This window comes from Lynx canadensis, chromosome E1, assembly GCF_007474595.2.
Source record: "Lynx canadensis isolate LIC74 chromosome E1, mLynCan4.pri.v2, whole genome shotgun sequence".
Classification (NCBI taxonomy): domain Eukaryota; kingdom Metazoa; phylum Chordata; class Mammalia; order Carnivora; family Felidae; genus Lynx; species Lynx canadensis.
The window spans coordinates 3394777-3537613 of NC_044316.2; the positions used below are offsets into that span (position 1 = coordinate 3394777).

At 51.8% G+C, this 142837-nt stretch overlaps 1 protein-coding gene across 7 annotated transcripts; it reads right to left on the reverse strand.

Moving 5' to 3' along the window:
• Positions 1–3441: 3441 nt before the first annotated feature.
• Positions 3442–74043, reverse strand: PIK3R5 (phosphoinositide-3-kinase regulatory subunit 5). 7 transcript variants are annotated; one of them, XM_030297103.1, is made up of 19 exons: positions 73921–74043; positions 27548–27663; positions 25690–25790; positions 23386–23540; positions 22395–22533; positions 14428–14497; positions 11883–12057; positions 11306–11459; positions 10674–10757; positions 9676–10405; positions 9432–9582; positions 9071–9178; positions 8720–8848; positions 8511–8604; positions 8344–8420; positions 6076–6169; positions 5919–6001; positions 5407–5519; positions 3442–5291 (listed from the first exon to the last, which is right to left on the reverse strand). In XM_030297103.1, the coding sequence occupies exons 1-19, from the start codon at positions 74026–74028 to the stop codon at positions 5144–5146; spliced, it is 2829 nt and encodes a 942-aa protein (XP_030152963.1). In that variant the 5' UTR covers positions 74029–74043; the 3' UTR covers positions 3442–5143. The 7 variants fall into 7 exon arrangements, with proteins under 7 accessions (XP_030152963.1, XP_030152965.1, XP_030152964.1 ...); XM_030297105.1 differs by having other exon boundaries at positions 8720–8845; positions 23386–23454; positions 73921–74005; XM_030297104.1 differs by having other exon boundaries at positions 23386–23454; positions 73921–74005.
• Between the last annotated feature and the right edge of the window lie 68794 nt (positions 74044–142837).

The following is a 142837-nucleotide window of genomic DNA, read 5'->3' on the forward strand; positions in this document are numbered from 1 at the left end:
TCTGTCCCCCTCTCTCTCTCAAAAATAAACAAACATTAAAAAAAAAAGTATGTAACGCACATGGGTAGTGCTTGGCGGGGTATATACAGTAAGTGCTATAAAGTGTTGACTGATAGGGGCGCCTGGGTGGCTCGCTCAGTCGGTTAAGCGTCCGACTTCGGCTCAGGTCATGATCTCACGGTCCGTGAGTTCGAGCCCCGCGTGGGGCTCTGTGCTGACAGTTCGGAGCCTGGAGCCTGCTTCAGATTCTGTCTCTCTCTCTCTCTCTCTCTCTCTCTCTCTGCCCCTCCCCCACTTGCTCTCTCTCTCTCTCTCCCCCTTAAAAATAAATATTAAAAAATATTAAAAAAAAAAAGTGTTCGCTGATACCTCCCTTTGTGCTCACTTGACATCCAGTGGCGATTTCCGGGCCAGATTGCAATGACCACGAGGCTGGGCCTTCCTGCCCTAAATTTCTGCGAGTCCCCTGAACGGGAACTGTTTCTTCCCACTCGCCCTGTGCCAGAGGCACACGTGTGGTCACAGTCGCCTTTCCAGGGACCACACGCTCAGGGCTGCTGGGTGTTATGGACTGAATGTTTGTGTCCGCCCAAAATTCGTGTGTTGACCCTCCAACGTGACGGTCATCGGGAGGTGGGGACTTTCGGAGGTAATTGGGGTTGGAGGACGTCGTAAGGAGGGTGGAGCCCCAGCGTCCCAAGAGGAGGAAGAGACACTAGACAGGCAGAGGCACCGTGGGAAGGTGAACGTGTGCAAAGCGGGAAGTGGGCTCTCACCAGACACGGAATCTGCCAGCACCTTGACCTTGGATGTCACAGCCTCCAAAGGAGCTGAAAACATATGTCCACACAAAAACCAGCACATAAATGTTTACATCAGCTTTATTCATAATTGCCAAACATTGCCATCAACCAAGATGTCCTCCAGACTGTGAGTAAAGAACTTGGGTACATCAATAAAATGGAATATTATTGGCAACAAAAGGAAATGAGCTGTGAAGCCATGAAAAGACAAGGAGGAACCTTAAATCCATATTGCTAAGCGAATGAAGCCAATCTGAAAAGGCTGGTGACGGTACGGTTCCAACTATACGATAGTCTGAAATATGTATGAAGTATGGAGGCAACAACAACAAAATATAATTGGTTGCCAGTGTAATTAAGAAAAGAATGGTTTGGGGGGTGCCTCGATGGCTCAGTTGGTTAAGCGCCCAACTCTTGGTTTCAGCTCTGGTCATGATCTGACCAGGTTTCGTGAGTTTGGACCCCACGTCGGGCTCTGTGGTGGCAGCACGTTGCCTGCTTAGGATTCTCTCTCTCCCTCTCTCTATGCCCTTTTCCTACTTGTACTGTCTCTGTCTCTCAAAATAAATAAATAAACTTTAAAAATTAAAAAAAAAAAAGAATGGTTTCAATTTCTTTAACATATATTTGCCTACCTGGGAAATCCATTTCTTTCACAGTGGTATGTCTGAGAAACTTCTCCATCTTATCCAAATCGCCAAATTTATTGGTCAACGTATAGTATCCTTTCATTATATTTTTAGCGTGCATAGGATCTGTAGAGACGTCCTCTTTTTCACACGCGATATTGCTGACTTGTTCGCTAGAGCCTTATCCGCTAGTACATTGCTTTTCTAATTCATAGATTTCTGCTTTTACACTTTTTCCTACTTTAGGATTTATACCTTTCTTTCTGTATCTTCTTGAGATGAAGATACTCCCTTTGGTTTCAATCATTTGAAATTTGATACCCTACTTGTGCTTGAAATAATGTGAGTCTGTTGCTGGGCGGTATTCTATTTCAACAAGATCAAACGTGTTAATTGTGTTGTCCAGATCCTCTGTATCTCTATTCCTTCTTGTCTTTCTTAAGCCACTGAGAGAAGTGTGATAAAATCCTTCATTATGGTTGTGGAGGCATTAATTCTGTCAATTTTTGCTTTACAGTTTACGTTGATGTTATTGCATGCATACAGATTTATGATCATGATAACTTTGTTGGATTGACTTTTTGACCTTTATAAACTGTCCCTCTTCATTATTTTTTAAAATGCTTCTTGCTGTAAAATCTTTGTCTGACATTAGAATAACACCACCCTTTTGATCTTTTGCTTTCAGACTCTGTGTTCGTATACTTAATATGTGTCTCTTGTGAGCAGTGTGTAACTTAAAAAAAAACATTGAACAAGTCTAGATTGAATTTTTTCCAGCATTTTAAAGATGTCATTTCATTGTCTTCTGGCTTCCAATGTTTCTGTTGAGAAGGGAGCTGTTTGTTGATCCTTTGAAGATAAATATACTCCCCCACTGCTGCCTTTGGTTGTCTTTAAGATTCTCACATTACCTTTTTCTCCCCCAGGAGTCTTACAATGAGGTGCCTGTGTGTTTCGTGTGTGTGTGTGTCTGGGTTTTGTTTGCTTTTTGCTTTTTGAAAACTACACTCCAGGGGCACCTGGGTGGTTCAGGTGGTTAAGCACCCAACTTTGGCTCAGGTCACAATCTCACAAGTTTGTGGGTTCAAGCCCTGTGTCGGGCTCTGCCCTGACAGTGAGGAACCTGCTTGGGATCTCCTCTCTCCCTCTCTCTCCACTCACATTTTTCTCTCCCTCTCAAAATAAACTTAAAAAAAAAATTGAAAAACCAGAACTCCAGCCTTTATGGGATTTCACCAGTCCTTTCATTAACCTTTCTCTGTTTCTGGATCCAATCCAGGGCACCACATTGCATTTAGTGTTCAGGTTCCCTTTCTCCTTGCTCTAGGAGTTTCTCGGTCCTACCTTGTTTTCATGACCTCCTGGAAGGGTACTAGTCAGATTAGCCCATAGAGGAAGGTCCCACAGTCTGGGTTTGTCTGGTATTCTCCTCGCAATTAGAATGGGGCTATGGGACTTTGGGAAGAGTATCAGAAGTGAAGTCCCGGCCTCCAGATGGAGTGAGGGCTGCTGAGTTTATTGGGATCCCTGGGTTAATGGGTGTCGTGGATTTGGGCCGATTCAATTTGGGCAGCACAGACACCCCCCAGGCCGTTAGGGGAGCCCCACCTGGATCAAGGGATCCCCGGATGGCCCGTGGATGCATGTTGGGTGTGTTAGGCGTGTTTTATTGTTCGCAGTAGCTAGCTGGGGCAAACCTAGAGCATCTCATGGTTCCTTCTTCCTCCCTCCCCGGGGGTTAGGCTGCGAGCCTGGTGCCTATGTATTCCTCCCAAATAACAGGTGTCTTCCCGCGACCAGCGATGAGCTCACCTCCTTCCTCTCAGCAGGACGATGAGGCTTCGACGGAACGGCGTCAGAGAAAATGACAGCACAAATACATTTTCTCCAGCTCCAAAAAGCTACACGCAACAGCCCCCCAAGAAACCTGATCGTTGCTGCCTGTGAAGCGGTTTATGCGGACGAAGCAAGTTGATCGGCGTGCGGCGAGATAACCACCGGTCATCGCGTACAAGACTAACCACGTTTTATTCGAAAATAATATTAAACTGTTTTCATTCTTGGATATCTGTTTATCCTGTAGTAGAACTTGTTCATGCAACAACAAACTATCAAGGGTATACGGTCGGCTGCTCTCTGGAGCCTGGAACATGGACAGGTGGCGGGGGCGGGGGGGACAGCTCTGTTCACTTCCATCAGGCTGTCTTGGCTGGCGTTTCAGGGGCTCCCGCAAGCCCACCAGCTTTGGAGCGGGTGAAGCAGGAGGAGGCAACGGAGGGGCTCTGGGCGGGATACAGTCACCTTCCTCCACCCCCACGGTCCAAATCCCGGTCCTCAGCCCTGCCCTCCACCCCATGACCCTAGCGCGCACTTGCTTCCTTCCAAACCGCTCCCACCTGGCAGCTTTAACATTTTTGGCTCTCGGGTTCCGCCACCCCCTCCCCCCCGCCGCCCTGCCCCCAGCCAGGCACGAAGCCCCGCAAAGCCAGGCTCTTGATCTACCCGCTCTGGGATCTCGCCCAGGCACCAGAACGGTGCCCGTGAACCTTCTGGGCTGCAAGACTCCGCACATAATGTGCACCAGCCTGAGGAGTGACACGGGAGCGGGGTCACGGGGTCCCATCTGGGAGAGAAGTCGGCAAAGGCTGGGGACTCCCGTGCCACCCTCCTCTTGTCCCCGCCAAGGTCGTTCCTCCTTCGGAGGGTAAAACTGACCCCTCCCCACCTCCTCAGTCTTGGTCCTGCTTCAATGATGAATCGGAAAGGCGTGAACGAGGACTGTCCCAGGGGCCGTGACAGTGTCCCAGCACCACACAAGGGGAGTCGGCGCCTAAGGGTGAGGCTGCTAATCTTTCCTGAGCACTGGCCATGAGCCAGCCACGGGCCAGGCACCTTGCGGACAATTTCTTTTCAACCCCCGAAGGTCGAAGGTCGTAGAGCCGAGGAGGCGGAGGCTGGAAGAGGCTAATTAACTTCCTTCTGGTCATTCAGCTAGAAGGTAATTGAGCTGCTCCTGAATCTGTGCCTGTCCTGTCCCCCCAGCTCTCAGACCCAGAAAGGGGCTCGCAAGAGAATGTCTTCTATGTCCTGACAGCAGGCAGGTAAAGGATTAGTGCTGTTTTTCAGAATACCCGGGGAATTTGCGTGTGTGCGTGTGTGTGTGCGTGTGTGTGCATGTGTGTGTGAGAGAGAGAGAGAGAAGTGGGGGTGGGGTACTGAAGGTCTGGAAAGAAATTCTTATCCTTGTTTCTCCCGCCTGAACTGCAGAGTAGAGGGGACTCTGAACCACAGATATAAAGGCTTCCCCAAGTCTTTGACAAAGTGAGGGGGGGGCCTGGCCAACGTTGGGAGAGGAGGCCTAAGCCACACCCCAGAGCACCAGAGGCTCAGATCTTTCCAGAAAGGATCCCACACCACACTAGTGGCCGGTGCGTTTGGAGGTCAGCCCCTCCATCCCTCTCCTGTCTACGTGAGGGATCTGAGGGGCTGCGTGGCCAGCTGCGCCCTCCCTCATCCCTGTGTCCTTCCTAAACAGAGCCCCGAGGACCCAGAAACCGCCAAGCCCCTGCCAGCCGCAGGGACCCACAGCAGGACCCAACGCAACAGAGGGCCGTTCAGTTCCCCACAGGGAGCGAGACCCTCACGGCCGCCCCCCTTGCGTGGGGAGGGGCTCCGAGGAGGCTTCCCCGCTCGCTGGTGAGGGCCCCACTAAGGCAGAGCTCCGCTGAACGTCATGATTGGCAGGCAGAGGAGGGAGCAGAGGTCGGGCACGGCCTGGGCCGGCTGGTCGGGGGTCCTCTGGGGTTGGGGGCGGAGGCCGCTCTTCTCCGGCTTGTAGCAGGGCGAGACCTCACACCTGTGGGGCAGGCGGGAGGTGAGGGCAGCCCCCACCTCCGCATCCCTGCAGCTCCTTCCGGGGCCCCAGGGGGTGGTGCAGGAGTGCGCCCCTCCCCTGGACGCCCCCTTCCTACCGGACCACACTCTGCACGATCTTCCTCTCGTCCTGGTCCAGACACACCGCAAAGGAGCAGCCGTTGGAGCCGATGATCTGTATCTTGTCCACTTTGATCTGTGACATGCTGATCTGGAAGCAAGGCCCCCGTCAGCCCCGATCGCCGGCCCCCTCGAACTCCAGCCCTTGGCAGCTCTGTCCCTCGGGCCTGTTCCCAAGCCCGGCAGCAGTTCTCAGGGGCTGACGGCCTCCATCAGGCCCTGCCTGCCTCCTCCCCGGCCTCCACCCTCCCCGAGTCTGGAAGAAACAACCCCGCCCCCCGACAAAGCCCACCGCCCCCCTCGCGAGGCCCAGGGTCCCTGACACGGGAGCCTTTGCACGCAGACACGTCCTCCCACAGGGCCCTCCTTCCTCCCCTGATACCCACGGAGTGCACACCCCAAACCGCACCCCATCCACTCGCGCATGCGCACACCCTCAGGCACCTGCACACGCCCGGGGCCGTGGCCGCGAAGACAGGGGTGCCCTTACCTGGTTGAAGCCCCTCTTGGACTTGGGGTTCTGCCTCTTCACCACTTCGGTCAGGTTTAGCGTCAGGGCCTCCATGCTGGAGTCTGAGGGGCAGGGGGCGGCTCAGGCCAGGCTCGGGGCCCCGCCCCCCGCCACCTGCACCCCGCCGCCCTCTCACCTAGCTCCTCCGGCTTCCGGCAGGCCTTGCTGAGGTTCACGGACGTGCACACCTTCTCCATGCTGCTCCAGCGGCTTCGGCCACTGATGGCCCCCTGGGAACACAGCGGGGCCGCACCCTCTCAGCCGGGGTCCCCCGGGGCCCGCTACCTGCTCTCGGAAGAGGTGGCTCCAGACCCACCGGTGGCACGCGTTCACCCGAGTCTGCTAGCTCGTGCACCAAGAGCTGTCTGACCCCGTATAGACCTCGACGACTCCAAGAAGGAGCGTCGGGTGCCCGGCCTGGTACACGGATCGGAGGGCTCCAGAGCTCAGAGCATCTCAAAGGGTCATCTCCGTGACGGCTGAGCCCCAACGGAGGAGGAGACGGGCCCGCGGGCATGAGGTCCCGGCCACAGCCAGGCTGGACCCCCTCTTGGGGTCTGGACGTCTCTTTCACCGGGACCTCCGCACTGCCAGACGCAAGTGCGTTTCTCAGTCCTCGGCTCCCCTGACCTCATAGGAGTGCCTGGCTGTGCTCACTGCTGTCTGCACCCCCCGCCTCGCCCACCTGCCCCTGGCCGGGGCCTGTCTGCCCGCCATCACACGGCCCGGGGCTCGGGGTGCCTCCTCCTGGCCCCCCACTCTCCGCCCCACTAGTCTCTCCAAGCACGAGCCTCCCGTGCTCCTTCCCCGAGGCCACCTACACACCCATCTCCCCCCTGCACCTGAGGCCAGGCCCATCCGTGCAACTGCACTTCTCACTTCCTCCTGTCTCTCAAGGGCACCCAAACTCGACCTGTCCCCAACTCACGGCCTCCCCGCACTGGACCTGGGCCGCTTCTGGTCCCGGAACACTGAGCCAGGAGTTTGGGCCTCCCGTTTTCTGATCCGCCCCCACGCCCTGCTGCTCACAGAACCCACCACCACCCCCATGCAGGCCACCCCCATTTCCCCCCGGACAACCATCTCCGGAGCCTCCTAACTGGCCTTCCCGCATCCCCTGCGGACCCCTCCAAACCGAGGGAGCTTCCAGACCTCAAATCTAATCATGGCACACATCCCCCAGCCCCACCCCCAACTTGAGCCCCTTCAAAGGGTGTCCACGGCTCTTGGGACAAGGACAAAAATCAAGGCCCTTGGTATTGTGGCCCTGCCAGCTCCTTTAGCCTCACCCATGCACCGTCTCTGCTCTGGCCCCTCTGGCCTGCCTCAGTGCCCTGTGATGACATGTTCCCTCTCACCACAGGACCTTTGCACATGCCGTTCTCTCTGCCTGGAGAGCATATCCCTCTCTTCTTAGCCTAATTAACTAACTCCTCGTTTTCTTTCCAGTGCTGACTCCATGTTCCTTCTCAGGGAAGCCTTGTGTAGCCTTCCTGACCAGGTTGAATGATCCTCTTAAAGGTTCTCAGGGGACCATGAACCTCTCCTTCACCTGTCACAGTTGTAATTATGTATCATGTGGGATCATCTAAGCAATATCTACCGCTCCCTCTAGACTGTAAGCACTTGACTCTTGGGAATCCCCCGGTCTGGGACATGGGAGGTATTCCCCAAACACCCAACATGCAGTGCTCTGTTAGTCAGTCCTTCCTGCCTGCTTCCCTGGCCGCCACACGTAAGCGGCCTCAGCATCACTGTCCCATCAACCCTTTTACTGCCTTGTCACCCCTCACCGCTCTTTGATACTCTCCTGGCCATTTCTGTTGTTTCCTGTCTTGCTCCTCCAGGAAAGTCGCAGAGAAGGCCTAGCCTTCTCTACTCACCACTGTCTCCCCTCCCCAGCAGAGTTCAGCATGAGTAGGGGCTAAATGAGTATCTTTCGAATGGCGAAAGGAAAGAAAGAAGGAAGGAAAGAGGGTGGGGGGGGGGGTGTCCCCACTTTGAGGTCAAGGTTCTCGTGGCCTGTACCCCGGGTGTGATGCTCAGAGACCCATGCCACCCCTCCCACCCGCACCCCACAAATCCTATGGTTCCCTTCCGACACGGGTCCCAGCTCCCACACACCCCGCGGGGCACCCCAGCCCTGCAGACCCTGGGCTCTCCCTCTGGACACTGCACCCTTGCCCCTCTCACCCTCAGCTCTGCAGCTGGGAGCTGCTGAGCACATCTGGGGGGTGGGGGCGGGGGGGGTGGGGGGAGAGAACACTGGAGGGGAGAAGGATGTCCACTCCCTCCCCTTCTCCCCGCTGAAAGACTGGGGCCCAGGAACACAGGGGGCTGCCTCTGTGTGAAGCAGGGGCAGGAGCAGGCCCCAGCGGGCCCGGGCCCCCAGCACCGGCCTCACCTTGCTGTAAATAATCTGTAGTGTTAGAGGGATGGCCTCCCGGTCACCATCGATGCCCAGGCGCTTGCTGCCAGGACCTGTGACACACAGACAGACCGTCACTCCCTCTCGTCTCGGGGGGCCCCTCGCCCACCCCGTGTCCCCCCTGGGGCCCAGGCGGCACCCACCGGAAGCCTTGATGGCACGTGTGGCGGCAGAGTGACCCAGCTCCAGGGAGTGGAGGAAGATCTCTGTCATCTTCTCCCCGGTGACGAAGGTCAGCTGCGGAGGGCGGGGGCGGCATCAGAGGGCAGCCCCCCACCCCCTCTGCTCCAGGCCGCGGGCTGCAAGGGCAGGGGGCGGGGCGGGGGCGCCGGCGTCGGGGGGCGGGGCTCACCTCGGTCTGATAGACCTGCAGCAACACGGGCCGGGCGGCAAAACGGCAGTAGTAGAGCAGCATGTCCGCCAGGATGGGCAGCTGGGCAGAGGAGCCGTCCAGGGGCCGGGATTCAGCCTTCAGAGACTGCTGCGGGTGGGGGGCGGAGCCAGAGTGGCAGGTGACCGGCAGGACACCGAATGCTGGGGGGGGGGGGGACACCCACAGCCCAGCCTCCGTCCCACCCTTCCCGCTCAATTCCAAGGACCTCCTGGTCCTCCCTGGAGGCTCCAGGCTGGATCCCGCCCCCCCCCAAACCAGGGGGCCTCCAGCAGGTGCCCCCACTCCCCCCGCCCCGCGGGGGCCACCGACCTGGCACAGGACCTCCGGCGGCAGGTGCATGAGACCCAGCACGTTGCGCTCGTACCAGGGGTCGAGCATGCCGAGGTAGTGGGAGATATCATTGGTGCTCTCCAGCTCCTGGGGGAGGGTCCAGGGTCAGTCCCTGCGCCACGGCCCTGCGCACCCCCCACGCCCTCCGCGGCCCCAAGCGGAGCCTCCCCCCACCGGCCCTGAGAGAAGTCTAACAGCTTTTAGTCTACGTCACGCAGCGAAGGGCCGCGCCCAAGCGCAGGGCAGGGGCCGCTCCTGGGAGCGAGGCTCGCGCAGAACGAGGTGCCCCTCGAGGCACAGGCGATGGATGGCGCCCCGTGGCGCGGGGCTGGGGACGTACTGCAGGGCTGGGTTGCCTGGGGGAGTCCGCGGGGAGTGGGGGCGTCTGGCTCGCAGGGCTGGGGCAGGCGCCGGAGCCCCGCTTGACGGGCACGTAGAAGAACTGGAGTTTGAACAACCGCGTGAGGAGGGGGCGGTTGTTCTCCAGCCGCCTGGCAGAGGAAGAAGGTGGTAAGAAGCGGGGACCCTAAGGGCCCTAAGCCCGCAGCCCGCCCCGGCGCCCGCACCCCCGCCCCCGCTCTCACCGCAGATTGCTGTAGGCCCGAGCCACCTTCCCCGAAATCCGATCGGAGCCGAAGACCACGACGCGGAGCGTGGACGCCTTGGGGTCCTCATCCCCGCTCAGGAAGGGGCGCCGGCGCTGGTGGCGGGAGGCGGGGGCCAGGAGCCAGCTGGGCAGCTGGGCGCTGAGCTTGGGCTGCGGCAGAGAGCGGGAGCGCTGGGGCCGGGACGCCGGCGGCGGCGGGGCCGCGCCGTCCAGGGGGCCGCAGAGGCTCCCCGCCCGCCGCAGGGGCAGGGCTGCGTCCGCGCCGCCGCCCTCCGCGCCCCGGGAGTCCCGCCGCAGCACCAGCTGGCCCGTGCTCTTGAACAGTCTATAGATCCTGTTGAACTTCTGCCCCGGCCGGCGGTGGAGCCGGCGCCCCTGGCCGCCAGGCCTCTTGGGCCACCCCGAGGAGGAGCTGTCCTCGCTGTCCTCCACGTAGCCGCTGTCCACGCCGTCCGAGAGGCCTGACACGAAGGAGGTCAGCAGCTGGCGGGACAGGGTGGGCCCCGAGGCCTGGGGCGAGGCAAGGGACAGGGTGGAGTCGTGGAAGACCGCGGAGCTGGTGGAGAGCAGGGAGTCCCTCTGGGCGCAACGCCCTTCCGTTTCCAAGTCGTCGTCCTCCTCCTCCTCCTCCTCTTCCTCCTCCTCGTCCCCCAGGATCCCTGGCTGGAGCAGCTCCTGTTCTTGGAGCAGGATCTCCTGCAGGACGTCTGCAAGGGGAGGCACCGTCTGGGTGTCTGGGCCCTTGCAAGCCCTCTCGCACACCCTGGGGACGGGCGACAGGCTCAGGCCGACTGGCCCGGAGGAGAAGAGGGCGGAAGGGAGGTCAAAGGCCAGCCCGGGGCTTCAGCGCTTCCCCCGGCTCTGCTCAGCTGGTGGGGCCGGTGGGAGGCGGGTGCGCAGACCCGGGAACAGGAAGCGCCCCGGCCGCTTTGGGGGACGGGAGCGGGCACCGCGAGGGCCCCAACCGGGGCTCACCGAAGCTGTCCTGGTTCCAGTTGTAGGTGTGGCACCTGGCCACCGGGATGGGGATGGTGCAGAGTTTGCCGGGTTTGGCCGTGTCTGTAACGACAGGGGCACAGGCGGTGAGGGCTGGAAGGGTCTCAGACAAGACGCCAGCATGGGCCACACGAGACTCAGTGGGAAGCTGGGACACCTGGCTCGCAGCCCGAGGACCCTCCGTTCAAGCAGCCCAGGTAGGCGCCAGGCCTTTTTACAGGCTGTGCGGATGCGGCCAACTCAGCCTCCGAGCCTCCCCTGACAGGGCCCGAACCTCATCGGGCGTGGGTGACGGAAGACCGCGTCCCTTCTCCTGGAAGGGGCGGAGCTGCAGAAAGGATGTTTTCTAGGCTCCTTGGGGGGGGGGGGGAGGCGTGGCCTCCAAAGGGACCCGTGAGGACTGCATCCTTCTGCGTGATCTCTGGTGGGAAAACGAAGCCGCCCGCCCCCAGGTAGCACTCCCTTTCTCTCTTGCCACGGCCGGCCAGCCCTGACACCAGGGTAACGACAGCCAGGGGTCCCCGAAGGACCGTGTGGAGCAGACCCACCGGCCGGCTTGGATGCTCACTTGGCCGCGGGGAAGACGCGCCCGGCTCTCCCAAGAGCCTCACCTAAGACACCAGGGAAGCCGGCTTTCTCTCCCACCGCCTGCAGCTTGGTCCTGAGCCACTGCCGGGCCTCGGCCGCGTCCCCGATGCTGGACGCCAGCTCCTGTGCCTCCGCGGTCTCCGTGAAGATGTCTTCCAGCTCGGCCAGGCTCTTGGACTGAAACCCCAGGGGCGGACGGGCTTGCTGCCGAACCGCGGCTCGCCGGCCCCACCCCTCCAGGTCCCGGGGTCTCGCCGACGGCAGCACCCACCGGTCTCCTCCCTGCCTCGTCACCCACCTGCACTCACAGCTGGCCAGGGGGCCGGGCCTCCTGCCCGGGGCCCCTCTTCTCGGGACACGGGCGCCAGAGAAGGGCCCAGACCAGGGCCAGAGCACCGCCAACTTGGGGGGGGGGGCGGGGAGTGCTAGTCCCGAGCTCGTCGCTGCGGCCCAGAGAGGGGAAGGGGCCGGGCTGGCCCGGGTGGGGGGAGGCCGGCGTACCCGGGAGACGGCAGCACCGGGACAGAGCCAGAGAGGGACTCTGCTCTGATGGGAGGGGGGAGTGATGCTAAATAAACCCCAGGGGCCCCGGGCACATACCTGCAGCCTGCAGTGCAGGCCTGGGAGGTCGCAGTGGGCCCCGAAGGTGGCCTGGAAGGCGTGAAGGAGCAGCGTGGTGTAGGCGCTGTGGGGCGAGTGGCCGGGTGCGCTCAGCCTATTGGCCACGGCGAGGAACTCGGCCTGAACCTCCACCGGGTTCAACAACAGCACGGTGCTGGGGACACAGAGACGGGGCTGTGGGGAGGGCAGCACAGCCACGCACCTCACGTCTGGCGTCTGGCAGTCCTCGGAGCTCGCCCGGCAGGGCCTGCGGCCAGGAGCCGGGCCGGGGGCTCAAGGGTCCCAGTTCTGAGGGGAAAGCTTACGGTCTGCTTTTGATAGTTTGCAGCCAGTATTTTCAAAGACCCTTTGCAAGTGGAACTTCTTGAACTTGGGAGAGCCACCTCCCAGGGTCTCACGGGGACGGGAGGGGAGCGTGTGCCCAGCCACCTGTGCGTGTCCCGTCGCCTGACCCTGGGCTCCGAGCCGGCATTTACGTTTGCTCGTCATGGAAAATCTCAGCCACGCCCAGGCGAACCCCCAAGGCGTCAGTCACTCAGTTAACGGTTAACTGCAGGTGACCGCTCTCACTTCACCCGCACCAACCGCCCGCCGCTGCATTTTCTCCAAGTGTGTTGGAGCCATCCCGGTTGTCCCAGCTGTAGATGTTTCAGGATGGCCTGCCCGCACGGCTCCCGTCCTCACTGGCCTGCGCGGTGTTTAAACCCGGCGCAGAGAAGCAGGTGCCGTCGGGACCGGGCTCTGTTTGTAAGGAGAAGGGGGCAGGCCTGCGTGAGTGACTGGGCCACCCTCCTTCACTGAGCGCTTGATCACTCCTTCCAGAGACCCGTGCTGAGTCCTCGGACGGGACCAGCCGGGCACGCGCTCTCTCCGCCCGCTTGTTCCCTCCTGCCGACAGCGAGACCACCACTCTGTTCTAAGCTCCTCCTGCTAACCTCTTTGGGCCCCAGATCTGACAAATCCCTTTCTCCAGGGGCCGATGTGACACTTGGACATCATAGTATGCTTTACTTCCCGCAATGCCCGGAGCTCGGTAAGTGCAGAGGGGTTGGTGATCAGCCCCGGGTAAGCGTTGTTTACTCACGACACGGAAGCATTTTTGTACCCTTTCTGCCTCTCCCAAAGCCTGCCTCGGGCTTGTTTTGTTTGTTTTTATTAGAAGGAACTCATAGGTGTTTGCTCTACGGTGTGAATGTGCAGCGAGCCCCTGGCGCTGGGGGTGAGAGGGCCGGGGTCTCTGGGCTCTCGAGCATTCGGGTGAAACGGCAGCCACATGCTTGGCCGGCCGGGACCCATGAGTGGATAATGGAATCATTCTGGGGGATCACAATCACAGCTGCCTTTTAAATAAAATAGAATAGACTGAGACACAGCCCATCCTAGGGGGTAGGGGTGAGTTTCACTCTTTAACATTTATTTATTTTTGAGACAGAGAGAGACAGAGCATGAACGGGGGAGGGGCAGAGAGAGAGGGAGACACAGAATCGGAAACAGGCTCCAGGCTCTGAGCCATCAGCCCAGAGCCCGACGCGGGGCTGGAACTCACGGACCGCGAGATGGTGACCTGAGCTGAAGTCGGATGCTCAACCGACTGAGTCACCCAGGCGCCTTGTGAGTTTCACTTTTTAAAGCTTGTTTCAGTGTGTGTGTGTGTGTGTGTGTGTGTGTGTGTGTGTGTATACAGCAGGCTTTCATATAAAATGCATTTTTTTTAGGGGCGTCCGGCTGGCTCAGTTAGTGGAGGACGGCACTCTTGATCTCAGGGTTGTGAGTTCGAGCCCCACGTTGGGTGTGGAGATGACTTAATAAATAAATAAATAAATAAATAAATAAATAAATAAAATGCATTTTTTTTTTTTATGGTAGGTCCTAGTCAAAATGGTTTGGAAAATGCTATGCTATTTATTAATTTTTTCAAAAGTGTATTTATTTTGAGAGAGAGACAGAGACAGAATTCCAAGCAGGCTCCGTGCTGTCAGTGCAGAGCCCGACGCGGGGCTCGAACTCTTGGAACCTGAGCCGAGATCAAGAGTCAGACACTTTACCGACTGAGCCACCCAGGCGCCCCGGAAAATGCTATTTTAGTAACAGGCGGAAATACATCGTAGAAAGCTCGTGGGCTTTTGAGTAGGACCGAGGTTTAAATCCTGGCTCAGACACTCAGTAGCTGTGTGACCTTCGGGAAGTCACTTGGCCTCTCTGACCTCGTTTCCTCATCTGAAAACGGGGGGTAGAGCGAGGTTATCCTTGCCCTGTACCTGGCATGATCGATGCGGGTGGTTTTTAATGTTTGTTTCGTGTTTAAGTCTCAGAGCCGTTTAGCAATCTGAGGAAAGCCTCTCAGCCCAGAGAAACAAACCTATGTACCAAACGTCACCAGCTATCCCAAGGGGTTCCTGGTCCTCTTGAAGGCTTTGTTGGTGGCTGGGGATTTGGGGGTGCAGTGATGGAGGGAAAGCCAGATGCACGGAGGGGCGGGGTGGCATGGGTGTGGGAATGTGGGACCCCCCTCGAGAGCACTCACACGGTAGAACTGCGGTGACTCCTGATGGACAGGCCCTGCTCGGCCCTCACCAGCCGCTGGTAGGAGATTCCTGTTGCCAAAACAAACAAGAGTCGGCAGGGTTATCGTGCCTCACTGTGACCCCGCCCTGGCCAAGGAGGTCGGGGGCCTGGGGACAAGACTCAGGCCCCGTGCAGATCCGCTCCTCTGAGACGGTGGGCACAGGGCCCGAGGCTGCGAGGCAGCCGGCCTGCTGTCACCTAGGAGCTCTCTGGCCATCTGGAGGCACGGGGGCCCTCCCAAGGGTGTGCGGGCCCCCAGCTGGGTCTCCAGTGGCCCTCCGCGCCCCTGCCTGGCTTCCCACGGGCTCTTAGGACAGCTGGGTCTCCCTGACCCTGTCCCTCCCAGGCTGGGTCCTGTCCCTGCCCCTGGCCACAACACCCCCACCCCCAAGCCTTTCTCTCCAGCCTCATCTGCCTCGTCAGCCCAAAGTCTCTCCTTTTCTCCTGCGACCTGACCCAGGTCCACGGCTGGAAAACAGAGCCTTGACAGTAAGGATTCGGTTGTGTATCCACCACGGTAAGGTTAAACAACACTGGCCCTCCTCACCGACAAGGGCACCAGAAGCAGGGGCTGGGATTCAGGGGGGCAGGCAGCCTCAAGGGGGCCCCTGTCAGGGGGCAAGGCCCCTCTGCGACTGGGTGTGGGCCGGGAGGAGGAAGGCAATCCCCCTGGATAGGTGCAAAGCCAAGACCGGGGTCAGAGACAGCTGTAAACAGAAAGGCCACGATTTTTGTGTCATCAATGGTGGAAAATTACTAGTCATGCTATTCTAATTTAGGACCTAACTGTTTTGATTTGGGGCCTTTTGTTTGATGTTTCTCTTAGGTAACTGTCACATGTTCAGAGGTTGAAGTTATGCTTATTTTGATGGGAAAGTCCCTGAAACTGGCTACCGCCATCGGGACCTGGGACACCATCTGGTGGCCACTTGGGTGACTGACAGAGGCCAGCTCCCCTCCTGGCCCCCTGCAGGCCCCCCAGTGAAATGCTATAGTGGAGACATCACTCACCCCCCAACAGTCCCCCCCGCACCAGACCTCAGAACACACAGCCAAGTGAGGTCTCTTGACCCTTCCGTACACATTCCTTTTGCTATGGAAGAAAGCTCAAAGGCCTTGCCTGCACACAAGGAGTCCCTGAGCAAGCCCCACCTGGTTTCACGGAGTCACCGGGACTCAGGTCCTTGGTTCGTTCTACAGAGAGTCTGGAAGAACCCACGGAGATGCCTGCGGGATGGCCACCAGCTCTGCAGGGCCACCAGGCCTGGGGGGAGTGAGGTGTGACCCTGCTGCCCCAGCCGGTGGTCCCCGCCCCCCGACAGGCCCAGTCGGGCTCCGCCGGGCCACTCTTACTAGTGGGTCACACATGGCGGGGACCTGTTCGCATCTCCCCAACACCCTTCCCTCTTCTTCACCAAAGGGCACAGGTTGATAGATCACATTTTTTGACCTCCCTTGCAGGTGTTGGGTGGGGGCTTCTGGAAGACCCCATTTTGCAACCTCCCTTTCCTCATTTCTGTTAACTGGAATGGGGACATGACGGCCACAGCTCCTGCGGTCATTAGACCAAGAAGTGACACCGAGGGCAATGTTTCCTGCTAAGGATGGTGAAACAGAAAAAAGAAACGATTCTGGAATGTTCAGCCCTGTGCCAACCCTGGGCTGCCTTCCACTGGGATTTTATTTTTTTTTAAATGTAAGAAAAAAAAATAAACCCCTTTGAGTTGCCACAACTATTATTCTGGGGTTTCTGTTTTGGGCAACCAGCTTACTTCTAACTCATCACGCCCTGTGGTTTCTGGAACAGCTGCTCCCTCCTTTCCCAACATCTCTCCCCCGTGACTCTGTGATACAAGAAGTCTATCTTTGGCCATGATGTTGTCTTTCGGTTCCAGGATCCTATCCAGAGTCCCACACTGCCTGTAGCCTAGCCTCCTCTACCCTGTAATGGTTCCTCAGTTTCTCCTGGGACACCTGTGCATTTGGGGTGAGATGTTCTGTGACTAAAACCCCCACCCGCTAGTCAACGATGTTTGACTTTGCTTCAAGGAATCTATGCCTTTTATTCCATCATCAGAGACTTAAAAAAGTATGAAATATAAATGTCTATGATCACTAAGATCCCAAGGGAGACTTACTGCCACTGAAGAATATTCAGAATTCACCTGCTACCAGTTGATGGGCAGAGGTGATCGAGCCCAGGTTTGTACCTGCTTTGATAGAAGGTCAAAGGCAGCAGGAGAAATGGCCCAGGGAGGAAAGTGCTTACAGAACGGTGGCTGGGATGGGGCACCGGGGCGGCTCAGTCGGTTAAGCGTCCGACTTTGGCTCAGGTCATGATCTCGTGGTCACAGGTTCAAGCCCCACATGGGGCTCTGTGCTGACAGCTCGGAGCCTGGAGCCTGCTTCTGATTCTGTGTCTCCCTCTCTCTCTGCCCCTCCCCTGCTCGTGTGCTGTTTCTCTCTCTCTCAAAAGTAAATACACATTAAAAAAAAAATGGCAGCTGGGATAGCCCAGGATTTTCCAGTCACGCACAATGGTCTGCCTGTGCCTCTTGGCATAGAAATAGCTCTATGCAGATGTGAGAATACATTGCTGGCATCGAAGGATTTGGTTTTGGGAATCAAACAGACATAGCTTCAAGGGAGTAGAGCTCTTGTCAGCTACGTGAGCGTAGGCAATGTCTGGAGTTCAGGTTCATCCTCTGGAAGGTGGGAATAATAGTAAATATCCAGGTGGGGGCGGTGGGGGAGGTTCCTGAGGACAGATGAGACCAACCCAACCATCGCCCTCATCATCATCACCATCGACAATGATGGTCCTACTTTTTTTTAGTGTTGATTTATTTTGAGAGAGAGAGAGAATGTTCTTGAGCAGGGGAGGGGCAGAGAGAGAGGGAGAGAGAGAGAGAATTGCAAGCAGGCTCCGAGCTGTCTGTGCAGAGCCCGACACGGGGCTTGATCCCACGACCTGTGAGATCATGACCTGAGCCAAAACCAAGAATCAGACGCTGAACCGACTGAGCCTGAGCCGCCCGGGCGCCCCACGATCCTACTTTTGACCGGGAGGCTCAGACAGCTCCCGTCACCTGTCCGAGGAAACCAGCTAGTAAGTGACAAAGCGTAGGTCATACCACAGCCCGCCCACGTTCCTCCTTCCCTCACACCCGACTTTACAGCAAGAAACATGAAACTTCTGAGTCTCCGTTTTCTCAGGTCTGACGTGGGAATAGTACTACTCTTCCCTGCACCCCCTAGGGCTGTGATCGGGGGAGGGGAGGTGCAGCCACCGAGGTCTGTGGGCTTTGAAAGCCGCACAGTGACTCACACATACGATGCCCCCTGTCGCCCCTCGGGATTACAGATACATTCTTTGCAGGCGAGCGGTGTGGTCTACACAGCTAGCGGGGGCTTGGAGTCAATATTTGACAAACATGTGGGCTGAATCCAAGGGGCTGCGGTGGGCAGGACCCGGTGGCACTGACGTGAGGTTTCCTGCCACCTCCAGAGTGGAGGCAGCCAGGCCACCCTATTGGGGTGGAGTCAGGAAGAAGGGGGAGGCCCGAAGGCTTGATAACCTGCCCACTTCCTCCACCACCCAGCCACATCAAAGCAGGATCGGCTGTTTCACTCATCGCCATGGCAACTGGCTCCATACGGCTCCTCGGGTGAAGGGCCCATGGTCCCCTGTCATCTTCGCTCCGTAACCTGATCAGGACCTGTCTCTCAAGGTACCGCTGCCCTATCCTTACTGCCCCCAGCAGCGTGAGATCCACGGAGGCCAGCATTCACCTTCAAATTGCTCTAAGGGAGGAGGCATTATTATACTCCCATTTTACAGATGAGGTTAAAAAAAAAAAAAAAGAAAAAAGCTCCTGTCAATTAAAGAAATGTCTTGCCAAAGGCCTCACAGCTCCAGGATGTGAGGCCACGGTGGCCTCAGACCAAGTACTGGTGACTCTGCTGAGTGGTTCAGCCTCAGCTTCTCCCGTGGCCTCCACTCCAGCCTCCGCCCCACTGCCTCCCTCGGCTGGGGGCGGTGGGGGGGGTGGACGGCGGGTGGGGGCACTCAGGAATCAGGCCACGATAGTCCCACGGGCCGAAACGGAAATCTCACTAAAGCACTTTCTAAGAAGCCCAGTGAAGGGTCATGCAGAGAAGGGTCATTTAGCTTCATTTACTCTTCGCTACTGATGAATCAGGCAGGGCTCAGGTTCTGGAAACGAGAGGCGAACCCGGGGACGTCAGATGAGGGAACTGGCTTTTGTTCGGTAGAAAAGAGAACCCCGCAGGGTATGGCGTTATCCTCCTCTATCACCTCAACTAATTTCGTATCTAATTTTGCAAACCTATTCTCGCTTCTATGAGGAACTTGTCTTCAAAACTTTACCTATCTGTCTTTCTATCTATCTATTTTATTTATTTATTTATTTATTTATTTATTTATTTATTTATTTATTTATTTATGGGAGGCAGGGAGTCAGAGAGAGAGCAGGGCGGATAGCACGGAGCCTGACGCGGGGCTCGAACTCACAAACTGTGAATCAGGACCTGAGCCAAAATCAAGAGTTGGATGCTCCGCCGACTGAGCCACCCAGGCGCCCCCTGTGAGCAACTCCCTCAATCAAGGGTCTCATACCCTCCTTTAAACCAGTTCTGCCATCTTGCTGCTTCCCTCAGTAACGAGCGCAATGTGTCTTCCACGAAGGCTTACTATACATTTGCGCAAGTTAGGTTTTGTTTTGTTTTGTTTTTTTTTTTTAACTTGAAAACGACTCTCTGCCGTGAGAAAGAGTTCTTGATTTCCTATTTCGGTTCTGCTTTCCCCGGAAGGGGACAAGTTGTGAGCCCAGGCGGCCTGGCATAAACTGCCTCTCCAGGCATCTGCCTTCTCTGCCATCACCAGGACGTCGGAGGCGTCACACGGTCCCCGGGCACTGTTGAGGGCAAGGTGCTCAGCAGTGAGTGACTGGGGTTCCCAGGGTCCTCTTGCTTGGAGTCCAAGAACCCTCATTCCATCTCTTCCTCCAGTTCCTCCTCTGCCTGGCTCTCGTCCCCTAGGCGTAGAACCCCGCCGTCCCCAGCATCCGGCCTTCACCCTTCCCAGCCAGCCCTCCACGCCACCTCTGCTCGCTGGGCTGCCCAGAACACAGTCTCTGCTCAGCGGCGTCCCCAAAACATCTCAAGGCATAGCGTGCATTCAGGGGAGAAGAGTCAGCCGGTTCTACCTGAAACTGGGAAGCGGTCTGGTCTTCCAGCGTGCAAGTGACACAGCCCTCCATCTCCCTTATCCATTTCAAAGTAAGAGTCACTTAGATCTTTGATTAGCGACTGAAGGCCCTGCCAAGGTGTTTGCATTTTAAATCCTTTCTGTCTAAATTAGAGAAGGGAAGAAAAGCTCAACATTCTTGTTGAAGGAATTCTGGCCGTGGGCAAGACGCCCAGAAGCAATACAGATCTGTTGGTCTGGGGGAGCTGTTGGAAAGAAGGGAATGAAAGAGAATGACCCTAAACTGGCTTGTTCACTTAGGGTGCCTTGGAAAGTCAGATTGGCAAGCTGTCTATTCCTCGTGTGCCTGACTACCCTTCCTCCTACAGCACCTTCTCCTCGAGGCCTCCCTGATTTCTTCGTTCCTCCACCCAAGCCTCTGGCATACGGCAAGGTCCCAGGAACAGGTGGGCTTTGGCATTGGCCAAGCCTAACCAGTGCCTGCTCCAAGCCTTGGTAACCACGGACAGCTGACTGGTTGGGCAGGGAGGTCAGGTGATTGGCTGGCAGGAGACAGACAAGCTGATTGGTTGGGAGAAGACCGCCCAGCTGATTGGCTGGGAGGAGAGCGATACACTGATTGGTTAAGAAGACAGATAAGCTGATTGGTTGGGGGAGGACAGCTCTGCTACTTGATTAGGAGGAGACAAATCACATGATTCCAGAAAGAAGTCAGGAGTCCCTCCAAAGGAATTTACACTCAAAGCTGCAGTCCTGAGCTTTCTAGGGTCCACGGATTGCTGGGGAATAAGACGTAGTACTCTTGTCCTGTGTGTGTTTAATGTGTAGTAAAAGAATTAAATGCTGCGAGCATTAAATAGGGCCTGATGCATTTTCTCTTAAAAGAAAAGAAAAAAACAAAAATGGGATTATAACATACAGTTTGCGGGGGGCCAGCATTTTTACTCAACAAGTTACTCAACATCTTTTGCCCTGGGTAACTCTGTATCTACGTCTTTAGTGGCTGAATAGCTGCACAAAAGCTTTGAATTTTATGCTCTCAAATCTGTCAGCCTTTTCTAATTTTTTTCCTTGGGGGCTGGCATGTTTGGTATCTATTCACTCTAGGTGGTTCATGTAACCTAGTTTTCTTCTATGCTATTCATGGTTTTGTTTTCCACACTTCAACCTCTCATCTACCTGCAATTGATTTTATGTTTGAAATAGAATTATTACATTTTTTTGAGATAGAATTATAACTCATTTTTAATAATAATATTTATTAAATGACTGATTTTATTCATCACTGGTTTCAGGATGCCGCTTTGTCATAGAACAAATCTTTCTATATTTAGCCTGTTTCTAGCCATTCTACATTGTTCCGTTAACTTATCTATTCTTATACCAATAGCGCACTATTTTAATAATTTAAGCCTTATAGTTTTAGTTGTAACAGACCTAGTAAAGGAAATACTCCATTCTTATACTGTTAAGAATACATAAATACATGATAAATGCATGAATAAATGCTACCAGAGAGCATTTATTCTCTCAGATAGATTTTACTTTGTTAAATCTTAAAAGATATTGTTGGTATTTCTTTTAATCACTGTTACATTTATTTCCACGACACCTGCTGTTACTACAATGTTGATTCAATCTGGCAACATGTCTCTTAAATTACTTATCCTTCAGTTAAGTTTGTTTCTCTATGTAGGTTACTCACATCTCTCTTCTTTTGTATTTTTAGTTGCTATTATAAATTGCTTTCTTTTTTTCCCCCTCAACTATGTTTTCTTACTGGTTAATGACATTATACGGAAAAGCTCTTAGCTACCTGTTTACTAGTTCGGACAGTTCTTTAGGTGATTCTCTTGGCCTTGACAGATAAGCAATTGTTTGATCTCTGCATAATTAAATTATCTTCCCGAAAGAGGAAGTAGTCTTTATTTTTGCCTTTTTGCATAGGCAAAAATACTTGTAAGCACAAAGATAAAGGTTATCGACTTAAATGGAAATGCCTCTAGTATTTCGCTGCGGGCTGTTACCTTATTAAGAACACTCCCGTGTATTACTAGTTTCCATGTATTAGAGGGGTTTTAAATATTAGGAACGAATGTCAAATTCTATTGAACGTTTTGCATCTATTGAGATGTTTATGTGACGTCAGTGTTTTGAGCGACTGCTGTTGATGAATTACTTTATCAGGCCACCTCACAGTAAATCTTACCAATTAGGTTTTCTCTTGCTCTGTAACCGTTTTCTAGGACCTCGTTTTCATGTCTATTATAGCACTTGCAATTTTGCGAGGATTCCTACTTACTTCTCAGACCCCACAGGTGAAAACTTAGCACGAGGCCCTTGTCCACACCTGTCAGGGCACCCATCAACCTGCCTGTTTCTGTCACCCCCCACTTCCCTGGCCAGAACCCAATCTATGCACACATCATTTCCCTATTTGATCCTGAGGCAAAGAGAACAAGCAAGGGCCTGTCGTCAGTATTGTGGGGGCTTCTCTGTCTGGCCCGGGCAGTCTCAGAGACCCTTTGGCAAAGCAGAGCACAGGCAAAGACCACGTAGTGGGGTCTCCTGGCCTTGAACCCCTAAGGATTCCTCCTTGAGTTACCTCCTGTGTTCACTGCTCTCAGCCATCCGATGCTGTGTGCACCAGGAAGGGGAGATCCCGGCCCTGTGCACCTGCCCCCCTCAACACTCACCTGGGGCCTTGAGTTCAGCATCAATGAAGGTGAGCAGCTCCTGGTAGATACTGCAGTAGGGAACAGGCCAGGTCAGGAAGCGGTGGTAGGTTCTGGCTGCTTTCAGAAGGAGATCTGAATCTGGCGGGAAGTGTGGTGTCTGGGATGGAAAGGGAGAGGCAAGCAGAGACGTCTGGGTAAGAGAGAGCTCACCGATATTCTAGAACATACCCTGCTCCTTTCTGATACGTTCTGCAGAAGGCACACTGCTCCTGGCAGCAGTGTGTCCAAGGACGAGGGCAGAAAGAACCGGAAGTTACCCACAGGGCGTGACTTACAGATGGTAAAGATGGCACCCAGAGGCACCTCTACTGTAAGGGCCATGACTTTACCACACGTAACATCTAATGCACGAGAGCGCCCCTCTGAAAAGCTGTCACCTTGGGGGTCATCCTAAATGGTGCCGTTGCCGCAACTCATCTGGGGTAATGGTCTTCGATGCCTAAACTACCTTTCTTTCAATACTCTCGTTGAGGCAAACGTTTATGCTTTGCATGGATTGGTTCCACGTATGTACGGTCATCTGATGATGCCACTGGTCTGGTGAATACGGGATGATCACACCGGGGGACACGGACTCCTGGGGTACAGAATAAGGTGGACCCAAGATCTCTCAGCAGGATCTGTTTCCTGGCTCGTGAACAGACTGTCGACAGCAGTCCCCTACACGGGAGCCTGGATACACCAGGCGCCATGGCATCCGCACAGACTTATGGAGGCCTTTCAAGATGGCCGCTCTGATGCCATCAGAGGCTTTGTATATTTAGCCTGTTTCTAGCCATTCAGGGAGTTATGGGGGCTGCTCTGATGCCAGAGGGTTGACACCCATTTCAAGGGCGTGGCTTGACAGATACCCTAAGTTGTCTCCGGAGGTGTGAGGGCTCTGTCCCCATGGAGACCGTCCCTCCCTGTCCCCTCTCACTTCCCCAAGCTAGCCCGCCCCGGAACTTACGCAGAGAACAGTGGAGTAGAAAAGCAGAGCCAGGGGGGCGAGAAGGTCATAGGTGCCCTTCTCCTGGACCTGTGGACGGGACAGGAAGGCAGCGTGAGGCTCATCACAGGTGCAGAACAGAGCAGCGCTTTCTTTTTCTGCACTTTCTTTTTTTTCTTACGTGAAAGGCAACGTAACCACAAGGAAACAATGGGGGAAATACAACTTAAAAAAAACCAAACACTCACAATATCCCCCCTCCAAATGAACGCAACCACAGCTAACGTGACAATGCTTATCCTAACACCATTTTTCTCTTTGTACTTGGAAATCATAGCGTGTGTGTTTTTACTCCTAATGTTTTTACCCTATAATGTTATAAATGAATTTGTTCTGCTGCATCATCTCTAAGACCACCTTTCCCCCACCCCTGGTGCTCCTGGTTACACATTTCCTTTTCATTTGTGTGGTAAATCTTCTTTCAAATTTGTTGTGTGTCTTACTTGTATAGATTTTCTTCTGATGTCCTGATATTAGAAATGTTTATTTGTCTTTTATGGATTTTTGCTTTTGTGTGCAAACACCATGTAAAATTCGTATTTCCTTCCTTTTTTGAAGCTTCATTTTCTTAAATGTAAATCTTCAATCCACTTAGAATTCTGTATGCTGTATGGAATGTGCTAGGAATCTCACTCTGTATTTTTCCAAATGTTTGGTAAATGTTCGCTAAATCATCTAATAAACCTTACTGATGCAATTTTTTTGTATATTAAAATCTGTTTATACCTTTGGATAATATCCATCTTTTTATTACCTGTAATAATATTCCTTCTGATAGATCTCCGTAATTTATTATTTTGGACACATGACATTATTTTCTTGCTACCCTAAATACTTTTGCAATGAAAAACTTGGTGCACGTTACTTTTTCTGTAATTTGGATTATTTATCTAGGTTAGGGTTCAGGAAGTGGAGTCGATGGATCAAAGACTATAAACCTCTTTCTGACCTCTGAAACGTGTTGCCAAGTTGCTTTCCGAAAGGGCTGTGCCAGTTATAATACCCTGCGTGTATGAAAGTACGAGTCTCACTATAGCCTTCCCCACACTGCTTATTACAATTTTTTTTTTTAATTTTTTTTTTTCAACGTTTATTTATTTTTGGGACAGAGAGAGACAGAGCATGAACAGGGGAGGGGCAGAGAGAGAGGGAGACACAGAATCGGAAACAGGCTCCAGGCTCCGAGCCATCAGCCCAGAGCCCGACGCGGGGCTCGAACTCACGGACCGCGAGATCGTGACCTGGCTGAAGTCGGACGCTTAACCGACTGCGCCACCCAGGCGCCCCAACTGCTTATTACAATTTTTGACCACACTACAGACCCATGTGGTTTAGAATTCTTTGGTCCAAATGGTAAAGGTCTCGGCCCCTTCCGGAACTCGTGGGGGTTGAAGATGCAGAGAGGACCCCACCACCGTGCTGTGCCTGGTGGCCTCAGCAGGCTCAAACAGAATTCTCCTTCTCTTGGCCCCGAACAGACCAGGTGCCTGATACACCTGCTGCTGGGCCCCTTCTACAAGACCCTCCCCTCTTGTCACGCGGTAGTTGATATTTGGGCTTATAAGTTAAACACTCCAAGTGGCTTAGGCTCTTCTGAGTTGGTGTGCTTGTGGATCAGGGTATAACGGTACCCGGTAAATGATGGTGCCAGAATTGGAACCTTGAGTGTCTTGGTAAGCCAAGACTTCCCAAGGGACAGCTTGAGAAAGTCACGTTTTCCAACACAGTTACATATTTAAAACAAAAATGAAAAAAAAAAAAAAAACTAAGCACAGAATTCTTTATAAAAGAGCCAGAATCCTCTTTAGGGACTCAATTATTCTGGAACCCCAGCCCAGCCGAGCCCTTAAACACACTGCTGTTCTAAGTCATCAAAGCCTATTTCTTACGGACCGGCCGTGAGACAAGGTCTCAGTTTCCCTTTCTAGTCAGTTTTCTCCTCTGTGTCTGTTTTCACGGATCTTTTCGAGGAAAGGAATTCGGGAGAGCTTCCTCTCTCCTTTCTAGTCAACGCTTGGACTTACAAGCCATGTCTGTCTTAAGAAGCAGCTTAATTAAACTCAGATCCGTGGCTCACGAGTCCTCGTCTTCCTGGTGAAAGGACCACAGCCCTTCCTAGAAGCCTTCAACTCACAAACACCACTGGAACAGAAAGCCCAGGGGCTCCCAGCGCCTTTGCCAAGCCCCTCGGTGGGCCAGGAACCCCAGAACTGACACTCCGTGGGGACCTTTCCCTTGACTCTTCAGTCGCAGGCCGGCCCTCACCTCTCGAGTCTTCTGTAAGATCTGCTCCAGGAGGATAAGGAAGTGGCCCGGATCCCTGCTGACCAGCTCCTGCAGGCTCCAGCAGTTGAGACACAGCCCGGCTGGAAAGGCAGAGGGAGAGGCAGGTGTTCAGCTTACGTCTGGAGAGAAGTGGGAATCCCTAGGGGCACCCCTGGGGTATTCCTTTCTAAAGAGTCTGAGAAAGCTCTGAATCAACAGTCAACTCTCTCCTTCCTCATCAAGACACAATGACAAGCTTTTTATTCCTGCAGATAATGGCTCAAGAGACAGAGATGGGCTGGGATCCCCCTTAGGGGCCATGAGTCTGCACCCCTTGCCTCTGGAGAGCTACGGTTCTTCCACCAACCCGGCTCCCCTGGCTTCCTATAGGGGGTGCCGGAGCATGCGAGGTGCAGGGAAGGAGGGCAGAGGCAGAGGGCGCCGGAAGAATAAGGGGAGGAGCCACAGCAAGCTCCGCCCCAGGAAGCAAGACCAAGGCTACCACAGCCCCGGGACTTCCCAGGACCGCCTGGCCGCGGAGCCGAGGAAGGCGGAAGCTACATCCATCTACCTTCTGAAAGCTACAGTGAGCACTTGGTCATTCTGTAACTTCCCCAGACTTTTGCACTCTGTCAGGCTCTGTTTCCCCGCACTCGGCCAGGGTAAACCCCTAGAGATTAAAGGCGCTGTCCTAGAGGCCTGTGTGTGCACGCGCACACGGGCGCATGCGTGCAGTGGAGCGGAGAGGAGTAAGGGTGGAAACGGATCGACCACGAATTTCACGGAGCCCAAGCTCCGGGAGCCTTCATGTGCAGGGGCTCCTTCTAAGGTCGGGGAGGCGCAAATGGTGCTTTCGTGCGGACATCGGTTCTCACAAAATTTGCAAAAGTCAGATCTTTTTTGTGTTCTTTCCCTTAATGATGTCGTCCCCCCACCTCAATTCTATACGCTTAGGCTTCGTCAACACCTAGGTAGGAAGTGAACAGGGAGCAAACTGCCATCTACTGACCACCTAGTGTGGCCAATAGGATGCTAGGTTCTCACGTGATCTCCACTGAGTCTCCTATCCTCCCTTCAGGAAGAGGTTCCCGTGGTTGCTATTTCACGGACAAGGCAGGTGGAGTTGTGAGAGGTTCAGTGACTGGGGTGAGGTTATAGCAGCCAGTGAGAGGCAGTTTTAATACAGATCTGTTGAATTCCAAAGACAGAGGAAAGCCTCTCAAAGGCAGTGGCATTAGAGCTGAGACCTGGGTGAGAAGGAGCCAGCTACGGGCAGTTCTGAGGGAAGAGTTCCAGGCAGCAGGTGCAAAGGTCCTGAGGGAGGGAGGAACCAGGTATGTTCAAGGAGCAGTGGATATCTATCTCATGGCGTAGTTAGCGAGGCAAGTGAGATACGAGACGTGCAAAATCTTAGAAGCATGAGAAATTATTACAGGCAGGCCCCGGTCTTCAGAGATACAATTGCCCCAGCCTGTATCTGGAAAGATCTAGAAACCAAGGGAACCATTCCGGGAAGAGCTATCTACGAAAGCCTAGCTGCTCTGTTGGAGTCAGTAGTTGTATTTCTAAGCAGGTTTGATAGCTTCTTCAAGGTTGTACTTCGGCACATGGGAAGAAAGCAAGATACGGTCCCGGGAGAAGGAATATGTTACAGGAGCACAGACAAACTGCCATATACCGAGGGCCTGCTCTCCATCGGGTGCTGTGCCGAGCACCAGCCCACGGGAGGTCCAGCCCACGGGAGGTCCAGGGGCTCGGAACCACAACCTGCCGGCTTCTGTGAGCTGCCCAGTGCTCGCCATAGCCCCTGAGGCTTTCTCGGGCCCCGCGGACCCCACCCCTGCTCCCCCAGACCTACCTGACCAGGAGGTAGAGCAGCGGCTGAGGCTGAGGCCATGCAGGCAGCGCTCCAGGGCATGCTGGATACGGTCCTCCGTGCACGTCGTGGCCCCTGGCTGCATCCTGAGTCATCGCCTGCATGGGGGGGGGCGGGGTGGGAGGGACAGACACCGGTCAGTCCGGAGAGCCCCAGGCTTAGGGAGCAAATGGCCCAGCAGAGCAGATGGCAGCCCACAGGCACTCCCAGCCCGGCCCGATCAGCCCTGCTGTGGCCCCAATGCCAAGGGCGCAGTGTGGAGGCAGAGAGCCTACAGCTGTTGGAGCCCAACAGCACAGAGATGCAGGCTGCCGGGGCGGGGAGCTGAGACGGGGGCCCGCCTGGCCCACCGGGCAGTGGCGAGCATCCCCACGAGTGCCCGGGAACAGCCAGACCCCAGCGGGCAGGGGGACTCCTTGAGAAAAATCAGAATCTTAAACCCACCGAGGAGGGGCTTTAAGAAAAGGTTGATTTTGGGGCGCCTGGGTGGCGCAGCCGGTTAAGCGTCCGACATCAGCCAGGTCACGATCTCGCGGTCCGTGAGTTCGAGCCCCGCGTCGGGCTCTGGGCTGACGGCTCGGAGCCTGGAGCCTGTTTCCGATTCTGTGTCTCCCTCTCTCTCTGCCCCTCCCCCGTTCATGCTCTGTCTCTCTCTGTCCCAAAAATAAATAAACGTTGAAAAAAAATTAAAAAAAAAAGAAAAGGTTGATTAGCAACAGGTGGGGAGCCGTGAGAAGCGCCAAACGCTGAGAGCCTCAGCGGGGCCAGCGCGGCGTCTTGGCTAACGTGTGGGGGCTCCTGGGGCCCCGGGAAGCCACGGCAGGTGGTTTAGCACGGTGAATAAACCCGGTTTCTGGCAGCAACAGACTCGGACTCAGAGCATGACTCTGCTGTTTAGCAGCGCACTTTAGGCAGACTTTTGTTACCTTTTCCCAACCTCAGTTTACTTCTCTGTAAAATGGGGATAACACGGCACTGACCCTGTAGGGCTGTCGGGAAGAATGCCACGGTGGATGTGCCAAGGAAGCTTTCGAGACACGAAGGCTATCCCGCTCTAGCCCTGGCCACACTCACACTCTCCCGTGTTCACCCCTCTCAGGGCGGACCCCGTGGCTGGCCCGTCAGGCCAGGTCCGGGAGGGAGGCCGAGGAAGCAGAGGTCCGGCTCTGTGGAACTGGGGACGGACCAGGAAACCACAAGCAGAAGCACAGAGCTCAGAGCTGAGCCATGCAAACGAGATGCAAAACTGTGAAGTCCTAACGCGGACCCGGCTGCATGACCGGAACACTAGGTGCGTGGAGGCCCCACGTAGGCAAATAATCCCCCTACTGCCCCAGCCTGGGAGGAACCACACGCCGGCCGAAGGGAACACAGTCCCTTTGTGAGGTGTCCAGCGTCACCTCACCTCAGTGAGGTCCCCGGTGGGCCACGCACCATGGGGCTGTCTCCCTCTGCCCCTCCCCCGTTCACGCTCTGTCTCTCTCTGTCTCAAAAATAAGCAAACGTTAAAAAATAAAAATTAAAAAAAAACCCAAAACAAGGATTGGTAATGGCAGCAGGCCAAAGGGGGAGCCCACTCTGGGTCACTGGGAAGCCTCCCGGAAGGGACACTTAAACCGGATGAGGGAGCTGGGAGAGGAGTGAGGGGAAGAACATTCCGGAAAGAAGAGACAGCATCTGGGTGCAGGAAGGAGCCTGCCAAGGACAGACCCCGGAGCCGAGGGCCAGGTGCCACCACCTCCTGGCTGTTGAGGCAGCCGACCGAGTTCAGAAAAACTGCCACGGGTGATTCAGGACCATGGACACTGGGTGCTTCCGTTAGCAGCATCTGGAAGCCCAAAGTTGTCCCCGGGCCCTCCCAGGGCAACTTTCCCAGTCACCTTTGGGCCCTTTGTCTGCTGACTCCTCTACGGGTAGCCCAGGCAGCGGATCCACTGACACTGGGCCTGACCGGGCCGATTCCAGGCTGTCAGGCCCCTCCCTCGCCTCGATGTGCTGGTCCCCGGTGTGGATGTGCCTCCTGGGGACGAGTACTTGTCATACACCCTCAGCCTTCTACCTTCAGCCCCACTACAACACCCCGTCCAGCTCAGAGCTCTTCGGATTCAGAGCTAACAGAACCTGCCGCAGGAGCTGGAAAATCAGGCACCTTCCGGAGGATGACTTTGGGGGCATGGCTGGCTGGCCCACGTGTCCACAAGGGACGCTTTGCCCGAAGGATAATCTCTCCCCGTTAGCGCCAGGGTGGGTTCTTGGAGGGAGTTCAGAGGTCACCCCCCTCACGCCCTTCATTCCACAAAAGGGGAAGCTGACACCCAGAGAGGGTAAGTAAGGGGCAGCCCGGGGGGCGGGAACCAAAGCTGGAAGAACCAACGTGGACATCAACAGACCACGGCGTCAGGCGGGACTTCTGTATTCCCGAATTGTGGGGACAAAAGGTGATCCGTGACCTACCCGCTCCTGTAATAAGAGTCACGGTGAATGGCGGGGACGGCGCCCAGCCACCACCTTGGGGGCCTTGCCGGGAGGGGTCCGTCCAGAACTAACACAGCTGCCTACCTGCCCCTGCCAACACGGGAAGACTGAGGACACGAGGGGCTTATCCAGCATCCCAGACGGCTCTCCTTTGCCGCCCGGGGCCAAGGGCAGAGGGGCGTTAAGAGAATCCCTTATTCAGACTGGATGCTTGCCAGGTGGGGATGTGCTGTTGTGTTCTCCTGTCACCCTACTCGGCCAGCGCACCTGCTCCCTGCGAGCCCCGCCAGGGCTGAGGGAAGACGTGAGCTCCTTGGGGGTGGGGATAGGGAGGTACCAGCAACAAAAGCTGGACTTCAGCTGTTTTGTTGATCCTTGACCCTGGAGGGCTCCCACCGGGATGAGGGCAACTTAGGGGTAAGAGGCTGATGGTTGGACCACCTTTGGGGGAGACCGGAGGGAGGGGGATGGAGAGATGGCTAATCTGTGGCCAGAGTAGTTAGACAACTTGCCTAAGGTCACACAGTTAGGAGGTGGCAAAGCCAGGATGCGAACCCAGGGAGCCTGGCCTTGACCGATAAAGTGCACCTCCCCCTCGGCAATGTCAGATGCCAGTCGCCGGAAGAAAAATAAACTCAATTCATGTTTCTACACCCAGAAGTGAAGATTCTGTGAACTGTAACACGATCTTGCTTTAAGAAACCTACATTCCCGGGGTCCCTGGGTGGCTTAGTTGGTTAAGCGCCCGACCTCGGCTCAGGTCATGATCTCGCGGTCTGCGGGTTCGAGCCCCGCGTCGGGCTCTGTGCCGACAGCTCGGAGCCTGGAGCCTGCTTCCGATTCTGTGTCTCTCTCTCTGCCCCTCCGCCCCTCCTGCACTCACATTCTCTCTCTCTCTCAAAAGTAAATAAACATTAAAAAAAAAAAAAAGAAACCTACATTTCCAGTTGCTGGGAATCTCGAGCCCACCATGTCTGTCTACACCAGCTGCTCACCCTCTGGAGAGGGGATCAGAACTCACAGAGGCACACTGTCCCTGCCCCTGCTGAACTGGGGCCAGCGATCTCTAGCCTGGAGAAGGGCCGAACCACACCAACCGGGTTTAAAGTCCCCTCCGCCCAGCCCCTGCCGCAAGGGACGGCTGGGTTGTGTCACGAGGCAGGAATGAGTCACCCTGCCCTGTTGTGTCCCACTGTGACGATGCAAACACGAGACGTAAATGAACATTCTCGGCCAACGCTGCTTCTGCTGCACACACACCTACCCTCAGGGGTCGGCACCCCGGGTCCCGGGGCCCTCGCTGCACCCCTCCGACGCCTGCTGGCCCACGCCGCCTCCCTCCTCCAGGCCCTGACACTCCCACCTCCTGGCCTCAGTGTCCCTGGCTGTTCACTGGAGGCCATCAAGGCCTTCTCCACGGGTGAGCCAGACGTCCCCAGAGGCATCTGGCAGATCTCCCGGTGTGCCTGTCTCCCTGGCACCCTGACGCCATCTAGGGCTTGCCCCACGCTGCTCTCAGAGGCAGGACTTGCCCGGGGCACTGGGTGCTGGGGGTCAAGGGAGGTGTGAGCTCGGCCCGGGGATCCTCAGCCGAGTTGCCCTGGGGGTTGACCCAGCACACGGTGGCTGGCCACCTGGACCTTCAGCACACTCATTTCCGTCCGATGAGTCAGCCGTCAGCCGTTTCTTCTGACTTGTCAGCAGAACCCCAGTGGCTTTGGGGTGGAGATTAAGAGGGAGGAAGGTGGTCCCCCCTCCCTCCCCAAGGACGATGCCTCTTTGTTTCAGAGACTTGGCAGGCAAGGCCTGGCTTCCCCCGGCACCTTGCTGAGAGGAGCATCTGTTGTGAAATTCCAGCTGCTGCCAGTAAAGGGAATGTCCGCTCACCCGCCGGGGGGGGGGGGGGGGTGGTGTTGAAACCTTCAACTACCATCTCCAAGTTCCTCTTCTGAGCCGGCAAGGATGAATCTCTACTGGGGATCCCGGAGAGGACAGAGAAGCCTGGAGTTGGGGGGGTGGCCTCAGAGGGCACAGAGGAAGAACTCATCTTCACATGCTGACCTGATCCGATGACGCAAGACACAGGTCATCTTCCCTCATGTGGGGGACCTAGTCAAAGGTGCTGCCTGGGTCCAACGTTCCTGGGGCAGCCCCCACACGGGGCAGGGAGGACGGCTTCTTTTCCCGGGGGATGCCTCAAACGGAGTGGAATAGCATAGGTGGAGGGCCTACGTCTCACTGGGAGACAGGCAGGCATCTCCAGGCACTGGTGGGCACCCCACACTGCTTCCCCGGTTTTCTGGAACATTCTAGGCCCATGCTTTGAAGCCTTAGTTCCACAGGTGGGAATAAGAGAGGCACCAAGGCATGTGGTCCTGCACTGACCCCGCCCACTTCGGTCCTGGGTCTCTCCTCCCTCCTTCCTTTCCTCTCGATCCCTGGGGTTTGACCTCCCTTCTCTAGCCCCACTCTCCTCCACGTGACTGTTGAAGGCAGAATCTCTTCCGTGACCTAATTTTATTTTTTTTAATTTTTTTTAATGTTTATTTATTTTTGAGACAGAGAGAGACAAAGCATGAATGGGGGAGGGTCAGAGAGAGAGGGAGACACAGAATCGGAAGCAGGCTCCAGGCTCTGAGCTGTCAGCACAGAGCCTGACGCGGGGCTCGAACTCACGGACCGTGAGATCATGACCTGAGCTGAAGTCGGACGCTCAACCGACTGAGCCACCCAGGCGCCCCACCCGTGACGTAATTTTAAAACCTCCCGTCTCCAAAGCAGGAAGGATACACCTGAAACTAACAATACTGGGCTAAGAAAGAGTGAAAAGGAGAGGAGAATGAGATGGGGAGGGGGGATGAGGAAGGACAATACTTCTCTGGGGGTACTTTTAGGTACCACTTTGACTCTTAGAACCAGAGCGATAGTCCACATACGCCAAATTAAATAAATAACTCTAGTCAACTAGGATTGCAAGGGGGGGGGGGCAGGTGGGGTGAAAAACACAAACAAAACAAATTAACCAGACTACATTATAAGTGAGTAACGTAACTGCATTGAAAGGGTGGGGGATGAAAGAATTAAACTGAGGAACGTTGGAAAATAGTATTTTGACTGGACGCTGCAAGGCTAAAGACAAAAAGAACTACGCACATAGTTTTCTAAGTATTCAATCTGTTTGTCGTAGGGACGTGTGTTTAAAACCCTGAGACTTCTTTTATGTGTGTGCTGTGACTAAACAAATAAGTAAATCTATCATAGATAATGAGAGCCAGCTTCTCACTATTGGAGAAAGAAGTTACAAATAAGGAAGGAGGGAAATCTAGGGTGAGTCAATCTTACTGGACCGGAGTTGGAGAAATCAGCATGAACTTGTGGTTTTTAATGTATTAACACAGAGATACATACAGAAGTGAAAAAGATGTGTGTATGTTTGCATTATTCGCATTGCAGTGCATACATACTGACATACAGGTGTCTGGGTTAGCATCCGACTCTTGGGTTTCATCTCAGGTCATGATCTCACGGTTCAGGAGATCAAGCCCCACACTGGGCTCTGTGCCGACAGCATGGAGCCTGCTTGGGATTCGCTCTCTCCCTTGCTCCCTGTCCCTCCCCCACTCTCTCTTTCTCTCAAAATAAATAAATAAACATTAAAAAAAGGAAAATGCATACATATATTTTCTAGCTCTGCTGAGAGAGCCAGGAAATGACATCCCAATAACAATGAGCACATCCAGTACCCAGGTCTTGGTTTCTAAATACCATTCTCCACTCAAAGGAACCAGGGCTGCTTAGAGAAATGGCCAATTCTAGGAGCAGGGCAGGAAATACACAAGATCAACCTGGCACATCTTATAGTGCCAGAATATAAGTCATTCCTTGAAAAAGGACGGGAGTGTCAGAAGGATACGGGAGCCAGCTCAAAGGAGCTTCCAACGGCCAAAGCCAGGGCAATTTGAACAACAGAATAAACAATGACAGTGTTGGATTACAATTCGTAGAATGAAATAAATACCCATGAGCGTATACTAATGTTATAAATAAGAGAATATGGAGGGGAAGGAACAGGTCATCTTTACAAAAGAATTCCAGTTAATGTGGATAGAGGGAGAGAAACGCAAAACCACCATTAGGCAAACACCACAGTAATAACTGCCCTCAGTATGGATGCTAAAATCCGTGGATGAAAATCTGAGAGGAGACAGGATATTTGCATAGTCTCAAAGTATCTCCTCCGAGAAATTAATTGATTGCAAGGGAAAAATAATAATTTCACAGTGGAGAAACCCAGCACTGCCTTAACCTCATGATCCAAGTTAACATTATCAATAATAAGACATATGAAGATCATGCATCCCCTGATACGATGCACTGAGAGGGACGTAGGTCACTTCTGTGGGATTCTTACCAAAAATGCATACACACAATCGAATCATGAGAAAAATACCATCCACAACCCAACTGAGAGAAATTCTGTAACATCACCGACTAGTACTCACCAGAATGTCAAGGTCATAAAAGATAAGGAAGCCAGAGGGACCGCCACAGATCGGAGGAAATTGAGGACACAAAAAAACTAGACACACTGTGAGATCCTGGAAGGGACTCTGGAATTAAAAGACGACATTGCGGGGGCGGGGGGGGGGGGATGGCTAAAATCCAAATGAGGTCCACAGTTTAGCGAACAGTATTGTACCAATGATCATTTCCAAGTTTTGGTAACTTCACCTTGTCATGTAAGTTGTTAACATTAGGGGAGGGGTGAAGGGTCTCCACGGTTCTAAGACCCTTTATGTAGTTACATAGCCTGACGAATCCTTCGAATATCCTTCCGGATGGTTATTCAATGCTTCGCTGTCCTTCACGATCTTGTTTGAAGTTGCTACTTCATGTGTAGTCGCACGTCCTAGTCATTGGTTGGTCGGCCAGCCCTCACCCCTGACTCAATGTTCCTAAGCTGGGGTGGAGAATCTCTGGGGCTCTCGGAGGACCGAAAGTCCTCAGAGAGGATGCATTTTGATGGCAATCCAGAAGTCAGTATATTTTGGACCACCTTGACGTCACCTATGAGCGAATGTTGCCTGCCTTAAAAATTTGATGCCCCGTTTGCATTTGTGTCTATCACCAATTTGGTGTCGCCTAAAAGGACAGGGCATGCCAGACGTGTTCTTGGGATCTACTAGAGCTCGAGGGTTGAACCCAATGAGTTGATGGAAAATGTTTGGTAAGAGGAGAAAAGTTTACATGATCTGAAGAGAAACCAGAAGATAAATTAATGGAAAATATTTAGAGAAGTGCCTGGCACATAATAAGTGTTCAGCAACGGCTATCTATTAGCTATCAGCATGCTTCCCTCACACAGACAATTCTATGGCCCAATTCCAGACGGGGTTGAGATTGGGCCAAGAAACGAAACACCCCCTGGATGACTCTGATGCACGGTCGGGCTTGGAAAGGAACGTTTTCTGGTTTTCAAAGTCACACATATTCTAGACTATGTGACTAGGAAAGCATCCTGGAGATGAGGTGGTGCAACCTTCCCATTCTACGAACGGGAAAACAGAGGCTCTGAGCAGTGAGGAGTCTTCCTCGGATCAGAAAGTGGCAAATCTATAGCTAAAATCCGAGCCTAGAACCCAGGAGAGTCATGACAGCCTCTTGCTTCGGTGGGAATCCGCTTCCACTGCTGATCTCTGAGTGACCTCAGCTTGGTTCCTCAAGGTTATTTTTGGAATCCTTTTGTCAATTTCTCTCAGCGTTATTGTGTAGGTATCGAACTCCTTCATGTGTCAACTCTGTGCATTTAGGTTTTCTGACAATACCATTCATCTTAATCAAGATTGGAAATTTTACTAGAAAAGATTTAGGCCTAGAATTTCTATGTGACTTAAAAAATTGTTTCTGAACCTGTGATTTTAGCCCCTTTCTTAATCTAAACGTTGTAAAATCAGGTTTTAAGATACAAACCTGGATTGGATTTATTTTAAATATTTTTATACTGTATCACCATTCTTTCAATAATCCTTTTTGGACATTTATAATAAATGTCATAACTATGAAAATAGCAGTATTTTCGGGGGGGAGGCAGCAGCTTTAAGTGTGATTTACTTCATTGCTGTTTATTTTTTTTATTTCTTTGTTTTCATATCATATCATCTCTAGTTATGAGTTCTTTATTTTGATTCATTTCTTGTTCAGCTGGAGTGCTTTGAGTAACTTCAGGATGAGTGTGTGGGTAAGGTAGTTTTTGAGACTTTAGATGTCACGGTCATTTCATTCATTCATTGAGGCTCACAATGAATTCTACCTTTGCCAATTAAAGAGGTGGCATAATTCATAATCTTTTCGCCTTCAAAGTGTTTATAAACCCCCCCAAATTATTGACTGTAAAAAATGGCTACAACAAAGAGAATTAGGTAAGGTGGTCTGGTACAAGTCAAGATAGAAATTAATATTGTTCAAGAAGACAAATAAAAAAAACAGAAACTGCATTAGGAAAAAGATCCCACCTGTAGTCACAAGAAAAAAAATGAGAGAGAATAGGCTTTACAAATATGCAAGATTTTAATGAAATAAAACTTTGAGGGGACACAAAAGAAGGCAAATAAACGTAAATGCATACCCTGTTATGAGACGGGACGATTCAATGTCAAAGAATTACTTCGAAATGGATCAGAGCCTCAATGTAAACAGCTTAAACTGTAAAAGTCTCAGAAGAAAACAAAGGAGAACGGCCTCATCATGCTGGATATGTCAATAATTTCTTGGATATGACAACAAAACTACAAGGAATGAAATAAAAATAAAGTGGATGTACATCAAAATCTAAAACTCTGTGCATTAAAGTCAACAGAGTGAAGAGGTAAACCTAGAGAATGGGAGAAAATATTTGCAAATCATATACCTGATAAGGAGTTATTATCCAGAATATATAAAGAACTCTACAACTAACTCAGGAACAGCAACAACAACAACCACAAAAACATTTAACAATGGACAACGGACGTGAAAAAACATTACTCCAATGAATACATACAAATAGCCAAGAGCACATGAAAAGATGTTCCACATCATCAATCAACAGGGAAATGCAAATCCAAACCACAATGAGACCCCACCTCACACCCATTAAGATGGCTATTATAAACAAAACGAAACAAAGTTGTTAGTGAGGAGAAATGGGGACACTGAGCCACCGTTGGCAGGGACGGGGCGGGGGGTGGGGTGGGGATGAGAAATGGTGCTGGTGATTTCTCGAAAAATTAAAAATAGAATTACCATATGAGCAGCAATCCCACTTCTTACATGTATCCAAAAGAACTGAAAGCAGAGACTTGAACAGATGTTTGTACGGCCAAGTGCACAGCGGCGAAAAGGTAGGAGTAACCCAAGCGTCCATCGACAGGTGAACGGACCCACAAAATATGGTCTAGGCCAAAATGGGATGTTATTCAGCCTCAAAAAGGAAAGAAATCGTGCCCTGTGCTCCAACGTGGATGAATCTTGAGGGCACTGGGCTAAGTGAAATAAGCCCGTCACAAAAAGAAAACTGTACAATCCCACTCAGATGAGGTGCCCAGAGTAGTGAAATTCACAGAGACAGAAAGTTGAATGGCGGTTGTCAGGGGCTGGGGGAGGGGACACGGGTATGGAGTTTTAGTTCTGCAAGATGAAGCGTGCCGTAGGATATTGCACAACAAGGTGGACGTGCTTAGCATTAGCGAACCACACACTTACGACTGGTCACGATGGTAACCTTTCCTGACATGCATCTCCTACCACAACGTTTAAAAAGGAGGAAAGAGGTAATTAACTGACATCTTCACAGTATTGCATAGGGAGGTCAATTCTCTCTACCTTTTCGCCTAGAGAACAGGAAGGAAGGAAAGAGGGAAAGCGGGCAGGCAGACAGGTTGGCTATTACAGAGCAGCTGTTCTGCGTCAGAGACCATGCTGGGCACTTCCACGTGATTGCCTAGTTTAACGGTCAAGATCACCCCATGACATAATCACAGTTATCCACGGTTTCTGCAGTTCAGGGAGAGTCGACCGTGTCTTTGCCCAAGTTCCTGTGGTCACAGTTCCTACAACCTGAGCCAGAGGTACATCCCAGGTGGCCGGACTCTCAAAGCCCACATTCTTTTCTATGCCACGTTCATAGGACATCATCCCTATCATTTTCTAGACACTCGAAGGGCTGAGCATGTGGTTTTGCCTCTGTGTTATAATTTGAGGCTTTTCAGAGAAGACATCTTGCACACAAATTGCCCGAATTCTTGCGGCCAGTGATTCATTCTCCACGGGTTAGGACTGCCCACTTCGTCTGTCCCTAGCCTACTTTTCAAGACTTAGGATTAGTGGAGGGGCGTGTAGCTAACACACGTGTCTACCACAGCAGCAGCAGGGGCGAGCAGATACTGGAAGGACTCCAGGGCCAGGAAAGGGAAAACCTGTGAAATGGTAGGTGGTGATGGAGGGTGGAGGTGTGTGCAAGGAACGGGGAGGGAACAGGGAGGGAGTAGGGCTGGAGCAGACGTGCAGGAAAAGGGAGAACCATCAAGGAAACATAGATAAGCCTTGGCTGACTTCCCAACTTTGCCCGTGACCTTATTTACCAAGGAAAGGGCACGGAAATGCTTGGGAAGACCAAAGGTGCGGTTAAGACCAAAAGGAAATAAGAGGAGGGAAGAGAAGGAGTCTTAGTGCCTTTGGTAACACGTGTGCAGCACTAACTCTATGACAGACACTGCTCAGGGCTTGAAGCCCACGATCTCATTTATTCTGAACAATCTTGTGAAACTCTGAACTTACAAAGACTTTCCCAAGGTCGCACAACTAGCCAGTAGCATAGGCAGGACTCATCTGAACTCATTTCAACCCAGTTTTATCTGACTCCTTTCTTTTTTTTTTTTAATGTTTATTTATTTTTGAGAGAGAGAGACAGACAGACAGAGTGTGAGCAGGGGAGGGGCAGAGAGAGAGGGAGACCCAGAATCCGAAGCAGGCCCCAGGCTCCGAGCTGTCAGCACAGAGCCCGACACGGGGCTCGAACTCACAGGCTGTGAGATCGTGATCTGAGCTGAAGTCGGATGCTTAACCGACTGAGCCACCCAGGTGCCCTTATCTGACTCCTTTCTACCCAGATAATCATCTGGAAGAATACAGAGAAGAAAACAGGATGCATGATGCTGTCTTTGCATATAATAGTTAGATAATAGCAGCCGACGCTAATTGAGGGCTTACTATGTGCTGGGCACTGTTCTAGGCTCTTTCTACGAATTGACTCATTGAATTCATATGAGGTAGATACGTTCTTGTCCCCATTTTACGGATGAAAGGAGGAAGGCATACGGCGCTCTCTCGGCTGGCGAAGGATGCGTGGTCTTTCTTGGCATCCCCCAAGCGACTCAGCTTCTTGGCACACTGAAGGGGACGCAAGAGATGGGCAACGAGAGAAAGAGTGTCGGAATTCGCCAAGGTATCCGCTCCCAGGCTGACCTCTGGGCCCTTGGCGCCACAGACTGTTTCCATCCCGCCATCTGTCAAACGCAGAGCCTGCCTGGTTTGCCAGCAAATGCTCGCACGGTGACAAAGTGACAGATCAACAGGTAAATGGAAAAACGCAAGAGAAGGCCAATTACACGTGTCTTGGCAGCTTTCTGATTTCTCTGGGTGTGGCAAAACATGGCGGTCGTGACAAACCGCACTCGTTACGGGCTGCTCACTCTTGGCAGGATCCTTCCAGTTTGTAAGACGGAGCGAATGAACGTTTTATCGTCGGGGGCGAAAAGACTGGATGGGGCCCTGTGACTGCCTTTATCATTGGGATAGACTCGGCACACAGTGGTCTCACCTGTTCTCTCTTCCCTTGACCATGTTTTCCTCCCCCCCCCCCCCCCACGGTCCCCAGCCCCATCTTCTCTCCATTAACCCAACAGCAGGTGACTGCTCTTGGCCACTGGCACATCCACCTTCTTTAGTCTTCTTCTTCCCCCTCTTTTTAAACTCTTGCCAATTATATTAGAAGAATCTGTCACCTCCTCCCTTTCCATCCCATTCATGAATATGGCTTATTGGCACAAGAGAAACTTCTCTCACAAGAAAAGAAATCAACAAGGTTTGTGGACGGAACTGAAATCAGAAACTCGTCCCGATACTTGGCCAGGTGTGGTTTTTACAACTTTTTATGAAACAGACACTGATTTCGAGAGTCCCAGTGAGCTGAGTCTAGAACTCTCTAGGACTCTAAGAGGCTATTTACTGACATTAGAGCAGCAGGCACAGATACAGCCTTTAACTAGTCTCTTTTTTTTATGTTTATTTATTTCTGAGACAGAGAGACAGAGCATGAGTGGGGGAGGGGCAGAGAGAGAGGGAGACACAGAATCCGAAGCGGGTTCCGGGCTCCGAGCTGTCAGCACAGAGCCCGAAGTGGGGCTCGAACCCACGAACTGTGAGATCAGGGCCTGAGCCGAAGTCGGTCGCTCAACCGACTGAGCCACCCGAGCGCCCCAAGTCTTTCTCTAGTCTTACTAAATACGCTCACGAAGACACAGGAAAAGGAAGACACATATACGCAGCCCACACTGAAAACCAATATTTAATATGGTTTAATACGGTCTGGGACTGTGTCCAATTCAGATGGAAATGGATTCAGAAAACCCAGGCTTCAGCTCTGGCCAAAATCTCTATGGAAAGTGGGCAGGGCTTGTATCATGGCTAATTAAAGTTTGCCCCCGCCTCCACCAAGTGGATATGACCCCCTTCTGGAGGCTTGAATGCCTTCTGTCTTCTCCATTAATGAAGACTGGTGGGTCATGTTCGCTGACATGGGGAAGTGTGGACAGGAGACAATTTGGGAGGAGAAAACCAGAGTCCCACTTTGCCCATGTAATATCACATTTTGAGCATCCACGGTTAAGAGGTGGGTCCACGAAGGATTAGCAAAAGGACGCTGGGAAGGTGAGACCCGTGGAACCATGAAATAAGAGAATATGATGTCAAGAAACTCAAGAGTGGTTCAAACAGGGAGAGCAGAATACGGCTGCAACATTCATAAAATCAGGACCGAAAAGTGGCCCCTGGACTTGGTGACATGGAGGTCTTGGCGACCTAGAATAAATACTGGGAGGGCAGGAAGACCCAAAGGAATAGGATGAGGAGAGAAAAGGAGGTGAGAGAGAGCCGACTCCTTTGAGAAGCTTTGCTTGGCTGAGTTTTAGGAGATGCGCCAGTATCCTTCCGCGAAGTTCTTTTATTTTTTATTTACCTAGCAAAATTCCTTTCTGCCAAATGTGACCAAAAGGACACTAAGATGCTTCCAATGATGAGTCTTAACGTCCTGTATCTACATCTAAAAAAAAATGAGATAGGGTTACCTGCCAAAGTGTTAACAGAGGTTATCTCTGAGGGGCAAGAGAGGTATCATTGTTTACTTTTTTTGAAAAACATTTTTATGGTAACACATTGTTTTTAGACATTATTTTTTAATCACACAAAGAGTAGGTGTTAAGTATATGAAAAAACAGACAGTGGTTCTGGCAAAAAGGAGTAGATGTTCCTCCTGCTAAGTAAAGCTACAAACTCTGGATATTATATACAAAACTAATATTCGAGACCCTGAAAGCAGAGAGAAGGGAGATGAGCTAAGGACCTTGAGAAAAAGAAGGGACATGGTGGTGGCTGCCCCGGGTCTTCTTGTTGCCTCCTGTATCCCAGCCTTGGACTCGAAGAACCCACAACCCGGAAACACCAATGGGTACAGACAGAAAAAGCCCCACGGAGAGCCCGCTCTTTCCAGCCAAAGGACCAGGAGAGGCGCAGCCTAGAAAGACACAAAACTTGTAGATGATAACCATTCTGCTTCCAGCAACCATGACAGGAAGAAGTGTGGCACCATAGCCACTAGCAAAGGCCAAATGGGGAAGCTGAACTGCCTCTAGCCAGGCTCTAACGAGGTGCCCCACTCCTCCCTCAACCACCAGTGGTGTCTGAGAAAGCCAGCCCTTTAATCTTCTCTGCCACCACAACCCCGCCTACGACCCCACAGTGTCAGTGAGGGCCACCAGGGGTCCTGGACCTCCTGCCCCAGCAGACAGTCAAGAGTGCCCCCTCCACTCCCTTGACTGGGGTGGTGTCGGAGAAAGCCCAGTGGGAGAGCCAGGACTTTCGCGGCTGCCCAGGGGGATGAGGTCACTTCCTCCACCCCATGGCGTCAATGGAGCAATGGGGCTCTCTCGTGCCTCCCAGGCAGGGAGAGGTCAATGGCAGCCAGAATTCGCACTCCACCCAGCAGTAACAAGGGCGCCTCTTTTTGTCAATGGAAGCTGCGAGCAGAAACCTACGTCCTCACCTGGTAATAACGGGGCAGCGCTCCCCGCTTTCAGGGAAGTGCTAGAGGAAGCCAGCGAAAACAGAGGTTTAAATGAGATCCAGAGCCTCATGACTCTCATAATACCCACAGTGCCAGGTTTCAGCGGAAAATAACTTGTCATACCAACAACAGGGAATGAAATGAAACGGATTACATAAACCAAGTGAAAAAAAGGCAATCGGTAGGTGCCAACGCTAAACCCACAGATGTTAAAATTATCTGACAGACTTTAAAAAAAACTTTTTTTTAACATTTATTTATTTTTCAGAGAGACAGAGACAGGGCATGAGCAGGGGAGGGACAGAGAGAGAGGGAGTCACAGAATCCGAAGCAGGCTCCAGGCTCTGAGCTGTCAGCACAGAGCTCGACGCGGGGCTCGAACTCACGAGCCACAAGATCATGACCTGAGCCGAAGTCGGACACTTAACCGACTGAGCCACCCAGGCGTCCCATCTGACAAAGATTTTAAAGCAGCTTTGTTAAAAATACTTCGATGGAAGGCGCATATGCACCCCAATGTTTATAACAGTGCTATCGACAATAGCCAAAGTATGGAAAGAGCCCAAGTGTGCATCGATCGGTGAATGGATAAAGAAGATGTGGCATATATATACAATGGGGTATTATTCGGCAATCAAAAAGAAGGAAATCTTGCCATTTGCAACTACGTGGATGGAACTGGAGGGTCTTATGCTAAGTAAAATTAGTCAGAGGAAGACAAAAATCATATGACTTCACTCATATGAGGACTTCAAGACACAAAACAGATGACCCTAAGGGAAGGGAAACAAAAATAATATAAAAATAGGGAGGGGGACAAAACATAAGAGACTCTTAAATATGGAGAATAAACACAGAGTTACTGGAGGGGTTGTGGGAGGGGGGATGAGCTAAATGAGGGAGGGACATTAAGGAATCTACTCCTGAAATCATTGTTGCACCATACGCTAAGTAACTTGGATGTAAATTAAAAAAAAAGAAATTTAAAAGAAATTAAAAATAATTAAAAATAACAAAAAACACTTCAATGGACAATTATGAACAAACAAAAAGGAAGACCGTCTTGGCAAAGAAATAGAAGATACGAATATACAGTCATGGAAGTTCTAGAACTTTTGAAAGACAGAATAACTGAAATAAAATCCTCAGTGGATGGGCTCCACAACAGGTGGAGGGGACAGAGGAAAAAACCAATGAGCTTGAGTACAGAACAGTAACATCGCCCAACCCGAACAACAGAGAGCAGACCAGCCAGAGAAAAGTGGACAGAGAGCCTCAGGGACCTATGGTCCAACATGCATGTCGTCTGGAGTCCCAGTGGCAGAGGGCAGAGATGGAAAAGTACTCAAATGGCAGAAAACTTGCAAATTTGCCAAAATACATAAAACTACAGATTCGAGGGGCGCCTGGGTGGCTCAGTCGGTCGAGCGGCCGACTTCGGCTCAGGTCACGATCTCGCGGTCCGTGGGTTCGAGCCCCGCGTCGGCTTCTGTGCTGACGGCTCAGGGCCTGGAGCCTGCTTCGGATTCTGGGTCTCCCTCTCTCTCTGCCTCTCCCCTGCTCATGCTCTGTCTCTCTCTGTCTCAAAAATAAATAAAACCATTTTTAAAAAATTAAAAAAAAAAAACAAAACTACAGATTCGAGAAACTATGTGAACCCTAAACAGGATAAGGCCAAGAAATACACACCAAAACACACATCGTAGTCAAGCTTCTGGAAACTAGAGACAAGGAAAAAAGTCTTGAAAGCATCAAGAGAGGAATAGCATTTTCCCTGAGAGGGAAAACATTCAAAGCACAGCAGATTTCTTGTCAGCAGTCACGAGAGCCAAAAGGAACGGAACGGCATTTTTTAAGTGCGCAACAAATGGCCAATCCGGAACCCCACATCCAGAGAAAATATGTTTCAGGAATGAAAAAGAAATGAAGACAACTGGCATATTTACCCTAAAAGAATGGCTGATGGAAATTCTCTAAGCAGAAAGAATATGATTTAAAAGAAAAAAGAGGGGGCTTCTGGGTGGCTCAGTCGCTTAAGCGTCCGACTTCGGCTCAGGTCATGATCTCGTGGTTCGTGGATTCGAGCCCCACGTCGGACTCTGTGCTGACAGCTCGGAGCCTGGAGCTTCGGATTCTGGGTCTCCCTCTCTCTCTGCCCCTCCCTGACTCACACTGTCTTTGTCTCTCTGTCAAAAAAAGTGAATAAACATTAAAAAAAAAGTTTTTTTTAAACATATCAGATGAAGTAGACTTCAGAGCAAAGAGAGTTACCAGGGACCGAAAGTGACATTACAGAACGGCAAGAAGATCAAGCCACCAAGAAGACACAGCAATCCTAAATGTTTTCCCCCAAACAATGACACTGCAAACTGTGAGGTAAAAACTGGTAAAACGGGAAGGAGAACTAGGCAAACCCATGATTATAACTGGAGATGTCAACCTTCTGTATCGTTTCTGAGCAACGATGCAGAATATCAGGAAGAACACAGAAAAACTCAATAACACCATCAACCACTAGGATCTAATAACACTTACACGCCCAACGACAGCAAAACACATACACAGTCTTTTCAAGTACCCACGGGACAGATCATATATCCTGGGGCATAAGACCGACCTCAACACATGTAGGAGAACTGAAATCATACAGAGCGTGTTCTCTGACCACAATGGAATCAAACTAGAAAGCAAGCAGAAAGATAACACGACAATCTCCAAACACTTAGAAACTAAACACACATCAAGGGGTGCTTGGGTGGCTCAGTCGGTTAAGCGCCCGACTCCAGCCGAAGTCATGATCTCACAGCCCGTGAGTTCGAGCCCCGTGTCGGGCTCTGTGCTGACAGCTCAGAGCCCGGAGCCTGCTTCAGATTCTGTGTGTGTGTGTCTCTCTCTCTGCCCCTCCCCTGCTCATGATCTGTCTCTATCTGTCTCAAAAATAAATAAAAAACATTTAAAAAAATAAAAAGAAACTAAACACATATCTGAAGACTCCATTGGCCAGAGAGGAAGTCTCAGGGGAAATCCAAAAATACATTGAACAGAAAGAAAAGAAATAAACAACATATCAAAGGTGGCGGGACACAGCGAAAGCGATTCTGAGGGGGAAATTTATAGAATGAAACACACACTTTATTTATTTTTTAAGTTTACATATTTTGAGAGAGACAGAGATCATGTGAGTGGGGGAGGGGCAGAGAGAGAGAGAGAGAGAGAGAGAGAGAGAGAGAGAGAGAGAATCCAAAGCAGGCTCCGTGCTGTCAGCACAGAGCCTGATGTGGGGCTTGAACTCACAAAATCATGAGATCAAGGCCTGAGCCGAAGCCAAGAGTCAGATGCTTAACTGACTGAGCCACCCAGGAGCCTGTATGAAATACACACTTTAGAGCTGGCACATGGCCCAGAGGTTTATACCCCTGGGCATTTATCCCAGAGAAATGAGAGGTTATGTTCATCCAAAAACCTGTACGTGAATGCTTATATAAGCGGCTTTATCCATAATAGCCCCAACCTCGAAACAAGCCAGGTGTCCTTCGGTGGGTGAAGAGTTTAACAAACTATGGTACACCTACACCATGGAATACTAGTCAGCAATAAAAAGGAAATAAGGGGGCGCCTGGGTGGCGCAGTCGGTTAAGCGTCCGACTTCAGCCAGGTCACGATCTCACGGTCCGTGAGTTCGAGCCCCGCGTCAGGCTCTGGGCTGATGGCTCAGAGTCTGGAGCCTGTGTCCGATTCTGTGTCTCCCTCTCTCTCTGCTCCTCCCCCGTTCATGCTCCGTCTCTCTCTGTCCCAAAAATAAATAAACCTTGAAAAAAAAAATTTAAAAAGGAAATAAGTGTTGATATACAGCACACACTGGATGAAATCTCCAGAAGATTACGCTGAATTGAAAAGCCAATCCCCAAGGATCATCTACAGTACGACTCTATGTACGTAACATTTTTGAAATGACAGAAATACACCTATCTGACATAAACACATGAAAATACGCTCACCATCGCTGCTTATCAGGAAAATGGAGATCTGAAACCACGATGAGATTACACTGCACCAGAACAGCTAAAATTACCGAGATTAATTATAACAAGGGGGCCAGCAAACAGGAACCACCGTGCATTCTTGGTGCTATCATCATAATGGTGCAACCACTTTGAAAACTGGTTCGGCAGCTTTGTAAGGTTAACAGATACCCACCAAGAAGTGACCCAAGAATGCCACTCGTTTACCCAAATAAACGAGAATATACATTGACAGAAAGACTTGTACAAAAATGTTCACGGCAGCTTTGTTTATCATGGCCTCAGACCGGAAACGATCTGGTCCATCCACAGGGGAAGGGGTAAACATAGGTGGTATATACTACTCAGTAATGCAAGAAACCAAAACACAACGTGCTGATACGAGCAACAATATGGACGAAGACCAAAAAACACGGTATGTCTACGAAGCTGGACGCAAAAAGGTGGATGCTCTAATGGCTGCCTTTACAAGAAGTTCTAGAATGAACAGGCAAAACCGATCTACGGTACAGTAAATAAAAATGGCCGTTGCCTCTGGACGGTACGGGGAGAGCCAACGAGGAATGAGCATGAGGAAACTTTCTGGGATGATGGAAAGATTCTCTAGCTTGCAAAAAGCACAGGCTAAATGGGTACACACATTTGTTGGTAACTCATCCCATTGTACAGTAAAATCTGTGTGCCCCACTGTATGAAAACCATACCTCAATAAAGATGTTCTTAAAGACTCATGTAATACAAACCAAATCTTTAGTTTCTCTTAGCCTGCCCATTTATCTGCACCCCATTTTCCTTTTTCAAACACACAGGCATTGGCCACCCGTCTGGCCTGTTACACGTCCGGTCCTTTTCAATGCCTTGATATGCCCACATAATGCACCTAGAGTTGTCTCCCAAAAAAGTGCATCTGATGGTCACTCCCTCCTTGCCCCTCAAAGCTAATGGCCTTTTCGTTGCCTTAGGACAAAGTTCAACCCCCAACCTGGATTGTAAGACCCTGAGGGGTCTGGGCCCTCCCTCCCTGGCCAGTCTTACACCCTCACGTTCCCTCTCTGCAACGAGTGTCTTTCTGCCTGTGCTCCCTCTGCCTGGAACATTTCCACCACCTTCCCCCGCTTCTGCCGTGGCTAATACGCATTCATCTGTCTTCGTTTATAAGGTCACTTCTTCAGGGAAGGCTTCCTGACTCCCAGGCTGGGTTGGGTGTCCCCCACTTCCCCGACACCTATGTTGTAACTGCTTCCCCTACCAGGCTTTTCAATGGCAACAATGGCCCATCCATTATACATATGGTTCTAACCCCGGTATCTGGTGTAGGGCCCAGGCAGATTCTTCCTGGACAGCTATGTGAGCGTGCAAATGCGCTCCGCAAACCAAAAGCCCCACCCGGACATGCGGCCACAATGTTGTGACCATACGAGCAATAGGGGATCTTCCTCAGGCTTTGGGGGAAATCACATCTGTCACCTCCCAGTGAGTCAGTCCTCGGAAGTGTCGAACAGGTCATTTTGGGCCACCCACGGTGTGGCAGGCTATCTCAGAGACCTGCTTCCTCCTGCGTTTCCTCGGCCAGGGTCTGAAGGAAGAGATCGAGGTCAGAACCCAAGCTTTCCAGAAGCTGTTCCTATGGCCACAGAGCACAGGACAACATATGGTGCTATTAGTATGTTTCTTTCTGTACGCTGTTCCCTCCCCTCACTAGTGAGGCAACCACCTCGGGGAAGGTTGGTGGCAGAAAGGAAAAAAAGACCTCTGGGCTCCTGGACAGCTCCTGGCAGGAAGGTTGGTCCTCAGGATTTCAGCTGATGTAAGGAGAGTAAAGCAATGGTTATTTTCTTTTTCTTTTCATAAACTTTGATTTGTAGAGCGGTTGTAGGCTTAGAGAAAAGTTGATCAGAGAGTACAGAGTTGCCACATAGTCCCTCCGACCCCCTTATCTCTCCCGCCCACCGTTTCCCCCCATTATGAACACCTTTCATCACTGTGGTACATTTATTAAAACCGATGAACCCGTATTGGAACAACAGCATTAACCCAAGTCCACTGTTTATATGAGGGTTCCGTCTTGGTGTTATAGAGTTCTACAGTGTGATACAGTCGCTAAAATAAAAAATGTCATGTATCTACCATGCCAGCATCATAAAGAATAGTTTTACTGGCCTCAAGTTCCTCTGTGCTCTATCTATTCATCCCTTCTCCTCTCTCCAACCCCCGGCAACCACTGGTCTTTTTTACTGTCTCTACAGTCCTGCCTTTTCCAGAATGTCACACAGTTGGCATTATACATGAGTAGACGCATGTCTTCAGACTTGCCGCTTTCACTTAGTAATATGCATCGAAAGTCCCTCCCTGTTGTTTCCTGTCTTATTTCTTTTTTTTTTTTTTTAATTTTTTTTTCAACGTTTATTTGTTTTTGGGACAGAGAGAGACAGAGCATGAACGGGGGAGGGGCAGAGAGAGAGGGAGACACAGAATCGGAAACAGGCTCCAGGCTCTGAGCCATCAGCCCAGAGCCCGACGCGGGGCTCGAACTCACGGACCGCGAGATCGTGACCTGGCTGAAGTCGGACGCTCAACCGACTGCGCCACCCAGGCGCCCCTCCTGTCTTATTTCTTTCCGACACTAAATAATAGTCCCTTCTGTGGATGTACTATCGTTCGTTTATCCGCTCACCTGCTGAAGGGTATCTCGGCTGTTTCCAATTGTTGGTGAGTATGAATAACGGTGCTACAAACCATTTCACGGGCAGGTTTTCGTGTGGGAATGAGTTTTCAACTCGTTTTGGTAAATACCCAGAAGGCCAACTGCCAGATCATATGGCAAGACTTCTTAACTTTCCAAGAAACCGCCAGACTAGTCTTCCAAAGTGGCTGCGCCATTTTGCTTTCCTACCAGCAATGAGTCCGAGTTCCTGCTGTTCCACATCCTCACCAGCATTTGGTGTTGTCAGTGTTTTGGATTTTAGCCATTCTAACACAGGGGTGGTGGTATCTCATTTTAACTTCCAATTTCCCGGGGCGCCTGGGTGGCGCAGTCGGTTAAGCGTCCGACTTCAGCCAGGTCACGATCTCGCGGTCCGGGAGTTCGAGCCCCGCGTCGGGCTCTGGGCTGACGGCTCGGAGCCTGGAGCCTGTTTCCGATTCTGTGTCTCCCTCTCTCTCTGCCCCTCCCCCGTTCGTGCTCTGTCTCTCTCTGTCCCAAAGATAAATAAACGTTGAGGGGCGCCTGGGTGGCGCAGTCGGTTAAGCGTCCGACTTCAGCCAGGTCACGATCTCGCGGTCCGGGAGTTCGAGCCCCGCGTCGGGCTCTGGGCTGACGGCTCAGAGCCTGGAGCCTGTTTCCGACTCTGTGTCTCCCTCTCTCTCTGCCCCTCCCCCGTTCATGCTCTGTCTCTCTCTGTCCCAAAAAAATAAATAAACGTTGAAAAAAAATTTTTAACTTTCAATTTCCCTAGTGACGTATGATGGGGGCCATCTTTTTATATGCTTATTTGCCATGTGTGTATCTTCCTTGGTGAGCAGTGCAGAACTCACACCTATTTATTTTTAGAGTGAACTTTTCATTCAAGTATAACATCATGGACATACGTACACAGATCATCGGAGTGCAGTTTGATGGGCTTTCGCAAAGTGATCCCACCCACAAAACCAGCACCTGGATCAAGAACCAGACTACCACCATTGGGGCGGGCGGGTGGCTCGGTCAGTGGAGCGTCCGACTTCAGCTCAGGTCACGATCTCGCGGTCTGTGGGTTCGAGCCCCGTGTCGGGCTCTGTGCCGACAGCTCAGAGCCTGGGGCCTGCTTCGGATTCTGTGTCTCCCTCTCTCTCTGCCCCTCCTCTGCTCGTGCTCTCTCTCTCTAAAATAAATAAACATAACATAAAAAAAAAAAAAAAAGCAGACCACTATCGGTATCCTTAGGGACCCCACCTCCACCCGTGCCTCCTCTGGTCACTACACCATTGCCTATTTTTTAATTGGGTTGTTTATTTTCTTGTTGTTGAGTTTGAACAATTCTTTGCATATTTTTGATACAAGTTCTTTATCAGAGAAACGCTTTGCAAAGACTTTCTTCCAGCCTATGGCTTGTCTTTTCATTCTCTTTACAATGTCTTTACCAGAGCAGAAGTTTTCATTTTGAGTCCGACTCCTCAAATTTTTCTTTCGTCGATCACAGTTTTGATGTCACCTCTAAAGACACAGGGGCACCTGGGTGGCTCAGCAGGTTAAGCCTCCGACTTTGGCTCAGGTCATGATCTCACGGCTCGTGAGTTCCAACCGTGCATCAGGCTCATTGCCAAATCCAAGGTCATCTGGATTTTCTCCTATTATCTTCTAGGAGCTTCACAGTTTTGCATTTTACCTTTAGGTATATGATCTGTTTTGAGTTAATTTTGTGAAAGGTTTAAGCTTAACGTCTCAATTCACTTTCTGCTGTGGATCCTGTGTGCCAGCACCACCTGTTAGAAAGGCTATCCATTTCTCCTTTGTTCTTTGCCAAAGATCAGTTGATAATATCTGTGTGGGCCTGTTTCTGGGCTCTCTATTCCATTCCATTCATCTATTTGTATATTCTTTCACCTATATCACATCGTTTTGGTTACCATACCTGTATAGTAAGTCTTTTTTTTTTTTAATGTTTATTTATTTTTGAGAGAGATGGAGACAGAATGCGAGTGGGGAAGGAGAGAGAGGGAGACACAGAATCCGAAGCAGGCTCCAGGCTCTCTGCCATCAGCACAGAGCCCAATACAGGGCTCAAACTCGTGAATGACAAGATTATGACCTGGGTCAAAGTCGGACGTGTAACCGACTGAGCCACCCAGGCGCCCCTACAGCTTTATAGTAAGTCTTGAAGTCAGTTCCTCAACTTTGTTCTTTTTCTTCAACATTATGTTAGCTATTCTGATCTTTTTCCTTTCCATATAAACTTTAGAATCAATCTGTTGACATAGACAAAGTAATTTGCTGGGATTTTGATTGGAATGGCATAAAATCTACAGACCAAGTTGGGAAGAACTGCCATATTAACAGTATTGAGTCTGCCTATCCATGAACATGGAATATCTTTCAATTTATTTAGATCTTCTTTGACTTCATTCACCAGGATTTTGTAGTTTTCCTAATATAGATCCTGTACATATTTTATTAGATTTATTCCTGAGTATTTTTTTTTTTTTTAGTGCTCATGTCAATGGTGTGTATTTTTTATTTCAAAGTCCAATAGCTTATTGCTGGTATATAAAAAACAACAGATTTCTTTGTATTAATCTTGCATCTTGCAATCTTCCCATAATCACTTATTAGTTTATTTTTTTTCCTGTCATTTCTTTAAGATTTTCTACACAGATAATCTGGAACATATTATAGAGAATTGATATCATTTGTTCTTTAAGTGTTTGGTAAATTCACCAGTGAAACCGTCTGGGCCTGGTGCTTTTAGTTTTGGAAAGGTATTATTTATTGATTAAATTTCTTTAATAGATACAGTTCTATTCCAATGGCCAATCCTTGTGTGACCTTTGGTAGATTGTGTCTTTCAGGAATTGGTGCATTTTGTCTAAGTTATCAAATTTGCGGGTATAGAGTTCTTCATAGCGTTCCTTTATTATCTTTTTAACGTCCACAGGATTGGTAGTGCTTTCAACTTTTTAAAATTCAGATATAATCCACATAACAGAAAATCCACCACTTTAAGGTGTATACGTCAATGGGGTTTTTATTTTATTTCTGAGAGAGAGAGACAGAGTGTGAGTAGGGGAGGGGCAGAGTGAGAGGGAGACACAGAATCCAAAGCAGGCTCCAGGCTCTGAGTTGTCAACACAGAGCCCGATGTGGGGCTTAAACCCACGAACCACGAGATCATGACCTAAGCCGAAGTCGGTTGCTTAACCGACTGAGCCACCCAGGGGCCCCGAGTGGTTTTTAACATATTCACTACGTTGTACATCCATGACCGTGATCTAAATCCAGAACATGTCCATCACTCCAGAAAGAAACCTCATACTTACTAGCAACGACTTCTCCCTCCCCTTATCATCTGGCAACAGCTAATCTACTCTCTGTTTCTATGAATTTCCTTTTTCTGGACATTTCGTATAAATGGAATCACAATACATCATCTTTGGCATCTAGCTTTCTTCACTTAGTGTGTTTTCTAGGTTTATTCATGTTGTAGCACGTGACAGTAGTTATTCCTTTTTGTGGCTGAATGGTATTCCACAGTAGGGACATGTCATGGCCGTTTATTAAATACTTCAGTTTATGGACCAACATTCATATTGGATACCTGAAGGCGACCTGCTCCCAGCCCAGAGCAAGCCCAGTCCAGCTTCAAGAATCCTGCTTGAAGCTTAAATAAACCATTGCCACCACCGTTAGGTCCTTCCCATGATGGAGTCCCCTCTGCCCACCAGGTGCCTGACCAGGCAGGCATGTGCGCATGCCTTCAAGGCAGACCTCCTTTTCCCTCCATTTGCACATAAGGAAACTACGGCTGAGAAATAAAGCCACTTTCTCAAGGTCTGCTGGAAGGATGCCAGCTCAGGTCTGCCCAACGTCAAAGCCCTCCTCGGCTGTCATGTGACATGTCGAACTCTCTACCTGATTGCTCTAGCACTGGGAGTTCCTAACCTTTTCGTGCCCTAGACCCGCTGGCAATCCGGAAAAGTCTACAGACCCCTCTTCAGAATGACGTTTCGAATGCACCAAACAAAACGCACGGGACTGCAAAGGAAACGAATTGCACCGAGTTGCAATGACCAATGTTTTGTGCGTGACAATCAGACTTGCGGAATGGTAATTTATATTTTTCTCAACGCATTAAGTGACAAAATCCAGCCGTGGGTCGGAGGACCATCATCACCTGAAAGTAGCAAAAAGCATACATGACATCTGAGGGACTTCCAACATGAACTGCAAAGTGATACGAACACATCTGGATCCCTCCTGGTGACCCCGTCCCAGGTGCTACCAATATGACTATGGCTTGTTGTCCGCCTTCCTAACGGAAAGAAACGCCGAACTTCAGTTAGAGGGGAGTGAAATCAAAGATGGTACCCGTTTCCCATCCAAGTCCTTGGACCCCTGGGCGAGAGTCTCTGCTCCCCAGAGGCTGTGGGACCCACAGGAAGAGAAATATGGGCCAAGGGAGCAGCGAGGTCCTGTCCCCCTCTGGGACCCGTTGTCGTCTCTGGCTGGTCACCGTATCCAAGGGGGCCTGCCGTGGGGAGGGGTCACCCTCCTTGCTCACTCTCCTTCCCCGGTCTAGAATTCCTCCAGTCCTCTCCTCTTCTGGGAACCTCCCTAGGTAGCGTTTCTGTTTCTCCTGCTGGTTCCCCTCTTATCTTGGTCTCCCCGAGCCTCTCTCTCTCAAGACAGTTGAATGCCTTCTTAAAACAACACCCTAGAGAGGTCTGGGGAATTTCGAATCTCTCATTTCAGACTTCTTGTATGACTTCAGAAGGGCAGCCCCTGAGCACGGGTCCCTTGGGAGAGGGGGAAGCCCCGGCTGAACGTGTGCTACAGAAGCACTGAATGAAAACCCAGGGCCGGCCCGGCAAGGGGAGGGGGGGCCATGGGGGCCCAGCGGTTCCCTGTGCAGAGAGCCACCCGTCCTCCCTCCTCGTGGGTAGTGGAGAACGACGGGAGAAGCCACGTAACCTCCCTGAACCTCAGTTTCTTCACCCGTAAAAGGGGAGACGGGCATCTTCACGGTGGCAGATCACGGGATGGGGGCCGGACAACAGGGATGCTTGAGTGCGCCCCCAAACCAACCGCCAGGCATGTTCAGAGTTGGCCCCTCACAAGACGAGTCCCAGGGAAAACTCACCAAGTGGCGAGCACCAGAGTGGTGCTGCTTTCCGGTGCTTTGCTAAAGGCTCAGGGCACAAAATGGTCACAGCTTCCCACCCCCCCCCCCCACACACACACACAAAACCTCCTGCCTTTCTGAAACTCGGCCAGGGAGGGGATGTTTTGGGGCACGGCCAGAGCCCGGACGCAGACCTCCTCACCCCCTTCCCTTTCCTCCTCTATAATCAAGGTGCCCTTGGTGGGCTCCCTCTTGTCTCAGCCCCGGTGTCTCCACGGAAAAAGGGACTTCCGAGGGCACTGTAGCTCCAGTCTGGGCCAAGAGGGATAAAGCATTTGTCCTCCCAGCCACATCACCGCCCCCCTCTGCGCCAGCCAAGAGCAGCGGCCTCAGCTGCAGTGGTCCGGGGCCCAGAGACCATTCTGCGTGCTGTCTGACCACGGCGATCGAGGTGGGGGGACCACAGGCAGGGGGAGGACAGGTGCAGGGAAGGCCGACTCCACAGGAGCACATGCCCACAGTGACCTACATGTCAGCAAGACAGGGCACCTGTTTCCATGGTTCCCGAGACCTGCCCGCTCCCCACAGCAGGGACTGGGGGTGGGAGGGCAGGGGACAGAAGGCGGGAGGGAGTGACAGAGACAAGAGAGGATGGGCGGCGGAGGAGGAATGGTAAGCAGGGGGCTTGAAGGGCAGGGTTGCCTAGAAATACCCTTCAAGCGGCCTGGGCCTGGGCCTGATGAAAGACAGTCAAAAACAAAAACAGAAAAGCCAAAATGTACACCAGCAGCCCCAGGGTTTCCTGTTTTTCTAACAAATCACCAATGATTTCCAAGAAAAGCAAGCCGCGCTGCGCTCGGGCCCCGGGCACAGCCGCAGAATTTGCACATCTGGCCTGTGCTTCGAGAGCGCCGCGTACCCCCCCTGGCACAGGATGTGGCGGAGCCCGGGAGGTCTGCAGCTCCGGGGTGCACGCGGGCGCGGGCCAGGAGCGCCCCGGGGCCCCCGCGGACCCTCCCCGGGGTCACGTGGGTGGGCTGCCCCAGGCCCGTCGATTTCGCGGCGCAGGGGCTCCAGGGAGACCCCGCGGGGCCAGCTTTCCCGAGAGGAGGGCGGGGCGCCCCGCGAGTCCTCACAAACGGCCCCCTCAACACACACAAGGTCCGGGGCGCTTTCCGAAGCCCCTGGAGGGATGCGCAGGCCCTGCGGCTGGGCTGAGGCTCCGTCTCCCGGCCCATGACGCTCGCCCCTTCTCACCCCCCTCCCCCCCCCCCCCCCCCCGGGGAAGCGCCCCCTGCCCCTGCCGACCCCAGCCCTCTTCCCTCCTCATCAGGAACCAGAGCCTCCTCAGGGACTCCTGCATGGCCCGAGGCCCCAGGACCTGAGCACATGACCCCTTCCCTGCCAGCCCTTCCATCGAGGAGGGGGCGGGGGCAGGGGGGACCAAGGGTTTGCAGGCGCAGAAATGGAGCGACCTCGCTTCACCCATTCAGGCTGAGGGCAAGGCCCGCAGGGCCCCCCTGCTCCCCCTGCCCCCCGCCCCCCGGGGGCGGGCAGAGTCGTGGATGGAAGGGAGGCAGAGCGATCGTCAGGCTAACACCAGGCACACAGGCGTATCTTTTGCTGAACCACCCGCAAGTGCGCTCCTGGTTGCACACACAATGAGTCACCACCAAATACTAGACTGAACTGTATCAAACAGCAGCGAGTATCTACTGAGCAAGAGGTTCAGTCCCGCTACCTCAGCGTGCATCCCTTAACAGCAAGGGCATTCTTGGGGCGCCCGGGGGGCTCAGTGCGCGGAGCGCCCGGCCCTGGCTCAGGGCACGATCTCGCATCGGGGCTCTCTGCCGTCAGCAAGGGGCCCGCTTCGGATCCCCTGTCTGCCTCTCTCTCTGCCCCTCCCCTGCTTGTACTTTCTCGCTCTCAAAATAAACATTAAAAAAACCCAAACACAAACCAGGACATTCTCCGATCTGAAGACGCTATAATCACACTGAGCAAAAGAATAAGGATTGTGCAATGGTGTCTGCGATGCCCCAGGGATGTCCACACTTTGCAGAACACCTGCTCTGTGCCTGACCGCCCACCATCCCCGTGCCTGGGGCTGGGGCGGGGGGCAGCTGGGGGACCACCCCACTCTGGGAGTTTACTCTGGCCAGGCTGCAAAGCAAACGTGTGAAATTCCTCCGCAGCCCGGTGACCAACACAAAATGAGAATTCTCTGATTTACAGTCCAGTCCCCCGGCTGCGCATGTCTTCTCAGCCGAGGCCCCAGACACTGGACCATCCCCATCGGGCCCTGCCCAAAGTCCTGGCCCGCAGACTCCATGAGCAGACCACTACGTGTTGGGGTCGTCTGTCACACGGCCATAGTGTCCGGAACGTACATCATCCGGTAGGGCCCACGCCGTCACAGAGACTGGGAACCGCTGGGCCACGTGGTCCGAAGAGCCCGGATGGAACAGCTAAAAAGCAAGCTGCTCGGAGACGGGTGCCATCCAACCGGGCAACTGAGACCATCGCAGGCAATTCGGAGACGAAAAGGCCCTTGGAGAGGGCGTCCAACCTGAAGTCATCTACTCAAATACAAACTCTTCGTATCAAGTGGATGTGACCACGAGGTATTTCGCTGGGTGCTGTGGAAGAAACAACCGGGACTAACATACCGCCCTTCATCCCAGATGCTGAGCTTTGCTGATGCCAGCACGGAAGGTGCCACATTCTGGGGACTAGAGTGACCACGGCAGCACATCAGGCATGCTCCTGCCTCAGGACCTCTGCACTCGCTGTTCTCTCTGCTAGGCGTGCTCTTCTCCCAGATGTCTGCTAGGTTCGCTCCCTCGCCTCCTCCAGACTCAATGCTATATTCTCAATGAGGACTTCTGGAAAACCCCACCTTTAGCACATCCTGTTTTGTTTTTTCCACCTCTTACCACCAACTGACACACTGTTCGTGTTACTTTTTTTTTTAATGTTTACTTATTATTTTTGAGAGAGAGAGAGAGAGCGCAAGTGGGGTGGGGCAGAGAGAGAGGGAGGCACGGAATCCGAAGCAGGCTCCAGGCTCCGAGCTGTCTGCACAGAGCCCGACGCGGGGCTCAAACTCACGAACCGCGAGATCATGACCTGAGCCGAAGTCGATGCTTAACTGACCGAGCCCCCCCCAGGCGCCCCTGTTCATGTTACTTACTGGTCGCACTCACTGCCCGTCCTTTTCCTCCAGCTCCATTCGAATGTAAGGCCACAAGGCTGAATGAATGGATAGTGAATGAAAGAGGGAACAAGAAAGGGAGTTCAAGGATGATAAAAGGAGACAGGCTTAGGATTGCACACACCTAGCTCGACTGAGACACAGGTGCTGCTTTTCTCCTACGAATCATCAAACTGACCCACAGCGAGCCCTCGGGACGGTCGGCTGCTTGACCTGGACGGCGGCCGGGAGGCATCCCTGGGTTCAAATCAAGCCATCTGCCAAATCGTTGTTCCTCGGATCGACTCGCGTCTTAGAAAGTCAAGGAAGCAATGAGGAAAACTACTGTTTCATCTTGTGTCTTTAATTCTGACCAAAAATTAAACAACAACAACAAAACTGTTTGTAAAACAGGAGCCGGAGAAACACGGGGAGAAAAAAACGACCACGTTGCCCCAAAGTCTGGACTGATGGTGGGAGAAGGCACTAGGCACACCCAGGCACACGTCTCGGATGTTAAGAAAGCGGATGTCTAAGGGATCAGGGATCAGAGAGCGGGGCTTAACATGAAAAGGGTAAACAGTGGAGCCAAGTCAGAGAGTCTCACGAAGGAGGAAAGGGGGAGAACATGAAGGGGCCGGCACGATTCCTGGGATACATGCCAAAGACAGAAGGGAGGTCCCCCCCGCCCCCAAAAAGAATGAACACAAAAGAGCAGAAGTGAGCAAGTCAGGAAAGGAAGGCTTGAGAACAACCCGGAAGCCTTCAAAAAGGGCTTGCGGAGTTATTTTCAGATCCCAAGCTGGAGATGAGGCTAGACACTCAGGGCAGACGGAGTTATCATCACAGATGCTCCAGAGAAGGCAGAACTGTTCCACAGCTATTTCCTCCGACTTTTTTCTCAAAGAGAATGGGCATCGTCCTGGAAAGTATGGATGAAAGAGGATTTCGGGGCGCCTGGGGGGCTGAGTCGGTTGAGTGTCCGACTTCAGCTCAGGTCATAATCTCAGGGTTCGTGGGTTCGAGCCCCGCATCGGGCTCTGTGCTGATGTCTCGGGACCCGGAACCTGCTTCAGATCCTGTGTCTCCCTCTCTCTCTGCCCCTCCTCCTGTTTGCCCTCTCTCTTTCAAAAATAAATAAACTTAAAAAAAAAAATAAATACGGGCTCCTGGGTGGCTCAGTTAGTTAAGCATCCGACTTCTGCTCAGGTCATGATCTCACGGTTTGTGAGTTCAAGCCCCGCGTCGGGCTCTGTGCTGACAGCTGGGAGCCTGGAGGCTGCTTCAGATTCTGTGTCTCCCTCTCTCTCTGCCCCTTCCCCTGCTTTCCCTCTGTCTCTGTCTCTCTCTCTCAAAAATAAACAAACGTCAAAAAAATTTTAAAGAGGATTCATTTAATCAACAGCAAGCACATTTGGGGGAGGGGGGTCCAGAAATCTCCAGGAGCTCAGGGTCAGAGGGGAAGGTGGGCTTCTGAGAGGTCACTATGCACAGCGGCAAAATCATCACTACCAATGACAAACACGAGACAGAGATCACTAGAAAAACATGCAAAAGACCTGAACAAAACCTTCGTGAAGGAGGCTCTCCAAATGGCCAATAAACACGAAAAGGCGCTCAATTAAAAAACAATTTTTTTTAACATTTTATTTATTTTTGAGAGACACAGCCTGAGCAGGGGAGGGGCAGAGAGAGAGAAGGAGACACAGAAACCGAAGCGGGCTCCAGGCTCCGAGCTGTCAGCACAGAGCCCGACGCAGGGCTCGAACCCACGAACCGCGAGATCGTGACCTGAGCCGAAGTCGGATGCTCAACCCACGGAGCCACCCAGGCGCCCCAGAGGTGCTCAGTTTTGTTAGTCAGAAGGGAAATGCAAATTCAAACCACGACCCACCCACCAGGATAGCCCAAATGGAAAACACAGAAAACCCTGTTCGTGAGGACGTGAAGCACCTTGAACCCTCGCGACTGCAGGTGCGCTCGAGCACAACCCAGTACGGTCGTTTTCCAAGTGGAAAACCGTTTAGCAGTACCCACTAAAGTGCAACCCGTGCGTGCCCCGCGACACAGCAATCCCACTCCCGGATGCACACTCGAAGGACGCGCACCACAGAGTCCGGAGCAGCGCCTTTCAAACTAGTGAGGCGTCCCAGGGGAGGTGAATAAGGGCAAGGCGCAATAAAAACCTGGAGGAGGAAGAAGGTCAACCAGCAGCACTTGCCCAAGAAGGTAACTCCACACCAGAATTTTCAGCCTTGGGATTCAGAAGATCCCACCAACAAGGGGACGGGGGGAGACCAGGGGAGAAAGGACCACCACCGAGGGAACAGGGTTCTGGAGTCAAATAGAGAGTCTGCTGCTTAAAACGAGCTGAAGATTGCAGATGCCGATAAATACATCTCAGAGTCATAAGGAAACCTGAGTCCGTCAAAGGGAACCGCGGCTAATCGCCTTTGAAGAACTGGAGAAAATGAAAGACAGACACGGGAAAGATGGAGAGTGAGACAGACAGACCAAGGCGGAGACGGACGCTAGAAAAGGCCGTCCCAGTTTTAGAGACGAGCAAAGTCGTAGACTCTCGGAAGCCACAGTCTCTGAGTCGGGCAGCCCCCATGCCATCAAGGCAGTTTGAGGGTACTCAGGGAAGGATCCAGAGACCGCCAGGGGCTAGAATGGCTTCACGAACAGAAGACATGAAAACGCACAGAAGTGGCGTATCTGGGTTTGAGCGAGTCCTGTGAGAGCCTCATGACAACGTGGAAAAGCACGAACCGCGGGTGACACAGACGGGTGGCTTCAGCCCTGGCTCCATGACTGTCCCCAAAAGGGCCTTGAGGGTCTTTATCTGCAGGGACGGCTCTCTTAAAATGCCAGAGAGCTCTCTGTCTTTGGCCCTTCAAAGCATGTCATTTTTTAAAAATTACTTTTTTAGGGGTGCCTGGGTGGCTCAATGGGTTAAGCATCTGACTTCGGCTCAAGTCGTGACCTCACGGTCCATGGGTTTGAGCCCCACGTCGGGCTCTGGGCCGACAGCCCAAAGCCTGGAGCCTGTTTCGGATTCTATGTCTCCCTCTCTCTCTGCCCCTCCCCCCCACTTGCTCTCCCAAGCAGGCTCTGCACTGTCAGCGCAGAGCCTGATGCAGGGATTGATCTCCCAAACCATGAGATCACGACCTGAGCCGAAATCTAGGACGATCAACCAACTGAGCCACACAGGCGTCCCCAGGGCATGCCATTTTAAAAACTGTGGTGTAATGTGAATAGCATAAAATGTATCATTTTAATCATTTTAAAATACGCAGCTCAGTGGCATTAAGAACATTCATGTTGTCCCATAGCCACTACCGCCTCCTGTCTCCAGATCTTTATCCTCCCAAGCTGAAGCTCCATACCCATGAAACAAACGCTCAGTCCTCATTCCCCTCTTCCTATTCCCCAGCCCCTCTAGTCCCTACCCTTCCTGCCGTCTCTATGAGTCTGATGACTCTAGGAACCTCATATACGTGGGATCATACTGGATGTGTCCCTTGTGACTGGCTCATTTCACTTAACTTGAAGTCTTTAAGGTTCATTCTGTCGTGACAAGTCAGAATTCCACTCCTTTTTCAGGCCAAATAATATTCCACTGCATGCATATGCCGAATTTCGTCTGCCCGTTCATCTGTAGGTAGACATTATTGATTCCACCTTTTGATACAGAATGCCATTTTTTTGTGAACGGTTTCCAACGGAGCTCAGAAGGCATGTGAGCCGCACGACAGAAGGGATAAGGCACCTTTATGTAACAGTGTCGATTCAGAAAGATCTCAAACCGATAGAGTTCAAACACGGATGAGACTCCTGATTGTCCTCCTACAATTCTTTCTTCTATAATAACACGATGTTCAGAAATTTCAGATTACATTTCTCAGATTCTCTTGTTAGCCCAGCGTGGCCATGCGGCTACATTCTGGCCCGCGGAATAGAAGTAAATGTTGAGGAGTACAATTTCCGAGGCATGCCTTCTTTCTCTTTCCTCCTCCTGCTAGCTGGAATGCAGATATGATGGCAATTGCTAGAGCAGCCATTTTGCACCATGAGATGAGAGCCACGTGTGGAGAGAGAAATAAACCCCTCTCATCTACACCACCGCCCTGTTGTGCTTCTCTGATACAACAACAGGCAAACCAATATACTGTTTCCATCAATACTGAGTTGTTGAAGAAGCAACGTTAGATTTTGCGAGTGGGGGGAGGGCCGTTACTACATCATTTAGGTACAGCTGGTAGGATTTTCCCCCAATTTGTGGAGCATGGTTTATGAACTGACCTGAAACGGAGACCGCAAAGCGTACCTCCAAATTCCCTTACAAGGAGACACATCAGAAAAGCTGAAGTCATCCTCCCAGAGAAGAGGTATACATCTTCTATATGGCGTGCCCGCCTCTGGGTACCCCACTTTGGGGGAGCCACAGCAGGGGCTGAATTCTTTAAATTAATTATCCAGACATTCTTCGGAGCAAACGGGGTTGGCCAGCTAGTACGGAAGCAATTCAAGTGGAGTGGACACGGTTTTGATAAACGTTAGTAGAGATAATCTCTCGCTGGTTGCGTAGACGGCAGAGTGCAAATGCAGTACGGGCATTACAAAACCGTCCCTCCCAAACCGTTTCATGAACAGCGATGTCTCCAAGGCAAAGCTATGAAGACAACAAAATGATCGGTGACCGCCAGGGGTGGGGGGCAGGGGAAAGGGAGAGATAAACAAGAGCACAGAGGAATTCTAGAGCGTTCAAAATGCTCTGCGTAATATTATAATGATGGACGCAGGTCATCACACATTTGCCGAAAACTCACAGAATGTGCAACGCCAGCGGCGAACCCTAAGGTAAACTGTGCATCCGGGGCGGTGATGATATGTCAATACAGGTTCATCCTTGGTTAGAAATGTTCCATTCCGGCAGATGGTGTTCAGAACGGGGGAGGCTATGCATGGGGTCGGGGCTATATGGGAAAACTCTGTACCTTCCTCCCAATTTTGTTGCAACCTTAAAATTGCTTTAAAGGAATTAAGTCTCTTTTGAGAGAGAGAGAGAGAGAGAGAGAGAGAGCAGGGAAGAGGGGCAGAGCAAGAGAGAGAATCCCAAGCAGACTCCACACTCAATGTGGAGCCGGACCCGGGGCTCGATCCCGTGACCCTGGGCTCATGCTCTAAGCCGAAACCAAGAGCCGGACGCTCAACCGCCTGAGCCGCCCAGGCGCCCCGTGAAGTCTTTACTAAAAATAATAATAATCGTGTTGCCATCTCCGTCCACTGAGCGGGTGGCAGGAGTGACATCGGGAAGGAATCCCTTATCTTCAAACTCACTGAATGGGGAGGGGGAGGGGCAACACCCGAGGCGGACTGAACCGCGGCCCCCACCCCATCCCTTCCACACTCTCTATACGGCAGCGTTGATGGGGACCCAGCAGCACAGAGCCGTGGCCCAAGGAAGGGCGTTCTCCATGCCTCTCGGGACAGTGGCTGGACCGTCACAGCACGCGGCCTCGGGCAGGGGGCAGGACGACAGGGGAATGGGGCGCTGTTTGCCCCTCCTTCTTCATCCATGGCCTCCAGTACACGGCCATGCGGCCTTGAGGGCTCGCTTCCGACATTTCCCACGGGTCCCCCGGGTGCCGTGTTTTTCCACCTGACTCGGGTACCTTCTAGAAGCCCAAACGGCTCGCATGCCGTGGGCCTGAGCTCCTTAGCCTCACTAGTTCAGAAATGTGTGTCTAGATTCTAGATGCCACCCAAGGCTAGTCCGTCCCAACCCGAGCCCACCTCTGCCTCTCTACACTAGGAGGTTTGATGACTGACTTCTTTAAAGGCGCCTAGATTTCCCCCCCCTCCTTTCACATCTTACGGCACCTTACATGCAGACAAACCGCCGTGAGGGCACTCTGACCCGCGGGCTCGTGCGTGGATGCCACGGGAGTCCTCTGCACCTGTGCCCTGTGGCTGGGCAGCTCGCGTCTTGCGACCTCTCTCTGATGGCTTCAGGGGGCCAGCTCACCACAGAAAACAGCCTCGGGGCAAGAGAAGTCAGGTGGCGACGGTGAGCCCCACGCCTGGGTCACCCGCTTGCTGCGGAGGGGGAGCTACAGGATTCCCGTCCCCGGGGCCACCAGAGCCTGGGGCACTTTACCCGTCCGGACGGTCGTGTTGGGTCACAGAGATAGTAAGGGGCCCTGGACGCAGGCGCGCACTCTCCCGTGGGGGCCGTGGCGGTGGCCCCAGGCTGGCGGGGGGTGGGGGGGGGGACCCCAGGGCTGCCACAACTGTGTGAGGAGGCGGGAGGCCAGTGTCAGCCTCCTTGGCCCATTTTTCAGGTGGGCACAGAGAGGGCTCCACCTTGGATGAATCAGGACAGGAGGGTTCTGGCTCCTGGGGCGTCTTCCCCCCTGCTCTCTCCTCCCCCCAGAAGGTCCCCTTTCCTCTCCAAAGCATTACTCCCGCTCGAAGGGGACAAAAGAAAAAAGGAAGAAAAAAAGACCCTCGTCCTTGCTTACCCTGACCCGTCACCCTGCTTGTGAGTGACAACAAGTGACAGAAGGGAGTCGCCCGTCACTCTGAAGGTTCCCAATAGGCTACCAGAGCCACATTCGTGAATATGCAAGTTAATAACGCTTACTGGCGATACCTTACTTTCTCCCAGTTTAAAAACTTGACTTCTCGGGGCGCCTGGGCGGCTCCGTCGGCTGAGCGTCCGACTTCGGCTCGGGCCACGGTCTCGCGGTTCGTGAGTTCGAGCCCCGCGTCGGGCTTCCTGCCGCCAGCCTGTCAGGGCACAGCCTGTTTCGGATCCACTGTCCCCCTCTCCGTGCCCCTCCCCTGCTTGCCCTCTCCCCAAAATATTAAAAAAAAAACCCCAAACTTGACTTCTACGCTTCCCTCGGCCTCCTCCAGGGTCAGCAGGGCCAGGCACCCTTGGGGATGTTTAAAGAATCCCCGGAAAAACTCCAGGCATCTGTCTGCCTCCCTCCCCGGGAAAGCAGGGCTCCGGATTGCCCCATAGCCCACCGGACAGCCAGGACAGGCATCCCCTCTGCCTAGTAAACGTGTAAACATCATGTTGCAAACACACACTTACTTCCTCAGGCCCCTGTTGGGGGGGGGGGGGGGCGGCGGCTCCCCAGGGCCTCGCCGCTGTCAGACTTACTTCTGACTGACCTGGAGGGTGAGCAGAGGGCTCCCAGGGGGTGGGGTCTGGGCACGCGGAGTTGGCCAGGGGCTCCTGGGGCCTGAAGGGGCCCAAAGGGAGACGCGTGCCTTGTCCCGTAACAAAGACAAGGCCACAGGGTTGGTTTTTTTTTTTCCTTTTTAATGTGTTATTTATTTATTTATTTTTTTAAGACTGAGAGAGAGCATGAGTGGGGGAGAGGCAGAGAGAGAGGAAGAGCAGAAGGCAGGCCGTGGCCCGGAGGCCCGCGGGCGGGCGTAAAAGGTGACGACAGCTGAGTGGCCCGGCACAGAGAACGCTGGGGAAGTGAGAGGGGCCAGCCGCACCATGGCACTGGCTGGAGAGCGGAGAACAGGGGGGGGGGGGGGGCCCAGGGGAGGTGACTCCAAGGTTTCAAGTCTAGGAGTGTATTGTCACCAGAACCACGAATGGGGAAGTCTGTAGAGGAAGCCTGCTTTGTGGGCGAGGCGCTGGGCTCTGAACAGGGGCTGAGGTGGGAACAGAGCCAACGGCCCGCATGGGCTTCGACACAAAGGTGAGGGAGGTAAACGCACCCGAGGGGTGGCCAGAAGGGGAGGCACAGGCGGCGGAGAAAGAGATCCAGGTGAGCCTCTGTGGGGTTTGCGGGGGGGACCGCCCAGCTTTGGGATTTGTCTCCTCGAGGCCACTGAACTTCTTAAGTTCAAATTACGTGCTCAGAACAACCAATCTGTCTCCGACCCGTCAGACACGGCCACTGTGATTTGGAGAACTGCAGACCTGGGACCGGAGCATCCTCGGTCTCCATTCTCACGGCAGTCGCGTCTACGTATGACACGTACTTCTCTTGAATGCTTCCCTGGACGGGGAACTCATGACCACAAGGTCACCCGCTCCATGGTTGATGTGTTCTGAATTTGGCTTTGTTGCATCACATGCTACAGAGCCTCCAAAGAGAGACGCTGGGTAGGAGGGGAACACTGGGTTTATCACTGCAAAGCCGCCAGCGACCTTGGAGGAAGCCAGCCTACGGAGGAGACCGGGTGGAGGGCGACAACACAGTGCCATTGTAGTCCAAAGGATTTGCAGCCGCTTGGAGTCCTGCCGTGAAATGGGCACCGTGACGAAGGAAGAACTCCCACAAGTCCCGTGTCGGAGGGCGGACTGGGGAAAACGCACAGGCTGTCGGAATCTCACAGCCCGTTTGATCCAGAAGGGAACAGGCTCAGACCCGTGGACAGAGGCCGGAACGGGGAGGGGTCATCTCCTCCCCCCACCCTGGGGTATGAACATCACGCCATAGTCCCCCGCCCCCGCGCCTCCCTCCCCCTGTGTTCTCCTAAGCACAATCACAGACCAAGGAAAACTCTTGACTTTTCGTCTTCTCAGAATGAAACTCCCAAGATGTCAGCACAGAAGTGAATGCAAAACTCACGGGCCTATGAAACACAGGCCCCGAAAAACCCCCCACACAAGGGGCCATCACTCCCCAGGCCAACCCGGAGACGGGGCGGGCTGGCCCCAAGAGCGGATCTGGGTCAGCCGCGCAGGAAGGTGATCCTCGCGGTGGGACCCGGTGTATGTATGACACCGGGTGTCAGAAGAAGTCCAAGAACACGAGATGCCACCAAAAGCTCAGGCTCCAGCTCGGGATGTGGCCGAGGATCCCGGGCTCCCGCGGTGGCTCCGGGGTCTCCTACCGTGGCAGGCTACACTCTCCTGACCACAGAAGCGCCCCTGCTCCGGGGGAAGAGCTGGGAGGCAGGGCTGTAGGGTTTGCGGAGGAACTGTCCAGCTTTGGGATTTGTCTACTCGAGGCCACTGAACTTCTTAAATTCAAATTATGTTCTCAGAACAACCAATCTGTCTACAACCCGTCGGACGCGGCCACTGTGATTTGGAGAACTGCAGACTTGGGAACGGAGCATCCTCGGTCTCCATTCTCACGGCAATCGCGTCTACGTATGACATGTATTTCCCTTGAATGCTTCCCCTGATGGGGAACTCATTATCACAAGACCGCCTGTTCCATGGTTGATATGTTCTGAATTTGTCCAAGATCTTCCTTGTCACAAGCTGAGGTCTCCTGAGGTCCCTCTTTCTCCTTCCTGGAGTATGACACCCCCCCCCCCCCGCCCCGAGCAGGTAGTCTCCACCTTCTCCAAAAAACACCACCCTCCAAACATCTGAAGATAGACATTACTTCTCCCTTGTGTCTTCTTCTTGGAGGAAAACCTCCGGGCTTCTTTTCTCATTTTGTATTATGTCATCACCACCTCTGGTGACCTTTCTCTGTGTGTGAATTCGTTATATCAGCATCCTCGCCGGACCAGAGCAGCTCCGTGTGGAAACAGGCCATCCCGTAGCCAAAGGGCACGGAAAGCAAGGACTCATGGGAGTTAGTGGCGGCCTGGCGGAGGCCAAGAATCAAAGATGGCTCCCAGGCTCCAGCTGGGGACACTGAGGCAGCAGGTCTATGCCTGGAAGGCCGGGGAAGGGACAAGAGGGGAGGAAGGCCTGGGGGCCGGGAAGCCAGGAATGAGCAGCAGAGGAACTAAAAACCAGAGCCTTTCTCCCGACTTTCCGGGAGCAGATCACTTCCTTGCTCCGGCCACTCTCCCTGGGGGTCCCAGGGTGCAGGAGAAGACGAAACGCCTCCAGGGTATCACCAGCGCGTTAAAACCCCGACAACAGCAGGACAGCAAAGGAAAGTGCAGGCCAGCCTTACTTGCGAGTATGGATGCAAAAAATCCAAAAGAGAATCCTAGCAGGTCAGACCTAGCACTGTATTAAAATAAAAAACCACCTTGGCCAACTGGAGTTCGTTCCAGAAGTGCAGGGAGGGCTCAAGTTAAGGATATGATGCGTCATACAAATCTAAGGCCAGGCAAAAGGATACAAGGATCTCCTGGTAGATGCTTAAAGAAGTATTTCGCAGGGGCGCGTGGGTGGCTCAGTCATTAAGCATCCGACTTCGGCTCAGGTCATGACCTCACGGTTCGTGGGTTCAAGCCCCGCGTCAGGCTCTGTGCTGATGGCTCAGAGCCTGGAGCCTGTTTCAGATTCTGTGTCTCCCTCTCTCTCTGCCCCTCCCTCACTTGGACTCTCTCTCTCTCTCTCAAAGATGAATAAACTTTAAAAAAAATTAAAAAGAGAAGTATTTGGCAGACGTAACTTCCATTCATGCTTTTAAAAATCCTCAGCAAAATGAGGAACCGGAGAAAACCCCCTTCCCACGTGGCACTTGATGGGGACCACGTATCACAGAGACCAAGCCCCCGGCTCATTCCAGCCCTTGGAAGCTCGAGACGCTGGGAGCATCTGTGGTAACGAAACAGCCGTGGAGGGAACAGCAGAGCTTCTTATAAGGACACCATGAGCAAAAGTAATACTTTTGCTCGCAGATGGTCTTGAATTTCATCGTCTCGAAGATGGCTTGAATTCAAGACTTGATGAGACATTCAGAAAGTGATAAGCATGGCTGGGGCTCAGTGAACGGTCAGGGAGCTCACCCTCCCACCCCCCACCCTGCACGGGCCACCTTGACACCTCACCAGTGAGTCACCGGTGACCTCCCGTGCAGTTTGCAAGTTTCAATCATCGGTCACCACCCCCCCGCTGGCCTCTAGCCACGGCTGACTCCCCGTGTGCAGCGATGCTGGGGGGTTACCCCAAGAAATCGGCGGAAAGAAAGTCCTGTTTTTGAGAACAGGGGTGAATACCCTGGCTTTGCTGGTGAACTGCAGAGCTCTGAGAACACCCTGACCTTTTACGCAGAACTCTGGAAGAGAGGGGGAGAGAAACCGTGCGTGTGTGTGTGTGTGTGTGTGTGTGTGTGTGTGTGTGTGACAATTCTCCTGCCAAGGGTCAAAACGACCAAGCCCAGACCCCAAACGCCTGTGCAGGCTTCGTGGTTCCAGGAAGACGAGTTTGGATGGGGAAGAAGGGTGCGGAGAGTGAACGGACGGCAGACAATCGGGGGTTCCTAACCCTGTAAGTGAGCAGGTTTGGAGAGGGGCGGAGCGGAGGCCCGGCGGACAGCGTGCTTGTTTTCCAAGCGTGGAGGCTTCCTCTGCCGCCGATGCAGAGGACTCTTGCAGGAGCCCCCGGGGACATCCGCAAACCATGCTCCCCGCTGATGACCGGTGCCCAAGGAAAAGGGAAGCGCCAGTAATAGAACTGATGGCCTTCACGTCCTTGAGCCGGACTCGGAGTCTGGGGCGGGGGCAAGGGAGGAAGAGATAGGGCTGAGGGCTTGAGGCCCCGGTCTACGCCAGACCTTGGGTGGGGTGACTGACAGCAGGTGCCTCACCGATGCCCCCAGGAGAGGAGCCCCCGCAGCCCTCAGGACGGTTAAAAGGAACGCCTGCAGGGCTCAGTCGGTTAAGCGTCCAACTTCGGCTCAGGTCATGATCTCGCGGTCTGTGAGTTCGAGCCCCGCGTCGGGCTCTGTGCTGATGTCTCGGACCCTGGAGCCTGCTTCGGATTCTGTGCCTCCCTCTCTCTCTGCCTCTCCCCCACTTGCGCTCTGTCTCTCTCTCAAAAATAAATAAAATGTAAAAAAAAAAAAAAAAAAAGGAACACCCAAGAGGATGCACCCGGGAGCACTTAGCATGCATCCGCTAACATTAGGTACTACTGTTCTCAGCATCCCTCTTTCCATCTTGTATCTCTCAAGTGTCAACGAGAAAATGACATCGTTAGGGAAACCTTGCCTTCACCCCCCAAATGTGTGGATCAACCTTTATGTAATCTCACAGCCCCCCCCCACCGCCGCCCCCATTCTCACCATCGCGATTACACGATGTGTGTGTCTAGCGTCTTGCCCGCCAGACTAATTTCCCAAGCGCAAGAACATTGTGTTGTTCAGGGGTCCCCAGAGCCCGGCGCTTTGCCAAGCCGTGTCTCATTTATCCAGAAGGCACTGGACTGAAAAGCCCCATCATCCAGAGCCCCACCGCCGGTCTGGAGGCCCTGTGGTTGGCCACAGTTCATGCCCCAAAAGTCACGCCCTAGAGGGCACGAACTTCACACCCGCAAGCACATCCAAGCTGCCACTGGGGCCTGGTCATCTCAGAGAGTCAGCCCAGCCCTGGCACTTTCTAGCAGCGTGGCCTTGGTCCTCCGTGTCCGCATCCGTAACGTTCGGATCCTGGTTTTTGCTACCTCGGAGTGCGGCCGTGAAGGACCAAAGAACGTGAAATACTCAGTCCAGCGCCCAACACCGCGAACGTACAGCGGAAGGAGACGGGAGCCGAGAGCAAGATGAGCGAGAAGGGGCAGACACGTTGTCCCGAGCGGAGCCAAGGTGCGAAAGGGAGTGGCAGGTAGAACCAGCTGACGATTCCCAGGAAATCATCTGACACTGGGAGGACACGCACGGACCGACCCAAGGTCACATGCCTAGCAGTGGAGGAGGAGGCGGGCAGACACAAGGCCAGGCGACTCCATGGGGGGCAGGTCAGGAGCCACCCTCGGCCCTCACACCCCCGCCCTGCCCCCAACAAGGAAACCACACAGAGTCATTTGCCTAGGTCAATAACAGCGCTGACGAGACTCGGGAGGACACGAAAATGAAAAGCACACCCCACCCTCCTGCCCCCCTACACCCTCTGGCGAGCGGGCAACTCCCACTGTCGGGTGTGCGTGGATTTCTTGCCTGTGACACCCTGGGGAGTGAGTTCCACGGTGACAGCTGAACAGCCACGCCGAGCACGGGGGGGCTCAGGCGAGCCAGCCCATGAGCTACTGGTCAGACCCCGTGGGCCAGAGTGGTCAGTGCTCCGTCAGGAGGGCGCCCGAGGTGCGGGAGGGGGGGACTGGAGGTGGGGCCGGCGCCGCGGGGCGAGGCGGGGGTTGGGAAAGTCTTCGAAGATGACAAGGTCTGAACGCGGAGGGGAAGGAGTCATAGTCCACCGGGCAGTAGAGGAAGCAAAGAAGGGTAACGTGGTGAGAAGGACTAGCACGTGCAAAGGTACAGAGGCCTGCGTGAGCTTCAGGACATAAAGCGGCAGGGTGGGCCAGAGCTGGCTGGTGCGAGGCCTGGCTACCATGCCAAGCGGTATGAGCCTTCTCCGAGGGGTGTGGGGGAGGGGGCAACGGCCGCCCTGAAGGGTTCGCAGTTAAAAATCTTGCTCAGGTTCGTCGCCTTACGTGACCATGGCCGCAGGAGAAAGTCTGGGCCGGGAGCCGGGGAAGGCTGGAGGCTGGGGTCTCCCACTGAGGCCAAACTCTAGAGCCCAAAGCCTAGAACCCCAACTGGTAGACCCACCAGACCCAAGAAGGGCCCAGCGTCTGCTCGGTGCCACCACCAGTCACCCCCTGCTTCCGATTCCTCAGCCCCCACCCTCCTCCTGGGTGCACTTGTCACAGCTGTGTCTCGCTTATCCAGAAGGCACTGGACTGAAAAGCCCCATCATCCAGAGCCCCACCGCCGGTCTGGAGGCCCTGTGGTTGGCCACAGTTCATGCCCCAAAAGTCACGCCCTAGAGGGCACGAACTTCACACCCGCAAGCACATCCAAGCTGCCACTGGGGCCTGGTCATCTCAGAGAGTCAGCCCAGCCCGGCACGTTCTAGCAGCGTGGCCTTGGTCCTCCGTGTCCCCATCCGTAACGTTCGGATCGTAGTTTTTGCTACCTCGGAGTGCGGCCGTGAAGGACCAAAGAACGTGAAATACTCAGTCCAGTGCCCAACACCGCGAACGTACAGCGGAAGGAGACGGGAGCCGAGAGCAAGATGAGCGAGAAGGGGCAGACACGTTGTCCCGAGCGGAGCCAAGGTACAAAAGGGAGTGGAGGTAGAACGAGCTGATGATTCCTAAGACGTTATTACATGGCGTTCGATGTACTATATGTATGAAAGCGAGCCACACAAGTGACAAGGATTTCCTCTACAGGTGGGTACAGTGAAAAGTTTTGGTGTCCATGAGGTCAAGCTACTGGAAAAATCCACGCAGATTCACTCAGGGGAATGACATAATTCTGTGCGTGCCTGGGTATTTCTACAGCATTCCCACAACCCAAATCTGTAAAACGTACATTGCATTTAACAGGATCTAAGATGACTTCAATGTTTTTTTTAAATAATGATAATAATAATAATTATTATTATTATTATTATTATTATTTAGAGAGAGCACGAGCAGGAGAGAGGGGCAGAGGGAGAGAGACAGAATCCCAAGCAGACTCCACACTCAGTGCGGAGCCCGACACGGGGCTCGATCCCACCACCCCGGGATCATGACCTGAGCCGAAATCAAGAGTTGGACGCTCAACCGACCGAGCCACCCGGGCGCCCCTAAGATGCCCTCAATCGTAAGGTGAGCTGTTATTTTGCGTGCCACTAAGAAAGACATATTGCTGTCGGCTATGATGGTACGATGCCATAGAAGGTAAGACGGATGTTGATTGCCAAGCTGTTAAAACGTGAACATATATAGTTACGTCTTCAAATCAACGGGATATCCTCATAGGTCATATATGTTTGCTGTGGGGATGTCTCATCTGCAGAAATCAAGCGCAACCTCTCCTTTGTTCCCTTGCACACATCTATACCAGAGGCTCAAAAAGCAAACTGACCACCTCTCTCCCCCTCCACCCCGAGTGACGGCTCATCACCATCTTGCCCCTCCAGAAGCTTCCTCTCTTAAGGAGCTCATCCAGAGGCTTTCAGCCCACCCAGAGCTGAGCCAAACAAGACTTCTGGTTCACAGGGATCCCGCTGGGGTGAGCCTCTTGGAACGAGGGCAGAGTCAGAAAGGCTCAAATACTCAGCTGAACCCAAGCTGGGGCCCCCAGGCTGTCCGGGCCACGCTGGCTCTCCTCCTCCGACACTCCTCAGCCAGGAGGCCCACGATCCATGTGTGGTCTTAGCATCGTTACCCCTCCAGGAACCCCAAACATGCTTTTCATGCAGTCCCCCCACTCGGCTTCCCCTGATTATTCTTGAAAGAGACAACCAGAGCTGCAGCTGGAGGTCAGGGGGGAGGGGGTGTCTTAAGACCCCACAGTCCTGGCAGCTTATGCTCCAAAAAGCAAGGAACGGTATCCTGAAGCAGGAAGAGAGAGCCTGACTATCTGAGACCCTCTTTTGTCTTCCTGGACCCACCCGGCGGCGGGGCAGGCTGGGGAAGGAGGTAAGCCTCTGATCCCCTCGCTCGTTGCTGCAGATAAATACCCAGGAAGCAGCTTCCGTGCGCGGCTACTCTCCTCACGCTTTTCTCATCTATTTCCCCCCAGCCCCGTGAGGTCGCTATTAGAGCCCATTTTAGAGACAGGACAACCAGTCTGGGAGAGGGGTGGTAAGATACTCCGGGTCGCACAGCAGGGCCTGGCCGGCAACTCAGGTCTCCCCTCCACATCACACGGGGCTCTCAAGCAATGGCTCCAGCGGCATCCTTCAAGGAGCTTGCTCAAATTTTAGAAAAAGACAGATTCCAGACCTGCCCCCAGCGGACCCCCCCCCCCCGTCCCCCAAAGCTGGGGCTGGGGCCTGGGGCAGGTGTGCTTTAGCAAGTTCTGGGAACCCGGACCCTTACCAGGTGGTCTAGGCCAGGAGCAAGGGGGCGGATCAGAAGTTGCAGCGACGAGCGGAGGGAGGAAGCGAAGGGCAGCCCAGAAGGGGCCTTCCGGGCCCGGCCGACCTGGCCTACTTTTAGCCCTCATTTCGCCAAACCTCCTCTCGGCGCAGAGGCTTGTTAAACTCTTCATACCACATCCTGCTGCTTTCAACTCGCCTTCCTTCTTCCCTCCGAACCATCTCCTTCCTCCTCCTGACCCGAACCTCTCGCCGATGTACCCGGAGCCCTGGGATGGGCCAGCGCGCGCGCGCACGCGCACACACACCTGCACGCACGCACCCGCGGAGCCACGCAGGGACACCCGGGTGTAAACACGGCTCGAGCCACCGCGCCGACGGGCGGTGCTCTAGAAGAGCGGCCGGCGCCCGGGCACCTCCGCGACCCCCCCGGGTCCTGACGGCGGTGCCCGCATTCACCGCGACAGTCCCCAGGCGGAGAGGCGCGCGGGCCCGCGACGGAGGCAGGAGGCCGCGGCCACACGCGCCGCCCCGGCCTTCCGCAGTGGCTACCCGGCGGACGCACCCCACCCCGGGACGCCCCTTCTGTCTCCGGGATTACCGGGGCGGCAGGTGCGCGGACCCCGTGCCCACGGAGAGACACCCCGACTGCCCAGCCCGCCCGCCGCCGCCGCCGCCGCCGCGGCCCGAGCGCACGGCTCCCCGACGGTGCGCGGGCCGCCCCCTCTCGCGCCCTCGCCGCCCGGCCGGCCACGCACCTGCAGTCCCCGCCGGGCGCCGAGCCCCTCTCCAGCGGCGACTCCCCGCGGCTCGCGTGCTGTCGGGACCACGGCGCCGGGCAGCAGCCGCGCGGCGAGTCCCAGCATCAGCCCAGGCAGCGCTCCGACGGCGGGGCGGGACGGGGGCGGGGCCACTCCGGGGGGGGCGGGGCGGGGCGCCCAGCCGGCCTCTAGCGCCCCCTGGCGGCAGGGCGGGCGAGGGGCCGGCGGGCCCCCTCAGCCTGAGTCCCCTCCTGACCCCGCGCAGCGCGCAGGAGCCGCGGTGCCAGCGACGCGCGCGTCTGCCCTGGAAGGCACAGGCCCCGCGGGCGGGCGGCCACGGCCGGAGGGGCACCCCCGAGGGCCCGCGATCCCCCGGGAGGCAGGTGCGGCCGGTCCCGGGGAGCGGAAGCGGGCCTCGGCCCTGCAGGAGGGGTGGGCGGAGCAGGAGGGGAGGGCTTGGGGTGGGGGCTTCGGGGAAGGAGGAGAAAAGGGAAGCTCCGAAGAGCTGCTTCCTTCTCTCGCTGCGACCCAGCGCCCCACTTCCTCCTGCTACTTCTATTTTCTCTGGGTGCTCTTAACCTTTAAAATGCCTGCACCCCTGGTGCGCAGACGGGCGCCCGGACCCTCCCCCCCCCCCGGGCCTCCCCCTCTTCTGCGAGAAGGCAGCCTTTCTGCCCCGCACCTCCAGTCTCCGGGCTGACCTCCCACCCCCTTTCCTTCGCCAGTGGCTGTCACTTCGGCCATTTCTCAGCCCATGAAGTGGGGAGGGGTCGTCTCCAGAGTCAAGGCCCTCTTTTTGCCTCCTCCCTTTTCCCCCTAGACGACGCTGGCAGGAAAAACGCATCGCGGAATCCCGGGAGTCACTGCACTTCCCCGTGCCTCAGTTTCCCCACTTACAAAATGAGGGTAAGAACGTTGGCTACGGTGCAAGCCGTCCTGGCGAGGAAAGAATGAGCCCTTCGTTTCGGAATTAACAAAGGGCAAGGCTGAAATTCCCACTTCCACTATTGAATGGGACTCTGTGTCACAATAGCTGTTAAAGGCGTTTGAAATTGGCCACAAGCTCGTAAGTTGCTGTTGGTCCAAAGCCACAACCCTACCTGAGGCTTTGAGAGACGCGAACACACCAATGACTTTTCTTTTCCTGACTCCCTAAATACCAAGAAAAAGCAACTTCCCCAAAGACATAGAAACAGAAAGTACCCTTGGGCGAACACGGAGGTCAGGTTCCAGAAAGACGCTCAGAACCTGTCTGGTAGTTCTATGTCTCATCCTCCACCCCAACCCCCTCATACCACCTAGTCTCTCTCTCTCTCTCTCTCTCTCTCTCTCTCTCTCTCTCTCTCTCTCTCACACACACACACACACACACACACACACACACAGGAACCAGAACCAGGAAAGAGAGGACATGCTTGGAGTCATATGACTTGATAAGGGTGGGCGTCTTGATAAGGGTGGGCGAGGGCTCTGGTTTCCCCAATCCCTACTTTTTCCCCACCACCAAACAGGAGAAGGGGGAATATGGAGACAACCCAGAGGTGGCCAAGTGGGGGGGAAGGATGGCTTGGAACTGCTCTGGAATCAGGAACCGAGTAGTAAGAATGACACGATGTATGCCAGATTGACATGGTGAACTGTGAGATCACTTTGAAAGTTAGGGCATCCCTGACTTGGCCCATGTCCTTGGTATTCCTAAAACTGAAGGTGGAAAGCTGAAGCAGGGTAGCCTGTGAGAGTTCACTGCCAGGGAGCTGAGCATCTGGTGAGGGCCACTTAGTCCCTTCCTGCCTCCCCCCCCCCCCCCACCGGGCTCTCCTGTTATCCCACCCCTCCCGAGCTCCACCTGTCTCCCTGTGCCCAAAGGGCAAACCACTGACCAGGAGATCTGATCAACACCTGACACCTATTGGCCAGAACTTAGAACTACACCTTCCCACCCTCTTGCGCTGTTGGTGGGAATGCAAACTGGTGCAGCCCTCTGGAAAACAGTGTGGAGGCTCCTCAAAACATTAAAAATAGATCTGCCCTCTGACCCAGCAATAGCACTGCTAGGAATTTACCCAAGGGATACAGGAGTGCTGATGCACAGGGGCACTTGTACCCCAATGTTTAGAGCAGCATTTCAACAATAGCCAAATTATGGAAAGAGCCCAAATGTCCATCAACTGGTGAATGGATAAAGAAGATGTGGTTTATATCTACAACGGAATACTATTTGGCAACGAGAAAGAATGAAACCTTTCCATTTGCAACAACGTGGATGGAACTGGAGGGTATTGTGCTAAGTGAAATAAGTCAGTCAGAGAGACACAGATGTATGTTTTCACGCGTATGTGGAATTTGAGAAACTTAACGGAGGACCATGGGGGAAGGGAACGGGAAAAAAGTAATTTCAGACAGAGAGAGAGGCAAACCAAAAGAGACTCTTAAATACAGAGAAAAAACTGAGGGTTGATGGGGGGGGGGGCGGGAGATGGGGAAAATGGGTGATGGGCATGGAGGAGGTCACTTGTTGGGATGAGCACTGGGTGTTGTTGGGATGAGCACTGGGTGTTGTATGTAAGCGATGAATCATGGGAATCTATTCCCCAAACCAAAAGCGCACTGTATATAAGCTGCACATTAGCTGACTTGACAATAAATTATATTTAGAAAAGAAAAAGAAAAAAAGAACTATACTTCCCCAAAGCAGCTGGTAAGACTCAAGGTGTCCCTGTCACTCACGAGGCACCTGGTTAGGTACGACTTTGTACTGCTCTTTGTTGTAGCCCCATTAAAAAAATATATGTCTATCTGTAATCTCTCCCCTTCTTTTTGCTGCCTTCCGTTTTCAAAGAGTCTACCCCTGTCTCTTTTTACATTTATCCCTAGTGCTCTCAAAAAAAAAAAAAAATCACCAAGGAAACATTAAAAGAGAGTAAGTAAATAAACTAATGGCGAAGAAACAATGCTTCCTTAACAGGGAGAATCCCAATGACTAAATGTAGCAGGAATGATGGAATTAGAAAATCACCACGTGGCAGACATCACCGTAATAATTTTTGCGGGCAAGAATCATCGATGCACTCTCAGCACGGTGGGCAGAGGTGTGATGATGAGTGGGTTATTTGCTTCGGCTTAAAATAGCTCCCCACGAGACACCTGTTAGCTACAAAGGAAAGAACAGTAACTTGAAGCAGAGACAGCAGGGAGCCTCTACCTTAGCCAAGTGAGAAATCCTGACAGTATCATTGCAAGGCATAGCAACATCATTTACTTCTTGATTTGATGCGCTGAGAAAAAACACATCATTTCCGCGGCATTCTGGTCAAAGATGTCTTACCTCAATCTAACCGTGAGAAAACAGACTAACCCAAATTGAGGGACATTCTACAAAATCTTCAACAGCGTAAAGGTCAGGAAACAGAAGATTGAGGGACTCACAGATCATCACACAACAATGAAATGAAATGAGGAGGGCGCGTGGGTGGTTCAGTCGGGGTAAGCATCCGACTCTTGGTTTGGGCTCAGGTCATGATCTCACGCATTGGTGAGTTGGAGCCCCCGCACACGTGGGGCTCCGCACTGACCGTGCAGAGTCTGCTTGGGATTCTCTCTCTCTGTCTCTCTGTGTCTCTCCCCTGCTCTCTCTCTCTCTCTCTCAAAATAAATAAACTTTAAAAAAATACAGTGAGGGATTCTGGATGGAATCCTGGACCAGAAAAAAGGACAGTAGTGGGACAATTGGCAACATTTGAATAAAGTCTGTAGATTCATTAATAGTACCGTATCAATATTAATTTCCTGATTTTAATAATCATACTGTATTATGTTCTTGACTAATATTTGGGGAAACTGGGTGAAAGTTTTATGGGAACTCGATGGTTGCAACTTTTTCTTGTCATTCAAAAATCCTATCAATATATAAACTTAAAACAGCAAAAAAAGAAACGTTGCAAATCTTACACACTTTGAAAAGACTTCCCCTTTCATTTTCCCTGTTCTTAAAGCTTAAAAGGGAAACTCTAGACCACTCTTCTCCATGATACAGATGTAAGAATCCGAAAGAAACAGCAAACTGTAGTCAGCCTTTAATGAAAACAGCAATATGCCACAACAGAGTAGGGTTCGTTCGGGAAATGCCAACATCCTTGAGGAACCCAAGGGATTCAGACATATTTGATGCCTCAGGTGGACTGGTTTGCCAACAAGCATCTCTGGTCTGCCAAGAGGGGTTTGTGGGTGGCCCCGGGAAGAGTGGACTCCAGGGAAAGTTCCAGAAGGTCAACATAGGAGAAGCTGAGTGTCTGTTGGATTGGCCGCCATTTTAAAATTGAGATCAGACATTTTGGGAGCAGCTGGTGGAGGTGGAGGCAACCTTCACCCCCGACTCCTTCCAAGACTGTCCTTTGGTGTTGCCACCGACGGGAGTGTGGCCGCTGTACCTGGTCAGCCTCGTGGGGACGTAGCATCTGAACCTTACGGGGAAAGAGTCTCAGGCAGAAGCAAAGGGTCTGTTTCCATTAGGGTCTTCCAACCTAATGGGGGAGCTAGATGGGAGGGACTGGGGAGAAGCATTCTAGAAAGGCAGCTTGGAAGGGAGCTAGAAGACTAGCACAGGGGACTGAAACTCGAGTGTCTTCGAGAGCCAAGAGCTCAAACTTATGGACAGAACCGGTGAGGGGTTCATTTACTATCCAAGGGCGTTTCCTAACAGCCTTGTTTATACTCCATGCCTCCTGAAACAAACCCAGTGGGCAGTTCATTCATTTCGCCCAGTTTGGTAATTCCTCTCCACCCCACCACACAAAGTATCCTTCTTACGGTTTCTTTCCCCGGGGGCATCTCACGCTGTATTCTCCCAACAGGCACACTTTGCGTGCTAAACCTATAGGAATATTCTTTGCTTCCCTTTTTCCCACATTTGCTAGAGACGTGATTGCAAGAAACGTTTCACTCTCGCCTAATTCCGTTATAAGAAGAAGAATTGCATAAATACAAAACCTGGCAACTGACCTTTGACCTTGATGTCTGGGTAACAATAGGGTGTGGAGAAAACAGGGTGTGGAAAGCATGAGAATAAGACCACTAGGGGCGCCTGGGTGGCTCAGTCGGTTAGGTGTCCCACTCTTGGTCTCTGCTCAGGTCGTGATCTTGAAGTTCGTGGGTTTGAGCCCCGTATTGGGCTCCATGCTGGCAGCGCGGAACCTGCCTGGGATTCTCTCTCTCTCCCTCTCTCTCTGCCCCCTTCTCCCCCTCCCTCACTCTCTCAAAATAAATAAACTTAAAAAAAAAAAAGAATGCTAAAGGACCTCCCCTCCCCCACCCCAGGGGGGTGGGGGCAGTCACAGCCCACTGTGGCCATGTGGGAATACAGGACCAGTGTGGTTAGATTTTATAATTAAAAAAAATTTTTTTAAATGTTTTTATTTACTTTAAGACAGAGAGAGACAGAGCACGAGCAGGGGAGGAGCAGAGAGAGAGGGAGACACAGAATCCGAAACGGGCTCCAGACTCTGAGCTGTCAGCACAGAGCCCGACGCGGGGCTCGAACTCACAGACTGTGAGATCATGACCTGAGCCGAAGTCGGACGCTTCACTGACTGAGCCACCCATGTTCCCCCCCAACAGTATTTTTAAAACCCCTTGCAGGCCAAACCAGACAGGTCACTACTGACTTCCAGTTCGTGACATCTGTTTTATATTATGCAGGTGGGAGATACACCTGCATAATAAGACCGGAGTTGTTTCTGTTAATGTGAGCTAATTTGTTCCCACTGGCTCGGGAGACACTTCATTTATGGAAGGAAGGTCACCGTTAACATTTTATTGATGTTGTTCATCACACGAATAGGACACAGGAGTAAAACCATGTAATTATCCTAATAAGATGCACCCTGTTGAAAATGAGTAGTGACTGGGAATGACAAGGCTTTGTCGAGATGATAAATGTGTCTATCTCTGTCCAAAGACAGATGAGGATCTGGAATAGGGAGCAAATATAGTCCTACATAACAAAAGCATTCCTGCGAGAATGAGGGCCAAAAAGCAAGGATGTCACCCTGTGGATGATGTCAACAATATTCTGAAATTCAAGGGAAATCAGTGGGTAGAAAAATGAGTAAGATAAATAAACTCGCGAAGGAAACATCAAGCTCATCGCTATTTGTAAAAGATACGATTGTCTACCTGATGAACTGAGCAATGTTTAGAGCCTATGAGAGAGTTCGCTAAGTAGCTGGACACAAAAATGAATCCATGACATTCGGTAGTTTTGGCCACTCAGCAATGACCAAAGAGAAAATAGATCTCATTCACCCTAACAAGAAGAACACCTGGGATTTGGAAATCCAAGGGACCCAGAATAGTCAAAACCATCTTGAAAAGAAAAAGTTGGAGGACCCAAACTCCCTGATTTCAAAACTGGCCACAAAGCTATCGAGGTAGACATAGAGATCAGTGGAATAAAATTGAGAGTTCAGAAATAAACCCACGCATTTACAATCAATAGATTAAAAAAATTTTTTTAATGTTTATTTTTGAGAGAGAGAGACAGACAGACAGAGTGTGAGCAGGGGAGGGGCAGAGAGAGAGGGAGACACAGAATCGGAAGCAGGCTCCGGGCTCTGAGATGTCAGCACCAGAGCCTGATGTGAGGCTCGAACTCACAAACCGCGAGATCATGACCTGAGCCGAAGTCGGATGCTTAACCGACTAAGCTACCCTGCCGCCGGTACAATCAATTGATTTTTGACGAAGGTGCAAGACAATTCAAAGGAGGAGAGAATTGTTTCTTCAAAAACGATGCTGGGACAATTGGCTGTCCCTATGGAAAGACTGGGTCTTTACCTCACACCGCACACAGAAATTAACTCAAGATAGAGCAAAGACCTACTTGTCAGAGTTGAAACTGCAAAACCCTTGGCAGAAAGCAGGGGTGAATCTTGGTGACCCCTGGAGTACATGATGGATTTTTAGATCTGACACCAAAAGCAAAAAAAGGCAACAGAAGACAAAATTAGATACGGTGGGCATCACCAAAATTAACAGTTTTGTGCTTCAGGGACACCATCAAGAGACAAAAGACAACCCACGAAACGGGAGAAAATGTTTGCAGATCATATGTATATAAGGGGCTTGAATCCAGAATATGTAAAGAACTCCTATAACTCAACAATAAAAAGACAAGTAACCCAATGGAAAAATGGTCAAAAGATATGACTACCTATTTCTCCAGCGAAAATAAACAAATGACCAAGACGCATGTGAAGAAATGAATGCTTAACACCGTCGGCCATCAGGGAGTCACAAATCAAAGTCACGGTGAAATACCACTTCATACCTGCTGTAATCAAAAAGACAGTTAATAACGAGTATTGACAAGAATGTGGACGAATTGGAACACTGCTGATGGGAATATAAAATGGCACAGCTGCTTTGAAAGACAGGCCCTCAAAGGGTTAAACATAGAGTTTCCCTATGATCCCCTCATTCCACTCTGGGGATATACCCAAGACAAGTAAAAACATGTGCACGCAAAAGCTTGTACGTGAATGTTCGTAGCAGGTTTATTCACAATAGCCCAAAAGCAGAAACAACACAGATGCCTGTCAACTGATGAGCGGTAAATAGAATGGGGTATATTCGTTCAATGGACCATTATTTGGCCATAAAGAGAAATGAGGTACTGATTCATGCCACAAGGTGGATAAACCTTGAAAACATTTTGTTAAGTGAAAGAAACCAGTTACAAAGGACCACATACTATGGAATTATCCGTTTATCTGAAATGTTCAGAATAGACAAATCGATAGAGACAAAAAGTAGATTGGCAGTTGCCTAGGGCTGAGATGGTTGGAATAAAAGGAGGAGGGATATATTAACGGGCATGGGGTTTCTTTCTGGGGTGATGAAAACGCTCAAAATGACAACTGTACAACTCTGGATATGATTGAACCATTTAATAGTACATTTCAAGTGGGTGAATTGTATGGTAGGTGAATTATAGCTCAATAAAGCTGTTATTTAAGAAACTATAAACTTTATTATAGGATACAAAAGAAGCCTTGCATAAATGGAAAAACCCCTCATGTTCTTGAATTGGAAAACAACGTTATAAAAGATATTTATTCTTTCCCAGTTGAATATGTACATGTAACACAGCTTCAATCAAAAGCCAAATAAGGCTTTGGGTGAGGGGGCAAGGAGATTGACAAGATGATCTTACATTGAATAGCCAAGAAACTTTTTCAAAGGTTTAGTGATGAGAGGAGTTGCCATATGAGATAGGAAGATGTTCTATAAAAAAATCAGAGTTCCATAAAATCCCTATAGTACTGCATGTAGAAAGTATAAGACCGGTGGGGACAAACTGATCTTTCGGACACAAACACAAGTATCTGAATGAATGTAATATGTGATAAAGAAGATAGGATCAATTATCCAATAAACGGATCAGGACAACTAACCGTGGAAAGAAAAAAATTAACGTGGCTCCGACCCCAAATCTTATACACAAAAAAACTAATTAAAGATCCACATGTAAAAATGAAAATAAAACAAGAGAAGTCAGAAGGGAAAAGGAAGTGTGTATATAATGCTGGAATTTTAGCTGGCTTTTCAAAGCATGATGACAAAATCAGAACTCATGAAAAAAAAAAGATTGAATATTAAAAAAAATTTTCTTAATGTTTATTTATGATTGAGAGACAAAGTGTGAACAGGGGAGGGGCAGAGAGAGAGGGAGACACGGAATCGGAAGCAGGCTCCAGGCTCTGAGCTGTCAGCCCAGAGCCCGACGCGGGGCTCGAACTCACAAACCAGAAGATCACGACCTGAGCCGAAGTCGGACGCTTAACCGACTGAACCACCCAGTCGCCCCGATTTGAATATTTTAAAGCAAAATAACTTCTGTACATGAAACATGACCATGAACGTTAAATCAAAGGGTAGATGGTACACGAGGGCGAGATGTTTGCAATAACAGAGGATTCCATCCTTAATATAAAATATATTTTACATTAAAAAAATTCTATACCCAAAAGAAAAGTGATCTGAGCAGAGAAGTTGACAATTCACCAAACATATACAAGTAGCCATAAGTGTATGAAAAAATGTTCAACTATCAGGGGAAAGGTAAATTAAAACAATGAGATGTAAACTTCCATCTGAAAACTAGGCAAAGATATGAGAAATTATATTACCCACAGTTTCCAAACATGTGGAGACCTACTTCTCATAAACTGTACGATTAAGTATAAATTTGGTTTTGTGTATGGAAATATCAAAATACATGTACTATTTAATCCAATAATGCTACTTCTAAACACTTCTCTGAAGGAAAAATAAATCAATTTTGTATGCACAAGAATATTCATCACCAGTTTGCTTATAATTTAAAGCAGTGAAAAATTTATAAGTAACGTGAATATGTAAACACAGAGAATTAGTTTTAAAATATGCTTAGTCTGTGCAATAGTAAAATGTTATGAACAACTAAATACTAATATTACAGAAGAACATTTAATAAAATGGAAAGGTATCCATGACCTAGGAGGTTTAAAATATAGTTTCAAATCAGTATATAACTTTTTGACCTACAGATTCCATTTCTGGGAATCAATCTTACAACAGTCATGTACGTGAGTGTGTGTGTATATGCGTGTGTGTGTGTGTGTGTGTGTACATACGTAATGTAAGTTCTAGTCATACACACACACACACGCACACACACACACACACACACACACACAAACAGCAAGAAAGGAGGGAAAAAGAAACAGAAAAAGTGAGAAATACAGAAACCAAGCTAAAATGGTAGAAACAAGCCAAACTGTATCAATTATCATAATGAATGGAAGTGAAACAAAATGACCTCTTAACTGTCAGAGATTGCTGGATTGGATCAAATCCAAGTAGTTGCAGTTTAGAAGAGGTAAATCTGAGGTATGAAGACCCAAAAGGGTTGAAAGTAAAAGGCTGAAAAAATAAACACCAAGCAAATACTAACTAAAATAAAGGCAGTTGGTTGTGTTAGTTTCATATTAAAATAGACAAAAGTACTATTAGAGGTAGAGATAGTCATTATGTAGTGATACAGGTTTAATTCACCAGCAGATAGAACGTATCTACACTTGCACAAAACTAATTTTTCAAAATCTGAAAAATACAGCCACGCCTGGGTGGCTTGGTCCGTTGAACATCAGACTCTTGATTTTGGCTCAGGTCATGATCCCAGGATCGTGGGATTGAGCCCTGCATCGGACTCTGTGCTGAATGTGGAACATGCCTGAGATTCTCTCTCCCTCTGCCCCTCTCCTCTGCTAATGCTGTCTCTCTCTCTCTCTCTCAAATATAAAATAAATAAATAAATAAATATATATATATATTTTTTTTAATCTAAAAAATATATAAAGCAATATTAATGGAACTACATGAAGAAATGGAGAAACCTACCATCATTGTAGTAGCTTTGAACAAGCCTCTCTGGTTAAGACTGCAAAAAACAGAGCATAGTAAACCTATAGAAATTTTGATTGAAACCAATTAAATTGCCCTTGATGAATGTATATAGAACCCTACACCCAATAATTGGAAAATATCATGTTCGTATGAGCACTCATGCAACAATCATGGAAATTGGTCATGTGCAAGGTCACAAACCAAGTCTTAATAAGTATCAAAGAACTGATGTCATACAGACTACATTCCTGCCCGTGGCGCCATTACATTAGATATCAATAACAAAAAAACTTAAAAATTACCATAAAATTTGACACTTCTGAATAGCCCCTGGCTCAAAGAAAAAAACCACAATGGAAAAAAAAATTTTAATATTTAGAGCTGAACGGTGATGAAAATATTACATATTAAAACTCGTGTGATACAATAAAAATAGTGGAAGGAAATTTATAGCCTCTTAAATTTTAGTCTAAGAAAGGAACAAAGGCTGAAATTAATTAGCTAAGTGCCTACTTTTAGAAGTTAGAAAAAGAAAACAGGATAAGTCTCTACCCTAACCCCCCCCCCCGCAAAAAAGGGGAGATTATAAAAACAACTGCCCAAATCAATGAAATAGAAAACAAATATTCAACAGAGAGAACCAAATAAAGCCAATAAATGGTTCTTAAGAAAGACAAATACATATCTGACAAGGATACGTATTCATTAGGGATGAAAAAAGGAGACGTAATCACAGATATAGTGAAGATTATGAAAATAATATAACACAACAAACAACTTTATGATAACACATTTTAAAGCTTAGATGAAAGGGGATTTTTTTTTCCTAGAAAAAATAATAAAGCAAACTCGAGAAGAAATGGAATGCCTACAGTCCCACTGCAGTAAAACATCAAAGTGACAACTTAAAATCTTTTCACAAAGACAATCCCAGCTAACTTCCAAAGAACAGATCATTCTAATCTTATATGAACCCCTTTAGACAACCGAAGGGAGGAGTTGTCCACAACTCATTCTATGAGACCACCATAAGCTACATATTCACCTTTGAGAAAGATAGGAGGAGAAAAGAAAAATTATAGGCCAATTTATTTGTGACTCTAGATGCAGGGATGTTAAGAGGCCAAAATAGATTATACATTATGGCCACTTGGGTTTATCCCAGGAATCCATTAGAAAATTCTATGATGTCACTCATCGTATGAACAGTGAAAAAGGAGAAACATCATGTAATTATCTGGTTGGATGCTGAGAAGGCATTTGGTAAAGTCCTCAATTTATGAAAAAAAGCCAAAAACCTTTAGAAAACTAGAAATAGAACTTCCTTAATCAAAGGGGCGCCTGCGTGGCTCAGTGGGTTAAGCATCTGACTTTGGCTCAGTTCATGATCTCACGGCTTGTGGGTTTGAGCCCCGCATCAGGCTCTGTGCTCAGAGCCTGGAGCCTGCTTCGGATTCTGTGTCTCCCTCTCTCTCTCTGCCCCTCCCCTGCTCACGCTCTGTCTCTCTCTGTCTCTCAAAACTAAACAAACAATAATAAAAAAAAAAAAAACTTCCTTAATCTGAGATAGAACCTCTACCAAATACCTATCATAAACAATTTTAGTGAGGAAATATTAGAAGTATCCTCCTTAAAATCAAGCACAAACTACAGCATAGATGAACCCTGAAAATTTTATTCTAAGTATGTCTTGCTCTCTGAGGCAAAGGGGGTGCTTCAGCCCCATCCCCATGTTCTAGAATGCTCTCAGTGATGTCTTATTCTTGAATAGATGTTGGTTGCTCTTCTTGTGAGGGGTCGTAAAGTCAGGAACAACCGTGTTGACACCTGGGTGACTATACCGTGAGAGAAGCAAGTCACAAAGGACCACACACCGTGTGGTTCCATTTATTACGAAATATCCCGAATGGGCGACAAATCCATGGAGACAGAAAGTAAATTGGTTTTAGTAACCAATGTGGTAACCAAGCAACCCAGTAAGTGGTTGCATGGGGGTGGGGCGGTTGGGGGAAATGGCGGAGGAGGGGGGCTGCTGAAGGGTGTGGGTTTCTCTTTGGGGTGATGAAAATGTTGATTACAGTAATGCTGCAGGTCGCTGAATATGCCAAAAACCATTTGACTGCGTGCTTCAAATGGGTGAGTTGTCCAGCCCATGCATTTTACCTCCAAAAAACTCTTTTTGAAAGAGCAGAGAATGAACTGAGGGATGTTGACACGAGCAGTCAGTTTGGAATAAAAAGACATCTGGATTCAAAAAAGAAATCAAGTACCAGACAAGGAGGTACAATATTACCTCCCCATTCATTCATTACATCCCCATTACATTCCCCATTGTATTAGAGACCGAAGTCCAAGCATTTAGGATAACAACAGCACAATGCGAAGGCATCGGGAAGGAAGAAAAAACCCACAGATTTTTTTCCTGACTCTCTCTCTCTCTCTCACACACACACAAAAAATAAATAAACATTAACATTTTTTTATAACAAAAAATATTTAAATCACTTTAAAATTGATAGTTTCTGTTAATGAACAGATACCATAAGGAAAGCGAAAAGACAAACCCCAGACTTGGAGAATGTATTTCCAACGCGTGTAACTGACATGTAACAACCAGAATATGTAAGACACTTTCGTCGGCAAATTAAAGACAGCATCTGAGTAGAAAATGGGCAAACGACATGAACTTGCCCTTGACGGGAAAAAAAAAAAAAAAAAAACGTGGCTAATAGACATATAAGCTGCATAATCTCATTAGTAATCAGCAAATTAAAACCACCAAAGTGGGGATAGTGGTTACCTCTATAGGAAAGCAAGTTATGATCAGAGAGAAGGCTGTGGCAGGTGTGTTAGGGGAGAGGCTAATATTTTATTTCCCGGGGGTCATCACACATTTTGTAATTATGTATTAAGCTGTGTACGTACGCTCGATGCCCTTTCCTGAATGCACACGGCATTTCACAATTTTACAAGTTTGAAAAGCTCTTCACAGGTAGGGATCTTTTTTTTTTGTTTTTCTTTACATCAACATTCGAGGCAATGTCATGTACTTCTGGGACCTGGAAGCCATTGTCTCTCCTGAAGGTAATTCTGCCTCATTCTGTTTGACGCTAGACTATCTCATCGTGCTGTCATGAGTTTGTCTTAAAATGCAACCTCGTGGCTGGCATTTGCTGGCACCTGGGCGGGGCCCCATTGCGCCTTGTGCACGAAAACCAGCAGGATTTGGAGACTCCAAATTTCGATGTCTCCACTCAAACCACTATGTCAGCTGTGCATCAGCCCAAGGCAGACGCCGTGGTGGTCACTTTCCCCGCTGTCCCTGATCCTGGCTGTCCTGAATCCCATAACTGCACCGTGGGTCAGCGGCCTCTATCTCCGCAGCAGCACAAGATCTGACTAGCTGTGCCCTTTTTAAAGCAGGGTTCCTTAACCATTTTTATATCAGGGACCCCTTTGGTAGCCCAGTGAAGACTGTGCACCCTGATTCAGAATGTTTTAAATGCAGAAAGTAAAGCACGTAAGATTACAAAGGAAAACAATTCTGGGGCGCCTGGATGGCTCAGTCGGTTGAGCGCCCGACTTTGGCTCAGGTCGCGATCTCGGGGTTCATGAGTTGGAGCCCCACGCCTGGGTCTGTGCTGACGGCTCAGAGCCTGGAGCTGCTTCGGATTCTGTGTCTCCCTCTCTCTCGGCCCCTCCCCTCCCCTCACTTTCTGTTTCTCTCAAAAATAAATAAACACTAAAAAAAAAAAAAAAAAGGAAAACAATTCTATTGTATTACAGGTTTTTTTTAAAAGTTTATTTAATTTGAAAGAGAGAGAGAGAGAGAGAGAAAGGATCCCAAGGAGGCTCCACGCTGAGCAGAGCCCCCACGAGGGGATTGATCCCACAAACCGCGAGACCGTGACTTGAGCCAAAATCAAGAGTCAGACCCTCAAGCGGACACAACCGACTGAGCCACCCAGGCGCCTTACCATATTACAGTTTCAACATAAATAGAAACAAATCAGAAATCCAGGAACACGTGCTTCCTTACGAACGTGCGAAATAACATGACCCAGCAGCAGGTCTAGTAGCTGGCATCATGTCGACGTGGCGATCAACACGGACCGTATTTCAAGTTCTCTGTCAAAACTCTAACGCGCTGTGAAATACCTGCCCCCTGACCGGGGACTGAGGCGAGTGGAAATTAAGACGTGTATTTTGCCCTCTGAAGTCCCGCGCTCCAGATGAAGGCGCCAGAAGGGTGAGTGGAAGCTTGCTCCCACCAGGGGGTGCTGGTATTTAAGAAAGAGGAGTTGGCTCCTCCGACCAAGAGAGAGCCAAGTGCCCATGACTGTCCCTGGCAGGGCTCAGATGTCATCACCCCAAACTATCTCCTCCTCTCCTTCCTCCACACCCTCACGCGCACGCACCCCGTTGACCGTGCGGGTGCAACTCTTGGTGTGACCGCCCCAGACTCACGCAGAGCCCTCCCGGGGTGGGTGAATCCACTGCCAAGCAGCCCTGAGAGGCTTCTGCCAACATGGCCCCCCAGCTCTGGGTCAATGGCTGTGGGGACAGTCCAGGCCAGCAAGAACGCGCAGAGATATCGCCAGGTCTGCTTCCAGGCCGACGGCTTGGGGCCCTGCCATCCTCTCTCCTGCACCTGGTGGGCAGCCGGGGCTCACAGCTTCTGAGGCAATGTGAGGAGGGCCACTAGCCTTCCGGAAAGTTCTCTCCTCCATCTATGCACAGCAGAGGACACGGGCCGCTCTCCCGCCGTGGGCTCCCACTGATAGGCGAGCCTGCCTTGAGATCATTTGAGAGGCCATGTGGCACAGTGATTGAGAAGCAGACAGACTCCAGACCGCAGGGCTGAGACACCCGAGGCCCTCCCCCGGCATCCCTTTCCCTCTCTCCGAAATGGAGATGATAGCAATACTGACCTTATTAGGTGTTAGATAGATTCAATGCCCCGTTACCCAGAAAGCACTTAAAAGAGCCCCTGGCTCACGGGGAATGTCAGAGGAGAGTTGGCTGTCACCGATAATCGGCACGGATTTAATAAACACGACAAAACATTTCGACTGTTCCTTTCTTCCTTGCCTCCACTTACCCAGATGTCCCCTCCAATGCCTTCCCCCCTTCACGACTCTGTTTTTACCTGAGAAATGTCTCTTTTCCCTTTCTGAACAGCTTTTTCCTCTGCCCCCCAGACTTGCCTCTCCCTGTCCCTCCCCCCGTCCCACAATCTTCCCTGGACAGAAGAGGAACAAACTGGGGACAGAGCCCAGAGACCTACTTCTGTGTTTCTCCTCCTTGAAGCCTCAGCTAAACGTCCAGGGTCCCTTTGTCTTAAGAGGTAGGATTGGTTATTATGCAAGTGTGGCGAGGCAGGAGAGCTGAAGGTGACTGTCACCGAAGAGACAGGCTGTTACACTTCCCACACCATGCAGGGTCTCCTGGGGAAGCCAACCTCGAGGCAGAGGCTTTGTTGTGGTTCCTGTGGGACAGAACTGGCCAGGCTGGGCAGGGTACGCAGGCTCAGGACTGGCTAGTTTGAACCGTTCCAGTAGGTTCTGGTGTTTAGGGGGTGTCCCTGATTGTCTGATGCTAGGTCTGGGGTGGTGAGGACCGGTGCGGGGCGGTGGGGGGGGGTCCTTTGCTAGCTCTAGAATTATCGAGCCCTGGGACAGGCAGGCCCTCCCCCATCCGCCAAACCCCAGAGGCCAGAGCATCGAGAGTCCAGAAAATAAGAAAATATAGCTGATCCTTCCCATAACTGTCAATGTGCTTTCATCAGTCTCTTGACACACGTCCAACCTGTGTGTTCCTGTCATGACTGTGTCTTTTTCTCTTCTCTGGGGACTCTGACAGAGACGTTAAGGGGACAGTCTCTGCGAGTGACGTCACCAAGGTGGCGAAATAGGAGACCCCGGGCTCAGACTCCCCTGATGAAAATCCACAACTGGGCAGCTGTCCACAAACAAACACAGCTCTGGGAGAGCTCAGGAGTCCGCTTAAGAAGCTTCGGCAACATGGGGGGACAAAAAGCCCGAGAACAACCACTCAAAAGAGGGCAGGAAGAAGGGCTTCGTTTTGGCTGCATGACCCCATCCCTTGGGCGGGCCCTGCTCAGAGCCAGGAGGGGACATCCCACCGAGACAGAGCTCCCCTTGACCGGGGAAGGGAGAGAGGGGAGAGCCACCAGCTTGCCCAGCCTTTCAGGGCACTGCATGGAGGGCCCGCTTCAGAGAGACCGGTAAGGCTGAGACGAGCAGAGATGGCTAGGAACTGGGGAGAAAAGCAGGGACTGCCAGTATGAGCCACGCAGCGGGAACGACCATGCAGATGACCCAGCGGCCGCCCCACTGAAGAAGCAAACAGTCAGCCCCGCGGCCACAGACCCCTGTGGGTACCACCATTCACCCCACGGGTATTCACATTTATGGACCCCAGTCGCCTGAGTCCCTTTCCACTCTTTTCTCCACCGGGCTCCCGCCGGAGCCCGGGGTCTGCACGGGCAGCCGGCCCAGGTCTCCGCAGCCCTGCGAGTGCAAGACGCCAGCCCGGACCCCGACCGGGGATCCTCGCCACTGTGCGTGCCCTCGGGATTGGCCTCTCTAGCCGTGCACCTGCAGGCCGCTGGCGTGACCCCTGTCCTGTCACCAGCCTCTGCGGCCATGTGCACGCCTGCCGTGTATACACGGAGTCTGCCGGATTTGCTTGCAGCTAACCCCTCTAAGCGGTGCGCCTGCCTTCTGCCCTCCTGACTCCGGCCATGGGTGTCACTGCCGTGCACCTGCTCAAGGTGAGAGAGCCTACAGCCACAGGAGTGCACGCCGACAGCCTGGGCCCCCACGATGGCCAGCGTGCCCCGCCGCCCCGGGCACCCACCACCACGGGTATGATTGCAGCTGGCCCCAGCCACCACACAGGCACCTGGGGCCGAGGGTGTGCGCGGCACCTGACTGCAGGTGCCACCACCTCCGAGGACCACACAGTTGCGATTGGAGACTCCAGTAGCCTGAGCCGGCAAGGCATCATGAACCCAGAGCGGCCACACCCCCTCACCACTAGACCCAGGGTCACAGAATGTGCCAGCATGCCCCCACCCACAGGTGAAGGTCTCTCCCTTTTCTTATACCACTCACAAAAGTTAACCTGAAGTGGGTTGACTTAAGTATAAGACCTGAAGCTATAAAAATGCTAGAAGAAAGCGTAGGGGGGAAAGCTCCTTGACATTGGCCTTGGCAAGTGTTTTTTGGATATGGATACTGAAAACACAAACAACAAAAGGCAAATTCAACAAATGGGACTACATCAAACTAAAAAGCTTTTACACAGCGAAAGAGACCAAGAACCAAATGAAAAGGCAGCCTACAGAATGGGAGAACATATTTGGATACCATCGACTGATAGGGGGTTACTATCCAAAATATATAAAGAACTCATATAATGAAATAGAAAAACAAACACTCAGATGTAAAAATAGGCAGAGGACTCAAACAGACATTTCTCCAGAGATGTGCAGGAGTCCAACAAGTACGTGAAAGGGTTCTCAACATCACCTATCAACAAGGAAATGCACATCAAAACCTCACGGCCAGCGGGTGCCTGGCTGGCTCAGTCAGTGGACTGTGCGACTCTTGATCTCTGGGTTGTGAGTTCCAGCCCCACGCTGGGTGTAAAGATTACTTAAAAATAAAACCTTGGGTGCTCCTGGCTGGCTCAGTCAGTTGAGCATCCGACTCTTGGTTTCAGCTCAGGTCACGATTTCACGGTTCGTGGGTTCAAGCCGTGCCCTGAGCTCTATGCTGGGAGCCCAAACTTGCTTGGGATCCTCTCTTTCCCTCTCTCTCTCTCTCTGCCCCTCCCCTTCTTACTCTCTCTTCCTCTCAAAATAAATAAATAAACTTAAAAATAAATCTTTAAAAAACACCCACAAGCAGCCTCATACTAACCTGTTAGCATGGCTGTTAACAGAAAAGCAGAAAAGAGAATAAATTCTGTCCAGGACGGGCACTGTCGGTGGGAATGTAAATTGGTGTAGCCACTGTGGAAAGCAGTATGGAGGCTCCTCAAAAAAATTAAAAATAGAACTACCCTATGACCCAGCAACCTCGCTTCTAGGGATACATCCAAAGGGAAGGAAACCACCAGCTTGAAGAGATATATACACACTGCCATGTTGGCTTCAGTGTAATTCACAATAGCAAAGTCATAGAAATAACTACTGTAGCCATGGACAGACAAACGGATAAATAAAAGGTGGTCTATATATACAATGGACTATTATTCAGCCATAAAAAAAGGAGATCCTGCCGTTTGCAACAGCACGGATGGGCCATGAGGCCATTACGTCAAGTGAGATGCGGCAGACGGAGGAAAATGAATATCGTTTGGTCTCACCCGCAAGTGTGGAATCTAAAAGCATCAAACTTGCAGATACAGAGAACAGAGCGGTGGTCGCCAGGGGGGGGGGGGGGGGGGGGGGGGGGGGAAACGGGGAGATGTAGGTCCAAGGGTACAAAGTTTCAGTTTTGGATGACTACGTTCCTGGGATCTAAGGTGCAGCCTGGTGAGTAGAGGTAACAATCTTGCACCACAGGCTTGGAAGTTGCTCCAAGAGCAGACTGTTTACTGTTCTCATGCTAATAACGACCACCGACCACGCAAAACAGTAACGATGTGAGGTCACGCCGCTAATAACGACCACCGCGAGGTCAAAGGTGTGATAATTAACCTCACTGTGATCATTTTTGCAATATATGTGTGTATCAAAGCCCGGCATAGTACGCCTTCCTTAAATTTCTACCGTGTTGTAGGTCAATTATATCTCGGTAAAGCTTCGGGGGAGGGGGATAACAACAAAAACAAAAAGAAGGATACAGTCTCTGGAGTAAGAGGACTTGGATTCAATGACTGCTCTGTCACTTTGTAGCTGGGGACTTGGGGACAATTACGTTGCCTCTCCATGCCTCAGTTTCCTCACTTATTTTTTATTAAAAAAATTTTTTTTTAATGTTTATTTATTTTCGAAAGACAGAGAGAGACAGGGCATGAACAGGGGAGGGGCAGAGAGAGAGGGAGACACAGAATCCGAAGCAGGCTCCAGGCTCCCAGCTGTCGGCACAGAGCCCGATGCGGGGCTTGAACCCACGAACCTCGAGATCGTGAGCTGAACCTTGAGATCATGACCTGAGCTGGAGTCAGACGCTCAACCGACGGAGCCACCCAGGCACCCCTTAGTTTCCTCATTTGTAAAACGGGGCTTACAGTACTTGATTTCATACCACTGTGAAGAGTAGCACTGATCCCCATAAAGCTCTTAGAACAGTCTGGGCCCGCAGTGCGGGATCAAGAAATGTTGACTATTACAATTTCTTGATCACGCCAAGCTGCCTCCTGGTCTCGGGACCTTCCCTGTGCTGTCCTCACCACTCTTCACCTGGCTGTCACCTCACCAATCAAGTCTCAGCATGAATGTCACTTCCTCGGCGATGCCAGATTCCCAGCTCTGTTCACCCTAGTCTTTGCTATGGTCCCTTACCCGGTTTCCGTATTTCTTGTAACGCTCCCCCTAGCTGCAGTCGCATAACCGTGTGATTGTCTGTCTTTTCCACCTATGAGAAGAGGGACTGTGTGTGCCCAGTTCCCACTGCACCGTGGTGCATGGCATACAGGAGGCGGTCAATGCATGTCTGTGCATTAGATAAGCCATGTAGGCTTACAGCTGCAGGTGTATGGATGTCTGAGTGAGGAGACATTTGGACTGTTGTCTGAAGAGCAGAAATACAGAGTTAAAGGCTTCTGACTCTTTTGTTTGATGGCGGGACGCATTCTGGACCCTTCGGCTGCCCTTTTGCGACCAGAGAGCCTGCAAGGAAATTCTCGAGGTGTCAAAACCTGTGTCCCAGCCGACCAGCTGGCCCCAAGATACCGATCGGCAGAAGGGGTGGAAACGGCTGCCCCGCTCGGGAGAGATCCGGTCTGGGTTTGCTAAACTTAGCCGAATTCCAGGAATACCAGCGGAGAGATTGGGTCATGTCATACCTGCCTCTCAAGACAGACAAGCTGAGAGTTGGGGGGAGGGTGGGGGCGGGGAGAGGTGCCATAACCGTAGGGAGAACAGAGAGGCCAGATGCACAGACCGGAAAAAGCCCCAGAGCAGGTGGAGGGGGACATAATTAATGGAGCCCAGCCAACAAGCCTATACAGGCCAACATGTCGAAACTTTGTTGCAAAGCGCCCTGGTCTCCTGGCCCCATCCCTGAGAGAGCAGAGCAAAGATAGCTGGAGACTGACCAGCCAAGCAAACCCGCGGCAGGAAATTCTCCTAAGCCAGGGGTCTGCTCCAAGGCTCTGGTCCCCGTGGCTAAAATCAGGATTATGTCTGTGCTGATTGACTTCACAGCTGGGTTTTAGGAAACCCTCAAAAAGACCCCTGGGCTGTGCCTGAGATTGGCAGAGGAGGCCAGCCTCCCTCGGCTGCCCCCCCTCCCCTCTTCTGCACAAAGAGCTACATGTAGGGAGGTCCCGGGAGGAAAGGCCCCATCCCACACCCTCCCTCTCGCTGGTCCTCTCCCTGAGTCCCAGCTCTTGTCCCAGACAAGTGGATTTGCATGGACTAGAGGAAAACAAACGCCTTTTACAGGTTCAGCCCCAGGCTGACCGAGTGTCAGCCTCGCCAGCAAGGCCCAAAGCCATTTTGACCCTGGACCAATGGTCCTGGACGCAGATGTTACTGTTGAGCTGAAGGTTTGTGGGGAAGCAGTTTGGCCATCATGGTGATCGGGGGACACTACCACTTGTGAGTAATCGGGGACCACAGGTAGCAGACAGCTGCGATGTACCTAGGGGACAGTCCCGCCCAACGTTTAAGTGTCCCACGGAACATTCGTAAAGACGAAAAAAAAAATAATCCGTGCCGAGTCCAGTTGTATTTTGTCAACGAACACAAAGGATTCGTTTTGTTTTGTCTTGATTCACCGTGTTAACATGCACTGTGGGTTAAGTGTCCCACTTCGGCTCAGGTCATGATCTCGCGGTTCGTGGGTTCGAGCCCCGTGTCGGGCTCTGCGCTGACAGCTCCGGGCCTGGAACCTGCTTCGGATTCTGTGTCTCCCTCTCTGCCCCTTCCCCGCTTGCACTCTGTCTCTCTCTCTTTTCCAAATATAAATAAAAACATTTAAAAAGAGGGAGGAGGCACCTCGGTGGCTCAATCGGTTAAGCGTTTTTAACACACACTAACATTTCCAGGAAGGCAACTTGATCAAAAAACATTGGCCGCTTTGGAAAATCGTATCGCCCGCGGCATCTTGGTGCCCAAGGTTGTTTGAGTTACCCGAGCTACACATCTCGACCAGACCTCATTTGTTCCCGAAGTTTCCTGGTAATTCCACCCTTAGACCGCAACACTCAAATTCTTCCACTAGGTCGTCTAATGTCGCTGTGCCCGAGCACTGACACATCGAAATGTGTGTTACTTTACTTTACGTGACTTCATTTTTATTTCTCCCTGATGTTAGTCTCAGGGTCTTACGTTGGGGGAGGAAGCTGTGTGTGTGGGAAAACTATATCATTATAAGTGTCATTTCAGGATGATCAGGGAGGATGTCATGAACTCTTTGTAATAAAAAGGGGGAGGATGCTTCACAGCCTTAGTTCGGTGGCTGGATATGAGCTCAGACACCCAGCGAACATTTTACCCAAGACCATGCACTTCGCTTGTAGGCATGCACTGGTTTCTCCGGGTTGGAGAAAACTTTTCCCAGTGACTAGAGAAATTTGCCGCATTATAGGTGACTTGGCTCTCCGTAGCTCGCGGATAAAGGCACAAACACAGCAGGAGCAAACTATTTGCTGGGTTTATCAAAGCCCCGAGTTAACCAAGCCGGGTGGTACGTCTGCGCCACCTGGTGGGACATGAAAAAACAGCAGGTCTGTGAACCAGGCCTTGCGCTTGCCAGATGGCTAACAATAACTGAGCGGTACCACCAGCTAGCACTTATGGAGCGCCTACTGCATGCTAGCATGTTATACATACCGACTTACTCTCTCCTCACGACATAGGAGCTGTTGTCCCCGCTTCGCACATAGAGAAGCAGAGGACATAGAAGAGTCGCTACACAGAAGGGCACGTAGAGCACATAGAAGAGTAGGTAAGTGTCTTCACTACGTCCAAGCGGCTGGCCAGAGCCAGGGCTGGGATTCCGACCCCGGACGTCTGGTTCCACGGTTGCCGCTCGTAATCACCATGCCACGGCCCTGCCAGTGGTTGCTCTCTGCTTTCATGGCCAAGAAAAAGATGTTAATACGCTAGTGTTGCCTTTGTAGGGGTTGTGGAAATCTTCGTGCGTGGGGCACAGCGTTGGCTTCATTCTTCTGGCAGAACCTGGGCCCCTGAAATAGCTACCCCCCCCGCCCCCCCCATGCCCGTAAGCTTCATGAGTGCAGAGCCCGCATTTCCTCATCCACTCCCGCATCACCAGTACTTTCCCCAGCACCTGATCCGTACCCTGTGCTCAGTACGTCCTTTTCATATACCCTCTGTAATTGAGGTATAATTTGCATACCCTGCAATTCATCCAGCTAAAGAGTGCGGTGGTTTTTCAGGGCGTGCCTGGGTGGCTCAGCACTGGCCGTGCAGAGCCTGCTTGGGATTCTCTCTCTCTCTCCCTCCCTCTCTCTCTCTCTCTGCCACTCCCCCGCTGGCACTGTCTCTGCCTCTCTCAAAAATAAATAAGCTTAAAAAAAAAAGATTAAACATATACGATGGTTTTGAGTATTTTCCCGGGGCGGTTGCAACCATCATCAGTTTATATCGCCCCCCAAACAAAGCTTACTTTTTTTCCCATTCATTCCCCATGGCCCCCAACCCCCACCAACCCCCAGCCCTAAACAACCACCAACCTCCTTGCTGTCTGTATGGATTTCTCTATTCTGGGCGTGTCCTCATAAATGGAACCCTATGACACACGGCCCTTGGTACCCGGTTTCTTTCACTCAGCATCCCGTCCGCCAAGGTTCATCCAATTTTCAGCATGGATGGGGACTTCGTTCCTTTCCGTGGCCGAATAACATTGCATTACGTGAATCTGCCGCATTTTATTTACCCCTTCATTGGTTAATGGCTGATTTGGGTTATTATTCCTTTGGGGTTATCATGAACAATGGCTGCTCTAAATATTTGTGTACAAGTTTTGGTGCGGACTTGCATTGTCATTGCTCTTGGGTGTATACCTAAGAGTAGAATTGCAAGGTCATATGACAACTGTTATGTTTAACCTTTTGAGGAATTGCCAGGCTGTCTTCCAATGGCTGCACCCTTCCTCCCCCCCTCCCCCATTCCCATCAGGAATGCACGAGGGTTCCAATTTCTTTACATCCTCGCCAAAACTTGTTATTGCCTGTCTTTTTCACTATAGCCTTCCTACTTGGTGTGAAATGCTAGAGACAGAATCCGAAGCAGGCTCCAGGCTCTGAGCTGTCAGCGCAGAGCCCGACCCGGGGCTCGAACCCACCCAGGAATGGTGAGATCATGACCTGAGCTGAAGTGGGTCACTCAACCAACTGAGCCACCCAGGCGCCCCTCCCCTGTTTACTCTTAACAACATCCCTTTCCTGCAAAGTTGGATGTGTAAATGAAGGGTTATGGGTGCTATATCCTACAGGATCCTACATCTACCTCCTGCCTGCGTAGACGTGAACAGAGACATTCTTGGACAGGCAAAGACTCAGAAAGGACACCGTCCACCTGTCCTTCCCTCAGGCTTTCTCAAAGCAACATCTCAGTTGTGCCAGAAACTACAGTAGGAAACTCAGGAACAAGGAAGGCGTTTGTATAAAAGAAATAGTGAACAGTGAAAACAAAACCTGAGTTAATTATTAATGCAGCTTGAAATCCCAATATAAATGTCAAAAAATAATAATTTTTTTGAAAGGGAAGACACAGGATTTTACCATTTTGATCACGGCCTGGAGCTAAAAGGATGGCCTGTGCCCGCCAGCCGGGGCCCGGCGGCCGCGGGGAGCTCTGCGCGGGGTCCCCCAGGTGCCGGCCGCGCGTGAACGCGGTCACGACCCTGAACTTGGAGGAGGTAACGCGGGAGAGTTGCTCTAGGCTCTTTCCAGGCCGACTCCTGCTTCTCGCCTGAGGAACTGGCGTTCCTTCAGCCTTCCCTCGGGTCCTCTTAAACTTTCCTGTTTCAGGAGTGTGAATGACACTCCCCCCCCCTCGGTTTTAAGTGGCGACGGCTCTGCCTCTGTTTTATCGCCCCGGGTCCTGTCCGCGGTGATTGGGGGAGGCGTGTCAGCTCGCCATCTTGGATCAAGGGCGACAGTACCGGTTTCGCGCGGACCTAAGGCGCGTCCAGAGGTGATGACAGTGGGGGACGGAGTCGCACGTCCTTGGACAAGACTTTCCAACCCTCTCCTCCGCGCCCCCCTCCCCCGCGCGGCCCCAGCACCCGCTCCAAAAATAGCTTCCGCCGACCCCCGGGCCATCCCAAGCCAGAGTGCGTAGGATGAGTGGCTCCCTCTGGGGCATCCGGGGGTCCCCAGCTGTCCCCATCCTGCCCTCCCGTGCTCCGGGCTGCGCGCGGCAGGAGCGGGCGCCGCAGGGCGCGGAGTGGGAGCGCGCGGCCGGGGCCGTGCCCGGGGCGGGCCGGGAGCAGGGTGGCCGCGGGGGTGAGGAGCCGCCCGGGCCCGGCCGGCCTGACACCACCTGGCGGAGTCTCGGGGAAGAGTCTTAAAGGCGCGCGCTCCTCCGCGCCCCTCGCACTCCAGCGGGAGCCGCCGAGAGCTCGCCTCCCTCTCCCGCCCGGCGCCTCGGGAGGTAAGTGCCGTCCGCCCCGCCGGAGTCGGGGCCCCGGGGGGGCGGCCCGGGGCTGCCCCGCGCTCGGGAAGCTGCGGCCCGGGCTGCGGTCGGTGGGGGGTGGGGGGGGAGGCGGCGCCCAAGTTTGGGGAAGGCCTCGGAGGGCAGCGCGAGCGGCGCAGCGCCGGGGCCGGGGACGGGCGCGGGTGGCGGGCGGCTGGGGCCGTCCGGGGGCGACCCGGCCCCCCGCGCCGCCTCGGGGACCCGCACCCGCGCGCGGCGCACGGCCGAGCCTCCGCCCCGCGCTCTGCGCACTTGGCGCGCTCGGCCCGCGGTCCCGGGCGAGCCCCCAGCCGGCCGCAGCCGCGACCCCCGCGCCGCGCCACCCCGCCCGCCGGGTCCCCGCGGCCCGCTCGCCCCGCGGTCGCGCCGGGTCACGCCGGCAGGTCGCGCTCGGCCGCCGGCCAAGCCCGCCCGGGCCCCGCCGCGCCCGCGCCCGCGCCCCGGGCCACCCCGCCCGGCCTCTCGGCGCTGCGCCCCTCGCCTTCCCCATCTCCAGCCGCTCGCTATTTTCACACCTCCCGGTGCCCCGGCCCCGGCGCCCGATTCAGTGCTTAGTAATTAATTTGGCGTTTCAGAATGGTCAGCGGGCTGGATAATGGGCGCATTCATCCCCCGGGCTAATCTGAACAGAGGTGGGAAGAAAGGCTTTCACAGACAGAAAATGCCATTCGCTGAGCGCTCAAAGGGGCTGTCACTCCCAGAATAAATCGCCGCCGCGCCCGCCGGCTTCTCTGGCCATTTCCATACAGCCCCGGCCCCGCGCCGCGGACCCGCCGGCCTCGGCCTCGGCTCCCGGGAATCTCCCTCGAGGGCCTTCGACGGGAAAAGTCGGGCGAGGGCGAGACCCGGGCGGGGGTCGAGGGGAAACGGGGAAGCCGGGGGGCTCGGGTTAAGGCCGCAGGGGACAAAGAGCTTGATTAGAAAATCAAATGCTAAACTAGAAGGAGGCGCTGCTAATTCAAGGCGCGGACGTTGGAGCGGGGCCTTGGGGAGCATCCGTCCCAAAGCCCGCGCGGTTCGCGGGAGAGAAGGACCCCGCGGCCCAGAGGCGCCCGTAGCGTGCCCGGGGTCACGCAGCAAGCTTCTGGATCTCCCAAATTGTGAATGGAATCCAACGCACAAGCCTTAGATCGTAGGGACAGGGCCTGCTGGTGCAATCCCGACCCTCCCCAGACGCTTCACTCTGGGGTCCCCGCGAGATCAGCTCTTTAGCCCCGGGGCCCGCCTTGGCCTCCAGCTCGCCGCTCCTTGCCCGGACCCTACGGTCGGCCTCGGTGCATGGGCTGAGTTCCAGCGGCTTTATCCTCTGACCTCTTCTCGACCCGGGGTCGCCGCGAGTGTTGGGCACCAACGGCCTTCGAGCTCTGAAAGCGGGGGCCTCTCCGTGGGGGCGCCCTCTGCCCTCTGGCGAAGCGGGATCGCGCGCCGCAGCCGCGGCCCTAACCCCGCGGACCGCGCGCCGACAGCGCCCCCAGCCCGGCTGCCGAGCCTCCGGGTGGGCAGGGCTGGCTTGGCTCTATCCAGGGTGAGAGGCTCCAGGCGCTTGGTTTTCCTGCTGCTGGGGCTCGCTGTGTGCCCCCCCCCCGAGGGACAGATTTGGCTCTGGTCACCTCTGCCCGGCGGGACCCTCCCATCAAGGGAAGAGAAGGAGCAGTGACCCCTCTTAAGATCCAACTTCAGCTCGTCGAGACGCTGGAATGACCAGGGAAGCAGCTGGGGGTGGGGGGGGTGGAGGGGGCCTTTCTGGAATGGCCAGATGCGTGTCCCAGAGCTTATAGCCACGGATCTCACGTCTCCTCACCCGCTTCTGAGTGGAAGTCACTCTTCCCTACTCTGACTCAGTTTCCTTGTCTGCAGAGCAAAGAGGAAATGGGAACAGGCTTGACTCCAAGCGGGGACCCTCAGTGGAAGGATCCCACAGACCACTCACACCCCCAGCCACCAACCAGCTGACGTCTGTCCCAGTTGGTCAGAGGAGCCGGGTTACAGTGCGTTTGTCAGACTCTGGCATCGGCCTTGGGCCGGAACCCCCGAGAGAACTTCCCTAGGCCTGGGGAGGGGCCCGGAAATCTGCATTTTTGAAAACAAGCTTCTCGAAGCATTTTTGATGCAGGTGGTGTAGGGACTATTTTTAGGGACATAGTTTAGGAAACTGGGCTCTGTCCCCGGCTGCCCCTCCCTTCCTGGGACCCACGGTTGTGTGGTGTTCTTTATATCTGATCAGCAGTAAAATTGCTTCCTCCTACCCCCACTGGAGGCCCGAAGTGGGGGGGGGGTCTACTCCTAGGAGATACCTGGGGATCCCCTGAATGTGCAGCCTGCGAGGGAAAGACTGTGGGTGAGCTGAGCACCCCACCAAACGAGGACGGTCGATGTGGGCTTCAGGCCGACTGGACGTTGAACCCCCAAACCTAGGGGCCTTTTCTTACCAACACGCTTTTACAGCAGGACTTAACACAGCAGCCCCGCCCCCCACCAGTACAAATGTGCCCAGAGCCCCCCTCCCGCCCTTGGCAAGGCAAACCCTGTCCACACTAGGGACAGAGAAGCTGCCCCCCATAGGGGATCCGTGCCAGGAATAACCCAGGTGTGAGCTGTGGCCCGCAACACCCGACACCTGCCCCTTCACCAGGCTGGGGCTCAGAGGAGAGTAGGCGTGAGGGGGGGAAGGGGGAAGGCCCAGAAGAGTGGGAGAAAGCGGGGGGGGGCGGGAGTAGGAGAAGCTGTTAAAAACGGGGCTGGGGGGGGGAGAGGAGGGGACGAGTCCCTATTTATGTAAGCCGTTTGTAGCTGTGGATTGTAAAACTGGGCAGCATTCTTTGGAGTAATTCATAGTGTTTGGACAAGACAAACATTGTTCTGCTTTAAACAAACCTCCAGAAAGGTCAGCCTGGTTCATCCCTTCGCTGCGAGTCTCTGAGACTGTCCAGATGATGAGAAAATCAGATCTTAGCTGAGGGGGCCCAGGCAGGAGACAGCTGTCTCCTGAGTCCTTTGGACCCAGGGTGAGGGCACCCAGCCCAGGGAGGGTGCTTGGCTGCCGTTGAAAAGGGCTGATTCCCGCTCTGGAGCCAGGAGACGTGGTGTGTGTGTGTGTGTGTGTGTGTGTGTGTGTGTGTGTGACAGATTATGGAATTTTGATTCTGCCAAGGATCATCCAAGTCCTAGAGCGAGCCCAACATGACCTGCAAGGCTTCAGGCGGGTGAAGGATTCATGGAAAACAAGCGTTCACGGACGCGGTGTCAAATGGGACCCGCTAGCCTGGGAGCCCGGACACGCTCTGGACACGAAGAATCCCTGCTCTCCACGTGCCGATGCTCCGTCTGGGCCCCTCTCTGTTCACTCAGCAAGCAGGTTTTCCGTGCCTGCCCTGTGTCGAGCTCCGCGCTAGGCGTCGGGCGTGCAGCAGTGAGCACGGGGGACGACGAGAGCCGTCATGGGTCAGGGTCTGCTACGCCCCCCTCCCCCGGGCCTCCCTAAGAAGAGAAGCTTCTCGCGATTTCCCTTCCAGCCGCCCTACGGCCACCACCATCACGGCCACGAGCCCCCTGGCGGAGACCCAGGGCACCAGCTCCCGGACCAGCCCGACAGCAAGTGCGGGGCTCCACCCTCGTGAGCTGCCGCCGGGATTGTCACTGTGACTGCGATGGCGATGCAGACTGTGGTTGTGCTCGTGGCTCTGGCTGTGGTTGTGGTTGTGATTCTGCCTCTGACAGTGACTATGGTTGCGATGGTGACTGTGACTATGTTGTGGTGGTGACTGTGGTTAGGGTTGTGAGGGTGACTGTGATGGTGACTGTGATGGTGACAGTGATGGTGACTATGATGGTGACTCTGGCGGTGACTGTGATTATGGTTGTGATGGTGACAGTGACTGTGGTGGTGACAGTGACTGTGATAGTGATGGTGTGATGGTGATTATGACTATGGTTGTGAGGGTGACTGTAATGGTGACAGTGACTGTGATGGTGACTACGATGGTGACTCTGGCGGTGACTGTGATTATGGTTGTGATGATGACAGTGATGTGACTGTGGTTGTGATGGTGACTGTGACTGTGATTGTGATGGTGACAGTGATGGTGATGGTGACTATGGTCATGATGGTGATGGTGACAGTGACTATGGTTGTGAGGGTGACTGTGATGGTGACGGTGACTGTGATGGTGACAGTGATGGTGACTCTGGTGGTGACTCTGGCAGTGACTGTGATTATGGTTGTGATGGTGTCTGATTATGTTTGTGATGGTGACCGTGATGTGACTATGGTTGTGATGGTGACAGTGACTGTGATGGTGACTATGATGGTGACTCTGGCAGTGACTGTGGTTAGGGTTATGAGGGTGACAGTGACTGTGGTTAGGGTTGTGAAGGTGATGGAGATGGTGACTGTGATGGTGACTGTGACTATGGTTGTGAGGGTGACTGTGACAGTGACTGTGATGGTGACAGTGATGGTGACTATGATGGTGACTCTGGCGGTGACTGTGATTATGGTTGTGATGGTGACAGTGATGTGACTGTGGTTGTGATGGTGACTGTGACTGTGATTGTGATGGTGACAGTGATGGTGATGGTGACAGTGACTATGGTTGTGACAGTGACTGTGATGGTGACAGTGATTACAACAGTGATGGTGACTCTGGCAGTGACTGTGATTATGGTTTTGATGGTGTCCGATTATGTTTGTGATGGTGACCGTGATGTGACTATGGTTGTGATTGTGACTCTGATTGTGATGGTGACAGTGATGGTGATGGTGACTATGGTCATGATGGTGATGGTGACAGTGACTATGGTTGTGAGGGTGACTGTGATGGTGGCGGTGACTGTGATGGTGATGGTGATTACAACAGTGATGGTGACTCTGGTGGTGATTCTGGTGGTGACTGTGATTATGGTGATTATGTGATGGTGACTGATTATGTTTGTGATGGTGACAGTGATGTGACTGTGGTTGTGATGGTGACGGTGACTGTGATGGTGGCCGGGTCGTTGTGGCTGTGATCATGATTACGGACTCCACCAACCCCAAGCTGGGATCTCCCCAACCCCAAGCTGAAGTGGTTTCTTTTAACAATACTTATCGTTCGTGCTCATTGACTTACCAGTAATTAGTAAAGTATTGTTAACACCAAGTCCAGACTTTTGTGGTACCAGTGTCACCGTCCCCTACTTGATCTCCAGTGGCCCAGGGCAGTTCGTCATCCTCTCTAGAGGGGGGTGGCCCTGTGGTAACCATGGCGAGGGCAGTTGTACAGGGTTCTTTATAAAAAGTGTATTCGTTTGGAGCTCGGGACATCTCGCGGTCTTTTGTACTCGGTACTCCTGATATACCCACGGAAGAGATGGGAGGGAGGAAGGGAGGGAGGGCGGCAGGCAGGGAGGAGACCGAGAACGCTTCCATCCCCGTTTCTCAGGAGAGGTGACTGCCGCTCCCGGAGGCGAAACGACTTGCCCGCTGACTCAGTCAGCCCAGGCTGCTGTAATAGAACACCACCGGCCGGGAAGGCTTGAGCAATAGACATCTACTTCTCACAAGCTGGAGGCTGGGAAGCCCAAGACCAAGGTGCCGGCCAGTTTGGTTCCTGGTGAAGGCTCTCTTCCTGGTCTGTAGATGACTGCCTTCGCGCTGCGTCCTCACACGGCCAGGAGAGAGATCGTGTCTCTCATAAGGACACCGCCTTCATGACCTGATCATCCCCTAAAGGCCCTACCTCCAGATACCATCACACTGGGGATTAGGGCTTCAACACACGACTTCGGGAGGGACATAATTGCGTAGTCCAAGCACCTACTGTCGCAGGGGTGTAGAGCTGAAGGTGTGACTGGAGCGCGATCGTAGTGATCTTCTCGGGCCTGCCCTGCCCTGCCCTGCTGACCCCTCAAGGAGCTCCTCGCAAGCAGCAGCGGGAAGCTGGGTGCCCGCACAGACCCCACAAACCACACACGCAGCCAGAGGCTAGGAGGTCGCTCTGCAGGGTGGGTCGCGTCCATGCAGCCCTGTGTCTACTTTCTGGCATCATTCGCGGGGCTAGTGTGCTGGCTCCTCCTTGCCTGAAGGGCAACATCAGTGAGAGAGAGAGAGGTTCTCTTCCTCCCCCAATCCCACGTTCCTTTAGCACCTTGTCGTGGTCGAATAATCCGTGCACTCGCCCAATCCGAATCAATGGTCCGCGTCTGTTTTCATCCTGTACCACCTCTTGTTATGAAGTCCCCTAAACTTTCTCCCTGTGTGACGTGTAGACCAGCAATACCTTATTTCACCGACATTTTGTGGGGGGGGGGGGGAATAAGCTATTCTACGTAGTTGATTTTGGCAAGAAACAGAAGCTTACTCCTTTATATATAGAAACTTTTTATGTAATCATTTGTCATGAAAAACGTTTTTTTCATCAAATCATGATATTCCCCCCCACCTAAGTTAGCAGGATCGAATGTAGCAGGTTTTCCCTAGGTGTGGTTGAGTGGGTGACCCATAACCTACTTTGATGACTCCCAGCCATCTTTAGGAACATCATCTCCTGGGCAGTTCGCTCAACCTCCCTGCCTCAGTTTCTTCCCTTGGAAGAAGATGCTCTCCGAGGGCTCTTCCCATCCTTCTCCAACTCCGCTGGGCTCCAATACAGAGGCACCCTTGGGAATTTGAGTGGGACCTGTTCTGAATCCCTCAGTGGTGACTGGGATAGACTTCGTAGAGTCACAACGTCCAGTGGTCTCCCATTCTTTCAAGCATCCTAATCTGTGGTTCCAGAAGAACCGAAGGTGCCTGACCTCAGTGTATAAACGCCTCGAAGTGAAGAGCTTCTGGCTTCCCCGTGGGCTAAGACCCCTCGTATTGTGGCTCCTTTTCTCTCAAATTCTCAGGAGACTATCGAAACTTCTTCCGGACTGGGTCCTGAATCAGAAAGGGGCTGGACTCCTGGCTTCCAGAAAAGGGGGCTTATGACACCCCAACACACAGCGAGCTTTCGGCAAGCCTATGCAGAAAATGCTCAACTCAGCATCGTGGGAGGGAATGGACAGCGAGATTCTGTCACTGCTCATGAGGAGAAGACCGAAAGCAAGACTTCAGGAACATTTCAGGATCAGACTATTAGTGTCCCTCTCTTTGTTCCTTTCATTTACCCCAAGCTCACCCTTTAAGATTTGAGGGGGACCCTCTTCATTCTGGAAGCCCTAGGATTTGCTGGTCAATGGCCACGATAACAAACTCCCATAGCCTTGGTGGCTTTCCAAAACAGACATCTATCCTCTCACAATTCTAGAGGCTGGAGGTTTGAAATCAGTATCCCTGGATTGAAATCAAGGGCTGTGCTCCCTCCAGAGGTTCTGGAGGAGAACAAGTCCCTTGTCTTTTTCAGCTTCTGGTGGCCGCTGGCATTCTTGGCTTGTGACTGCGTCACTGTCATTTCTGCCTCTGACTTCATGTGGCTTCTCCTCTTGCGTCTTGTCAGCTCTCCCTCTGCTTCTCTCTTAGGACATTTGGGATGGCATTTAGGGTCCACCCAGATAATCCACAGCGATCTTCCCATCTCATAGTCTCTAACTGAGTCACGTCAGCAAAGACCTTGTTTTGCCATATAAGGTCACACTCACAGGTCCCAGGGATTACGACACAAGTGGCTTCTTGGGGGGGGGGCATTTTTCCATAATTCTGTGGGTTTTAGTTGCTTAATTTTAATGAATTTGTAGTGCATTCCTAGTCTGTGGCTGGCAGCGTGTGAAACAGTGGGTCCCCCTCCCTCAAGACGCCCATGGATTAGTCAAGTCAGGGCAACGATGTGGTGTTAAGAACCATGGGAAAAACAACTCCAAGGCCCTAGAGGTACCCAGGATGGGTCCCAAAGTGTTCAGATTCTTTATCAAGCTCTGTAAGACCGTGCATACCCTGGCCTGCCCTCACCTCTCTGACCTCATCTCCTACCACTCTCCATCTCGCTGCCCAAGCCCCCACCAAGCTGGCCTCCTTCTTGTTCCTCATGCAAGTCAAGCTGTGCCTCAGGACTTCCGCACTTGTTTTCTCTGCCTGGAGCACACATTTTCCTCCCCCCCTCCCCATACCCCCACAGCTCCCTTCCTCACTTAACTCTCCTCTACTGGATCCTTCTCGGAGAGGCAATCCCCCTCCCCGACCCCAGTACCTTGTGTAAAATGCGTCTTCCTTCCTGACACTCTCCATCCCGTCCTCTGTTTTATTCATGTTACCAGATCTTATCACAATCATGTTTCTCTGGTCCAGGCCATCTCCATCTCCGAGGGCATTTTGAGATGTGATGACTAGAACTTTCCAGAAGATCCTAAACTTAAATGCATCCTGTTTCATTTCCAACTCCTTTTCTGAAAATTTATTTAGCTTTTGCGGGGAAGGCTGTGCTTAGTGACACATTGGGCTAAATTTCAAGTGGATCAGAACGGTGTGGGAGAATAGGAGGCTCTTCTAGGGAGGGATGTGAGGAGCCATTTTTTCAGTAGTGGAAATGACTGGTGTGTGCAGGGAGGTGGGACCTACTGTCATTTAACAGGCAGGGGTCTGGGATGCTAAATGTCCAGCAGTGGCATAAGACCGTTCTGCCCAGTGAGGAATTTTCTGGCCCTAAAGGTGAACAGCACCCCTGTGGGGAAACAATTTTAAGGAAACAGTCTGTATTCTGGCCCGAAAATAGCATTTTTCAACTGTAACTAAAAACCTTTAGCCCTATAATAGTTTTTTAGGCTATTTCTCCCCCAAATACATCACCTTCTGCTAACCGTATGTCACCAGCCCATTTATACTTTCCATTTTTTAATTTTTTAAAGTTTTATTTGAGAGAGAGAAAGAGGAGGGGAGAGAGAGAGAGAGAGGCAGAGGGAGAAGGAGAGAGAATGCCAAGCAGGCTCCAGACTCAGCGTGGAGCCCAATGTGGGGCTCAATCCTACGACCCTGGGATCATGACCTGAGTCAAAATCAAGAGTCAGACATTCAACCGACTGAGCTACCCAGATGCCCCTGCCTGCGCTATCTCTTGAGAGCCTCCCACTCATTCCCTTCCTCTGGGTAATCACTGCAATGTCACCCCTGGACTTTGAGGTTTCCCTGAGGGGATGTCCTCCAGAGTGTGTGTCAGTGTTGAATGAACTGAACCCCAACTCTGGACTCAAGAGAACCCCGTCCCCCAACGACTTTCTCCACCCACAGGACTCTCCTCTTATTTTCATTCTTTGTTTCCTTCCACCCATGACAAAGCTTCCCACCGCGAACCATTTTCCTTATCTTAATAGCGTTCAGGGTGGGACCTTGTCAAAAGCTTCTCGCAAATGAAAATAAACGACAGGGGGGCTCGGTCCCCTTATCCCCGGGGCATTTTCACCCCTTCAAAGAGCTCCGGTAGATTAACGGATTTGGGGGATTTGGGGTTTGTATGGGCTTCTGGGCCCAACTGCTGAATCCTCAGCCAAGAAGCCAGGCAAGAGGGGAGGCCCGAGCTCAAGACGAGAATCATCTGCCCCGCTGAGGAAATGGCGAAACCTCCAGGAACCCTACACTCTCTGCAGGCCTGTTCTTCTATGCTCCAAAACTGTTTCCAGAACAGTCGTATCTCCCAAAATTCTGCCGAGGAAAGGGGATCCCTTGAGCAACCCTCCAGGAGGCCCACCGGGAGAGCTGGGCTCTAGAAATACAGGGATGCCCCTAATTCTTCCAGGGTGAGGGATCCGGGAGCCAGATCTGGGGATGTCGAGAGTCAAAAGCCAGAAAACCCCTACACTGTCATCTCTCGGGCCAGCCTCTTTCTTTTCACGGCCATCTTTTCAATCAGCCTCCAAAGCCTGTATGGTACCCGCGATGACCCCCGTTTCACCGCGAGATGGGCAAAGCAAGGTCACACAGCTGGTCAGGGGTGGCCAGAACTCAAGGTTTGCCTGCCTCCATTTCTTCCTGTTTCTGAGGGAAACACTGTCGAAGCAGGCCACCCTGACCTTTGTGGGGGGGCCCGGACGCCTGCATCAGACTCTTCCGTTGCTGCAGTGTCCAGCCTCCGTCGGGGGTCCCGGGGGCCCAATCGTTTCGTGTCTGCCCGCCTAACACAACCAGACACACTCAGAAGCTCAGTCGAGTCAGGTCCCAGCTCATAGTTCAGGCAGACACACATCCCTTCCGCTGTCCAGCCGTAGCTGAGGCCCGTATGTGTCAAAAGCTTATTGTCAGCCAAGGTGGTGACTGAGACCTCCGGACACTGGCACCGCCCCGTGTTGGTTCAAATCCCTGCTCGTCTGCTTACCGGTGATGCTGTCTACTTCAGCACAGTAATTTTCTGTAGTTCAGCTTCCTCCTCCGTAAAGAGGAGATGATGAGGCTATCTGCATCCATCCTGCAAGGCTGTTACCGGTATTCCGAGTTAGCCGTTGATGGAATGCTTAGAAGACGGCTTGGCACACAGTAAGCATTCAATAAATGCTTGATTTAGAAAGTAGGACCCGCGGTCATGCCCAGGATGAAGGTCCTTGGTCATCTCACCTCTCCTGAGCCTTTACTCTCAAACCATCAGCCTGGGCCATCCAGTGCCCCCCATCCCCGGTGCCCTCCCCTGCGTCCTCACCGTGTTCACTGGTGGCTCCCCCCCCAACCTTCACGCTTACCCCCCCAGCCTGGCCCTCACTCACACCACGGGCCTCTTCAGTGGGACGATTCTCCCACACCATACTGCCCAACGCCCAGGACTGGGGGCCGCTGTCCTCCTCCACCTGCAAAGTTCTTTCCAGCTCCTTCGGAGAAACGACACCCTGCTCCTTTAAGGCCAGAACCACACGCACCTGTTCTGGCTTCCACAGCTCCTTCTTGGAATCCGCCCGCCTCCGCCCCACAATCCAGGGCACGCTCCTCTTTCTTTGAAGACACCAGACCCTGGTTCAGCCTTCATCTCTGCCCCAAGTCCTGAGGCTGGCCGAGCGCGTCTTTAAGACGCAGGTGGACAGGGGTGCCTAGGTGGCTCCGTCGGTTGAGCGTCTGACTTCAGCTCAGGTCATGGTCTCACGATTCGTGGGTTCGACCCCCATGTTGGGCTCTGTGCTGACAGCTCGGAGCCTGGAGCCTGCTTCGGATTCTGTGTCTCCCTTTCTCTCGCTGCCCCTTCCCTGCTCATGCTCTGTCTCTCTCTGTCTCTCAAAAAATAAACGTTAAAAAAAAAAAAAGATACTCATCCAGCACCTTGACCTCCTTATCTCCAGTCACCTTCCCCTCTGCCTCCCAGCAGAAAGCCCCCTCTTGTCCTCAGCGGGCCTTGTTATCACCCACCTCTGGAATCTTTAATTCAGACTCCAGCTACTCACCACACCTCTTCTGTCTTCCTGAATCTTCTAGACCAGCTCTGTCCAATAGGACTCTCTGCGATGATAGAAGGGATCTTTATTGCCTCTATCCAAATGAGGGTCAATTGAGGAAGCTTTAACCTCATTTCGTTTTATATTTTTCATTATTTATTTTTTATTACTAAAATTTTTTTTGCAGTGTTTAATTATTTTTGAGAGAGAGAGAGAGGGAGACAGAATCCAAAGCAGGCTCCAGGCTCTGAGCTGTCAGCACAGAGCCTGACGCAGGGCTCGAACCCACGCACCGTGAGATGATGACCTGTGCCGAAGTTGGATGCTTAACCGACTGAGCCCCCCAGGCGCCCCCGTTATTTCATTTTAAATCACTCAAGCTGGAACCGAAATAGCTCCATGTGGCTCCTGGCTACCGTATTGGACAGCACGGCTCTAGAACCCTGGCCTCCAGTTCCTCCGTCCATGGCCTGTCTTCACTTTTTCTCTCTTTAACTTTACTTCTGTGGCCCATCCCAGCAGCCACCTTCTTCCCCTTCCGTCCTACCTCCTGGAAAAGACCTGCTACTCCAGATTAATTCAGTGGTTCTGCTTTCTCTAGGTCTACACAAGGGCTGCTGAGCGGGGTGGGGTGGGGGGTGGCTTTGCCGGTTGGGGCTTTCTTTCTCGCAGATGGTCGACAACCTCAGCAGGACCTTGAGTTCTGGCCAGCAAGCATCAGCCTGTCCTACGTAATGACCCAATCAAGCTTTTACCTATCGTTAAACCTCTAATATTTCAACTTGCTCCCGTGCCCTTAGGAGATGCTGTCACTCTCTGTTCCGCTGAACCAACAGGTGCTCTCAGGACACCTGATGGCCATTTCTCCAAGGCTGATTCTATCCGTCTTCAACCTCTCTGCGTCTGTTCCTTCCTATCGCCCTTTCTCTTTCCTTCCACGTGTTTGCGCACTTCGTGAACGTTGTCTACCCTTGCTGTCCCCACTTTCATGACCTGAGGCAGCCTGGCTTCTGTCCCCACCACTCCTCTGCCACTGCCAGCCAAACAGCCAAGGTCACCCACGACTTCCTGGCCGTTCAGTCAACCCAAAGGACTCGTTTCAGGTCTTATCTTGACCGTGAAGGCATGTGGACACTGCTCACCACCCTTCCTTCCTTGAAACACCCCTGTTGGTTTCTAGGGCGCCTGAGCCTTCTGGCTTTCCTCCTCCTCCTCCTCCCCCTCCTGCTCCTCCTCCTCTATTTCTAAATTTTCTTGTAAAACGGCCACATTCTCCTCTTCCTAGAAGGATCCTTAGGCTTCCCAGGTAAGGCTGGGCACCAAGAATGGCGTTCCCCCTCCCGATGCATTCCTTCCAGAAACACCTGGGGATTTGCTTTCTCACCCAAGAGCTGCACTGTTGTGTTTTGAACTCTTGTGTGTGCTCTGGACCCTGCTGCTCAAGCCCAACATGCCTTTTCGGGTGTGTATTTATAACCCCCACTGTGAGAAGCTCGCACAACACTTGGACATCTGTTTTTTTCATTTGTCCCCTCGGAGGGCAGTATACTTTAGGGAGGGACACTGACAAATTAGAGGCATTGGGAGAGGCTGCCGAGTGGCCAGAAAACTGTCCCGTGGGAAATCGTGAAGCAAACTGGAAACATCGTGCCGAACAGATAAAAATGAAGGATGATAGGGGGCTGACTTCAAAACTTTGAGGAGGCAGAGAGCCTTGGTTTGGGCTTCCGTGTGGGGCTGGAATGGAATCAAGTGTATTAGTGGCAGGGAGGCGGGTTTTGATCGGAGGGAGACGAGTTCTACTGTGTCCCAGAATGTTCTGGACCTCCAGGATACAGACAGTCCTGCCCACCAGGAACTATTAAAGAAGATATGCTCAGTACCTAGTCACTTAGTCACTTAGTACTAAGTCACCTAGTACTTAGTCACTTAGTACCCAAGTGACCACAATGAAAGATCAAAGTGCCCCTCTCCCCCCACCCCAAGACCACGGCGCGAGCCCAGCTATCAACACAGAATAGCTACGCTCCATTTCCAAACTTGCTGCCATGCAGGATCCATCAAGAGCTCTGCAGACGAGGGTGCCCGGCTGGCTCTGTGGGTAGAGCTTGTGACTCTTGATCTTGGGGTCATGAGTTCGAGTCCCACATGGGGTGTAGAGATTACTTAAAAAATACAAAATTAAAAAAAAGAAAAACAAACTCTGCAGACAGAAACAGCACAGCAGGAGGAAGGCTCGGAGCCAGCTCCGTGAGCCAGCCCAGTAGATAACCCCAAAATAGACCCAAGTAGGGTGGGCAGTGAGCTGGGCTCCCCGACGTGCCTCTTTCAGACCCGTCCTGGCCGGACTACCTTCTCCCGACTCGTGTTTTGGTGTGATGCCACCGGCTTCTGTCATGGGCCATCACAGAAACTGTCCCACGGAGCTTGCCGCTATGACCACCATGGTGATGCTGTTGAGGATGTGTGCTCACTATCACATACTGTGTTTCCTTTATGCACCGCCCTCCCCCCCCCCCCCAGGAGAAATGCCTGTCTGACGTTAGCACCACGAATAATTATAATTCTCTTGAGTAATGGGTCTGTTTTTATCTCACGGACGCTGGGCATTGTCTAACCGACACGGTCTCCTTTTAATTTTGGCTGCAAGAAAGCTTAGGGACACATTTGTGGCCCACCCACCGGAGGTGAACAGGGCCTTCCAGGGAGGAGTTTAGCTCTATTCCCGTTTCTACTCCTCCCGGTTTTCCTTCCTTCTCTTAGCTCCCCTTCTTACGTTACCACTCAACCTTGAGAACCTGCAGGCAAAACTCAATGCAAATCACCTGGAATCTCACTATCCTGAAGTGATGGCAGTGAACCGCGTTGTCTTTTTATGCATCCTTAAGAAATAAAAATAAAAATGAGCTTGTACTGTGCATAGTGTCTTTTGGGGGCATAGTGTGTTATAATTTGCTCTCCCCCCATTTTATAATATGTCATGAACATCTCTCCGTGTAATTAAAAGGCTCTGCTTTAAGTTACTGCCAACGTCTGTAAGGATCTACCAACTTAATAGTAACGACGAACATTGTTACATCCGCTTACCATGCGCCTCGCTTTAGGTATATTCACACAGACGCTTTTATTCACGTACATTACGGGAGTACAATGTGTACGTGCGCGTATTATAAGCTACAATCTTCGTATGTGTTAACTCATTTGATGCTCCTAACCCTATGAGATGGATATTCTTGTCCCCTTTTTACAAATGAAGAAAGCAAAACACAGAAGGATGCTAACTGTGCCAAGGCCACACGCTCGGGTTTCAAAGCGCTGCTCCTCATCGCTATGTTGCCTTTCAGAACAGCACTGGGATCTCACAGCCCACAAGCACTAAACCTCTCCTTTCTCTCCTTCCACCCCACTGTCTAATTTATGTTATTTTGTCATGTTGTAAGTACCCTCATAAGTCACCGAGAATCCTCTCTGCTACAAGGCAAGGCAGAAATAAACAGCGTAGGGAGTGGTCAGTGGCAGGGGGAGAAGGCAGGACTAAAGCGTTCCCCGAGGGCAGAGGATGAACCCCGGGCTGTCGTGCAAGGGAACGCATTTATGTCCCTGGGCTGTGGTTGAAGTCCCATCCCTGGAAGAGCTGGCCTGGGTGGCCCTCTCTCAGGGAGGCTGGGGAAGGCGGTTTTCCAAGGAGACTGAGCTGGGCCAAATGAGCCCCGAGGCCCCTTCTTCGATTCTCACAGTTTATGAAAATGCCCATAAGACCGAACGTGACACTCGATGGAGAGGATCCAGGAAGCCAGCTCTTGGGCCGGAACCAGGACCCTGGGCTTTCAAAAGTCCAGATTTATTGCTAGATCGTTCATCCAAAAGTAACAAACCAACTGCGACTGAGTTCGAAACTCTCAGCCCGGTGTATTCTTTCCCTCAAAGTGCTTTGGCTACCGCTGCGAGAGTGTCAAAGGAGGCTCTCACTGTCCTCGGTCCTTTTGGTAAGGTGGCAGAGGATGAGGCAAGGAGAAGCTGGGTGGCCCCAAGGATGCCTCGTGAGAGGCTAATTGGGCGGGCTTATTTGACAAGGAGGAGAGGCAGGAGCCCCCGGGGTCTATTCCTAGATTTGATTGATGTTTACCAGCTGGGAGACGTGGGGCAAGCTTCTTGACCTCGGTTTCCTCATCTGCGAAATGGAGTTAAGACCTACTTTGCAAAGCTGTTGCGAGGCTCCCGTGAGATAGAACAGGGTATACAGCACCCTTGAAAATACAAGCCTGTGGCGGGCGGGACCTGGGGCGGGCTGGGCTGTCCCCAGCCTGAGGCCGGCAGACCCGCCTGGAAGGGGCCTTCCCCTCCGGCCTCCAGCCCAGCACCGCATCCCTGGCATGCGAGGAGCCGCGTTCCCGTTCCGGCAGATAGGCCAACCGCAGGGTGACAACTGTGGTGGGGAGGGGGGGGGGGCGGCACACGCCAGTAGCCCCTTCTCGCCTGCCCCCGGTTGGGCTTCAGGAAGAAGGGGTGAGCAGGCAGAGGTGACCTCCTCCTCCTCCTCCTCCCCATTCCCGGCTGTCTGCCCACAGGGGCACGGCCCTGTGCGCGGTGCCACCGGGGGCCATCGGGCCGGCTTGGAGGAAGGCCCGACCTCGGCGCAGCAAAGAAAACAAACACAGATGTGTTTGGCTGGGACCAGGAGGGAGCACAGCGTCCCCTCCCTCCCCCCCCCTCCCCGCCCTCCCGCCGGCGCGCTCCCCCGGGGCGTGGGGCCGGCGGAAACCTGCGGGGCTCCCCGGGGCGGCGCGGGGCCCGGGGTTGAGGCTGACAGTCCCCGGCCCGCCCCTCCTCCCCTCCCCGGGGTGCTCGCCGGGCCCAGCCCCCTCTCCGGGGTTTCCCCGGGCGCTCGCCGCCTCGCTTTCTCTTTGTCTCCGCGGCCCTTCCCCGGGCGCCCCGGTTCCCACCCGCTGGCGCTCGCGCTCGCCCCGCGCCCCGGGCCGCTTCCCTTTAACTTTCTTCTTTCCCGGGGTTAAAACTTTGCTCGCGAGCGGGCGGCTGCTCGCCGACGTTATTGGCCGGCGCCCCGCCCGGCGGCCCCGCCCCCCGCCCCCGCGCTCCCCTCCGCCCCCCACTCCCGGCAGCGGCGGCGGCGGCGGCGGCGGCGGCGGCAGCGGCGGCGGCGGCGGCGGCGGAGCCTTCGGGGGCGTGCGTGCGTGTGTGTGAGTGCGCGCCAGCGAGCGTGAGTGTGTGTGCGCCCGGGCGCGGGCTGGGCGGCACTCGGAGCGCGGACGGGAGCGGCGGGAGCAGGGCGGCCGCGGCGTCACTCGGGCGAGCGAGGCGGCCGGGGACGGGGCCGGGGCCGGGGCAGCGGCGGCCGCGCCGGGCATGGAGCTCGCAAGCCCGCGCTGAGGCGGGACGCGCCTGCTGGCCGCGAGCGAGAGGGATCTCCAGCCGTGCGGCGCGCGGGCTCCGGGCCGGGGGCCGGGGGGGCAAACTTTCTTTCTCTTTTGCCCTCTCCGGAGGTAAAGTCCCGAGCGCGGACTGAGCGGCGGGGACGCGACCCGGGCCGGCCCGGAGGGACCCCGGGGGCTGCGGGCGGAAAAAGGGGGCGCGCGGGCCGTGCGGGTCCCCCGCGCTGTGCGGAGGAGCGGGGCTAGGGGGCAGAAGCGGAGGGACGAAGAAGAGGGTGAGGGCGGGAGCGAGGGCGTGAAAATAGGGAGGCGGGGAGGAGGCGGGGCAGGGGCGGGGAGCGAGCGTTCAGCCGCGGCCCCAAGGATCGCGCCCGGGCAGGGGGGGAGAAGGGCTAGGGGGGAGAGGGGGTGGGGGGGTGTGGGGGGAAGCCTCCCCCCTCTCGGGGACGCGGGCGGAGAGGAGGGCGCGGGGGCGGCCGGCGGGGATGGTGCCGGGGAAGCCGGGCTCGCCGCCCGCCGCGGGGTGGAGGGCGCGGGGCGGGCTGGCTGAGCGCAGCTCCCCTCTCTCCGCAGGCGCCTTCTGCGGCGGGCGGACCGACTCCTCGGCGCGGCGGGGCCGGGGCAGGCTGGACGCGGCATGATGCGCGCAGTGTGGGAGGCGCTGGCGGCGCTGGCGGCGGTGGCGTGCCTGGTGGGCGCGGTGCGCGGCGGGCCCGGGCTCAGCATGTTCTCCGGCCAGGCGGCGCAGCCCGACCCCTGCTCGGACGAGAACGGCCACCCGCGCCGCTGCATCCCCGACTTCGTCAACGCGGCCTTCGGCAAGGACGTGCGCGTGTCCAGCACCTGCGGCCGGCCCCCGGCGCGCTACTGCGTGGTGAGCGAGCGCGGCGAGGAGCGGCTGCGCTCCTGCCACCTTTGCAACGCGTCCGACCCCAAGAAGGCGCACCCGCCCGCCTTCCTGACCGACCTCAACAACCCGCACAACCTGACGTGCTGGCAGTCCGAGAACTACCTGCAGTTCCCGCACAACGTCACGCTCACGCTGTCGCTCGGCAAGAAGTTCGAGGTGACCTACGTGAGCCTGCAGTTCTGCTCGCCGCGGCCCGAGTCCATGGCCATCTACAAGTCCATGGACTACGGGCGCACGTGGGTGCCCTTCCAGTTCTACTCCACGCAGTGCCGCAAGATGTACAACCGGCCGCACCGCGCGCCCATCACCAAGCAGAACGAGCAGGAGGCCGTGTGCACCGACTCGCACACCGACATGCGCCCGCTCTCCGGCGGCCTCATCGCCTTCAGCACGCTGGACGGGCGGCCCTCGGCGCACGACTTCGACAACTCGCCGGTGCTCCAGGACTGGGTCACGGCCACCGACATCCGCGTGGCCTTCAGCCGCCTGCACACGTTCGGCGACGAGAACGAGGACGACTCGGAGCTGGCGCGCGACTCGTACTTCTACGCCGTGTCCGACCTGCAGGTGGGCGGCCGCTGCAAGTGCAACGGCCACGCGGCCCGCTGCGTGCGCGACCGCGACGACAGCCTGGTGTGCGACTGCAGGCACAACACGGCCGGCCCGGAATGCGACCGCTGCAAGCCGTTCCACTACGACCGGCCCTGGCAGCGCGCCACGGCCCGCGAGGCCAACGAGTGCGTGGGTGAGTGGGGCGCCGCGGGGACGCGGGCGGGCGGGCGGGCTCCCGAGGACCGCCTGCCCCGTGGACGCCGCGCGGGCCGTGGGAGGCGCGTGCCGGGAAGTCCTGGGCCCGGGAGGGCTGAGAGCGGGCTCACGGGCGCGCGTGGCGCTGGCCGGGGACTCTCGCATTTGCGCCCGGCGGGCTCTGGAAGCCAGGAAGGCTGAGAAATGCTTCGGGGGAGAGGGTTTTGCAGGAAGCTTGCCGACCGGTCCCCCTAACTCCGGGCTCAAATGCAAAGCATCCACTGGCTTTAACCTCAGTGTGGCGGGACCCTGGGATCCGCCTCCGCTGTACGCCCCCCCCCTCCCCCTTTCCCAGGGCTGCAGCTGGGCACCCTGTTGGGAACCCCGGCCCTGTTCCCCGGGGGGTTCCGACTCCGCAATCACAGATCCCTTGGGAGATGGCAAAGGGATTTGCAGTTTGGGGCGAGTTATATCACTCCTGCGTCCTCCATTTGCCTTTCATAGTTTGGGGCAAAAAATATTTTTTTGCCCCTTTTGAACAGCGTATTTGTGTTAGCTGGGATTTAAAGATGAGATTTAAATTAATTACTATCCACAGGTTACAAAGGAGAGTTCAGTAATGATTTTAAAATAATTCAATCCTGGTCCAGAAAAGTGTACCAAAATATGTGTGTGTGTGTGTGTGTGTGTGTGTGTGTGTGTGTTGTTAGCGTCACAATTAGGTGAAATGAAACAGATTTGAGTTAACCAAGGATCCAGCTTCTCTCTTTGTAATGGGGTTTTAAGTCCTGAAAGAAATCTGACAAGGCTTGCACTGGTGAACACTGTTGGGTCAGAAATGAGGCTAAAAAGAGAGAGAGAGAGAGAGAGAGATCCGTTCTATTTCTGAATTGTACAGCTTTGCTGCAGTAGAAAGTCAGTTTCTCCCCAAAAAAAAAAAAAAAAAAAAAAAAAAAAAGAAAGAAAAAAGGGAGGGGGGAGGAGGAGAGGATTGTAGTATGAGATGTAAATTTCCAATTTCCACATTCTATTTTAATGAAAATTATTTCGCCCCTCAACATGCCACGGGGTGTGCATCTTTTGTGAACCTATAGTTACGCGCCCTCCCCCACCCGCGCCCCCCAGCTGCCACTGTGTGATTCTTCTCCCACTGTGGCACATTGCTAAGTTTGCTCGTCCCCACAAACACACGTTTCGGAGTCTGGTTCTGATTAATTGTCATGTTGTTGTCGCATAGTTTGTGCCTCATGACTTGTGGGTGCAGATTTTTGAGCAAGCCGGTGCAAAACAGGTCTCGGAGAGCCGGGTGGGCACCGAGGCCCAGTCAGGCGCCCTGGTCTGCGAAGGGTCTCGCCTCCTGTTGCACAGGGACGGCCTCCATTTTTGCACTGCGTCCCGCTTTTGCAGACCCGATTGTTCATGCCCCTCATTTAAGGGACTTGGGACTGGTTGCCAGATTGAAGAGAGTGCTCAGGCAGGGTTCCACAGCCAGCTAGTAGTTACACCCTGACTTAGTGGTCTTTGAGAATAAAATTCCTTTGATCTGCTCAGTTCCTTCAGAAATGTTGGTTTTTCCCATCCCTTCTCTTTCCCCCTCCCTCTTTTCTTTTCTTCCTTTTGTGCGTAAAAACCCTTTATTGACATTTAAAGGGCCTCCCACGGTTTTGCTATCAGTTTGAGTTCCTACGTGCAAAGGAAAGACACCTTCCAGTTGTCAGTGGGCAGGGTGGAAATTGGACAAAAGCAGCTCGCTGCACTGAGGCCAGTAAACTGGGTCTTGTGGTAACATTGTACTGGCCTGAAGATTCCTCTTAGCCCGTGGCGTTCACAGTCATCACTTACCCCCAGCTCTCTGCCAGTCGCTTCGGATGTGGAGACACAAACCGCATTTGTTGTTAACAATGGTCATGCTTTTGGAATAGTCTCTGTAGTTTAGGATTTTGTCTTTTGACCAGAGCCTTGGCTATGTGCACAAATTGGATTGACTGCTTTTTTTTTTCTTTAAGCCAAATTGAGCAATCAACATATGAACTAATGTAATTAGTAAGTGTTTTTGTTCAAAAAGTTTAATTAGGCCTGGTAAGGACATCATCTGCATGACAAACAATCAGCTGACAATATTTTCTGGTTTTTAACTGAGGTTATTTTAATTCTCAGTAGTTAAAGTATCTTTAAATCTCACCGATTATTCAGTCACCTCATAAAAGCAAAGCCAATTCAACGAAGTTCAAGTTATTTATAGTTTCCTTTTTGAATAGATGTTCTGATATCTTGTAGTTATAGCCCCGGGAGTGTCAGGTTGAAGTTCCCATAAAGTCTTAATTGAAATCTTGGTGATTTTTCCATCATTCCACAGAAGAGAAAGCCAGGAAAGACAATTTAGAAGTGATTTACAATTAGAGGTCGAGCTTTTTATGAAAAGGCCCTATAGTGGAGATATGTGAATGAATTAGTATTTGACAGGTGTTCTGAGACACTACAGGGCACTGTGCTAGGGGAAAAAAAAAAGCATTAATAAATCCTTCAAACACTAACTTTTGTACTATCAGCGGCTCAGATTTTTTTCCCCAACCTAATCCCATCTTGTGAATTTCACACTGTTGACATATCAAGTCAAGCTACCCTGATTATTTACAACGAAGCCAAAGTAAAGAAGGTTGTTTTTTAATTTCAAAAATCGGTATTGATAAAAAAAAAATGAAGCATCACTGTGTTATTCTGTCTTTGCCTTTATGAAATAATGAGGCAGTGATTTATAATAGACTAAAATGGCATCCTTCCTTAGGTTAACCCCCCTGCTCCCCGCCCCCCCCAAAACCCTAAAACTTAAAAAAAAGAGCCACGGATGTTATTATTTGACTACATGGTTCTAGATGGGGCCGCAGTAATTTCTGGTTGCTAAGAAATGCGTATGTCCTGGGGCGCCTGGGTGGCTCAGTCCGTGGAGCGTCCGACTTCGGCTCAGGTCACGATCTCGCGGTCCGTGAGTTCGAGCCCCGCGTCGGGCTCTGTGCTGACTGCTCAGAGCCTGGAGCCTGTTCCAGATTCTGTGTCTCCCTCTCTCTCTGACGTGCCCCCGTTCATGCTCTGTCTCTCTCTGTCTCAAAAATAAATAAACGTTAAAAAAAAAAAAAGAAAGAAAAAGAAATGCGTATGTCCTAAAAGTCTCCTTTGGTCAGCTTTCTTCCTGGTGTTTCAAGGTTGAGTTCTCTCCGGAATCAATGTGAACTTTGTAAAGCCCCATTTTATTTTAAATCCAATTTTGGATTTCTCCTGGAGGAAAGAAACCCCTCAAAACAATATGAAAGACAAGACCATGTATAACGTTACAGCCTCGACAGCCCTCAGTGGAATACCTAAATACTTTCTTCCGCCCATATGTATCGGCAGCATTCACATGGTCTTATACACATGTGCATTTACATTCACTGCGTAAAGAAACATCCATGCATGGTGGGGGCGTGCGTACGTTCAAGGGAAAACGCATGAACGGTTTTAAACCACCTGGGTTGCTAGGCCCTTTTTCCTCCTCCTTCTTTTTTTTTTTTTTTTTTCTTTCAAAAGAGCATCTGAAGACCATATTGTGTTTCATAAATTATTGACATCAGTTTTAATCAGTGTCCCCCTGACATCGGAGCTGTGTTAGTATTTAGTGCCTGACGAAGCATGCTGTTTAATCTTACTGTGGGAATGTCACTGTGAACCCCTGCCTGGTTTGTGACAGGGTAAGCTTATGAAAACTTGTTTTGCGACTCACTCTATGGCTTTGCGTTGCCCAGCTGAAACCCAAAACCCACACAAAAGAGGTCTCTGCAAGATGAGCACCGTGCTGGGCTAGCCTCCTATGGTCATGGGTACCTGCAACATAATGCTGGTAATTGTTTAAACATGGCTTTGGCTGGCGGCGGTGGGGGGGGGGGGTCCCTCATGCTGTAAATGGCTCTCGCACTTTGGCCCACCATCATCCCCAGCAGGAGAGGGGTGTTATATTGGAGGTGTTGCTGTGAGAAATCCAATGCCCCACTAAAGACTCTTGCAAAATCAGAAGGCTAAAATTATGTGCCGCTTAAGGCTAGAGCCTGGCACAGAGCTGTAGATCAGTGAATGTTTTTACAGTCTTCGTAATTATCATAATTACCGTCATTATGGTGGTTAACGCTTGAGAGCTTATTTTTTGCCAAGCACTCGTATTAGTCATTTAATCATTGAGGCTGTGCTAATAATAAGTAGGATGATGGCACTTATTTCACAGATGAGAAAACCATGACCTAGAGACACTAAAATGGCTTACCCAAAGCCATGTGGTTAATAGATGGCGGAGCTAGAAACTTTTTGACCTGACGTTTATCGCATCGGACCCTTTGTGCTGACTCCACATAGGATGGACAGATGGACGGACGGATGGATGGATGCATGGATAGTTAGTTGGGTCGGTGGTTGGGTGGGGGGCCGTTGTATATCCACATACAGGAGAGAAGATGGAACGACCTGTTACTTCCGGAAGTGGAGATGGTTCCGTGGCTATGTTGATTATGTCGTGCTGTATTAATTGTGCTCATACATATTTAAATGTGAAGTTGCATGTAAGAAATTGTCCTTCATTTTAGCCATCAGGACGAATGGGAGCTGGCTGTTAGGAATATAAGGGAAGAGACTTTAGGTGCTTTCTGGTGGGTCTTGACATCCATAAGCGTTGGTGACGGCCAAGCGTTTTCTTGATCTCCAGGGCCCGCGAGCTCTCTTGGAGGTGGTGGAACAGAGCTCGTGATCAGAAAATCCTCTTTAATAAGGCCTCTTCCTTTTCCCTAGTGCTCATTATCTCCCTTGCTTCTCTGGAACATATGGAAAAAAACCAAGGAAGGGGCCAAGGAGTGTTGTTGGAGAGGGGAGTTTACTGGCGCATCGGGTGCGGCTCACGTATGTTGGTAACGCAGGGCCGACATTTATCTCGGTGGGCCCCACGGCAGCTGGAGGGAGGGTCTCCGCTGGGCTTCTCCTGAGCACCTGGTGGGCAAGGAGGCTGCTCCCTCCTCTACTGAGAGACGGGAGACAGACTTGTGTCTGGGTAAACCTTCGAGGGTGGGTCTGTGCATTTCCAGGCTTTGCCAAGAGGCCTTTTTGGCCCTGCCCAGACTCCTCTCTGACCTCCTCCTCCCGTAGAAAAATGAGATCCTCGGAAAAGTATTTGAGACTTTATGTCCAGAGTAAATATTGGAAAGGCAGTGGGTTGAAATTCAGATGTTCCCTGGAAGGAATCCCCTCATTTTCTGCTCACAGCTGGTATCGATATTTCCTTCTTGAAATGAGTTGTGCTTTTCATTAAGTAAATTTTTTGTCTTGGGATTAAACCAACATTGTATTCTTAATAGACTTTTATGTTTACACTTCAGATGTCCACTGGGTTGTTCTTCGTGTTATCTCGATGGCTTCTATAGTGTCTGCTATGCACATTGGCCTCACCAAAATAAATGGCTCTCTAGGGAACTGGATTATAAAACAGCCTTATCTGTCGATGCACCAGTAAGGAGATTTTGTGAGTCAGTAGGTTTTTTGTTTTTTTTTTTTCTTCCTTTCAGAAGTGATAATCATACCTTGGGTTTCTGCAATGCCTTTCATTAGAGGGAGACTGCAGGTCTCAGAGGGCTTTTGAAACGCTCAAGATTTAAGCCTAATACTTACAGAGTGGCCCACAGTATTTTGCCTGTTGTCTGGAAAGACACAGTGCCCTTGTGGTCTCCGCAGCCTTGGAAGATGGGGCATCGATCGGTTTGGGCGGCCGAGGGGACTGGCAGAGGTTCCGGTGGCGGTCCAAGGGGACTGTCAGGTTGCACCCTGGAGGACAGACCACAGATCCCTACTGAGTGCCAGGCATCATACCGGATGCTTCCCGTGTGCCTTGTTTTGATGAATCGGGTTACCCCATGGAATGGGAGCTTTCCAAAGACGGACGTCCCCGCCACCAAAGGGCAGTGTTTCACAGACACAACGAAGTGTGGAGCGGTCTGCGGGGCACATGGTGGCTTATTCAGTGAGGCCGTTGCATGCGCGGAGAGCAAGGGGGAGTATCGATCATGCTCGTTTCAAAGGCTGGTCACATGGGGGCGCCTGGGTGGCTCAGTCATGATCTCGTGGTTCGTGAGTTCGAGCCCCGCGTCGGGCTCTGTGCTGACAGCTTAGAGCCTGGGGTCTGCTTCGGATTCTGTGTGTGTTTCTCTCTCTGCCCCTTACCCACTCATGCTCTGTCTCCCTCTCTCTCTCTCTCTGTCTCTCTCTCTCTCAAAAATAAATTAAAAAAAAAACCCTTAATAATAACACTAATAATAAGGCTGATCACCTAAGAACCGCATCCTGTCGTAACCAGCTCCGAGGGGCGGTTTTTCTGAACGACACCTGAAATGTCTGAGCTGCCCTGAGACAGTCCTCCAGACACAGTCTATCTCTTCGCCTCCACGCTGTCTGTCATCCTGAGGTTTGACCTGTGTCGCACAACATAGTGAGTTCAGTATCGCATCGTTGTATTCTCATTGCAAAAACTCATTTCTATTGGAAACTCAGAATTGGCTTTTAATTGGCCTTCGAAACGTTGTATAACGTGTGTGAATCCCCCCTCCCTCCCCGCCTCCCCCTCTCTCCTCGCCTCCCCCCAGTTCTTTTGTGCGGGTTCTGCGCTCTGACAGAGACAAGAAGGGGCTGTGGTCACGGGATGGATGAAATGTGGGATGCCTCTCATCTGGGACTCTCTCTTCCGACGCTTCAGTGACTGCCCCAGAAGCGGGCTCTGCCTTTGCCCGTGTTCGAGGCATTCCCTGGAGGTCCCCAGGTCTTCTGCCGTTGGGACTGGTGTATTAGCTGTCGTTAGGGTGAAATGAATTCGTGTTGCAGTGCGTTTACGCATGTAGAGGAGATCCAGAAGACCCATATATCTGTAGGTGTGGCGGACGTCCAGGCTGATCTGGGGGCGGGGGGGGGTGGCTTTTCAGAGGGGGAAGTAAATTTCTTGCGTGGAAACCCTGAAAGGCAGAAAGCGACACCCTAGTGCGCTACAGCCACTGATAACCAAGGAATCTTCCTACCTCAGCCCGGAAGAAGGTGCTGGAAAGTCTGCCTCTTGTGGAGGATTTAGGACTGGCCTGGGTAACGCACGGGAGGTATCAGCCCCCTGTGCAGGTAGTCCGAGTTTCAGTGTGGAGCCCATTCGTGCCCTCTTCCGGCTGGTGCTATTGATAGATTTTTAGATTTTTTTCCTCCCTGGGTCCTTTTCTGCCTACAGATGAGAGAGAGTATTGGTTGTCACGAGCAGTCGTCTGTTCCACGTTCCAAAAGTTCCACGCCTGAGTTCAACAATCTGTAGGGCCGTAGGGACCTTTAAATGGGCTGGGTTTGAATAACTGAGTCTTACTTAGGTAACCAGGAAGTGAGAATAGATCTCTCGTAGTTTCCCAGAGCACCTGTGTGTTGCCCTGTGTTCGATACTTGGCAGAGCATCTCAAGTAGGTGGACCCCCTCGGCCCGTCTGATTATCACCGGCCAGGGCTTCTGATTTGATCTGTTTCCTGCTTGGAGTGGCCGGGGTGAGGACTCAGCAAAAGCCCTCCTCCCGTTCTGACACCAGGGCAGACATTGCTAATCGATCACAGCACTCTTTTCCTTTAAGGCCAGAAATGGTCATCGGGTATTGGAGTCCTTTACGTTATAACACGCGAGGCAGCCGGTCTTACTTAGGATTAGCCTAGGAGATGAAAACCGTATGACATCTTTGGCCCCAGAAGACCTTCCCAGCTCCCCGGGCCAGCAGACAAAGAAGTCCCTCGGGAGTGGGCGTTTCTAGAGCCGTCAGGGGTCAGGGGGCTCTGTTGGGTCCGGGACGTAAAGACACGTGAAGTGGGTGCCCTCCCTGCAGGTGGGATGTACTCTCATTGGGGGGGGGGGAGGCTGTGCATGAGAAGGGCGAATTCTTGTACACCTGTACTTTAAACCGTGAACACGGTTCAAAGGGAGGAATTTGGCCCAACGCCGCGGATCGGGGGAGGCTCTGAGGCTCTGCAGAGGAAGCGGGGTCTGGATTTGGCTCCTGTCACATGGCAGGACTGGGTCACAGTCCACTGCGACACATTTTCCGCGTGCATTTTTGCTCTGTTGCTGTGTTTTCTGTCCTCGCCGAGAGCGTGGGAGACCAGGTTCTCTGAAAAGAGTGTCCTCCCACAGTGTCTGCCCCTCCCAGGCAGGTTCCCCTGGACTGGACGGGGACAACTCCAGAGCTATCCTGACGGGGCTCAGGACTCCGGTGCGGTGAGGCTTCCCGGGTTGGGGGGGGGGGGGGCCTTCCCACCTGAGAAGCGGGGCCCTCGCCCCCCCCCCCCCCCCCCCCAAGACACATCTGTGTGGCATTGAGAGACTCTGCCCGGGGCCACTTCCCCCGGTGCTCTGCTTACGCTCCGGCCGGCGTAGAAAGTGCCAGACAATAACGGCTCCAACCCCAGCATGAAAAAGGAAACACATTGTGTTTACAGATACAGGATTTGGCATCAGAAACTTGAAAGTACCTTTGAGTTGGACGCCCCAGGGCAGGGCTGTTGGACACCCTGCCCCGAGTCCCGCGGCCAGCTTGCTTCCTCTGCCCAAAGTCAGCCCTCAGAGGTGGACAGGGTGCTCCCAGCCAACTCTTCCTTCCCAGACCCGGCCCTGTCTCCCTTCCTGGCTCAGACCATGCGAGAACTCGGGGAGAGAGAGTGCCCGGCCGAGCAGGGCGCAAAGCACTGCTCGCTCCAGCCCTTCGGAAGCCGTGTTCCCGGGCCGATGGGCCACCACGATAGCGAGAAATGCTAGGGAAGAATGAGACGGGGCATTTCTCTGTGTTTCTCAGCCCTGTTTACTGTTAGAACCAGGGCGGGAGGGCTGGTGGTTTTTCTTAAGTCCAGGATGCCCACAGAAGGATATGAGCCACGTGTAAGTGACGGGCACGTGCTATTTTCCTGCTCCGTAGGAATGGAGATCGGAGAGCACGGCTTTCTGTCTAAGAATATATGGACTGTCAGGGGGCTCCTGGGTGGCTCAGTTGGTCAAGCGTCCGACTCTTGGTTTCAGCTCAGGTCACCATCTCACGGTTCGTGGGTTCGAGCCCCGCGTCGGGTTCTGTGCTGACAGCTCGGAGCCTGGAGCTGCTTCGGATTCTGTGTCTCCCTCTCTCTCTGCCCCTCCCCCTTAATAAATAAACATGAAAAAAATATATATGGACTGTCAAGATGTATGCGTTAGGGCTAATGGTTGAAAGAACCCACGTCCAGCCTCACACTGCTTGGGACTTTTGGGTACGTCGTTGAAGCTCTCTGTGCCTTCCATATCCTTGGCGTCCTGGGGGCCCGTGCAAGACCCCCGTGGTAGATGGGGGCCGGGGAAAGAGAGGAGCCTCTGCATAGGAAGGAGACCCAGAGACAGAGTGCTCGTCCTAGACTTTGGGCTTTTATCACCACACACACGTCCGTCAGCCTCCCAACTGCTGCGCTCTGTTCTAAACACCGTACGGATATTACCTCATTTGCTCCCCACAGCAGACTATGACGTGGGTTATGTTATTATTACCCTTCGGGAAATTCCTCTCTCGTCTTTGCCACGCGCACATGCGAGTGCGTTTCTGTTGGGCGTGCGTCCAGAGGCAGCATCCCTGGACCCTGGGGGAGGTGTCAGCTCAGCCCCAGGACAAGGTGGTTATACACCGGCCCAGCGTTTTGCAGAAGGCGGCCGTACAGGTTCACATTTGTGCATAACGTTACAGGTGAAGAAACAGAGGCACACGGCAGAAACAGAGCTTGCCCAGGGTCACGCATGGAGCAGGTGGTGGGGCTGGAATTAGGATCCAGGCGGGGTGGGCCCCAGAGTCTTGCTTTTCACCGCTGTGTCTGGCTGCCTCTCGTCTTTCACCCGCATATATCCAGATCTAAAACCGATGATGCTGGGGGGGGGGGGGCGAAGGTGCCCTTGGCTTCTCTAGACCTCAGTTTCCTCTTCTGTAAAGTGAGGGGTTGGGGCACGAAGACCGTCTTCAGTTCTGATAGTCTGTGTTCCTGCAGAACGCACCTCCTTCCTGGTCTGTGTTACCCACCCCCTCTCTATTCCATTGGTGGGGGGGGGGTCCCTCCAAAGACTGGTCAGGCTCTGAGAGCGAAGGACCTCACTTGGGCCCGCCCCTCAAGACCACCAGGGATTTCTCCTCCTCTGTTCCACTTGGGGAGGGGAAGACGTGGGATGTGTTCCTTCTTGGCCCTCCTGCGTGTCAGCTGGCTGGGCTCCTGTCTTCAGATCGCGCGTGTGCAGCTGGATGGATGTTGACAGAATCAACTCACCTGTGTAACTAGCTCAGCCATCAAGAAATAAAATATTTCCAGAAGGCCTCCGTATGTCCTTCAAATCACCCGCCCCACCGTATGCCGCCATCTTGGCTTCTAGCACCCTTGATTTGGTTTTGACTGATCTTCAACTCCATATAAATGAAATCATCCCATATGTTCCCTTCAGGTACCTGCCTTTTGCTCAGCGTTATTTCCTTGTAAGTAGTCTGAAACATAACGTAAGCCTGGAGTCCTTTTTTGTTTGATGGGATGAGCTCAGCTTCTAGGGGGGACCGATCATCCTGTTTGCTTCATCTCCTGACCTTTGCTCATGCAAATGATTTCCTCGTGTGTTTTGTAATGTCTGACTGTGAGCTTATCTTTCTGGGAAATTTTGTGGAAATCCCACCGGTCTTAGTTGTGGAGTATCCCTGCTGAGTGATTTTACCAGACATCTTAGAGCTTATCATGGGCCCGGGACTGATTTTTCCGTTAAGTGAGGAGTATGCATTTTCCTCCAGTCCCTTCCAGGCCTGGATCACTGCTAGTCTTCTAATTGGTCTCCCTCTCCTGTCTACTCTGTCCTCCAGGCCCCTGAACTATTCTTACTGGTAGTTTCTGCTGCCCAACACTCAAATGGATGGCTTCCTCAGTCCCTTGATCTGTTGTCACTTCTCAGTGAAGCCTGCCTTGACTATCCTTCTTAGTAATATTCTAAATCAGGGGAACTAGATGGCTCAGTCTGTTGGGTGTCCAATTTTGGCTCAGGTCTTCACCTTGCCCTTCGAGGGCTCGAGCCCTGCATTGGGCTCTCTGCTCTCAGCTTAGAGCAGGGAACCTGCTTCACATTCTGTGTATCCTTCTCTCTCTGCCCCTCCCCTGTTTGTGCATGCTCTCTCTCTCTCAAATAAGCAAATAAACTATAAAAAATAAATAATATCCTAAAACACTTCATCACCCATCTGTGTTTGTCTCCGCGTGCGCGTGCACGCACACGTTCCTGATCATACCTTGATCGCATCATTACCTTCCTCTGTTTCTCCTCTTCCCCCCATAACACTTAACCTACCTGCTAACATGCTACTAATTTACTCCTTTATTATGTTTATGAACTGTCTTTCCATTCTCCCGCTTGTCCCGTTGTAACACTTGTTAGAAAGTAAGATTATGGGGGCGCCTGGGTGGCTCAGTCGGTTAAGCGTCCAACCCTGGCTCAGGTCGTGATCTCGTGGTTCGTGAGTTCGAACCCCGCGTAGGGCTCTGTGCTGACAGTTCAGAGCCTGGAGCCTGCTTCAGATTCTGTGTCTCCTTCTCTCTCTGCCACTTCCCCACTGGCATTCTTTCTCTCTCTCAAAAATAAATAATAAAAACATTAAAAAATTAAAAAAAAACAAAGAAAGCAAGATTATGCAAGGGCGGGAGTCCGGTCTGAGTTGTTCACAAGAGGCCTGGCCTATAGTAGGTACTCACTAAAGTATTTGTTAGAGGAAAGAATTCAGGGTCTCATTTCTAACTCCTTACTGGCCTTGTAAGACCCAAGGTCTCATTTCCTTTTTGTGTATGGGTCCTAAAACCCAAGTCCAAAGCCACGAAGGCCTGTTTCCAGGTCAAATAACCAGGCTTTCTTTCCTTTGATCTCTTCTCCCTCTCTTCCAGCTCCACTCACACACATCCCTTGGTCACCACGGTCTCAATGTTTCTCCTAATATTTTGGCTTTCAGATTTTTATTTCCTCCAGCACCTGGGGATTTCCTTTTATTTCTTGTGAGATCTGCTGTGGATTAAATATTTTTTAAAAGTACATTTCATCTAGTATTTCTAGATGTTAGCAGCGGTAGGGGTTCTGCATGAGCTCAGTCCCCCTTGTTGCCAGAACTCGAAGTCATATATTTTAATCTTTCATCCATCTGGAATTAATTGTGACATATGGTGTGAGGTAAGGATCTCTATATTTTTTTTCATCAAATATGTAGCCAGTTATTCAGTGACAATTGTTGGAAAAAAATCATTCTTTCTCAGTGATTTGAGATGCCATATTTATTAAATGCTTAAGTATTCTATACACTTGGATCGGTTTTCTGGATTTTCCATTTTGTTTCACTGATCTGTTTTCCTGCCACTTCCTATCTGTTTGGATAGTGCATTTTGGTGCCTGGTGGCTTCAGTATTTACTGACTTATTCTTTTCACATTGGTTCTTTTTCATTTATTCTCATTGCTGTTCTTACGTATGTATGCACACGTGGGCTTTAGTTGAGTTTGTCAAACTTTGGTACGCATGCCATTGATAATTTGATGACTCTGTTCTTAAACTGAATTTGGTGACAACGGATAGCTTTACACTTTTTAAATTGTAACTGTATCAACTCGACTGTTGTGCTTAATAGATTAGATTATCGAAATGTCTCTATTAGGGTTGTAAGGATAAGAAATGAGTACGATATAAATCCGGTCAAAATCACAAATTTTGTGCTTCCCTTTGTTTCTTCTAGATAAGTTTTTAAAAGTTTTATTGAGGGGCACCCGGGTGGCTCAGTCGACTGAACATATGACTTTGGCTCAGGTCATGATCTCGCGGTCTGTGGGTTCGAGCCCCGCGTCGGGCTCTGTGCTGCCGGCCTCTCAGAGCCTGGAGCCTGCTTCGGATTCTGTGTTTCCCTCTCTCTCTGCCCCTCCCCTGCTCACTCTCTGTCTCTCTGTCTCTGTCTCTGTTTCTGTCTCTCTCCCCCAAAAATAAACATTAAGAAAATGTTTTTTTAAATAAAAAAAGTTTTATTGAGTTATAATTGAAATCAATAAACTGCCCATATTTGAAGAGTGTACTTTGGTTAAGTTTGACATGTGTGTGTACCTATGAAAGCATCACCACGATCAAGGTATAGGACATATCCATCAGCCTCAAATGTTTCCTAATGCTACTTGGTAATTCCTCCCACACTTCCTGCCCCTTTCCACCAGAGCACTTTCTGTCATTTTATATTAGTTTGCCTTTCTAAAGTTTTATATAAATGGAGTCATGTGGTATGTCTTCTTCCTTGTCTGGTTTCTTTTAGTCTGCATGGTTATTTGGAACTTCATTCGTGATGCTATGAGCATCGGTGGTTCACTGCTTTTTGTCACTGGTAGTATTCTGTTGTGTGGACACACCCCAATTTGGCCATGCACCTGTGGATGGACATTGGCGTCATGTCCTATTTCTGGCTATTACAGATAAAGCAGGTATGAACATTCCGGGGCATGTTTTTGCAGGCAGAGACACTTTCATCTCTCTTGGGAGTGGAGTGACTGTATAATATGGTAGGGGTATATTTAAGTTTCTAAGTAGCTGCCAAACTGGTTTTCAGAATGGTTGTACTGCCACTTTCCATTTATACCAGCAGTGTATGAGCGTTCCAGTTTCTCCAATTTCGTTCCTCACCAGCGTTTGATATCGTCAGTCTTTTCAGTATACACGGTGATGTGGTCAGACTTTTAATTTTAGGCATTCTAAGAGGTATATGGTAGATACGTTTACAATTTTAAACCTTAGCCTCACGTTTAAAACATTTGTTTTTAATTTTAAGGAGAGAGATAGAGGAAGAGAGAGAGGGGGAGAGAGAATCCCAAGCAGGTTCCACCCTCAGTACAGAGCTTGATGTGGGGCTCGATCCCACAACCCTGGGAACATGACCCGAGTAGAAATCAAGAGTTGGATGGTCAACCGACTGATCCATGAAGTCACCCCTAGCCTCACACTTCTTGAAAGAAAGTTGATTTCCATGTGTTTAGAATTCTGATTACTATTAGGACAAAGATTTTTTCCTTCTCCTTTTATTTCCTAACTGGATATTGCTGACATATAGAAAGGTTGATGATTTTTATGTAAGTATTTTGCAACCTGTAGGTCTTTAAATTAATAGTGTTTCAGTTAATTCTCTGTTCTTGGATTTTTTCATATTCAACTATAATCCTCAAATCATGACTGTTTTAGTTTTTTTTTCCCCTAATACTTGTACTTTTATTTTTCTTGTCTTATGGCATTGGATAGAATTCAAAATAACGGTTTATAGGAATGCTGGCATATACCCGTGTGTTGATTCTGACCCGAGTAAGAATGTTTCTAGAGTTTTATCACTGGGTATGTTTTTGTTACTAGTTTTAATATAGACTTTTTTTTTATTGTGCTTAAAGAAATTATTTCTGTTCCTGATTTACTGGGAAGTTTGCTCCTTTTTGTTGTTGTTGTTTTAAATTAAGAATATGTGGAATATTGGGGCATCTGGGTGGCTCAGTCAGTTGAGTGTTAGACTTCAACTCAGGTCATGATCTTGTGGTTTGTGGGTTTGGGCCCCACATTGGGCTCTCTGCTGTCAACTCGGAGTCTGCTTTGGATCCTCGGTCCCCTTCTTTCTCCACCCCCACCCCCCCACTGGTTCTCTCTGTCTTTCAAAATAAATACATTAATTAAATAAGAATATGTGGAATATTAATCCTTTGGATATTAATCAAAATGATCATATACTTTTGCTTTGACTATTAATGTAATGAATTTCATTACTTGCGTTCCTAAATTTTTTAAAATAGTTTTATTGAGATATAATTCATATACCATACAATTCACCCATTTAAAGTATACAATTCAATGTTTTTGAGCATGTTTATGGAGTGGTGCAACCATCATTAAAGGTAATTCCAGAACATTCTTTCTCTCAACAAGAGAATCTTGTACCCACTGACCATCATTCTCCATTCCCTCCTAACCCACTTAACCCACAACCACCCCAACCCTAGGCAGCCAGTAATCCACTTTCAATCCCTACAGATTTGCCTGTTCTGGACATTTCACACAGAGAGAATCATACCATATGTGGCCCTTCTGACTGACTACTTTCAGTTAGCGTAACGTTTTCCTGCTTCTTCCATGTTGTAGCGTGTCAGTACGTCATCCCTTTGTATGGCTGAAGAGTACTCCATTGTATACATATGCCACATTTTATTGACGTGTTCATCGGTTGGCGAACATTTGGGTTGTTTCCACTTTTTGTTTGTTAGGAATGATGCCGCTATGAGAACTGATGTTCAGGTGGGTATGTGTATGTGGATATGTGTTCCTGTTTCTCATGGCTTATACCTAAGAGGGACTTGCTGGGTCACATGGTAACTCTTTGTTTAACTTTTTGGAGCACTGCCAGACCATTTTCCAAAGCAGCTGCTCCATTTTACATTCCCACACGCAACAGATGAGGGTTTCGTTTTCTCCACGTTCTTCTTCTTTTGCTTTTTAAAACATTTTATTTGAGAGAGAGAGGGAGAGAGAAAGAGAGAGAGAGAGAGAGAGCGAGAGAGAGAGCGAGAATCTTAGGCAGGCTCCATGCTCGGCATGGAGACTGATGTGGGGTTCGATCCCATGACCCAGGGATCGTGACCTGAGCTTAATCAAGAGTCTGACGCTCAACTGACTGAGCCACCCAGACACCCCTTCACCATGTTCTTCTTGTGAATACTTATTCTCTTTCTGATTATAACCATTCCGGTGGGTAGGAAGTGGTATCTCATTGTGGTTTCATGATTTTCTAAATTCGAACTGTTCTAGCATTTTGGAAGACGTTTATTTGGTGACAGGTTGTTCTTTGATAATATTTTATTTTTGGTTTTTCTAGATCTCTTCAAAAGTGAGATTTGCCTGAACTTTTTTTCTCTTTATATTGCCTTTTGTGTCAGGGCGATTCTAACTTTACCTTCTGAAGTGAGAAGTTTCCAGACTTTTCTGTGCTCTGGAATAATTTAAGTAGCATGAGAAATAGCTGTCCCTTGACGATTTGCCCGAATTAGCCCATCTGGGCCCTGTGCCATTGTGGAAGTACTTATTCGATAACCATTTCAATCTCTTCCGTGCTTATATGTTTATTCAGGAATTTTTCATCTGCTTTTTGAGTCAAATCTGGTAATTTGTTTTCCAAGAAAATTATCACTTACCCAGATTAAAAAAAAAAGTTTTTTTTTTAATGTTTATTTTTGAGAGAGACAGAGCACGAGTGGGGGAGGAGCAGAGACAGAGGAAGACACAGAATCGGAAGCGGGCTCCAGGCTCTGAGCTGTCAGCACAAGGCCCGACGCGGGGCTCGAACTCACAGACTATGACATCCTGACATCATGACCTGAGCCGAAGTCGGATGCCCAACTGACTGAGCCACCCAGGCGCCCCTCACTTACCCAGATTTTTACCATAGTTGTAAATATAGCAGTCACTAAAACTATTTTTGAAAATTTCCATATGTGTCTATATCACCTTTCTGATTTCTGATACTGCATATTTATTCTCACTCTCTTCTTGCCTAGGTTTATTGTTTTCTTGATATTTTTGAGAGCGACGGTGGTAACACCTAATAATGTCTATTAAACGCTCTCTGTGTGCCAGGCCCCATGCTGAGTACTGTGTGTGCACTCGGTTTTAAAATCTTGGGGTGCCTGGGCAGCTCAGTCGGTTGAGCATCTGACTCTTGGTTTCCTTTCAGCTCAGGTCATGATGTCACAGTTCGTGAGTTTGAGTCCCGCGTCAGGCTCTGTGCTGACAGCTTGGAGCCTCCTTGGGATTCTGTCTCTCTCCCTCTCTCTCTGCCACTCCCCTGCGCTCTCTCTCTCTCTGTCTGTCTCCCCAAATAGACTTAAAAAAATAAATAAACCTTAAAAAAAAAGACCTTGAACTTGCCTGATGTCACACGGTGACAAAGCCCAGGGTGTTAGGCCAACAGGACCCACCTGCTCTCAGAAGCAGGGCTCTTGACTTACTGCTTGGTGCTGTCCCTTGGTTTTGAATGTTGTATATTGTTTCCAATTTTCTTTTTTTTAATGTTTATTTATTTTGAGAGAGAGAGAGCGAGGGAGGGGCAGAGAGAGTGGGAGAGAGAGAAACAGAGAGAGAGAGGGGGGTGAAGAGAGAGAATCCCAAGCAGGTTCCAAGATGTCAGTGCAGAGCCCGATGCAGGGCTCGAACCCACAAGCCATGAGATCATGACCTGAGCTCTCAAACCAAGAGTCAGACGCTTAACCCACTGAGCTGCCCAGGTGCCCTTATTTCCAATTTCTAATTTCCGTTTCATTTCTATTCATTTCTTGTCTTTGCGGCCCTCGAGATATTTTTCGTTTAAATGCTCAGTTCAGCTCATATCACAGTTTTCTGATTCCTGCTTGACAGCGAAACCATCCGAGGCCGTGACTTTTGTCTCCAGCGCGGTTCTCAGTACCCGCCCTTCGTTTCCATTCAGTCTGATCCTGCCACTGTCACTGCTTTGACAATGACAATGTGTCATTGTGACTTTCACCTTCTTTCTGCTCCTGGAGTTATTTATGAATTGGATTTTCATTTCCAGGCAAGTGGGTCCTTAAAATATAGGATTTGTTATTAATGGCCAACTTTATTGCAGCCTGTATAGTTATTAATAATCTCGTGTGCGCGCGCGCACGTGTGTGTGTGTGTGTGTGTGTGTAAGATCAGTTCTGTTGGTATTCCATAGGAACTGAAGGAGAACTCTGTGTTAGGGCAGACTTCAACATATTAGTTAAATTGATCTCTACTGATTTTTCTTTTTCTCCAGATACTCTGTATGTTTGTTTTTATGTTCACCTACGGGGAGCAAAAACACAATCTTAGTGGGAGACGCTAACATTATCCATCGCTCTCAGTATTTAACCAATTAGGAGGCAGAGTCGTCCAACCTTTTAAAAAACTGGGGACGTGCAAAGGCGTATGTGGCGCATGAACTCCAAGTAAAAGCCGGGGTGTCACGGGGTAGTATCTGAAAGGTCAAGTTCCGAGCAGAATGCTGTGCCCAGGGCAAAGCTGGTTCTTGTATACTGATACCAGGAAAAACGCACGCACCGTACCGTGAACTTCAGTGGGTGTCACCTGGGCCTTGGGCTCCTCCTTAGCGGAAACAGGGAGTTGGCAGATGGTTCCTCAGTCTCTTCCAGTGTTCCCGTTCCATGATGGTGGTTTTGGGGTTCCCCACTAAGTGGTGCCAGGGAGGGAATGAACTTAGAATGAGAAGAAGCAGCACAAAAAATGGGCTGATTCCTGGTCGAAGTGAGAGCGGTTTGAGCTGACAGCTGGGCTGAGTTTATTACTTGGGCTCATTCCTGTCCTTACGTGAGCATCATTGCCTTTCGTCCGGGCAAAGGAGGTTTGTTGAAACACAAGTCTGTCTACACGGACAAGATGGTGAGGCCGCAAGAACTCACTGACATGGGGCGCCGCCTCCCGTAATGACGTATGACCCCGAAGGCTTAGTTTGGTTCTGGAATATGCCCCCTGCCCCACCCCCAGGAGCCCTGAGCTCCCCGAAACAGTGTTCTGTAGGCGGCTTCCTGCGGGAACGGGCAGGAGAGCCAGCACATGCCTGCCTCTGTTTCTCCTCCTTTTCCTGCCGAGGGGTGATTGATTCATGGGAGGAAGAGGGGGATGCTGAAGACAGGCATGTATTTCATAGAATACACCAGAACCATAAGCGAGGCTTAAAATTAACGAGCTAAGTATCCAATTTAAGAAATTGGAGGAAAAAATTACCAGAATAAGCCAGGAAAAAAGGGGTGGGGGGGGGGGGGGGGGGGGTAGAGATCAAAGTAAGATCGGGAGTCAATGAACTAGAACCCAACAGAGATGATCAGCCAAAACCAAAAGTTGGTTATTCGGAAAGACGAATAAACAAATATCTGGAAAGACTGGTCAAGAGAAAAAGAGAAGGCACAAAGAAAAACATGAGGAATGAAAAAAAAAGGCATAACTAGAGATCTGGCAGAGACAAAGAAAAGGTAATACCATGAATAATTTTATGCTAATAGATTTGAAAGTGTCACCTCCTAGTTTCTCAATCAAACCCTGGAGTGTCTCCCAGACAGCTGCCCATAGATGACGTACCTAAAATCTAACGTGGAACCCGTGAGAAAACAGACAAATTGAACCTCATCAAAATTTAAAACTTGTGCTTCCAAGGACACTACTGAGAAAATGAAAAGACAGCCCTTAGAATGGGAGAAATATTTGCAAATTATATACCTGATAAGGACCCAGAAGATTTAAAGAATATCATCTATAAGAAAAAAAATCTTACAATTCCACGATATGAAGGCAAACAAACTGAAAAGGAGACATATGCGTGGCCGGTAAAGCATGTGAAGAGAGCTCCCCTCATTAACCAGAGTAAATGTGAACGTCACACTGAGATGCCACTTAACACCCACTGGGATGGCTCGTAATCAAAAAGACGATAGCAGGTGTTGAAAAGAATCTGGAGAAATCGGAACCCTCGTGCATACACTGCTGGTGGGAATGAAAAGCGAGGTAGTCGCTTTAGGAAAGAGTTTCTCGAAGGGTTAAACACAGAGTTACCAGGTGACCCACAGTCCTGTTCCCAGGTATACACTCGAGAGAAACAGAAGTACATATGCATGCAAAAACCTGTGCACAGATGCTCACAGGGACATTATTCATAACAGCTGGAGAGTGGAAACAGCCCAAATATCCACCAACAGACGAATGGATGATTAAAGTGTGGTATATCCATTCAATGGAATAGTACTCAGCCACGTAAAGGAACAGAGTACCGAGCCATGCTTAAACGTGGACAGATCTTAAACATTTCACGATGATTGAAAGCCAGTCACGTAAGACCATGTACTATATGATTCTGCTTATATGGAATGTCCGGAATGGGCAAATTCATACAGGATGTAGATTAGTGGTTGCCGGAGACTGAAGGGAGGGGTGAATGACGATTTGGGGTTTCTTGTTGGGGATGAAATAATGGTGGTGATGTGCATAGTTTTAGCACAACTGCATGGTTGTGCTAAAAACTGTGGAATTGTACACTTTTCAAGGGTAAATTGCATGGTATGCAAATTATATCAATAAAAACTTTTGGGGAGAGAAGGAAATACTTATTGAAATGTGTATTTCTGAGCCTTTCCCTGGTTTCACTTCTCTGGGGGTACAGCCTAGAAATCTGCAGATTGGCTAACATTTTCAATGAAACCAGCGCGCAGAGAGGTTTAAGAATCTCCGTCCACTTATGGGGCGCCTGCGTGGCTCAGGCAGTTGGGCGCCTGACTCTTGATTTCAGCCCAGGTCGTGATCCCAGAGTCATGGGATCGAGCCCCCACCTGCTTAAGGTTCCTCTCTCCCTCTGCCCCTCTCCGCGGTTTGTGCGCGCTCTCTAAAACTAAGTTTAAAAAAGAAGAGAAATCCAATTAATCAATGTCAAAAGTGATGGGTATAGAAAATCACTATTTGGGGAGAAAAAAAATCCCAGTGATAGTTGTTGCAGAGAATCACAATGTGTGCTAAAGTTAGCAAGTGAAGGTACGAGGGACAGAAAGTTTCCACGGCGTCAGAGTATCTTGCCCCAATTTGCAATGCAAGAGGAGTCACTCTACAGTGAAGATACCAGGCAGACGTCACCTTAACCACGTGATCAGAACTAACATAACTAGTAACAGGACATATTGCCGTTGTGTGCCACCTGATAGGAGGTGCTGGAGATGTGACATCCCTTCTGTGGGATCTTGCTGAAAATACATAACCTGCACTTAATCGTGACAAAACGTCAGCTAAAACCAAACGAGAGACATTCTACCACGTAACTGGCCCGTACTCTTCCGGAGTAGCAAAGGAAGGCAAGGAAAGTCTGGGGCCACTGGCCCAGACGGGAGAGGAAAGCAGAAACAAGATACGTAAATACAACATCAGCCCCTGGGTTGGATCCACCCTGGACCAGGAAAGGACATTGGTGGGACAGTTGTCACAGCTTATGAGTGTTATAGATTAGATTTCAGTTTCCTGGGTTGTGGTCAGTGTGGGATGGGTATGTTGAGACATTAACAGTGGGGGAAAGCTGGGTAAAGGGTACCCAGGAATTCTTTGCAGCCTTTTGCACCTTTTTTTGTGAGTCAAAAATTCAAATTGAAAAATGACAAAGAAATCACTCTCCTAGAGCGTCACGATTCCCAACCTGAAAGCCACTGGGGTAGCAGGAAGAGCCCCGGCTTCGGGATCAGACGGCCCTCAGCCGGACCCCCAGCCAGACCTCGGGCTTCCCAGCCTCAGTTCCTCATCTGTGGAAATGGGTTTAATCACGTCGGTGTTCTAGGATGGTTGGAGGGTTGAATGAAGTGATGCACGTAAAATGCCAAGTGCGACACCTTCACGAAGCAGGGGCTCTGGGAAACGCCAGTCTCCCCTCCACCTCTCACCTCGGAGGGAGGGGATCGGTCCTCTGGGCTGGGCTCTTTGGGCCTGGCAGCCGAGGAAAGGGGCATCACGGGAGAGGGAAGGGGAGAAGCCGCCGGCCTGGGAGCTTTCTCACAAGAGCTTTCTCTTGTTGGCAGGCTGCTTCAAGTCATACCAACTTCAAACAAAAAGGGTTTTCAGACACAAGGAAGGCTCAACCTGGCCAGTGCCAGGCCTGGCTTGGCATTTGAATGCAGAAATCCAAGTCCTCAGAGCTTGCAGACAGACCAGACCATCCTAGCTCCCATTTGCAGAAATGCCAAGGATCCGGGGGCACAGCTCCTCTCCTGGGCTCGTTCTGATTGTTGACTCTGCGGACAAATTAATTAGACTTAAATAAGAGCCAGTTCCCCCACGGTGCGTATTCTGCTGACAGCTGAGACCCGGGCGACGGGCCCGAAGGTGGCCCTTCCATCCACCTGCCTCCCCTTCTGACTCCTCCCCCAACTTTGCAGCATGTGGATACATGTGCCCGGCTGGTGTTCTTAATGGATTATCTTGAAGTCAAACAAAGCGGTAGTGTACAAAGCAGGCCAGGTACCTTAGGTAGTTTTTCAGGGTGTGTTTTCACATAGCCTCCTCCGTGTTCTGTCACTTGGGTCTCCCACGTGAGCAGAGGGTTGCAGGAGAATGAGCCAAAGTTAAAAAGGCACAGTCATAGGACGTCGGAATGCCCCGAGTGCGTTTCAAGCCTGCTTTCCCTGTGATTATGGCGGCCTCACCTGTCAGCGCCCACCCTAGAGAAACACACAGGTGCACAGAAAGATATCCTGGGAGTCTCCCGGATTTCTGTGGATTGAGATCTGTCTACCTGTCTGTCTTCTCTTCCTTTTATCTCTCTATAACTATACATTTTTTTAAAACATTTATTTATTTTGAGAGAGAGAGACAGAGCAATGAGCGGGGGTGGGGCAGAGAGAGAGGGAGACACAGAGTCGGAAGCAGGCTCCAGGCTCTGAGCCATCAGCACAGAGCCCGATGCAGGGCTCGAACTCACAAACCGTGAGATCTTGACCTGAGCTGAAATTAGATGCTTAGCCAACTGAGCTACCCAGTCACCCAGAAATCAGTGGTTTTTTTAAAAAATTTTTTAATGTTTACTTATTTTTGAGAGAGAGATAGAGCGTGAGCAGGGGAGGAACAGAAAGAGAGGGAGACACAGAATCGGAAGCAGGCTCCAGGCTCTGAGCCATCAGCACAGAGCCCGATGCAGGGCTCGGACTCACAAACCGCGAGATCTTGACCTGAGCCGAAGTCAGACGCTCAACCGATGGAGCCACCCAGGTGCCCCAGTCTCTGTGTAGCTATAACCTGCGTCTGTAATACCCACATACCTGTCTCCATGTGCACACACAGAAAGAAACACAGCCTGAATGTGCGTGGCAAGAAATGGCTACGTAAACTGTTAACGTACAATCTAACGCTGCAGGTGAAAACCGTAAACTTAACGTGTGTGCCCCTGGGCAGGATGCCGTGATGGATAGTACGAAACCACTGATGCATCGAAACGAAATCCCATGCCTCGTCTACCACTGACGCGCAGTGCTCCCCTGAGGGGTCTCCCCTCATCCCCGCCACCCCTGCTTTTCAGCTCTGGCGCACAGTAGGCGCTTTCAGAATAGCATCTGGTTTCGGGAACTTGGTGACCTCACTGGCCTCGCTGATAACGCGTGGGTTATTAATTCACTTCATTAAATTAACGAAGAGCCAGGGGGTTGGTCTGTCTGAGCCCTGAGCTGGGCCCTGTATGTAATTGACAAAATCGGCCTGTGGGCCAAATTCTGCCTGTTGCCTGGTTTGTAAGTAAACTCACATTGGCACGCAGCCACACCCACTTGTTTATGGATTGTGTGTGGCTGCTTTCCGTATAATGGCAGGGCCCTGTGGTTGCGACAGACACTGTGTGGCCTGCACAGCCTCAGATAGTGACTATCCGGCCTTTTCCAGAAAAAGGTTGTTGAACCTTGTCCTCATCCCTTCTCCCAGACCAGCCCCGTTTCTTTCCTTTTTTTTTTTTTTAAAGGTTTATTTATTTATTTTGAGAGATCATGAGCAGGGGAGGGGCAGAGAACAAGAGAGAATCCCAAGCAGGCTCTCGTGGGGCTCGAACTCACGAACTGTGAGATCATGACCCGAGCCGAGTTCGAGAGTCAGACGCTTAGCTGACTGAGCCGCCCAGGCGCCCCCAGCCCCATTGCTTCCAATACCCGGGGCTGTTCAGAAGAGCCGGCCCTTCCCTGCTGCTGCTGTGCGGCTCAGCGGGGTTTGTCTGTAAAAGCCAGATGATGCTTGCTTTATTATAAATTAATCATTAAGAAAGTCACCACGTCCCTTTGCTTCACCAACACACTGTCCTGTAGCCACGTCCTCCCCGGGTAGCTCTCTGTAGGAGTAGCCACAGAACTTCTGAAGATGCCTTGTTTCTTAAGTAAGCCCCCTCCCCGCAGACCTGAGTCCCCTCCCTTCCCGCCCCCTCCACCCCTATGTCCCGGCCTCCAAGGACAGTCCTCCGGCCTTTGTCTTTATGTCCTTAAGGCCTCTCCGAATGCTGGTGCAGAACAGGTGCTTAAATAAACATGCGGTGGGGGAGAAATACACGGATGAAAAGTGTTGAAAAGAAAATAGAGTCGCCTCATTCTCTCGCTTTGGACAGCCTATCCAGAGGGCATTCACCAGAAATTAAGGAAATTTATTGGCCTTCAGGAAGCCACAAGTTGGACAAATGGTTAGCAAATGGGTCTAGCGCACCGCGGTTGGAAACGGAGTGTTTTGCCTCCCTTCACTGGGGACCCGGTGACGATGGTCGGGGCTCTGGGTGCCGTGGGGAGCAGATCTGTCTTGCCGTGACTGCGTTGGCCCCTCCTGGTGCCCGTGATTTGCTTCAAGGCTGCAGAGAGAGGCTCTTCCCCGGGACTGGGCGCTCAGCCGTGTGCTTCGGCAGAGGGATCCCTATCGGGTACCTGACATCTAAGTTTTTAGGCTGTGTGTGGGACCCACCAGGTCGCCATGGGAAAGGAGAGTCTGTGTCCCAGAGAATCAGGCAACTGGGTTAGCATTTCCAGAAGGGGTTTTGTCTGATTCACAGGCTAATTTCAGCAGCAGGGTGATTATCTAGAACAATGTGCCACACAGAGTGACGTCCCTGACAAGCCCAGATGTTAACTCCGGGAGGAAATCTCGCTCATTCAGGCCTGGGGAAAAGCCTAGAAAAACACCAGTCGTCCCGTGGTCCTGTGGCCGGCTGCCTTCCCAGGTTTGTCCGACCTGCCTCGCTCGGGGAACTGGTTTCTGCTTTCTCTCCGAGCAGGGCTGGAGGGCAGGGAGGGGGGGCAGGTGGCGAGGGACGGATTAACCCCCCACCCCCATTTGTTCTATAATGGGGATATTCATCTTGCCTTGTAGAGGGGGTCTTTCTTTGGAATGAAAAAGATCCCCCGTGCGGTATTTGTCAAAAGGTGCCCTCATGAGGCCGCAAGAAAGGGGCGGGGGGGATGCTTCAGAACAGGAGTCGGGGACGGGAATCCACGCTAAATATCTGGAATGAGAGGGCTGGGTGGGTTTGGCGGGCGAGGCAGGAGACCCTGCCAAGTGGCAGGGGGCTTGGGCTTGGGGCGGGGGGGGGGGGTGAGGGGCCCAAGTTTCAGCTCGAGCGCTGCCTGGCCGGGTGGCATCGGCC

Coding starts and splice junctions, on each gene's coding strand:
- PIK3R5 (XM_030297099.1), bottom strand. CDS start 74,028: ATGCTGGGACTCGCCGCGCGGCTGCTGCCCGGCGCCGTGGTCCCGACA. Junction 27,664..73,920: donor GCGCCCGGCGGGGACTGCAG/GTGCGTGGCCGG, acceptor CCCCCCATGCAG/GCGATGACTCAGGATGCAGC. Junction 6,002..6,075: donor CCGGAAGCCGGAGGAGCTAG/GTGAGAGGGCGG, acceptor CCTGCCCCTCAG/ACTCCAGCATGGAGGCCCTG.